The sequence below is a fragment of the Aedes albopictus genome, chromosome 2 (genome assembly GCF_035046485.1).
Source record: "Aedes albopictus strain Foshan chromosome 2, AalbF5, whole genome shotgun sequence".
Lineage (NCBI taxonomy): Eukaryota > Metazoa > Arthropoda > Insecta > Diptera > Culicidae > Aedes > Aedes albopictus.
In genome coordinates, this window is record NC_085137.1 from 12,367,251 (window position 1) to 12,498,327 (window position 131,077).

Genomic DNA, 131,077 nt, shown 5'->3' on the forward strand with positions numbered 1-131,077 from the left:
TCCCCATTCCCAAACCCAAATACAGTCCACTGCGTAAGTACAGTAGACGTTCGATAACTGCAACATGTTTACGTTTCACTTAGCGAACAAAATTCGATAACTGCAACGTCAGATAGACGTCAAGAACCCATCAATTGACGTTAAATGAACGCAAAATTCATTCGACTGTTCATTTGGGCTAACTTGGCGCACCGTTTTGACAGATAGCGGTGCGATAACTGCAAATTTGTTGCACTTACCGGACTTGCAGTTAAAAAGCATTGCAGTTAAACCGTTTGCACCGAGCGAACGTCTACTGTATCCCAACAACGTGATTGAACATAATTTATTGAGATAATTTATTGACATAAACATAATTTATATTTGAGATATCTAATTACAGTAGACGTTCGATAACTGCAACATGTTTACGTTTCACTTAGCGAACAAAATTCGATAACTGCAACGTCAGATAGACGTCAAGAACCCATCAATTGACGTTAAATGAATGCAAAATTCATTCGACTGTTCATTTGGGCTAACTTGGCGCACCGTTTTGACAGATAGCGGTGCGATAACTGCAAATTTGTTGCACTTACCGGACTTGCAGTTAAAAAGCATTGCAGTTAAACCGTTTGCACCGAGCGAACGTCTACTGTATTTGATTTCAGATGCCTGAAAATCATTTTCAATATCAACAACTTTCATAGTGAATATTATCAATTATGTTTAATACTTATTATGGATTCAATGTAAATACTGAAACATTTATGATGCTTTGACAACAACATGCGAATAATTTAACAAATTGATACTTGATAGCCTACAACTCGTAAAGGTGAGTCTACGCCGATTGAAGTAATCGTTTCCACTGGTCTTAGTCCTGGATCAATCGCTTCCAGTCGCCCTGAGATTTTGGAACCCCTTAGGGCAGCAAAATGCAGTTGAGGAAGACCTAAAAGGCCAACGTGCGCGGCCTACCACGAAGCCAACGGCTCCTTCCTGGTTCTCTGCTAATATGGTATAAGTTTGTCATTTCTCTGGCATACGAGCTACGTACCCAGCCCACCGCAGCCTGCCGTGTTTTATCCGCTTCATTATACATCAGTTACCCGATTTAGTCAGCCTGTTTCGGGGATACATTTTTTGTTCTCCTTAAATATCTAAATAGATTTTCAAGCAGTAGTTTAGTGATGAACATGATTGAGTTAGTTAAAGTTTGACCATAAGTTAATGAGAGCAAACAGTTTGTGGGGCTGACAAAATTGGATTCATACTGTATCGATTTTTTTGCATACTTGGTACAATTCGTAGTTCATGCAACGCCGCCATATGCCGTGATCCTGGTTAGCAGCAAGTATTGTTCGCAGTTAACGTGCTTACTTTAAATTACTCTTAAATGGGTGTTTGTCAAATCTCCTAAGTATAGAATCCAAACATCTCATGTATGAACAGATATATTTTTTGTATGGATGGTTATGGTAGATCTCTATCGCTTCCTCTGCATTACGACGTAAACTCCTCAAACCCCCTTTCAGCTACTTAGTGCTTGAAGCAAACTCATTGTAACCCGAAACGTGAGTTTTTGTGGCACCTCATTGATTAATGAAATAGTAAACTCATGGTTAGCCACGAGTAAAATCATTCCACAGCAAAACTATAATAAGTTTTGCCAATACTACTGAACTGTTGTGGCTTTTCAGTCTAACAAAAGTGAAACGGTCAGGAGTTTGGCATAGCCGTTTTAATTCTGTTAGACTGAGAAAGCCACAACAGTTCAACATTTCTTCCCAGTCGTAAATATCCTCCAAAACTTAGATAAATTCAATCCATATCTATCTGATTAGGCGTTGGGTGTATGAGCTTTTGATGTTTACTAATTTAATTGTAAAAACTTAGTGTAGAGGAATAGTACAAGGTGTAGAGTACGAGGTATTCGGAGTTCGTATGAATTAAGAATAACTAAAGCTTCGATAATATTCATGAACTCGCACTCCGTGTTTATTATTGTTCCCCCTCCTGTCATCCACCGAGCCTAACTGCCCCATCGTGCCTATGCCTACTATGATCTTTACAATCTCCATTTCTATGCGTAGTGTTAGATCCTACAACCCCCCCTTACTTTTATTATGATAATGTGGTGTATGAAACATTGTGTTTAATAATGTGTGGTCCTTCCTCCATTTCACTCACTTGTCCTCATCATCAAACCTGAGCTCTCTTGCTTATTTTTTTCATGTAATAACTTCTTAATATTCTCTACCTTTATGTAAACTAATGCCTATTATGTCACTACCATAATTAGTACTCTAGTCAATGTCCTACTATCACCCATTAATAGTGTTATCACTTAACTTCCTGAATCATTATTCTAGTTTCTGACATTATTCTTTGAATTGTTTAAAACAGTGCTTCAATCGACCTGCCCTATAACGTCAAGTTAGCTTGTTGCATAAACCTCTGGATTCACGTTACGTATACGTTTCACCTACGGATTCCTTGTTGGGCGTCATGACCATGTTACGGCGTTGTTAGTAATTGCATCATCAATGTTTGCATATCATCACTTCCGCGCCGAATCGTATGCACTGCTCTCTTCCCATTTACAAAAGACTTCATGATCTTCCGCTACAATAAAAATTCCAAGTTAATAAACACTTATTTAAACTCTTCACTTAATGTGTATAATGAAGATCCATCCTTTTACAATATCCATGTATGTTTCTGTTTCTTCTTTTCTTGAGGTTTAGATGCTCTAATTCCTTCTTCCATCGAATCTGTAATCGACATTGCTAAAAAACGTTATTAAATTATTGCATTTCTAGTGATCTTAATTTTTTTTTAGTTTTTTCATTTATAGCTCAAAAAAATGTAACTTTATTTATTGTTTTAGTGGATCCCAAATCGATTGTAATAAATGGAAGAATCTGTTTCGATAAGAGCATATACGAATTTCTCGTTGATACATTACCAAAAAGTTCCTCAGTATTATTCCTCTTTTACGTGCCTTTTAATGTAACTCTAACGTTTACGAATGTTAATTTACTTAGAACTAAAAATGTGTCAATAAAATTTGAATTTGAAAACATGTTATTATTATCAGTCTTTGATCATCTGGTACCCAAAATTAAATAGAATGAGTTTCGCTGACAAATGAAACAATTTTATATATATAGTATAATTAAAATAAACTAAATTCTATGAACAAGCATTGTATTCAAAAGAACAAGTTGTCAATAACAAATCAATAACATTGTTTTTTTATAATGCATTACAACTTTTGATCATTGCGTTCATAATTATAAACGCCCATGCTCGATGATGCTCATAGAAACTCATTAATGAGTTCCAATACTTGCATCCTTGTGTTTGTACTTTTTTTTATTAAAGTTAAATAGTTCCTTATCTTCACATCCATGAACCGTTCATAGACGTTATCTACTATATTTAGTTTTTTTTTTATTATGACCCTTGCATCTCGCTAATTGTCGATTCAATGACAACCATTTCCAATGGGATCTATCAACTCTTACTGGGTGATAAAATCTAATACACACGAATTAGTTGTTTCTCTAACTACTTATTTATTATAATTTCTGCCAATTAAAGAACAATTTCTTAAACATTTCTGATGAATACTAAACAATTGCATCGTTACAATCACAAAATGTTTCTTTGAACGTCACTAGGAAAATAACTAACACACTTAATTCAATAAACGAACTGCAATAATCTCTTGAACAATACATCAACAAGCCTTTGGTCAAGCTTGGTTCAAAATAAGAAATACTCAAGAGAATACTTTCGTTTGAAATGATACTCATTAAAAAAAAACTTATTTCTTTTTGTAACGATATTGGTTCAATTTCCTCAATCCAATGAACACTGTTTGTTCAAAATCAATACGCTTTGTACAAAATTGATCCGATTACAGTAGTTCTTCGAACGCTTCAGGTTCAACATTTATTCTCCTAATGCTACAGCTTCATTTTTTTTTTACGATCCTCAAAAGCTACTTATTCGAATTCAATAATCTTTCGACCTACTGGTTTGACACCAACAGCTTTTTTTTTTTCTGCTGCTGATTTAATTTCATCCATTTTTCGAACAACACTAGTTGGATTTCAACACTTCTTCTAACCTCACTAGTTTAATTTCACAACTCCTTCAAACGATACTGGTTCGATTTCAACAACTGCTGTGAACGCTAGTGGTTCGATCTCAACATTCCTTAGACTGTTGCTAGTTCGATTACAACAATACTACGAAAACTGCTGGTTCGATTCCAACAATCCTTAGAACGCTACTGGTTCGTGGTCAACAATCCTTCGAACGCAACTAGTTCGTTTTCAACAATTCTTCGAACGAAACTGGTTCGATGTCAACAATCCTTCGAACGCTACTGGTTCGATTTCAACGACCCTTCGAACGCTACTGGTTCGATGCGAACAATCCTTCGAACGCAACTGGTTCGAGGTCAACAATCCTTCGAACGCAACTGGTTCGAGGTCAACAATCCTTCGAACGCAACTGGTTCGATTTCAACGACCCTTCGAACGCTACTGGTTCGATGCGAACAATCCTTCGAACGCAACTGGTTCGATTTCAACGATCCTTCGAACGCTACTGGTTCGATGTGAACAATCCTTCGAACGCAACTGGTTCGAGGTCAACAATCCTTCGAACGCAACTGGTTCGATTTCAACAATCCTTCGAACGCTACTGGTTCGATTTCAACAATCCTTCGAACGCTACAGGTTCGATTTAACCGATCCTTCGAACGCTACTGGTTCGATATCAACAATCCTTCGAACGCTACTGGTTCGATTTCAACGATCCTTCGAACTCAACTGGTTCGATATCAACAATCCTTCGAACGCTACTGGTTCGATGTGAACAATCCTTCGAACGCTACTGCTCGATTTCAACAATCCTTCGAACGCTACTGGTTCGATTTAACCGATCCTTCGAACGCTACTGGTTCGATTTCAACAATCCTTCGAACGCTACTGGTTCGATTTCAACAATCCTTCGAACGCAACTGGTTCGATATCAACAATCCTTCGAACGCTACTGGTTCGATGTGAACAATCCTTCGAACGCAACTGGTTCGATTTCAACAATCCTTCGAACGCTACTGGTTCGATTTCAACAATCCTTCGAACGCTACTGGTTCGATTTAACCGATCCTTCGAACGCTACTGGTTCGATTTGAACAATCCTTCGAACGCTACTGGTTCGATTTCAGCGATCCTTTGAACTCAACTGGTTCGATATCAACAATCCTTCGAACGCTACTGGTTCGATGTGAACAATCCTTCGAACGCTACTGGTTCGATTTCAACAATCCTTCGAACGCTACTGGTTCGATTTAACCGATCCTTCGAACGCTACTGGTTCGATTTCAACAATCCTTCGAACGCGACTGGTTCGATTTCAACAATCCTTCGAACGCAACTGGTTCGATATCAACAATCCTTCGAACGCTACTGGTTCGATTTTAACAATCCTTCGAACGCTACTGGTTCGATTTTAAGCGTTAAGATCTCTAATAATTCTTTCTGATCATGAAAACTACTCGTCCAAATTAATCCACAAACACCACTTATCAATTCCCATACTTGATCGCACCTGGATAAGTTTAAATCAATAAACGCAAATAGTGGATTCATATCTGCAGACAAAATAAATTACACATCTAATCATAAACGCAATTTACTCTTTCTTATCTATGAACGCTCGCTACTCATTCATTCATATAAATCCGTAAACACAACTAATGAATTCTAATACACGAATGCAAATGATTCATTCTAATCAGTACACGTACTTCATCTCAAATTCGCAAATGATTTATTCTAGTCCGTAAACGATAATGCATTCTTCTAAAACTTTGAACACTACTTATTCATCCTAATTAATCGTACTGGCTAGTTTCAATCCTTGAATAACGTTTAAACGTTACTACAAAAATATGGTTCATTCCAATCCATAAATGCAAATCAGTTTATTGTAAACCAACATTACTGATTTATTTCACTGAAGCCTCCTATACAGCTTAGTGTTGTATGAGCACTTCCACAGTTATTAACAGATAGCTTCCTCAGCTAATGACCATTTTCCATGTGTATATCGAGTGGCAGAAACTAAAATACTCTATGCCCAAGGAAATCTAGGAAATTTCCTATACTAAAAGTTTCTGGACCGACCGGGAATCGAACCCGTCGGTGAACGTCACTCTCTGCATGGTCATAATTTTCATCACGAGCCATTTTCATTATTTTAAATTATTGTTAATAAAGTAATATGAACTCAACACTTCCTGCAAAACAAAATCATACTCATCTTTTATTTGTCAGTCTTGTAACTAAATCATTATTAAAAGAACAATCTGAATTAATTTCCGCAATACTTAAGCTCTTCAGTAGAAATGTTTATGGCTTTTTTTTACAGCTATAGACTTCATTCCTACATAAAACAGCTCAAAACATATATACAACTTGCCATTATCCCAAACTCATTTACAACCTTTTTTCAGGTTGCAACAGAAAATAAGAGATAATCAGTGCAATGACCCCTTCATTCAGCATAGACTAAAACAACTTCCACCGATATTGAGACTTATCATTAGTTCACTCATGGGTAAATAGAATATAAATAATTTCCCCTAATATTAAGACAAAATGTACTTCAGAGTTGAATGATATAAATCCCTCTGGCTAACATATTAATTTGCTTATTCTCAATCATCAATTATCAAATCGAATTATTCGCTGAATTGCAAAGATTAACATTTGTAAAGCTCACCTGTACGTATCCAGTGCAGTACTATCGTTTTTAAAATGTTTGAATAAAACCCTGCCATTTTCAATTAAACTTATGACACACATGTGATACAAGAATCACTGTACAATTGCGCTTGAAATGAGTGCCATACTGAAAATTGTCTCAGTTCAAGTCAGTCATGTTAAAACTTTCTTGACACTGCGTGCCGTTGTACAGGAATCACACTCGTATCACATGTCTGTCCGGGGTATAACTTTAAATATTGCAATATCACGTATGTTAAAGAATCACTATCAGCACACTTTTCCAGTTACGACTGCACACTACAGATTTGAATATATTGCTGATCCCGTTGCCACGTTCACAAATACCAACTGTACACCTACCTTCATTAATACATTGCTTTCACTTTGGAGTCAATCATTATTCAGTCTAAACATCGAAAATAACCACTACAAGCACTTGCATTCATAATTTCTTCTGAACCAGATTTGAAAGTCAACACACTGTCCGGCATCGCCAATCATCTTCGAACAACAGGCGCAGACAGCGCAGGGGACTGAAATTTCACTTTAATTTATACGAATTTCACTGTTTATCCTCGTCGCCATTTGTAGAGTACGAGGTATTCGGAGTTCGTATGAATTAAGAATAACTAAAGTTTCGATAATATTCATGAACTCGCACTCCGTGTTTATTATTGTTCCCCCTCCTGTCATCCACCGAGCCTAACTGCCCCATCGTGCCTATGCCTACTATGATCTTTACAATCTCCATTTCTATGCGTAGTGTTAGATCCTACACAAGGTTATTAACATGAAATTAGTTTCGTAACATTTCGTAATTTGTTGAATATGAGAAAAAATAAATGAGGCCCGCGGGTGACACTTAATGTTTCAGTTTATCAAGTAAATCTCAAAAAATTGTAAATATTACTAAGGTATTTCTTAATAAATAGTTACGTACAACACCATATTTTGAATAAGGCATAAAATAACTTTTTCAACATAGATTGCAAGGTGCATTGGAAGAAGCTGTTAGGATCCATCGCAGAGCCTGGGGATTAATGTTAATTCCGGTATTTTGCACACATTAAACGAAATAAGAAATCATTGAAAAACAGTTGGTGCGGTCTGATTTAAAGCCGACCAACTGTGAATCTTACTACGATGCCCACGCTTTATGGTACGCTCGACCGCACTATCAGATAGTTCACATTTTCAGAATGTGACGTGTTAGCCTTTTTTTCTGAAACCACGGTTAGTACATCTTCTTTCGAGTCGGGACTACTGCGTATCAACAAAGAATGTATTTAACGCACGAATACGGACATTCTGCCGGAGACCCGGGTTTGATTCTCGTTCCGGTCGGGACATTTTTTTCGACTCCCTGGGCATGGTGTATCATTGCAGTTGCCTCACAATATACGAATGCATGCAATGGCAATGTGGAAGTGCTCAAAGAACACTTAGTTGAAGCGAGGCAGGCCAAGTCTCAGTGGGGACGTAGAGCCATATAGAAGAAGAAGAAGACGGACATTCTGGAAAAAAAAATCTAACACGTGTTTAGAAAACGGGAACCGTAATAGCTAACATAACGGTCATGGCAATCTGGTTGTTACGTTAACTTATCCGTGTAATCATTCATCAAAACGACTGAATGGTCGCATAAACTGACGTACTTACCTTACCGGTCAGGCTAAGGCCGGGGTGGCCTCTGCTGTACATAGTAGCCGCCTCCATTCCACTCGGTCCATGGTTGCTTGTCTCCAGTTCCGCACTCTGCGTAGGGTCCGCAGATCGTCCTCCACTTGGTCGATCCACCTAGCTCGCTGCGCTCCACGTCTTCTTGTACCGGTCGGATGACTCTCGAGAACCATTTTAGTCGGGTTGCTATCCGACATCCTGATGACGTGACCCGCCCACCGTAGCCTCCCGATTTTCGCGGTATGGACGATGGTTGGTTCTCTCAGCAGCTGATGCAGCTCGTGGTTCATTCGCCTTCTCCAAGTCCCGTCTTCCATCTGCACTCCGCCGTAGATGGTACGCAACACCTTCCGTTCGAAAACTCCAAGGGCGCGTTGGTCCTCTGCACGTAGGGTCCATGTTTCGTGCCCGTAGAGGACGACCGGTCTAATCAGCGTTTTGTAGATGGTTAGCTTCGTGTTACGGCGAACTTTATTCGATCGTAGAGTTCTGCGGAGTCCAAAGTAAGAACGATTTCCTGCCACAATGCGCCTCTGAATTTCTCTGCTGGTGTCGTTGTCGGCGGTCACCAGTGAGCCCAAGTACACGAATTCTTCAACCGCCTCGATTTCATCACCGTCGATATGAATTCGGGGTGGCGGGCGCGGTGATTCCTCCCTGGAGCCCTTTGCCAGCATGTACTTTGTCTTCGACACATTAATGACTAGTCCGATTCGCCTGGCTTCACTCTTTAGTCGGATGTACGTTTCCGCCATCGTCTCAAATTTACGAGCAATAATATCAATATCATCGGCGAAACCAAGCAGCTGAACGGATTTCGTGAAAATCGTCCCACTCGTGTTTATCCCCGCTCTTCTTATTACACCCTCCAAAGCAATGTTGAACAGCAAGCACGAAAGACCATCACCTTGCCGTAGCCCTCTGCGAGATTCGAAGGGACTCGAGAGTGTCCCTGATACTCGAACTACGCACATCACTCGATCCATCGTCGCCTTGATCAACCGTATCAGTTTATCCGGGAATCCGTATTCGTGCATAATCTGCCATAGCTGTTCTCGATCGATTGTATCATACGCCGATTTGAAATCGATGAACAAGTGATGTGTGGGCACGTTGTATTCGCGGCATTTCTGCAACACCTGGCGGATGGCGAACATCTGGTCCGTTGTAGCGCGTTCACCCATAAATCCAGCCTGATATTGCCCCACGAACTCTCTTGCAATCGGTGATAGACGGCGGCATAAGATTTGAGAGAGTATCTTGTAGGCAGCGCTCAGTAGTGTGATCGCGCGGTAATTCCCGCAATCCAACTTGTCGCCCTTTTTGTAGATGGGACACACGATACCTTCCATCCATTCCTCCGGTAATACTTCCTCCTCCCAAATCTTGGTAATGACCCAGTGTAGTGCTCTCACCAGTGCTTCTCCACCGTATTTTAGAAGCTCGCTTGGTAGTTGATCTGCTCCAGCGGCTTTGTTGTTTTTCAACCGGCCAACCTCCTCCTCAATCTCTTGAAGGTCAGGGGCCGGAAGTCTTTCGTCTTGTGCACATACTCCTAGATCTGTTACCACGCCACCTTCGGTACTTGCAACGTCGCCATTGAGGTGCTCATCGTAATGCTGCCGCCACCTCTCGACCACCTCACGCTCGCTCGTGAGAATATTCCCGTGATTATCTCGGCACATGTCGGCTTGTGGCACAAAGCCTCTGCGCGAGCGGTTCAGCTTCTCGTAGAACTTTCGTGTGTCCTTAGCGCGGTACAGCTCTTCCATCGCTTCGCGATCTCGTTCTTCCTGCTGGCGCTTCTTCATCCGGAAGACTGAGTTCTGCCTGTTCCGCGCCTGTTTGTAACGTGCCTCATTCGCTCTCGTACGGTGTTGCAGCATTCTCGCCCATGCTGCATTCTTCTCGTTTTTCAACTGTTCACATTCGCCGTCGTACCAGTCGTTTCTGTGATTCGGAGTCGCGAAGCCTAGTGCTGTAGCCGAGGTACTACCTATGGCGGATCGGATGTCCCTCCAGCCATCTTCAAGTGTAGCTGCGCCAAGCTGCTCTTCCGTTGGTAGGGCCACTGCTAACTGCTGCGCGTAGTCTTGAGCCACTTCTACGTTACGAAGTTGCTCGATGTTGAGCCGCGGCGTTCGACTTCGACGCGTGGTGATAACTGTCGAAAGTTTTGAGCGCATGCATACAGCGACTAAGTAGTGATCCGAATCTATATTCGCACTGCGGTATGTGCGGACGTTGGTTATATCCGAGAAGAATTTACCGTCGATTAGAACGTGGTCGATTTGATTTTCTGTTTGTTGGTCGGGTGATCTCCAGGTGGCTTTGTGGATATCTTTGCGGGGGAAGAAGGTGCTTCGGACTACCATACCACGGGAGGCTGCAAAGTTTACGCATCGCTGGCCGTTATCATTCGATACGGCGTGCAGGCTATTTCGCCCGATTACCGGTCTGTACATTTCCTCCCTTCCTACCTGCGCGTTCATGTCGCCGACAACGATTTTCACGTCACGCGGCGAGCACCCATCGTATGTTTGCTCTAACTGCGCGTAGAACGCTTCTTTCTCGTCATCGGGTCTCCCTTCGTGTGGGCAGTGGACGTTGATGATGCTGTAGTTGAAGAAACGGCCCTTAACTCTCAACATGCACATCCTTGCGTTGATCGGCTGCCATCCGATCACACGTTGTCGCATCTTGCCCAACACTATAAATCCTGTTCCCAGTTCATTGGTGGTGCCACAGCTTTGGTAGAAAGTAGCCGCTCGATGCCCGCTTTTCCACACTTTCTGTCCAGTCCAACAAAGTTCCTGCAACGCCACGATGTCGAAGTTGCGGGGATGTAGTTCGTCGTAGATTATCCTGTCACATCCTGCGAAACCTAGTGACTTGCAATTCCATGTTCCAAGTTTCCAATCGTAGTCCTTATTTCGTCGCGTGGGTCTTTGCCGATTGTATCGAGTCGTATTTTCTCCTATGTTATTCGCAATGGGGATTTTTACGGGTGGCTTATTGGGCCTACGCCAACACTCCTGTCTCGCCGGAGGGCCATCGTGCCAGTTCTGTTTTACGTCCCAACCAACACTGGGACGACCACGCTGATGGGGCTACCACCTTGGATCTAGCTGGGCGTGGTGCAGCGTTTCTTACTCAGCCGCTGGATGCCAGAACAGACGCTGTTTGAGCCGCACCTCCTTGGTGAACAGACACTCGGATCGTACCTCCTCAATCTAGCTGATGTCAGAAGGACAACAGTGCCCAGGCTGCGCTACCAGCTAAGCACACAACTCTTAGCTGGCGGTCTTTGTCATCGCTTGACCCGTGGAAGCATGAGGTAGGAACTTGTGAGGACCAGAGCTATATTGGACTCCTTATCGACTCACCGTTTTGCAGCCCGCATAAACTGACGTACACGTTTTAAATATGGAAAAAATACATGAAACATCTTAAAATCATTGCGGCTTACTTTTTGTAGCTAACTCTATTAAATCGTGTTTTCCCATCAGAGCAGACGTTGGTGGTTACATCGACTATGCGAATATGGGCAGTGCAGACTACATCCCAAATTGGACTACATATCACACTCTTTATGGTACGCCTAAAAAGTGTGATAAAAGTGCACATTTGCCTCGAATCGTCTCGACGTCTTCGGGGCACTTATTCCTCCATTCACAAGGAATAAGTGCACCGAAGACCTCAATTCAAACCGACGTATCCCTGCGCTGTAATCACACTTTGAAGGTGTGTGCACACTATTGTGTCAGTCCAATTTGGGGTGCAGTCAGCAATAAATATATAAATAAGTTTGTGGTTTAACCGTCGCTAACCGTTGCTACCCGTTGCTAACTGATCAGAAGTTAGACGCGGTTAACGACGGTTAGCAATGGATAAATGCAGATTTTTCCAGTTAGCGAAGGAAGTGTAATTCCCCCTGACTTGATATCATATGCAATGCAGTTCTCATATTGTCGTGCTACACTTTCCACTGAAAAAAACGAACATTTTCGGTGCAGTTGCTTTGGTGTGCGTGAATAAAAACCAAAATATTAACAACTTCGCAAACACTGATTGGTGGACACGGTGCGCACCTGCTACACTCTCGTATTTTTGAGTGCTGCACTATTTTGAGCGGTGCAGAAAAAGTGCTACACCGGTGTAGCACGAAACCCAAAAACTAACATATTCGGTGCAAAAGTGCTGCACCGGTGTAAGCACCACCGCAAAAACGAAAACGACATAAGAATGTCTACGGATTGTTCGGATCAATAATTACACATACATTTCTGATTTAGGTACTTACATAATATTCAAAACTCGTCATCCGCCTCCATCCGCGATTCCGGCACCTTCCCCTCCTTTAGTTCAGCCGACGATTGACTGACGTCATTCTGCCGCTCTTGCGCAGCACGCCACTGGAGCGCACTGACACTGGTGAACTTAAAGTTATCCGGTTGATCCGATGATCCATAGCCACTGCCCGAGTGCACTTTGTAGTGATCGCGCAGCTCGGACAACAGACGGTACGCCGCATCGCATCGGTCACATTTGTACGGATTGTCACCGAAGTGGACTTTACTGTGCTTGACCAGGTCGTTCGTTTGGGAAAACGCACGATCGCAATGGGTGCATTTGTAGGGTTTCTCTCCGGTGTGGGTGCGCATGTGTCGCATCATGTTGTTCCTTCTCAAGAACCTGTTGGAAGAGGAATGTTACTTTGGACATTGTACACTATTGGCAGGTTATTCTACGAAAATCTAACTCAAACAGGTTGGTTCTTTTTTTTGCTTTCTAGAACCTATCAAGTGTCATTGGGTTTTGAATTCAGAACTGCAGGTTAAAAATGAATAGTGAATGGACAGAGTGGTAGCTTAAATACTTGAATTCACTGTTTCACGTTGAATGCACAGATACAACTGGACAAAGGACAGTTCCCACCTTCAATTCTACCATGTCCGAGTTTTTCTTAACGCCCTACCCCCTTAAATCTTCCTGTAAGAAGATGCGTGAGCCGTTGATATAAGCATACATTATATTTTTTACGAGTGAGAAATGTATAAATTACTTACTTCATATCGCATACATCACATTTAAACTGTCGCTCGCCTAAAATGAGAAATAAGATATTTATAATAATTTGTTCCTCCTAGCTTTTGAAAAAAACTTCCAACCTGTATGACATAATAAGTGCTTCTTCAACGCGTCACTCGACACGCACCGCTTCGAGCAAATATGGCAGACGTAGTTCTTCTCCTTGTTGTGCGTAAGCCGGATGTGCATGTTGAGTGCACCCTTCGTGTGGAACTTCACCGGACACAGATCACACGCCATAGACTTCTCCTTGTGACGTAGGAGGTGCTGCACCAAGCTGCTCGCGTAGGCGTAACCCTTGCCACACTCGGTGCACAGGAAGGGCGTCTGGCCCTTGCATAGTACCGAATGTAGCGTAACATCCCTCCGGCGTTTGAAGCGTTTTTGGCAAATGGGACAAGCGTACGGCTTCTCAAGATCGTGATTTTTCCTATGTTCCAGCATTTTGGCCTCGTCAAAGTAAACTTCGTAGCACTTGTCACATTGGAAGACATCCTTGGGATGCTTCATTTTCATATGTTTGTGCAAGGCAAATTCACGCTTCGCTACAGCGCCACACTTTTCACAGGAAAATGCTGGATTTTCTTGATTGTCTTCTGGATTCTTTGCCGTGGCCACCTGAAAAAAAAAGACCAACACGTTAGCAGTCAGCTTATAGACGACACATACTAATTTTTATACAAAGATTTGAGAGACAATACATCTTTAAGTGATTGCTTCTCAAAATCTTTTTCTACGAGACATAAAGAAAAACGTTTTAAACAAACATCGTTACAAGTTTTACCTCTTCGTTACTGATGTCTTGTTTGACCCTAGAGCGCCTTCCTTTTCCTCTAGCTGATGGTTTCTTCGACGGGACTTCAAGAATATCAGCGAACACTTTTGGCTCATCCAGCTGTAAAAGAGTGTCCTCAACCGGGTCCTCCGGTTCTTTCTTGACCATAACTTCTTCCAGCTTTGGTGCCAGCAGTTCCCCCAGTAGACGATGACTTTCCAGGCACATTCTGTGCAACTCGTAGGCATCGTCTATCTTTCCTTTGCAATCGTGGCATACGCTCAACGGCATTGCCAGTACTTCAGTGGCCGATGGTTTTCCATCCGGCTCAGCCGCAAACACTTGTGAGCAAATGACGCTCAGTTTACGGTAGAGATTGACATGGCCAGGATCATCCGACGACTGGAAGATGTTTTCCGATGGGATGTACGTGACGTCCTGGATGCAGACCCGACACAGATTGGCCGGGTTCGTTTCCGAGTTGAATGCCATGATGTAGTTTGAATGTTGATTTACACTTTCCCGTCGGAATATTCACTAAAACTTCTAAAATGCTTGCGTTGCTCAAATTATTTTTAAATAAACTTTACGTTCCGCTCGTTCCGCGCTAGTTCCGCGCAACTAAAATAAACATTATGCTATCACTTTTGTTTGCTGATGTTGAAAATGAAAACAAAAACAGAGCTAACTTCGCTCACATATAGCGGGGTGCCATTCACAAACTACACAACCATCCCACACCACTCACGCTAAGAAAAAGCAAAAGAAAAAGTATAAAATAAGGAGTGTATCGTAAAGTAGTTGAAAATCAAGTTGAAAATGTTTACAATTGGGTTTTTAAATTTGGAATAATGTATTGATATTTTGATTTTATATGAAACAGCACCTTTTTCTGAGCCACTATGATTTTTTCAGATTTTTGGAACTTTATTCTGGTACAGTAGACGTTCGATAACTGCAACATGTTTACGTTTCACTTAGCGAACAAAATTCGATAACTGCAACCCCGCATAATCACAAACTGTAAATGCAACGTTTCGCATACTGTAGATGACCATTAGCAATTATCATTTAACCATTTATCAATCTATTGGAGATAACAGTAAGCTGACCATTCCAGGTACAGATTTGCCAGTTTGACAAATGGTAATCCGCCAATTTACAGTATGTGGAATAGGCGGTTAAGATTGGTTACCATAAAAAATCGCTCGTTTTCTCGAACAAATTTTTCGCAATACAGTAAAGGATATGGTCAATATATTATCCAGTTTTCGAGACGATTCGCTGTATAGCAAATGGTTAGAGAACAATTTAACCATAAATATCGAAGAAAAACTTCAATGTATGTATTACGAGTGATACCGCGAGAGAGAAACAAGTAACAAATTAGATATTAAGCAAAGAATCAATCACTTTTATTCATGAAATCGCGTAGACATCACATACATAGATGCTTCTCCAAATCCTGCGTTGTTTGTTTTCCGCTTCACCTCTTGCCGCTAGCTTGGAAGAAGTTTGTTTGGGAATCGAATCGACGAAAGTCCATCCACACTCGATTGTCCCAGTCCCAGCGTTGAACGCATAAACAGTAAACAGCACTCCTTCAGGACTTGCCTGCAGAGGATATATAGGTAGATTACGGTCAGTTCACTTTCAACACCAGCATTTTGGTGTTGGTTCAAACAAGGGTACAAATTACTCTCCCTGATTGAACGATGCACCCCATGCCTCATTCCGAACTGTCCAGATCTCGGTCCGGATGATGGGGTCACCGGATCAATGCCGTGTAATGTGACCAACTGTAGGCCGCCGATGAACGCCTCTGGGTGGAAACTGTTTCTTAATACGAAGAGAGAAAAAATGCACAGTCGGTATTAGCTGCGTGGACACAATGTTTTCGTTAGATTAAATACTCACCTGTAACAGCTACTTCGGATCCAGTGCACTGATATTAGATCAACCAAAAATGCTCTAAAACAAAATTTCAATTTCGATTTGCTGCTTCCACATTTTTTTTTGTTTTGTTTTAAAAGCCACCAGTCGATTTTCATTGGTTCACGAATACCGATGCGTGCCACTGTTTCTCATATTGTAAAATACCAGTAGCATATAGTAAAACGCATGTATGTAAGTGTGTTGCACAGAATAAGCACGAACAGTTTGACATACATTACTTGCGAGCTACGGTCTCCATATCATTCAACAATATCTGGGCAGTATAATATAATGTTACCACTTGATATGGATTGCATGGACCGTGATTTGCGTTCAATCTCATATTCTTCAACAAAAAAGCAACTGTTTGCCATATGGTAACAGCTACAGATACAAGAAATTTACTGTTTGGAGTTTAAGACAAACTGTAAATCTCTATGCGGGACGTCAGATAGGCGTCAACAACCCATCAATTGACGTTAAATGAACGAAAAATTCATTCGATTGCTCATTTGGGCTAACTTGGCGCACCGTGTTGACGGATAGCGGTGCGATAACTGCAAATTTGTTGCACTTACCGGACTTGCAGTTAAAAAGCATTGCAGTTAAACCGTTTGCACCGACCGAACGTCTACTGTACCTAAAATTAATTACAATAGTTATTTATGCAACAAGTTGCAAAATGATGATTTTTTCAGCACGAGTTGTACATTTATCCAACGAGGCTTGCCGAGTTGGATAATTACGACGAGTGCTGAAAAAATCGAGTTTTGCAACGAGTTGCATACAACATTTTTTGTAATTACGGAAAACACTCATCGAGTACAATCTTTTCTAACTATACACGTGCATTCCGAGCAAACAGGTAAGCGGGCGTCCACGTGCATAAGCTAATTTTCCGATCAAGTAGGCAGTACAGTAGGCCAACAGGCCGATTTGACTGTCACAAATTTTCAAGTTTCTGTCCAGTGTAATCTGTTACCTTGCTTCAAATAGGAGATATTTAGGAAGAAAAAAATACCAAAAAGTGATCCGCGGCACGTGCCTGGATATGAAATTGATATACTTCCGGCAGATAACTTTGTTGACGATGAAAATTGTGCAAAATTAGTGTAAAATTGGCCATTCAAACAACAGTGCCGAAAAGTAGTACTTTTCGGCACACTTAAGAGTGCTGAAAAGTAGTACTTTTCGGCACACTTGTTCAAGAGTGGAAAAGTAGGCCATTTCGTTACCTTTACGCAGACGGAAAAATGAACACTTTCGCAACGTAATTACAAAAAGAGATTTTTTGAAATCACCTTTTGACAGCCGGGCAACTGCTTGACAGCTCCGCCCAGTACAAAATGCGACGAGGGGTGATTCGACAAATCGCTCCCATACAAAATTCAAACTGATTTTTAAATAGGTTCCCGGGCTCCTAAATTCACGAAAATTTGGAATTCGGCTCAGTTTGGAATTCGTTCAAATATTACGTAACGCTAAGAGGGGAGGGAGGGGGTCCAGCGATGTGTTACGCTTCATACAAAATTTAAAAATTCCCCATACAAAACTTGTTACGTGGGGGAGGGAGGGGGTCTAAAATTGACGAATTTCGCGTTACGTAATATTTGAATGAACCCTTGACATGCAGATTCAGAATATGGTATTATCCCAACACCGCTAAAGAAGCCAATAGCCTCAAAAATAGTTTAATACAACTTTTAATTAATATTATTTATAGAGATATAGTAGACGTTCGACAACTGCAACATGTTTACGTTTCACTTAGCGAACAAAATTCGATAACTGCAACGTCAGATAGGCGTCAACAACCCATCAATTGACGTTGAATGAACGAAAAATTCATTCGATTGCTCATTTGGGCTAACTTGGCACACCGTTTTGACGGATAGTGGTGCGATAACTGCAAATTTGTTGCACTTAAACCGTTTGCACCGACCGAACGTCTATGTACTATAAAATCAAAAAATCAATACATTTCTAGCTTGATTTCTAGATTACGTCGAAAGAATACAAAATTGGGTAGTTTGGCAGCTCCTTGTACTGAAGACGTTCGGTCGGTGCAAACGGATTAACTGCAATGCTTTTTAACTACAAGTCCGGTAGGTGCAACAAATTTGCACCGCTATCCGTCAACACGGTGCGCCAAGTTAGCCCAAACGAACATTCACATGAATTTTTCGTTCATTTAACGTCAATTGATGGATTGTTGACGCCTGTCTGACGTTGCAGTTATCGAATTTTGTTCGCTAAGTGAAACGTAGACATGTTGCAGTTATCGAACGTCTACTGTATGTATTGATTTCATCTCATCTCATGTTTCCTTGCCCTGATATAAAGTACACTCAGAAATAAAAGTATACACGGAATTACTATTATTTATGCATTTTGTATCCGCATCTCTCTCACTCTCACTCTCATGCTATCTGCCGTTTAGCCTGGGTTGAAGAAAGTGTTTCGTCAACCCAGGCGAAGCACCAGATAGCATGAAAACAGAAAGAGAGTGAGAGAGATGCCGATACAAAATGCATAAATAATAGTAATTCTGTGTATACTTTTATTTCTGAGTGTATATGTATACTGACAGGATACCGTATTCAATAAAATTACAATTACAATTACAAATTACAAAGTAATCTCACTCTTCGGTTTTCCCCAGTTCGCAAATTTCTTCGGATTTATGAAACATTTCAATCAAGATTTCAAATTATAGTTCGACCTTCCACGCCAAACCCCCGACCGTTCCCGGGGGCTGACCACACAGTTTGACAGCTGCTGCCTGCAAAAAAAGAAAAACACCAAAAATGACAACATTAACGTGGATCGGCCACTTTTCGCGATAATGTCCCGTCGCCGTTGGTCGGAGTTCTTTTCCTCCTAAGAGAAAAATCTCGGATTTTCCGCCGGAAACAGTGAAAATCATGATCGCGTACTGCTCGAAACAACGCTCCGTGTACCGCTTAGTGTGACCGTAATCGTGATTCGTGCCGTCTCATACGCGCGCGCGCTCGCCCCCGTGGTTTCGAAAGAAAATAACACAACATCCTCCGGAACGGCACCGTGAGTATCTTTCACGTCGACCGAACGAACGACCGCGAGTGGTGCAGGCAGGAGAGAATGAAGTTGGTTCATAAAAACATTGACAAGGCCGGCGACGGGTAAATATAGATTGATCTTCGGATGAATGAATGAGAAATTGGCTTTTTTTTCCAGGAGCGTGGTGTTGATTCCCGAGGAACCGGAAGATATGTGGCATGCGTACAACTTGATCTCCGAAGGGGATCAGGTTCGGAGCGGTACCATCCGGAAGGTGCAAAACGAGACCTCCACTGGGTCCTCGTCCAGCAGTCGGGTGCGCACCACGCTCACCATCCGGGTCGAGTCCATCGATTTCGATACCCAGGCGCAGGTTCTTCGCCTGAAGGGTCGCAACATTGAGGAGAACCAGTTCGTCAAGGTAAATGCATCTGCTACAATGTAGGGTGTATGTCACTGTCCGAGCAGTCTGATGAGATGTTTGGAATACGAATAGGGCAGGATTTCCCAGTGTAGTCTCTACGTACAATAGCTTTCCTTGTCAATAGAACATTTTCGCATTCGTTTCGTATGTCATGTGGAGGAAGATACTCTATGGCTAAGAAGATTCTATTATGTATTGGATTAAACCGTATCAGGCATCCCTAGTATGAATTGCTGGCAATATAAGCCAAGAGCTTAAAAGTTTAGCCACTAGGATAACTGGCGACACATCGAGGGTGTAAATGGTCTCTCGAGTAGCCAGTACGGCTTCCGGAAGGGGAGGTCGATCGTAGACGTCATCCTGTCGGTTACAAAAACCTCCGAGATAGTGCTTCGGCTTCGCTGACGACATTACGCTACAGGTCTACGTCGAATCGATCGAAGAAGTGAAATTGACACAACTCCGGACCAACTTGTCCATCGGACTTTCTTCAGGATTCTATCAGGAATACCTTCAAAAGTTTCTCAGGAATTCTTCCACGTGCTCCTCGGATATTTCACCTGGAGTACCTCAGGAATTCTTTCAGTTCCTTGGGAAATCCTCCAGGAGATTGACGATTTTTTTTTTCAGGAGAGCCTCGGAAATTCCTACAGGAGTTCCTCGGGAATTCATCGTGCACTTCTTCGGAAATAAGGTGTTCCTTGAGAATTCTTTTAGGAATTTCTCGGGATTTCCTCCAGCAGTTCCTCGGGAATTCCTCCAGGAGTTGTTCGGGAACTCTTCCACGAGTTCCTCGAGAAATCCTGTCTCGGAAATTCCTCCAGGACTTCTTAGGGAATTCATCCTGGAGTTCCAAGGGAATTTCTCCGGGAGTTGCTTGGGAATTCCTTCAGAAGTTCCTTGAGCATTACTTTAGGTGTTCCCTGAGAATTAGAAGATCCTCGGTAATTGCTGTAGCAGTTCCTCGGAAATTCTTCAAGGAGTTCCTCGGGAATTCCTCCAGAAGTTTCTAGGGAATACCTTTAAGAATTCCTCGAGAATTTATTCAAGGAGTTCCTTGGGAATTCCTCTGGAGCTCCTTGGGAATTCCTCTACAAGTTCCTCGGGAATTCCTTTAAGGGTTCCTCAGTTAATCCTCCAAGAAATCCTCGGAAATTTTCCCAGAAGTTTTTTAGAAATTTTACCAGGAGTTTCTTGGGAATTCAACTAGGAATTACTTGGGAATTCCTTCAGGAGTTCCTCGGGAATTCATTCTGGAGTTCCTCGGGAGTTTCTCGTCCAGTTGATCGGAAATTCTTCAAGAGATTCTCGGGTATGCATCTAGGAGAATACCTCTAGGAGTTTTGGAAATTCCTCCAAGAATTTCATAATGATTCTCAAAAGAGTTTTTTTTTTTAATTTCTCTAGAAGCTCCTTGGAAATTCCTCCAGAAGTTCATCGAGAACCTCTCTAACATTTTTTTCGGAAATTCTTCAAGAAGATTCTTGGGAAATGTTTCAGGAGTTTATCAAAAATTCATCTGGATATACTGCCGTGTGCAGCATAGTTGTCCCATGTTCTATGGGAATCCCTATTAACATGGGACAACTATGCTGCACATGGCAGTATACGTATGAATACCTCCAGGAAATCGTCGGGAATTCCCAGAAAACTCCTGGAGTAGGTTTTCTGGAGACCAAGAGGAATTCCCTAGAAACTGCGGGAAAAGAACCTCGAGAAACTATGAAGAACTGCACGTGGAATTCTTGGAGGGAGTCCCGAGAAGCATGTAACTCCTCAGAATATTCCCGAGGAATCCCAAGAGGCCCAAGGAACTCCAGGAGGTTTTCCCGAGAAACTTTTTAAGGAATTCCTGAAGGCATTCTCGATGAACTTCTGGAGAAATTCCCGAGGAACTCCTGCAAGAATTCCCGAAGAACTCCCGGAAGGAATTTACCGTGGATCTCCTGTAGAAATTCCTGAGGATCCTTGGATGAATTCTAAACGAACTCCTGGAGGAATTGTTGAGGATTCTTGTCAATTTCCTCCATGGATCTCCTGAGGAAATTTCCGACAAAATCCTGGAGGATTTTTCGATGATCATCTGAAGGAGTTTTCGAGGATCTCCTGGAGCAATTCTCGTGGAACTCCTGGAAGAATTAGCTCCGGGAGGAATTTCCAAGAAACTCCTAGAGTAATTCCCGTGCAACTCCTGGAGGAATTTACGAGAATCTCTTGGAAGAACTCTCGAGATTCTCCTGCAGGAATTCCCGAAACTCCTGGAAGAATTCTCGATTCGATTCGACCTCCTAGAGAAATTCCCGATGAAGTCCTAGAGAAATTCCCGGGAAAATCCTGTAGGAATTTCCGAGGAACTATTGGAAGAATTGCCAAGGAAATCCTGGTGGGATTTCCGGGGAACTTCTGGAAAAAAATGCCGAGGAGTTCTTAGAAAATTCTCGGGAAACTTCCGAAGAAATTTTTGTCAACCTTTAGATGAATTCCCAAGGAACTTTTGGAGGAATTCCCAAGTAACTTCAGAAGGAATTCTGTAAGAATTTCCGAAGATTGCCTGGAGGAGTTTCTGCTGAGTTACTGGAGGAATTCCCGAGGATCTACGGGGGGATTTTTCGACAAACTATTCAATGAATTTATGAAGGGATTCCCGATGAGATTCTGGAGGAATTTCCGATAAACTTCTGGAAAAATCCCGAGGAACTCCGACATAAATTTCCAAGTAACTTTTGTAAGAATTTCTGAGGACTTCCTGGAGGATCTCCAAGGATCTCCTGGATGAATTCTCGAGAAACGTCTGAAGGGTTTTTCGAGGATGTTCAGGAGGAATTCCCTAGGATCTTCTGGTGGAATTCCTAAAGAGCTCCTAGGTGATAAACTCCTAGAGATAAACTCCTAGAGAAGTTCCCGAAGATCTCGTGAAGGAATTCCCTAAAAGATCCTTGAGTAATTCCCGAAGAGCTCCTGGAGGAATCGCCGAGGAACTCATGTAGAATTATCCGAGGAACTTCTGGAGGAACTTGTAGAAGAATTCCTGGGAAACTCAACTCCTGAAGAAATTCTCGGGAAACTTATAAAAGAATTCCGGTGGAACTCCTAGAGGAGTTCTCAAGGAACTTCTGGCAGAATCCCTGAGGATCTTTTGGAGGAACTGCCGAGGATCTGCAGGAGGATTTGCTGAGTATTTTCTGCAGGAATTCGCGAGGAACTCCTGGGGGAATTCTCGAGGACCACTTGGGGGAATTTCCGAGGATGATCTGAGGGAATTCCCGAGAAACTCCACGATGAATTCCCAGGAAACTTCTGAAGGTATTCGCGAGGACTTGCTGGGAGAATTTCCGAGGAAATCGCGAAGGAATTCCTAGAGAAATTCCCGGATTTTTTGGGAGCTCGTGAAAATAAATCCGAGGAACTTGTTTAGGAATTTTCGGGAAAACTCCTTAAAATTGCCATAGAAATTCTGGAGAGAACCATGCATTATTGCTGGATGACTTCACGGTATATTCCATCATTTTATAAGTGAGAACATGGCATAAATTTTGACTTCTAACATTAATTTTGTACTAAAGCCACAATATAGGGTGTGAAGACATGTGAAGACATTTTAGCGTTCCTTGGGAAGACATTTGAAAATTTCACCTGGCATCCCTCTGGCTTTATTGTTGTTGTTCCTTTTTGTGCTGTGATTGTTAAGAGTTTAATCTTGCCTAGTTTGGGTAGTAGCTACGGTTAGGATAGCTCGGATCAATCTTCAGCACAAAAAAACATCAACTACACAAGTTTACAAAATAAAACGAAAGTCGTGAACTTCTGTGAACGAACGACCAAAATTTTTGAAGCACAATTTAGTGCTGATTTCGAAACCGACCTTCAAAAAATTTAAAGTAGAACAGTTTTTGAGTTTTAGCTCAATATCGAGTTTTGTAACTTTTCAAAATATGTAATTTACTAAAATTCAAATATATTGCGTTTTGTTCAACCAATTTTAAATCTTTTTCCATAAATTAAAAGCTGAATACAATACCATTCGATCATCTGAATGCAGGTTTTGCGTCAGATTGATGAAATTCAAGATATTGGCGAGTTTTAGGGACGATCTTCTTAAATTTTAGTAAAATTCCCAAAAATTTTTGAAAAAATGTATTTTTTGCAATAAGAAAAAAACAACTTAAAAATTCTTTCTCGACGTTTATTTGACATATTATATGTAGGCGAGTTACAGTAAAAATTTCAGCTCAATCGGAGCATTGAGTACGGAGAATGAGATGTTTGAAGTGAGCAACTTTCCTTAAAAATAGAACAAAAATCGATTTCAAATCATCAACCTTGTATGGAAAGTCGAAAAAATTTCCGCTCTACTGTAATTTTTTTCTTTCGCGTTTTCGAACTCAGGGCATGATTCTACACCAAAAATGACCATCAGCTTACCGAGTTCAAAAATGCTGTAAACTAGTGTTATCATTTTCTTTATTATCACCTCCATCCGTATCCAAACGTTTTACAATTGTATCGTTCCTAAGTGTTCATGTTTTATAAAAAATATTTTTTGCTGTTTTAAAAATGTATCCATGAATCAGGTGAAGAAACCCAAACTCTGCAATTTGCGGCTTAAGCCTGGCCTATCTCTGCTAAGCCACCTCAGAGCACCGCTTAAAATAAGCCACGCTTAACGTAAACCATAGCTTTATTAAACCGGGTTTAGTGGTTAAGCCGTAGTGAAGAAATCGAAAAAAAGTTAAGCCCGGCTTAAAATTTTGCTAAGCCTGGTTTAAAATTTAAGCCCGGGTGAAGAAATCGGCCATTATATCCCTCCCTATTTTCGCCAGCAAGAGATCTTGCGGCGGTGACGCCAGCGACATTCTTCTTCTATAGTTTATTACCTCTATTGCGTCACGCGACGCGGCAAGGATTTCCCATACGATTTGACAGCTCCTTATTATCCATTGTTATTCCTTTGCGTGCAAATTTCCGCGCCGCGTCGCGTTGCGCGTCCACTCTAGCCTACACGGAACCGCCAAACTACCCAAAATTGAGTTCTTTTGACGCAATCCCATAGTTCCGCCCAATAAGCCAAATTTGAGTAAATCGATTAAACTCACACTAGGTAAATTGCCTTTACCTCCAGCAAAAAAATATACTTAAGAGTAGGTAAATTCAACCCAAGACCCTCCCTCATTCAACCCAAATTTGAGTATACCTACATTTACTCAAAATTGGCTTATTGGGCTCAAGGACCCCCATTGGGTAGATGCATCTCTGTTTGTTTTTGACAACATCGGTGGGGGAAAGAGGGAAAACAACCTAATTTTGGGTAACTAGTTTATTCGATATACTCAGCTTTGAGTAAAATCGACCCAAAAATTAGGTAGTTTGATTTCTCCGTGTAGAGTCCCTATAATTAGAGTCTGGCGGACTGTCACTTTCGACCGGATCCAATCGAGCATGACGTCATAGTGTCCTCACCGATAAATGCTACACCGTGACGTCATGCTCGATTGGCTCCGATCGAAAGTGACAGTCCGCCAAACTCTAACTAGACTGACTCTACTCTAGCCCACTTAACACTGAAAAGCTTTGGAGGGACGACGAATACTCTGTGTACTGGTGTTCACAACCATAATTCTTTTTCTGCAACCCCAAGCAATGACTTTAGCGGCATAGTGTCTTAGAAGAATTTGTTCTACATACATACATAACTCTTAATCACAGAGAAACAGACGTCACACTCTCATTGCTTCCCATCGATCACCTTTTGAACGGTTGATTCAAATATTCAGTAGTAGGTCGATTGACCACTCGCGGCGCTGGTATCGTTTTTGCTCCTGTTTGACGTTTGCTCACTACCGCCATCTAGTGACGGCCCGGCCAAGTATAGTACATTTAGCATTGGGCGAATACGTTTTCGTGACGATGTTTTTTAATGAAATTTGTTCTAAGTGTTACGTCTGTTTCTCTGTGTCTTAATTTTGTAATTTTACCTAAGTGATTAAGGACAGACTTGTTAGAATCCCAAAATGGCCGCCACAATGGCCGACTTTGGGACTTATTCACGATTTCGAGGGCACAAATCTCTTTACAAACAAAACCAGTGCACCTGATCTTTAAGCTTATTACAAGTGAGCAAGAACAGAATAATGAATTTCACTGTTGTTTGAAGCTTGCTTCTTGAGATTTGTGCGTCTGAAGTTCTGATGCACTGCTGAAGCGGAATTTCAAGACGTTTGTCCTTAATCCACCTAAAAGTGCGACAGAATTCACTTTTTTTATAAATTAAGATAGAGTATTGGTGTCTTCTGCAAAGTTGCAGCAAAATGTATTGTTGGAAAGTTTTCCGAACAAACTATTGCCTTATTCATACAATGTTTACAGTTATGTGTCATTTTTTGTGAACGACCCCTTAAAATCGTTTTTTTGTTATAATTTTTTCTGATGATTTTTAAGAATTTTTGAGTGTTCTACAAAGTTGTTCTTTGTGGCGAAATACACCTCCTTCTGTTTTTTTTTTTCTGATTAGAATAACGCTGGAACAGAGTCTGCATCTTAACTTGATAAATCCTAAATAGATTTACTGGATGGTGTGTGAAGAATTGGCATAAGTTAAAATTCACGAATAAAAAGAAATTAAAATAAAAGTTTTCTGGATGAGCTCTTGGAGAAATTCCTGGTGGGATCACGGAAGGAATATGTATAGAGAAATTCTTGGATTGATACTAGGTGTTCCGGCCACCGGGCATGCAGGGAGTACCGACTTCATTTAGCGAAATAACGAAACACGGTTTGTGTGGTTTGATGACGCTTTTAGCTGTAATTATACGAAATTCAGTTCGATGTTCTGGTGGTACAATAGTGGGATTGCTTACATAAATCGGTTTAGGAGTGATTTCTCCGATCCCGCAGGAATCCTTGATCTCCTACACGCGTTCCTAAAGGGCAGATGCCGTTAGGTTAGGTTATCAAATTTTCAGCAAGTAGAACTTACGGTTTCGGCTTGTCCTCTTTAGGTTTACAAATTAGCAACAAATTTTCGACTGAAGAGTGAAACTGTTTAGGTATTTAACAAATTTCAACGTTTAGGTTTTCGAATTCTAGGTAGGAACTAATTTTAGCAATCTAACAAATTATTGTCTGCCTGTCGACCGTCTAGTCGAGTTTTCTGCTCACGTTTTGGGCGGAAATCAATTCTTGTCTCCTACTTCACGCCTCAGTGCCGACAACATTGACATTAGGTGGAGAGCGCCGTGGAGACCCCTCCAACGTCATCCATGGGCGTCGTAGTCTGCGCAGTGCTCCCAGCAACACTAGGACTCCTCCAGAAGTTATTGCAGGAATTCCATATGCAGTTACAGTCACTAGTGTAGGCCACCTTTTTTCTCACACTTTTTCCGACTATTGATCTTCAACCTGTACGTAGACACAATAGAAGTACAAGTAACTGAGAACTCTTTAATGTATGTTTATTATGTGTGCAAAATTTCATAAAAATCGATGCATTACTTTTAACTGTGGAAGAGAATCAAACTGACGTGGTTTTTAAAATTTTGTTCAACCATGACCAATTTTCATTCGCATAATAGGTGGTTCTTTTTCGTTACAATTCAAAGTTCTGTAAGGATAATTATGAAATTTTGTAAGCAGTTATGATACTTATAGAGACACTTTCTTGCAAAATTTCATCAACTTTTATCAATTGGATTGAAAGTTACTGCTGTTGATAGAGGTTAGTGTTAGTGAACATGTTTCATGTTTTTCATGTGCGATGTTTGCCCATTCACAACTTTTGAATGTACACTCCCGTTCAAAAGTTTGGGGTCACCCCCTCAAAAACATGTCATTTTTTTAAGCCCATATCTCCGCCAATTTGCGTCCGATTTCAAAACTCTAGGTTTCATTCAAAAGATAATAAGTCAAAGAAACTTTGAACATGATTTAAAAGAAACTTTTTCAAAAAATTTTGTATGTAAACTTGCCCCAAAGTTGCCAAATTTTCTAAAAAATGAATATAAACTTACGGCAGTGTCGCTGGAAATTGGGTCGACCAAATTTTAAGATGAGAGCAGTAATATGACCCATTTTCTATTAGCTTTCAACTGCTTTTTACAGAACTTAGCTAAAAAATCTAGAAAAAAAAAGTTATTAAGTAAATTAATCCTTGATGTCATCGACCAAAAGTTTGGGGTCACCCCTCAGCAGTGATGGCATTTTCCTCTGTGTAAAAAAGAGCAAGTGTTATGCTACACACATTTCTTTTCTCCCAGCCAGAGCGCCACACACTGGCTTGCGTTCACCATACGTGCTCGCTGAGAGCTGTGGCGATCGGTGATGCGAGAAAAGAAATAACTCACCACAGCCGACTACAATCTTCAGAGAGAAATGAGTGCACCAAGATTCTCTAGAGTGGACAAGTGTTCGTTCACCCTAGTTAACTCTGGCAAAGAACACTGGAGAGAGCGATCTGCAGTGCGCACTGACGAGAATTGGGAAGCATGGTTTCGTGGTGAAAACATTGTAGTTTTCTTCTCTACGAACCATCACTTCGGCAGGGTGCCGACATTTACGTCGTCGTCCGATGTCAATTATTCACAGGTCCGGGTGAACGTATATGTTTGCCTGTATTTGTCGATAAAAATATGTAAACAAACCGATCAGCTGATCGCGACGTCACGTTCGCCAGAAAATTTGTTCGCAGCTTCTGGAACGTGACGTCACCTTCGGCAACTTCGTGCGATTTCGGCTTGCCGAAGTTGACATGACACGACTACTACTTCAAAATTATCATATCACAAACACCACTTTGCCCGATGGGCCTAACCTGGTGAAATTTAGAACATTGGTCGTCGTCGTCGTGCCAAAAATTCGCGACAACCAAGTTGATGCTTTTGATTGCGGTTTCCCGAAAGTAATGCCGATTGTAAATACTACACAGGATCAAATATTTTACCAAAAACAAACCAATGCTTAAACATCTGGTTTGACTCAATCGAATTTAAATTAGCATCAATGAAGCGAAGAATGTACCTTATGCCCTCCATCATTCGAAAGATGTTGGCGCGTCGATCGTTGCACGCTAATGATTTTGCGGTGGGTTGAAGGCGTTTGATAACGAATAAAATGCACCAACACCCGATTTTTTATTGTTTGCTCAGTGCATATTTGGGCAAGATTGGACTATTTTACATAAAGTGATTCTTGTAATATGCCTGCCATTTTGAACTGGTATTATCAATACAGTCGAAACTCGGTATTTGATGCGAGCAAAAATCGATTGTTTTTCATAATCCTGGGACTTAACTTTGGAAGTGGTGCGCCGTGTAATTCATCAGGACCGCTAAATAGCGCGATATGAAAAAAAAAAAAACTATTTTTGTTCGCATCATATTCCGGATTTTGATTGAGTTGATAATATACCGGTAAAAAGTGTAGAATTAGCCCGAGTTAAAATAAACCTAAATACATTTAAAATGAAAATAAAAACAATGTCCCGACCAACGTCGTACTGCGGTACGCACGTTCCCTATCAACTCCCACGTTTAGTGACTTCGTTTTTGTGTGCCAACAAATTATACGAGATTTCGCTTTTGAACGGTTTCCCTGCGTTTCCACAGAGGATGCATAATGAAACACTGATTTCTTTCTCAGCATCATCAAAAATTTTCTACCTGCTGCAAAACATTCCCGCACATCATCCTCGCGCTTCTTTTATTCCGCCATTTTTCGTTTTGCATGCAACAGGAATCCACAATGCCGCGGATGCTTGCAAACAAACTGCTCTCGCTGCTTTGCTTTTACCAACCAGAGAAAATTTCTTCAGAGTGATGCTCTGGAGTGGGCTCACTACAGCGTACACGCGCGTGTGGTGATCCCACAAGTACAGGGGATAGACAAAATGATCGGGACAGGCAAAATTTTCACTTTTCAAAAAATGTTCAACTAGCTGTAACTTTTCGAAAAGTGCATCAAATATTCTCAAATTTTTACTGTAAGTACATCAACAAGATGTGTATCAGTGGTTCAAATTTGAAAAATATCGGGCCATTCTCCACGAAGTTATAAAGATTCTTGGAAAAGGTAAAATTATCCGATAGCCAACTTTGAGCTGTTATATATCCGGATTCAATGAACCGAATGCAATGAAATTTTGACCATTTATGACTTATATAATGAGCTATAAAAAACCATTGACTTAATTTAATATTCTTAACACGGAAGAAAATTATAACGATGAGATTATTTTTCTAATAAAACATCAAATTATTCAAAATATCAACATCGTTTCATAATTCAAGATGCAAATTATAGTTCATTTAATTTCCCTCTAATTGACTTATATATAAATGTGTTTTGAAGAAAAGGAACAACATAGCCACCAATAAATTTTAAAAGTAATAGAATGCATATTAAAAATATACCAATTTACTAAAAAATCGTGAAATAAATAAAATCGCAATAATTTTGTCTCTTGTTAAAAATTTCAAGTTAAGTCAAATGTTTTCTAGAGCTCATTATATAAGTCTTGAATGATCAAAATTTCATTTCAATCGGTTCATGGAATCCGGAGATATAACAGCTCAAAGTTGGCTATCGGATAATTTTACCTTTTCCAAGAATCTTTATAACTTCGTGGAGAATGGGCCGATATTTTCCAAATTTGAACCACTGATACACATCTAGTTGATGAACTTACAGTAAAAATTTGAGAATATTTGATGCACTTTTCGAAAAGTTACAGCTAGTTGAACATTTTTTGAAAAGTGAAAATTTTGCCTGTCCCGATCATTTTGTCTATCCCCTGTAGGTTGGTGTGAGAGAACAGAGGTGCGCAGAAAGTATATTTCTCTTGGGTGGTGAGTTCAGTTTCGCTCTATGGCTTTGCTTTACCGGCACTCTCGCGCACTGAATAGTTTCAACTACCACACCCTAAAACGAAACAACACAGGCTTGTGTACAATGTACACAGGCTTGTGTACAATGTACACAGATCTGTGTACTACTAGATCAGCCTCCACCCCTGTGTCAAATGTACACAGTCACTTTTCTGGCTCTAGCGCTGGTATGGGAGCAAAGTTCGTAACTAATTTTCTCTGAACGATGACATGCATTATCAGGAATCGATCAATGCAAAAATAATTGTTAATTTTGTTTTCATGCCAGCGCTGGAGCCGGAAAAGTATCTGTGTACATTTGACACAGCGGTGAGGCTGATCTAGTAGTACACAAATCTGTGTAACTTCTGTAACCGTGCAGTGAAAACATTCTCTTTGTCTCCCTGGTGATACGATACATGCATCCTCAGAGAGGCCGGTTCTCTCGCTCGTCAGTGCCGAACTCTAGTGAAATGCCATCACTGCCCCTCAGTATGCTGTATCGGCCAAAAATTTGGGGTCACTTTCGTAAAACATGGAAAAGTGATTTGGTGATATCTTCGTCATCTATTGTTCAATTTTAGTTATTTTTGGCTCATTTCAAAGATAATTAACTAAATTTACGTTTGATGTCTTTAACTTAACGTATTTAACGATTTTTGTATATAAAAATGTTATGTAAAGTTAGTACATTTTACCACGCTTCAAAAAATGAGGCAACTTTACGTTAAATTTTAGTATGTAAATTTCAACAAATATGTGTGGTTCAATGTCTATGCAGTAAGTATCATTCATTTTGTTTCAAATAAGCCAAGAAGAATTAAAATTGAATGAAAGATGGCAAAGATATCAACAAATCACTTTTCCATGTTTTACGATAGTGACCCCAAACTTTGGGCCGATACAGCATTTTGAGGGGTGACCCCAAACTTTTGGTCGATGACATCAAGGATTAATTTACTTATTAACTTTTTTTCTAGATTTTTTAGCTAAGTTCTGTAAAAAGCAGTTGAAAGCTAATAGAAAATGGGTCATATTACTGCTCTCATCTTAAAATTTGGTCGACCCAATTTCCAGCGACACTGCCGTAAGTTTATATTCATTTTTTAGAAAATTTGGCAACTTTGGGTTAAGTTTACATACACAATTTTTTGAAAAAGTTTCTTTTAAATCATGTTCAAAGTTTCTTTGACTTATTATCTTTTGAATGAAACCTAGAGTTTTGAAATCGGACGCAAATTGGCGGAGATATGGGCTTAAAAAAATGACATATTTTTGAGGGGGTGACCCCAAACTTTTGAACGGGAGTGTATCTGCCAATTTCCATGAAATTTTCACAGAAGGTAGTTGATGATGTGTGTATTACGCCTGCAAAATTTGATGATTATTGGTATAGTACTTTCAACAATATAATCGAAACAATAAGGGGTGCTGACTAGTTGTTGTCTGAGGGGCTTAAATCACGATCAGCCCCTTTATATGTTTCGAACATAAAATTGTTGATAGTGCATCAATTTTTTTGAAATTTTGCCCATGCAGGTAAAGTAGATTGAGAGGTTTATGTTCAAAATTTCAGCCATTTCCTTTATCAAATTCAAAAGTTACAGCGCTGACAAGCTAAACCAGGGGCTGTACAAAATTCAATTTCACGCGTTCTGCTGTTTCATTGCTACAACAAAAAGTACTGCACCTATTCACATGAAATTTTGCAGGTGAAATGAACACATCTTTAGCTATAGGCAGGCCAAATTTGAGCAATTTTATTTGACCTATTACAGAGTTACAGCTATATTTCAGTGTCCCGATTATTGCGGATACAGGCTTTAGTGGTCGGATTTCAGCACTTTCAGATGGGGCAAAAGATAGTTATATTTGTAATTGCCTTATTACTATTTATTAACAATTTAACATACGTTGTGTAGGAGTCATTAAAACTTGGTTGGAAAACGGTAGGTACTGCCGCAGCCGCCAGAAACCTTCTACCTCCGACATTCATGAAGCTGCTGATAGGGAAGTGTTTTGGGCAAATAGCTAAATCTTTATTTAGCTGCAAATCCTGTCCGTGTTCCTTCACACTAGTTTTCCATCGTGAGGCCATTATCAAGTCTTTCGGCAATCTGTAAAAAGTCAATAAGTAATGGTTGCTGCTAATGACTTAAAAATGATAAAATACCTGTGAAACGATACTCCGAGGCGTGTCTTTTGTCGGCTGGACGATGTGCAGCTCTTGATGGCACACGTTAAACCCATTTTTGGAACACTTCCGCGCGTACTATCGAGATCAAATTCCTTGACGTGATTGCGTTTGTTTTGATTTTCAAATAAGGTTACTGTGATAACAAATGAGAAAATTTGACAGTTTGAGGACCGCTTCTAAAATAAGCACACTAGATGTTAGTCACAAGATTTGCAGCGCCATTGAAAGTCTAATATATGTCTATTGTAGACACCGAAATGGGCTGATGTGACCAACCCTAATAACTATCCACTCAACCATGTCAACCTTGAGTTACTCGAACCTCCTCATATTTTCAGATGGGCGCATACCACACGCTGGATCTGGAGCTGAACCGCAAGTTCCAGCTCACCAAGCCGGAGTGGGACTCGATTGCCATCGAGCGGGTCGAGATGGCTTGCGACGTGACCCAGAGTGCGGACGTGGCGGCCGTCATCATGCAGGACGGGTTGGCCCACGTGTGCCTCATCACGGCCAGTATGACGCTGGTGCGCAGCAAGATCGATGTGGCCATCCCGCGGAAGCGCAAGGGTAACGTCCAACAGCACGAGAAGGGATTGGCCAAGTTTTACGACGCCGTCATCCAGGGCATCATCCGGCACGTCAACTTCGAGGTGGTCAAGTGTGTGCTGATTGCGTCGCCGGGCTTCGTGAAGGATCAGTTCTTCGAGTACATGTTCCAGCAGGCGGTTAAAACCGACAACAAGGTGAGTGACTGGCGAACTACCCTATATGAACATAACTTAAACTCAAAATGCTAGTAAAACCGCGAACTAACAACGGTTCATTTTTTTTTTTGTTTTCAGGTGCTATTAGATAACAAAAGTAAATTTATGTTGGTTCACTCGTCGTCTGGTTTCAAACACTCATTGAAAGGTAACTCAAGCTACGAATGATGCATACACCAGATCAATTGACTATCTTCCCTCTTTCACCCATTCGTTTCGTGCAGAAATCCTCCAGGACCCGGCAGTGGTGGCCAAAATGTCCGACACCAAGGCCGCCGGCGAGGTCAAAGCCCTCGAGCAGTTCTACACCACGCTGCAGTGCGAACCGGCCAAGGCCTTCTACGGCAAGAAGCACGTCATCAAAGCAGCCGATGCCCAAGCCATCGAAACCCTCCTGATTTCGGACAATCTCTTTCGGTAAGTGAAACACGCATGCTTTGATTTTTCCTTAAATAGGGCTATTCTACTTAGATCGTCGAGATATATGATTAAGTCTTTATTTTTCAATATTTTATTGTGCGGGGATGATGAGTGATGAGTGTGAATAATGGAGTTCAGATTTGCAACGGTGGCAACACGATTTGGTCCAACCGGTTGTAGCCGAAGATGGAGCGATCGTACTTTCGCTGATAGCTGAGGCGATTGTCGGTCGAGGCGGCTGCTGAAGTGGGAGGAGGTGGCCTTCGTACCGCCACTGTAAATCTGTGGAGGGAAAAGAGAAGAACGAGAACGATATGTTATTGGTAATTGATGACAATTTATTGCTCTATTTTGTGTTCGGAGGTTTAATAAAAGGGGGAGTTGGGTTAAATTGGACAGAAATCTTGTCCACTATTTCTAAATTGTTTGCAAATTCTTATTTCCACAACTATTTCCAGATTTACTTCCTTAAAGAAGTAAATCATGGTTTTCCAAAAAATTATCAGTTGCCACAAAACAAATTTCCAAAAGTTCTAGTAGACTTGTTTCAATTTATTCTTTAAGCACGCCCGCATCAACGATAACCATAAAACTTGCTTAACCACCAATTCGGGATACAATTCGAACAGTATGCGGTATTGTTGAACCGTCTACATTACGGTCCGTGTTTGTGTTTGATTATTAGGGGATTATCGAGACAGGGATACAATGTAATGTCTTGTTTACTAGTCTTAACTAATAATACACTGGTATGATATTTTCCGATTTTCAGTGATTTTTCATATAACAAATTTTTGAAAAGCACATGCTTAATTGCAAGGCTGAAGCCGTTTTTAAGATTTGAGTGGCAAGTTAGTCGTTATTGATCATTTTGCTCCTCTCTCCCCCATCAGTTGAAGTGCTATAAGAACAAATTGGCGTCAGAAAGGTGGGCGATTGGATCAATTTATACACACAGCAAAGTATAGATTGTAGAGGAGAAAAGTTTATGATGGCGGAATAGGGAGCACGATCATAGACCTGATCTTGAATATGTGTTTTCGCTGCCAAGATCAATTGATATTTGCTATTGAATCGTTCTGTCGATTGAATAATAATGCCATTGCTGTAGTACCAATCTCATTGTATAGGGAATCGCGCCACTTGGGCGGTGGCTTCTAATTTCGTCTGTTTTCCGCTAGAACTCAGTCAAATTTGAACCAATTGACACAATGTTTGGAATGCGGTGAGATAGGTATAATATCTACCCGTGTACAACATTTCAAATCAATTGGTTCAAAATTGACTGAGTTATAGTGGAAAACAGACGAATATAGAAGCCACCGCCCAAGTGGCGCGATACCCTAGCTGTCTTCCATCGACTTTCTATGCAGGGTATTTAGTGCTTTTAATACTTAACTTGCTCTTTTCATAATAACTTTTATCTGGAATAATTTATCAAATGTAATACGTTGAGTTATTTGAAAATCATAGTTGACCAAACGGATTGGTACTCCGAATCTTTGCATTTTGAGTAAATTATCAAATTTATTATGATGCATATAAAAGTTCTAACTAGCCCCCGGCAAGCTTTGACTTGCCTACTGCGTTTTTTGACGTTCCAAGCTCAAGTTCTTGTTCACAAAAGGCATAAAAATCGATTTTCAATCAACTTTCTCCATGTTGTGTGCCTCGTAAACCTTTCTTGGGTGATCGAAATCGAACAAAACAAAGACGACCCAAATCAGACTTTCCGTTCGCGAGTTATGCGCGGTCCCCGACAAACTTTATCAGTACCTCGAGATATAAGTGTAGAATTAGCGTTATGTTAAAATACACGTAAATAAAAACCAAAAAAAAAGTACCTCGAGATTTGAAATATGTACGAACAAGTAAAAAAAAAGTTTGCAAATTGATTAACTAGTTTTTAAGATATCGTGATCACCGTAACGGCACCTTTCGGGATGAACCTGCCTACGGCAGACAATCCCTAAAGAAAAAAGAAAAAAACGTAACTTTTTAAAATTATTATTGTGAGATAATCGCGTTTAAAGTTTTGCGCTTTACCTTGTCTTTATAAAGAGTGCGCGCTACAATGGACTGTAACTTTGGTTCTAGTGCTCCAATGTTTATGAAATTTGGTAGGTGATTGTCTAGCTAGTATACCTTAAGATTATGCAATAAAAACATGTTTATCCCCACAAGTTATGTAACTCCTTAACCTTCCTTTTGCATCACGTTGACAACAGCTTGCTGACGTAGTGTACGGTTTGAGTCAAAAATGATGCTAATGCCAAAAGAGGGTTAACTCTCTAATACCCAAATTTTTTATTTTGATCTAAATATCATTTTTTGTAATCTAAAATCAATTTAAACGTGTTTTGGAAGATGATTCTCTTTAATTCTCGATTTCGTGAATTTGAGTTTTCGATTTTTCTTTTTTTATTTTTGAACATCCCCACACTTTTATATTTTCCCTGGAAGCCAATTTGGGGAACGAATTTTTTGAGATGAAAACATTTTGAGATTTTATGATTATTGTTGAAATATTATTAGTTTAAATTTTTTTCACAGAAATTTTCCGTGTAATTTTAAGGAAAATAATTTTAGAGTGTATTCGATTCCCTTAAACTATTAAACAAGGATAGAATGATTTGGGAAAAAATTAAAATATGTTAATTGTAGCGATTCAATACAAAATAAACAATGACTTCTAGAAGGTGACTAAAACATCAATTTTTCAATGATTTAAAAAAAATGTAAATACGCTTTAAGGTGAATATATAACGAAGCCACACCTCGAATTTTCAAGAGCACAAATCTGAGGAATCAAAAGACGGATTGCGCTGAAAAGTTGATCGATTGGTGACCTGCTGGTGGTGACCAATTGATCAAATTTTCAGCGCAAACCAACCCACGGTTCTTCAGATTTGTGCTTTTGAAAAATTCGAAGTGTGGCTTCGTTATATATTCACCTTAAGATACACCAAAAACCATTTTGAGATATACAGAACAGTCCTAAATATCAGCCAAAAATATATTGTTTCCACGAAACAAAAATTACAAAAATGCTCAAACTATACCCCGTCTAAAGGCGGGATTGGGTATTAGAGGGTTAAGCAAGTCAAACAATTTCGTAGGTGGTACAGGCCCAGACCGCTGTTACGAGAATTGCCTCCTACCCGTCCGTTACCAAAACACAGAGATTTGGGGCTAATTAAGGTTAACGCAATTCTCCAACGGTGGAAAGCTGTTCTGGCCACGTTCTTGTGACAGCTGAGGGAGGGAACGGAAGATCAGTTGCACACCTAAGAAAGACATAGAGACCTCTACGTCTTCTCAGGCCTACGAATTCTTCCAGAGGTCCCTTCCAAAATTCCTCTACAGATTCCATTCGGAATTCATCCAGAAATTTCTCCATGGATTCCGCCAGGAATTTCTCCAGGGATTCCACCAGAAAGTTCTCCAGAAGTTCCTCCAGAGATTCCTCTAAGAATTGCTTCAGATATTTCTTCAGAAATTCTTCCATTCTTCTCTATGAATATTTGTCCACAAATTCCTTCAAGGATTACTCCATAAATTTACTTATCTAGGAATTCCTCCCGGGATAACTCAAGCGATTTTTTTAGAAATTTATCCCATAATTACTCTAAATTCCTCCAGCAATTCATTCAGGGTTCCCTTCAGGTATTCTTTCTGAAATTCTTCCAGGGATTCCTACAGGGTTTACTCCAGGTATATTTGCAGCAAGTCCTCTGGGGATTTCTCCAGGGATTGCGCAAAAAGTTCTTTCAGGGATTTCTCCAGGAATTGCTGTAGCGATTCCTTCAGAAATTTCTCTCCGGATCGTATAAAAAATTTGTTCAGGGGCTCGCGCTCGGACAGATTTTTTTTGGAAACCGTTCATTATCTTTTCCAGGGATTCACCCAAGATTTTTTCCAGAATTACATGAAGATTTTTTGAATTACTTGAATGATTTCTAGAGGAATTCTTCCAGCGATTTGTATTGGAATTCTTCAAGATTATTTTAGAGGGATACAGGAATCAGGAAATTCCTCAAGAAGTCATCCAAGAATTCTTTCACAATTACCTCCGAGAAGTCTTTCATCAACAGATTTATTCAGGAATCCATCCATGGATTACTTCAAGAATACTGCAGCTCCTTCAAAAGAGTTCAGAATTCGGCCTACAATTATTTCAGGAATATATCCTGTTATTCTTTTACTGTCACTGTGACTTACTTCAAACATATAAATACTTTTATATGCTAAAAGAGCTTTGAAACATTTCTCCAGGAAGTTCTTCAAGAATTCACACAGAGAAGGCTCTTTCGGAATTCCCACGGTTTACTCGCGTACTTACTCTCGAAAATGCACCAAAATTCCTCTATAAATACGTCCTTAAATTCCTCCACACATTTCTTTTTGAGTACATTCCTGGTATTTGTCTAGAAATTCCTTCAGGGGAATTCCAGGATTTTCCGAGAATTTCATCATTTGGGAGTTCTCTGGAAATGCCTCCAAGAAATTCTTTGAGAATTTCTCCAGTGATTCACTTCCAAAATTCTTACATTGACACCGCGAGTGATAGATTCAGAGCTTTTACAAGAATACCTTCAAATTTTTTTCCGAATATCCTTCAACTGAGATTTCTGTAAGATTATGTTCTGAGATGAGTATATGCAGTATAGGAGTATAGGAGAGAATCTCCGGCAAGGATGTACTCGGCATAACACAACTGAAGTTTTATTCTTAGAGGAATAGAGATCTAGGCTATTCCAAGATTGCTAATAAGCATAGACAAAAGAGATGAACCAGCCTAGGGCTGAAAATCTATATAATAAAGTAATAATAATAATAATAATAAGCATAGACCATAGCACCCAATTTGGGTGATTAATTACTAAAAAAAACTCCAACTCATACGCGCCAACTTGTGACGTAGTTGGGGGGGCGAAGCCTCTCAAAATCAATGAAATTCGAAAAATATCGACGCAATTCATCTTGTTTAGGCATATTCACGTGAGAACTAGTCAATTGAGCTGAAAAAAGTTGAATATTGTCCAATTTTGGAGAGCTTCGCCCCCCCAACTACGTCACAAGTTGGCGCCTATGCTCCAACTTATCGTAAAAGGCATTATGTAGACATTTTCAAAAAAATCTTCGGTTGGACTTCCATTATTAGATTTAGAATCCACTTTGATTGATCTACCGAGATTAAACAGCTATTTATTGAAAGAGTAGCCAATAGGCAGTTGTAGAATATATCGCCAAACATAGCACCAGGGAACAAAATCAGGTTCAAGCATGGACTTCCGGTTTGACAACTACCCTTGCATGAGGTACAACTCTTCCCATCCATCATAGTGAAAACCACTTATTTTTTATATTTTACAGATCCTGAGTATCATTCGATTAAAACTAAAAAAGTTTGTCCTGGGGCTTTCAGGGTTAATAGGCGCGCAAATTCTCGATGCCCAAGAAAGTCAAGGAAATTTATAGTGACCGACCAACAATCACCTTCAGCATGGTTTTAATGGATACAGTCGCGTTTATGCTTTAGCTACAGTGTCGGACAAAACAATAAGACCACCAGCCATTTTTCATACAAAATGACCAAGTTTGACGATGTGATGGTCGGTTTCTGGTGAACCGATTTGGCTGAATTGTTGACAGTCGCCATGGAGTTTCGTGAATTTTGATTTGTATTTAATTGATTGAGTTCTGTTCACTACATCAAAAGTTACAGATATACGAAACGACAAAATAATAGGACCACTTTCAGATTGCCCTTACCAAAGGATATATATCTGTATCTGGTACTTGATAATTGATAAGCAAGTACTAAAATTATAAGGATGCCATTTGAACTTACGGACATTTTTATTGAATTGACCACAAAAAACCATTATAAAAATCTGGTGTTGGAATTTTGTCGCACCGCATATCTGTAACTTTTGATGTAGTGAACAGAATTCAATCAGTTTAACACTAATCAGAATTCTCGTCATTCCATGTCAGCTGTCAAAATTTCAGCCAAATCGGTTTACTAGAAACCGAGCAACATATCATCAAAGTTGGTCATTTTGTATGAAATAGGACCGCTGGTCCTATTGTTTTGTCCGACACTGTATATGTGCCCCTAGGAGTTCAAAAACTTCTGCTGGTATTCCATTACAAATTCTACCAGATTTTTTTTCCTCAATGATACTTGAATTCCAGAAGAAGCACTTAACAATATGTTGCAGTAATGCTGCTAGAAAATTCAGAGGTTCTTCGGGATACCCATCAAAGAATTCCTTTGAAAATTACCATTTGGATTTCATTTCTCGGAGATTTTAAAGAGAAGTTGTAAAAAGCATTGGTAGCCGCCAAAACTAAAAGAGTATATAATAACATAGACCATTTGATAATGATGGTCCCGCCATATACCACTACAAAGGTTTGAGCTAGACGATATATCTTCAAGACAATTATTAATTATGATCAATGAAATCAGATTTGCAAACTAAATACGGTCTGATTCTTATTACAGATATAAACAACATTATAATTTGTCATACTATACAGCAAAAACATAATTTTCAAAATACTGATGCTTTCAACTACAAATGTTTGCATGCGTTACTAGTGATAATGAAAGATCAGAAAATCAAAAATATTGTGGGATTGATAACGTTTGCGCGATGTCAAAACAGTCGGCAATATTCTCATTCTCAAGAAATTCCCAACATTCAATTAGACAACTCACTGCTAATCTACAGAATCCGACAACAGTACAAATTTACCAAGAGACTCAAACTTTTGTAGACTTCTCAAAACAAGTTCAGTTACTAATACTACATTAACAAATATAAAATCCATCATTATCGTCGGGGCGACATAGTTTTTTCGTGCCTCCTATCACTAAAATATAAATTGTCCACACAAAACATCCGTTGGTAAACTTCGTCAAGTCGTCTTTTGGACAATGATCTTGTAGAGTGTGACAAGTTGAGAATAGTCTTCAATAGCTATCAATTTAAACACATATTATGCCAAATAAATGTCCATTATAAATCTGTATTTGTCATTAGGACAGTGATTTTCATATTTTTTTTGTATAATTTCTGTATATAAAGTTATGAAAAATGTCTGGGGGAGGGGGCTGGCCTTCAAGGCCCCCCTCTAGCTACGCCAATAGCCGCTCGCGCGCACAGCCTGCTACGATCACGTATTTACGTAAAGAGAGAGCATGAACGTATGTGACGGAATTTCATTCGGAACTCCGGAATTCATTTTCGATCAGAAAAAACCTTTTGAAAAATCTTAATTTGGAATTATTTCTTGTTGGAATGCAGAAAATATAAATGACGGATCAAAGTACATAATAAAATTAGCACATTATTTCTACTTTTGGGCTTAGAGGGCTATGACTCTTACACAGAGTATGTCAGCTGTACAATTGCAATATCCCTTTCGTGACGAACCAGCACAATCGTGCTGTTTTTCGGCATTGGTTTTACACATTTTTGTTCAATTGTATTTTCCTCAAAATATGTGATGTAAATAATTTTTATGATCGAGTTATTACTCTAACTTGTATTTCTGAACCTCAGCTTTGATTGGAATTGTTTATAAAAAACGCCACGATAAGTTAAACAAAAAGTAAACAATCACCCTAGAAGTTGAAAATTTTTTATCTGTCGTATTTTTATAAATATTTGTTTAATCCAGGTATGCAGAGATAATAATCGATAGAAAAAGAGTAGTTCTGCAAAACGGCGAAGAAAAAGTGGTGCTTTGTTGAAAAGCACAAGATTTCTGGGTGGTCAAAGTGGGACCAGCACAATTGTGCTGTTTCGTCCCCAAGGCGGTCCTTGTTCCATCGGTAATTGCCTATTCTTAGGCGTTTTATAGTATAGAAGATTGATTTTAATTATTAAATCACTACAAAGTGTTAGTTTGTAAAAACTTAGACGTATAATTTCAACTCAAGGAACACGATATCAGCTTGTACGAGTTTTTTAAAGAACTTTAAATACTTGGGTCAGTAATATTACTCCATAATATCGAAATCATGAATAAGATTGGAACAGGGATTTGCTATTCTTACTATTTTCTTCTTATTCACTTCTATGATTTGAATACCCTGTCAATCTGATCTCGTGTTCCTAGTTTTAAAATTATACGTCTAAATTTCTACAAACTAACACTTTGCAGTGATTTAATAATTACAATAAATCTTCTGTACCAAAAACGCCTAAAAGTAGGCAATTTTCAGCAATTACTTAGAGAACATCGACCGGCTTGAGGACGGACCAGCACAATTGTGCTGGTCCTAATTTAACCCCAAAAAGTGTACAGGTGGATAAAGTAGCCGAAGTAAAGAAAGTTTTATTCTAGAGGACGTTAAGTTTATAAGAGAAAATTTGAGATAATCATGCTTTTATGGTCCGTCACGAAAGGGATATATTAGCACACAAAGCGAATAATAGTGTTTTTGTGTTACTTGTGTAGTTTCTAATGTATTTCATACAAATGTTTGGGATAAAATTTCTACAATTTCTGAATTGCATATGAGGTTTTGTTGAAATTCCCATCAAATTGATTCATAAATGATTCGTATCTCTTAAGTACTTTTATAAACTAAATATGTTATTAATTGGTTCATTCCAGAATGTGTAGAACCATACTGAACACTGTTATTATACATGTATACATACATGCTTTAGCGTTGTGACGAAGCACGCCAAATCGCTTTACTCGCTTTATTCATCTCATCGCACACCATATTCGCACACAGCAATGCAATGTCAGGGAGACTTTACCCGTAACCGTACCGTGTCCGTATCATCTTTACGAGTTGCGTGAGTCTTGTTTTTATCGTGCTGCTCCATTTAACCCGTCGAACGACGGAGAAGATCCCGCATACGAAATGACTCGACGAGATCCATCAAGACTCGCGAACGCTGTGCGCTCAATTATGGCCATTTCCACCCGAGTGGTTTCCCAAATTAAGATTGATTTGCATCCGATTTCGATCGATCGATCGCTGTTGTCGTGGCAACGGATGGATATCTGCCATTGGCATTTTCCTGCCTACTTTGGTGCCATCTGCAGTATCTGCAGCCTGTAGGTATGATTGGAAGTACGATATCGCCTGATAACAAAGCAACAGCATTACCTAATTTGATTCCCTTCTAGCACCAATTGGGGAATGTCTTCTAGACTGGTTCAGATTCTACAAAGTCCGAAGGAATACTAAGATATTTACACAAAGTATTTACATCATTAGATGCTTCCAGTGAACATTTCAGCGTAATTAGAGCAATGGTTATGAAGAATGAGACGTAAGGAGTGATTTACTTTCCATCGTATTTTCGGATTCGGGACACATTAATTCTAAATTATATGTTGAAAAGAAAATCCGTATCCTAAAACGCAGCTCCATGGAAAACTAGCTAGGGTATCGCGCTACTTGGGCGGTGGCTTCTATATTCGTCTGTTTTCCACTATAACTCAGTCAATTTTGAACCAATTGACTTGAAATGTTGTACACGGGTAGATACTATACCTATCTCACTGCATTCCATAAATTGTGTCAATTATTTCAAATTTGACTGAGTTATAGTGGAAAACAGACGAAAATAGAAGCCACCGCCCAAGTGGCGCGATTCCCTATTAATTGAACCATAAGCACCATATAAAAAATTGAAATATTAGATTCATTGTGGTTGTCAAAGTTTCCGTTTCGGAATCAGTCTAATGCTTTCGTCTGATTTTTTAGATAAGACTTGCAACTTTGGCTGTGACACGGCCAAATATTTGCGTTCTGATAAGACTATACACAAGTCTAAATTAGATGTTTAGTCCACTGTCATAAATCAGTTCCCATTTAGAGCAACTCCAGCGCTGATAAGTGGCTCTAAATTTGATATTGAATAACAAACAAGTGATCACAGACAAGAGCAAGAGCAAACTTACTACGAAAATCATGACTATATTTTTTTCCACTTGTCTGTAGGCATTTCGCAGCTAAGTGTTCGATTAACTGAATAACCAATCGACCGGTTGATTGATCGATCATAACCAATTTCAGCCCTGATTAACAAACGATTAGCTAATTGTCAGGTGTTGGATTGTTTTGGTAGGTAGTATAGGGTTGAAAAGGCAGCCAGCAGTGATGGACACACTTGTTGAATGCAACGATGTTCAGAGCTGCCCGACTGGACTGGTAAGCAAGCATGGTACTCAGCGAAGAATGGTGAAAACGAAACGGTATCTAATGTTGAGCGATGATTCGGTTGGTTAGCTTTCATTGGCGATTTGATGTCGAGAGACAGCGGAAATTTACTAATCGCTTCGATATAGACCGTGTGACTTATTGACCTCTGGAAATAGTATTTTTACCAAATAAAAAATCTGGAAATAGTATTAGTAAAAATAACAAATGGCAACAACAATGTTTATATATCGTAGAATATTCTACGACTTTGCATCGATGCAATTAATGGTCTCTAAATAATTATAATGCTGCAGAAACTTTGACTTTTTTATGAGAAATCTTACTCTTAGTGTCTTGCTAAGTTAGCAAGGGGTCCATCAATTCAAACCTAATAAGATAACTCTAGACCAACATTTGAAAAGGGCGTAACATCCATTTTGAATTTCTGCTTCTCCCGTCCCTCCTAGGCTTACCCCCATTATTCATGAAATCTTTTACCGGTAACAGATAGATCTGACTCCCCTCTATCTGTTAACGGAAAAAGTTTGCTTAAAAATATTGAAATACGTCCAGGAGAGACGGAACAAGTGAGAATTTGCAATGGCTGTTCCGCCCTTTTTAAATGTTAGTCTAGAACTACTTTTAGGCTTTATCAGTGAAGAGAATTGTCAGACAAAAGAGGCACAAAACAAGCAACAAAGAAGGCGCGATGATTACTCTTTATCTCTACTGGTAACAGATGACATAATCTCGAAAAATTTTGTTGCAGACAAAACGGAAGCTGAATTTGTTGTGTACTTTTCAACTCGTAAATAATCAATTATTACTAACCCAAAGTCGAAATTGTTTGATGATAGATCTTCAGCAGAGTTGCAGGGTTTACCGACTCAAAGTTATCGTTCGAGAATCGCAATGCAAGGCCTTAAAATCACTAAACTCGTGATGTACGATGTTTATCCCATTATTTTCAAGTTGAGACAAAGTTATGCCGCATTGGGTGGATTGTCGCAACAAATACAGGTTGCGACATTATCATTATTGTTGCACGATGGTTGAATTTTGATTCACTGGGCTTCATCATTTTCTATTGATTGAACATCTAATGTTCTGATCTGACTTGCCGACGTTATATAAATACTGAACTGAATTCAACTAAAATCATTAGGCACTAAATGATATGTTAGTTATGTATTTACACACCTAATCAATATTTCGAAGTCCAGAGAGCCGGTATTTTGATTTGTTGTCGATACGGTGTATGAAGCCAATTGCCACTGAAATTTATTTTTCCAATCAATCGGTCAAAGATCCACAAAACTTTTCAAAAGCAATAAGAGCAATTGATCTTTGCAGTGAAAACATACAACCTTTTTGCTGTTAGTAAAGTTTATGATCAGTAAAATCATCAGTCGGGTTTTTTTTATCAATTTAATTTATCTTTGATGTTATGGTATTTTTCACGAAAAGTTACCGGCAGAATTCTTACTGCTTACTTTCCCAGGAATAGGATCTCCAATGGAGTGACATTCACTTTCTCAGCAACGTCACTCCCAACGTTTATGCTTCACATCAATAGTACATACTATATGGAGCGACTGACGAGATGTCGCCGTTCCATTGTTTAGTTCAATTGTATTCAATGACGCTGCACAGTAGGCCTGACCGCTTCAATGCTTATAAGTTGTAATACATTTCCAATGCATTGCGAGCAGTAGTAATGACAAGAAAAACGGTAGAAGTACCCAAGTAACCATCACTTTTTGCACATTTTTCAACGCCTTGCCACGCCCAGATCTGTGAACGAAAACATTTTGTTCTTCGTACACGTAAAATTCAACGTAATTGTAGTTCCGCAACAAAAATTGAGCTCAATTTATTGAAGCAAACCATAGGTACAGCATTTCAAACTTGGCCATTTTGTATGAAAATCGGTGTTTGTCCGATCAATTATGCACCACAGTGTATGTGCACTCTCACCCCAGTTGTTGGCTTTATCTTTATTTAGTCGTTTTACCCAAATCAATTGGGTAATATTTGCATATGCAATCTGAATAGATTTTCAATTGGCGTGCATTTTTTATGGAAAAAATCACGCTAGTGTTCGTGTGTTGAAATGTGACTTATCTCTACACGGAAAATCCAAACTACCTAATATTTGGGTCGATTTTACTCAAAATTGAATATATCGAATGAGCTCGTTACCCAAAATTAGGTTGTTTTTCCTCTCTGGCTCACCGATGTTGTCAAAAATAAACAGAGATGCATCTACCCAAAGGGGGTTCTTGACCCCAATAAGCCAATTTAGGGTAAATGTTGGTTTACTCAAAATTGAGTTGAATGAAGGGGGTCTTAGGTTGAATTTACCTACTCTTGAGTATATTTTTTTAGCTGGGGGTAAAGGCAATCTACCTAGCGTTAGCCCAGAAACGGAGAATCATTTCAACATCAACCGTTCTATAAGCATTGTAAATGTTATGTTTTTTCAATGATCGTTGCTTCGTTATACGGCTGTTGTTCAACGTTCAGGTTCAACCCGTTTGCTATTTACAAATATATCAGCAACCTTTCTTCAACGTTTATTAAACCAAGTTGTGATGTCTTGTTGTATAATCGTTTAATAAAGGTTTTAAAAACAATTAAAGCGAATATGCAGCTGCGTTCATTATAACAAGCTTTCTACGACAATTATTCCACTACAATACAATCAAAACTTGGCAACAATTTCAATTTTTATATTTGATTGAACAAATGCTGTGAAAAAGTTTCTTAAACTTTTCTTCATTATCGCTCTATAAATAAATAAGCAAAAAGATGTTTCATTTCACATATTTCTCATATGAATAATTTGGAACAACTTTTTATGGCCATATTACCTACATTAATCACAGTTTTATAATAGAACTCACATCATTGACAAGACTCGAACTCGGGACCTACTGCTTGACTGTCGTCTGCATCTGCTCTTCTCCAATCAGGATTGCATGAATCGGAAGATTTAAAGCAGTATTTCAACATTGAATCGAATACGTTGCCGTCCACACGTAGCTTAAACATCGCTTTAGTTTTGTTATTCTAAATACTAGTTGTCGACATGAACTTTGAAGTTGATTACTGGTTGAATAACCATATCCGCAACGTTTATTCATGTAAATAAACTTTTCTGTAAGCTTTGTTCAGCAGTAGCAGCATCGCTACTGGAGCTTAATAGTAGCTGTGAAATCAGTTTGCTACGGTGCGATGTTGTTTTGAAAATTTGGTGTTCCTTCAAACATATGTTTCATTTCTCATACCCAAAAAAGTAAGGTGTGTTTAGCTTTCGGAACATTCATTTCGTGTACGCAAGAAAAATGTGTCATCCTGCTGTTAATCTCCTGACAAAAAGTGGATCCTGAACCCGGCCAAGACATAAATAAGGCTCGATCCACGTGTCATTATGAAGGAACCAGGGGGAAAACTTCTAAACGCTGCTTGTTAGAGGAGCCAGTTGCCGTTTTCAAGTTCGGTGGTTTTGCTGCCGTTGATCAGTGTAGTGTTAAAAGTAAGTCGTGATGTTTTTTGAAGTGTGATACAATTATTTAGAGCTGCTGCAAGGCTCCTGTTAGATGTAGAATAATTTGCAACTGTGTTTACAAATGTAAACATGGCGAACAATTGCAACTAAGAGCACTGCTAATCAGCAGGTGAACATAACGATTAAGCTAGTCTTGTTAACCTATGTTTAGGCTACTTGTTCCACTGTGAATGATGTGGAATAATGGCAACTAAAAACGTCGGAAGCTTATCTTCGTACATTATTAGGCTATAGATGGAAATTCCTATACAACTTTTCTTAAACTTCTGTTCGATCAGTTGTTCAATTTACATAAATATGATGAACAAAAGTGATATTAAACTGTTTGAAATATTTATTCGACTCATTTTTCAACACATACTCTTATTCAACTTTCGGTGCTTTCGTAGAGCACTTGTTAAGCTGGCATGCTTATTAATGATTACTTGGGAGGCCAATGCATGTCAATATATGTGCTTTAGGCATGCAATACATACAGCTTCAGCAGTATGGTTACTTGTGTAGTCGATTCTATCGTTTTTCAGGATTATTTCAATGAACGGATGTGTACGTATAGACTAGACTATAAATCTTGTGTATTTTCGTTAACATTTTGAATTGCAAATCTTGTGACAACTTGAAAAAGCAACAGCAATGAGATGAACTCACTTCACAGAACTGACTCAACATCATATGTCACTTGATCCTATTAAAAATTCCCCCCAGTGCTAACTCGCTAAATAACACGTCACTCGGACAGATAATTTCATCAATCATCCACTCACCTGCACTGTCTCATCAGGCTACTGCTCTCGCATTCTCCGCGATCGATTCGCCGATTGGAATCACCACCGGTCGCCGTCGCATTCCTGCGTTGTCTATCGCTCAACAGCATCGTCGTCGAGTGTGGTGGCGGTGACCTTCCTTCTCTGCTAACTCCGTTATGCCTACTAACTGCATTTCTGCCACCAAGATGAGTCCAATGAGCTGAGGAGCTCCTAGGAATTGACGACGACGACGACGACGACGAACCGCGGGATGACGTAACGGAATTCCGTCGGCTATTGCACAATCCCGTTGTTATCACCGTTGAAGTCGCGGAACACATCGGACCCCGCCAAATGCTATTATTATTACCGTTGTTATCACTATCACTGCCCGTAGTGGGCGATTTTGATTTATGATTTGGGCTTGGGCTATCACTTTCGGTTCTGTTGCTTCCGTTTCGATTGCGCACCGTTAGATTGTACAGGCACTTGTTCAGTTTCACTAGGTCAGTAGTACCTACGACCGAGTTCCCACCACTAGGTCCTCCACACTGATTGCTCATCGTTCCTCGTCTTCTTCTTGCTGTTCGCTGCTGTTCAACGGCACCCCCCAGTCGCGATCCTCCCACAAGTCGCGGAATTCCACTCCGTCCAATGTAGTAGTCCGGTTGTCTACCGTTGTTGTCACCGATCTCCGAAACCGTCGCGGCGGCAGCCTCAGTCATTCCCTTATTTGGTGAAGCCCTCAGCTTGGATCCACGTTGCGCCGCAGATCCACACTGAGCTGCTATCTTCTTCGCTATCTATATGGACGGTCGGACCTAGACGGATGGATTGGGTATGGTAATAAATAAAAGCGAAATGCCGGGTCTTCCTCTCGGTCGAACTCGGCTTGGCTCGCTTCAAGGTTACCGGACTCCCTCTGAAACGATCGTTTCCTTGCTACGCGGCTACATCTGAATCCGAAACGGTTGGGCACTGATGGAGGTGATTATATTGTATGATGATCTCGCGATCGGTGGTCAGTCCGCTACATTGTGCCGGCAACCAACAACCAACAACGGTGGACTAAACTGTGCTTTTTCTTCGCGGAATCGGCAACGGTTGATGTTTTCGGCTAGTTTGCGGGGTATTGCGCTATCGTGACCGGTATCGCTCTCGTTATGGGAAAAAGCGCGGTTGGTTGAAGCCAGATAGTTGGGACCGCTCGTTGGCAAGCTGAATGGGCCCCTCTTGTTCTGTGTAATGGCGAAATTTAAAAGGTTAAAGAAGTAGTCTTGGTGTGATCTTGCACTAGATACTCATTTTCGCAGCAGTAGTGGATGGAAACAGAAAATCCGGTAAATTCATGAACCGAATTTCTCTATTCCAGGAGGAAACCGTTACGGACGTAACGACTTAACATTTGCGAAATTTCCATCGACCACACTTTTAACGATCATTTTAAATTTTCATAGTTGTGGCTTTCACAACCAGAGGCGCGCGTATCGTTTTTCTATGCGTTTGACGTTTCACACTAGCGCCTTCTGTTGACGATATTGCACAACACAGTGATTCGTGCAACTTTTCCACCAGGTGATGGTAGTGTAAACTGGGCGATGATTTTCCATGAAAATCATTCAAGGTGTTACGTCTGTTTGTCTGTGCCGTAACAGTCTTTATATGAAATCTTGAGGGACCACCTAGCTCTAAACATCAAACGCTTTCTGTATTGAGAAGAGCATGAATTATCAAATTACCACAAAAAACGTCGAGTCAAGTACAAGACACTGAAGACGACCTTACAGTTGAGGTCGAAATACGTATCTATCAAAGGATGCAAATTCTTAGTGGAATTCAAAGGAACCGTACTTAACCCGGTTTTCTTTTTATTCACAAAAATTAGCAAAAACTCACCAAATGTTCAACAGGATGTTTCAGAGAATTGTGCGTAATGTTAACGCTCCATATAAAATTTTTATCTTTTGTTTACGATGATCTGAGATACGCCCGGGTTTCATTCAATGTTTCGATGAAATCTTAAAAAAAACCTTCCATTTTGCTGGATTAGGCCAGATACACTCCCGATCAAAAGTTTTGGGTCACCCCCTCAAAAACATGTCATTTTTTCAGGCCCATATCTCCACCAATTTGCGTCCGATTTTAAAACCCTGGGTCTTATTCAAAAGATAATAAGTCAAAGTAACTTTAAACATGATTTAGGTTTTACGAAGCAAAGTGGGAAACAAAGTTATCAACAAATCACTTCTCCATGTTTTGCGATAGTGACCCCAAACTTTTGGCTGATACATCATATTGAGGGGTGACCCCTAACTTTTGGTCGATGACATCAAGAGTTAATTTACTTAATAACTATTTTCTTAGATTTTTTTAGCCAAGTTCGGTAAAAAGCAGTTGAAAGCTAATAAAAAACAGGTTATACTAACGCTCTCATCTTAAAATTTGGTCGACCCAATTTCCAGCGGCACTGCCTTATGTTTATATTATTATTTTTTTTTCGAAAATTTTGCAACTTTGGGTTAAGTTTACATACAAATATTTTCGTAAAACCTAAATCATGTTCAAAGTTACTTCGGCTTATTATCTTTTGAATAAGACCCAGGGTTTTGAAATCGGACGCAAATTGGTGGAGATATGGGCCTAAATGTCATGTTTTTTTTTGAGGGGGTGACCCCAAACTTTTGATCGGGAGTGTATGAGGTATACTATGCCAGCCAATAGCAGATACCTTTAAGTGCTTGTTCTTCTCTATTTTGTTTTCCGGCGGCCACTAGGATAGATGTTAATTGGTGAGCCTGTTCCAGATTTCCGAGATGAACTAGCCTAGTGTTAAACAAATCGTTAATACGAAAAAAAATGCAATTTTTAATCGACGTTTTTGTTCCGATTAATCGATTTTTTGAATCGATGTTGAAGCCCCACGAAATCGACTGAATCGATTTTGTACATTCGATTTTTCTTTCGATTTAAAAATATTAATTTACTTTTTTTTTCAGAATGCATTGTAGAATTTAACCATTAAAAAATGTATATAAGATCGAGGTAAAATGTACATAAAATCCAAGTACATAAAATCGAGGGTCTATATAATCTAGGGTCCACTAAATCAAGGCATACCTCTATATCAGGTTTCTTGGGCAATCTTTCTCAGGGTTCTAAAGGAATCCTCCTTCTGGTCTAGAGAGTCCCTTTCAGGGTTCTAGCGCATTCTTCTATGGATTCATGGTCAGTCCATCTCTGGATTCAAGATTTTTTTTTTGAGAATTCCTCTCAGGATTCTAGATGAATTTCTCTTAATAATAAGAGAAGAATAATAACGATAATAATAATAATAAGAGAAGAATAATAACGACAGAAGTACGCGCTCTGATGTTTACGTTTTTAATCATCATCCGGTTGATGATTGTTAATGACTGCGCGCAAGTCAAGCGTAGTTTTTGAAACTGGCTAAAACAATAATATAGTTATTTATGCAACAAGTTGCAGTTGCAGTCGGCAAGCCTCGTTGGATAAATACGACGAGTGCTGAAAAAATCGAGTTTTGCAACGCGTTGCATACAAAGTTTTTTTGTAATTGCAAAAATACCCGTACAGTATAATCTCTCTAGCCACACAAACGTGTATCAGCAGCAACCACGTGCGAGCCTTCATGCGCGACAGGACGTAGTGCATAGTATTTTCTTCGATCAGGTAGGCTATGGTAGGCCAACTGTCGCAAGTTTTCAAGCTGCCGTCGTCGTCATGCAGCATCATAGGCAAAAGCAATAGTTGGTTCAGCTTCTGCTTCTACGCCTGATTGGCAGTTCAAATCAGAATCTGAATTGTCCTGATTCGGATTCGAACTGCTCAGTGCATGTAGAAGCAGCCACTGTATCTACGAAAGTAGTGGTACTTAACAAAAAGTGTGTGCTGGCAAAAGTGCCGAAAAGTACTACTTTTCGGCACACTTTAGAGTGCTGAAAAGTAGTACTTTTCGGCACCTTTGCTTCTGTGAAGAAAAGTAGGCCGTTTTATCATTGTTACCGCGAGTGAAAAGTAGGGGAATTCGCAACGCAATTACAAAAATAAATTTTTATTTAATATTTTTTCGCAAGTTAACGAGTGAATCGCAACGAAAAAAATACCTGAATAATTATTGAGTTTGGATTGCTTTTACGACAGCTTTCGAGCCTATTTTGGCTCAAATTTCTCATATCTCCAATTTATCGAACAAATACCTTTTCAAAAATTACACGATATTCCAGCAAAACAGACGTGCGTGGAATTCTGTCAGTTGACGCCGCTGCTGCGAGCAGCTGTTCTGAAACGTCTCGTAAAATGGCTCATTGCCATTTTTGATAGATCCATGGATGGTGAATATTTGATTAAAGCCGTTTGGCGCCGATGAAAATGTGCCGTCCATGATCAGAGCTTCGGAATGTGTCAGTTTGTCCAGATGAATCGAACACTCAGCGAAAAAAACTAGCGAAAATCATCGAAATACCTTATGAAAATTTGCTATAACTAATTCTTATGGATGACATAAGAATACCTTATGAAAATTGATCGTGCTTGCTATGACAAATTTCATAAGATAGACATGAAAAGAACAAAAAAAATCATAAAATGATGCAGACTGGATTCGATCCATGAACGTCGGGATCACCGAGCCCGTGTTTTATCCACAGCGCTTGAGAATTCCTTGTTGCTAAACATGAATAAAAGCCAAGCTGTGAGACGATTTTACGTCATAGAGTGACCTTATGAAATTCATCCGAATCATTATGAATTATTTAAAGGCCGCTTCATAAGTTGGGCCTTATGGAAATCTTAAGGTTATTTGGCTGAGCAAAGTTGTAAAAAGCATAATGCGGCCATGTTCGAATTCCACGTTCTTCATCAAAAATGGCCTGCCATCAAAATGTAATAATTTAGCAGGTGACGACTCTCCCGTGGCGTTACCCATTCATGAAAGATGAATAAAAGTTCATGATTGAGTGATTGAGTCATTTTCTGTAAACATTGACCGGCGTCGCGTTCATTTCTCTCCAAAAGTAAGACGCTATGTAGAAACAGCAGCGCCACCATGACACATGCGAGCACAGTGCGAACCACACTGTATTTTCAAAATAACCGTTAAATCGTGCGACGATTGCGATTTGAGTGGTATGTCTGTTTGTACTTCAACTATTAAATAATACAGTTAAATCCAAGGTTAATTCCAGAAATAAAATCTTTTCGTACTAAATGAATTCTAAATCAAGCAGCTAAATATTTCTGCCAAACTCACGATTCCGGTTGCAAATTTTAGGTGAACGTTGTTGGAGTTGAATTTGCTCAGAAATTTGTCCACAAGGATCGAGACAAGGATGTAACGACGTTTATCTTAGTATTCCACCCCGTATTCCACATTGAATTTATCTCGGAGGTTCTTCTACATTCCTACCGATATTTCCCCATGATTCCAGCAATTCTTTCCGGAATTGCTCCGTGAGAACTGTCCAGGATTCCTGAGTCCCAATCGATTTCGCTTGATGTTTCTCACAGAGATCTTGTAGGTTTTCATTGATAGGTATCAGGTATCAGTAGGTCAGCTCCAGAGGTACGGTCTCCTAGAGTCTCTCCCGGAGTTTCTCTTGAATTATTTTCCGCAATACTTTTTGAAGTTCATCCCGGAATTTTCTCAAGAGTTCTTCCCGGGATATCTCCCTGAGATTTCAGCATTTTGCAGAACTTATCCTGAACTTACTCCCAAAAATTATTCCGGGATTCATTCAGAGCTCCTTTCGGGAGTTATCGTTTTTTTGTGTTTTTCCAAGTTTTTCTTTGTAGTTGTTTCCAAGGGTTCTTACTGCGATCGTCCTGAGATATCTCTCAGTGATTTTCTAGAATAACTTGCATCGATCTTCCCAGAATCCTACCAAAATAATCCTGCCCTGAGAACCTTTTTGAAGGTTTCTCTTGGTATTGCTCTAATTATTCGGGAGTTTTTGCCTGAACTTTACACAAGTTTTTCTCGGAATACAGTGGAATCTTTCAGGGTCCCGTAACGTGGGTAGATCACCTTAGAACGGTGCGTTACGGTGTAAGATCTACCACTTTGCATCAAATTTTAACCTTGCTATTTTCCTGCCTAAAGTGGTAGCATTGCAGATTAAAATTTGATGTATTTTTTTTGTTATGTTTATGTTTTATTATATGTTTTGTTTTTAACTGCTAATAAACCTTTTGCTTCAGGAGGATTCAGGTAAAGTTACTGTATAATAATACCATTTTAAAAAAATAGTAACTGAAACGAGCGTATCACTTATGCCTTATCCAGTATTTATTTATTAATCCTCTATTCTCTTTTCAGTGAATCCTACCACAGCTAGCGCACTAATCATTCTTTTTAGCATCACCGTACACATCATCATATTGATATATGCGAACATGTTTAAATATCTATATGTATCGTTATCTGGAAGCGTTTGGTACGGGAGGTCCACGCTTCCATCTTTCCCCTCGATTTCAAGGTGTAGAATGTTTTCAAATATTGACTATGTTGAAATCGTTCTATCCCTTGAAATCTTCTCTGCGGTACATGCTGCGCAGTTGGCCTGGCCGTTAGACAAGAAAAATGATAGACTTAATAAGTCTTCATTTTCCAGGATGCATTCAAGTAATGGCTGCGTTAGTGTGAGATTAGATTAGATTAGATTAGAATGCATTGTAGAATTTAACCATTAAAAAATGTATATAAGATCGAGGTAAAATGTACATAAAATCCAAGTACATAAAATCGAGGGTCTATATAATCTAGGGTCCACTAAATCAAGGCATACCTCTATATCAGGTTTCTTGGGCAATCTTTCTCAGGGTTCTAAAGGAATCCTCCTTCTGGTCTAGAGAGTCCCTTTCAGGGTTCTAGCGCATTCTTCTATGGATTCATGGTCAGTCCATCTCTGGATTCAAGATTTTTTTTTTGAGAATTCCTCTCAGGATTCTAGATGAATTTCTCTTAATAATGTGGAGGATTCCTCTCAGGGTTATTGGGATTCCAGGATTCTAACGGGATGTCTTTCAATACTACAGGAGAATCCCTCTCAGGATTCTGGGAGCATCCGCCAGGGTGTTCTGGGGATGTCCGTTTAAGCATTCTGAGAGGATCCCGAAGAAAAATTTATCTCAGGATCCTGCGGCAATCCATGACAGGATTCAGAGAGAACCCATCCTCTGGATTCTGGAAGAATTTCTATTAAAGATTATAAGAGAATTCATCTCAGAAAACTGGAGTAATCTCTCCAAGTATTCTAGGGAAATCCTTAATAGAATTCAGGGAGAATTCCTATTGGAAGCATCTTTCTCTCTTTTCTAGAGTAAGGTCTCAGGAATCCTCACTGTTATGGAAAAGTCCCTTAAAAATTCTGGAGGAATTTTTCTCAGCAGTACCTATAGTTCTAGGGAATCTCTGGATTCTAAGGGAATTTATTTCTAGATTTTGGGGTTTTTCCTACCAGCGTTCCCTACCAAGGTTGAAATCCCTTTCAGGATCCTAAGAAATTTCTGGATGAATTGGGTTTATTCCTCTAAGGATTCTGGAAGATCCTCACTTAGGATCCCACTCAGAATTCTGAGGAAATCTTTCTCAGTATTCTCAGGAACTCTTCTCAGACTTCTTGGAGAATCATACTCAGGAATTCCCAACCGGATTCTAGTGGTATCCTTCTCAGGATTTCTGCGTTAGATCCTTTTAAGATTCTGGGGAAATACCACTAAGTATTCTGCGGGTACTCTTCCCAAGATTCTCTGAAAATTCGGCTTCCTGGGGTAATCCCCGTCAGGATTATGGGGAAATTTCTCTCAAGACTCTGGGGAATTTGTGTCATGATTCTGGAGAAGTCAGATGTAGTCAGATTTGATCGTGATCGATCGTTGATCGATCATCCAAAGACACAATCCCAGGCAGCTTTAAATAAGTTTGAAAGCAGCTTTAAATAAGGCTGTCTTGAGTCTCTATACACAGTTCGAAAAAAACCTGTAAAATTATGACGGATCGAATGTAATAAAAGGACCCCGTCATATATGATAGAGATTTTTGTGCGATCTTAAAATTACATTGCAGATGTCTGTTAGAAAATATAAAGAAAAATTGAGCTCCGAGCGAGAATTGAACTCAGATCCTTAGGGTGTGAGTAGAACGCCCGAGCTCTCTCGGCTATCTCAGCTTGTTGAATAGCAGACAGTCAAAGTAAAACTGCTTCTACCATGATGCACGCATTCCCGACATGCTCCGGCTGCTGCAGAGAGTACTGAGAGAGACAACGGGGAAACCGTCACAGCTGCGAGCAGCCGTTCGTTTAGCTGATGACGGAGAGTGGCTGGCATGATTTATAGCAGATGCATGTAAATTTAAAGCGAATATGCTTTAAAATCTGTAAACAAGTCGTCTGGCCAGCAGCGGGCTGGTGGTTTACATTTTTCTGCCGCAAATTTCAGTTGATCTTCGATTTACGTGCTGTTTAACTTTCATATTTTTTGTTGTGTAGTTTTACAAGAGTTTTATCAATATCCACTGAAAACCTATGGTATGGTGTTTGATTGTTTCGTGACCTTCTTGAAAATTCTTCTTTCAAAACTAATGCCAACTGCCAACTATAGCTGATGATTTAGTCGTCAGATAAATGCAACTAAGATCATGTGAAAATTACCTGTCTATTAGAGAATATTTTGCAACAACGTGGACCCAGAAATGCCATGATAAAGTTAAAAGTTCAACTCTGTCATTGTCATCGTGCTTTGAATTAGTATAAAACTACAACAAAAAAATGTTGTTTGGGATCAATCTCTTGAACACCTAGAAGTATTCATTCAAATATGTATGTAGGTATATATCATCACAAGAATGATTTCATCCAGATTCAAGCAACCACTTATATAGTATAGGTATAGGTATAGGTATAGGTATAGGAGGCAATCAGTGAAGTACTAGATTGAAAGTAGTGAGATGGATTTTTGTATGGCGAGATGATCAATTCTCCATTTCTGCAATGAAATGGTGCGAACAGCGTGGGTTATATGATTTATTGACTAATTTGATGCTGTTTGAGCAAAAGTTTGGATAACTGTGTTGTTGAAGTTGCAGGAAAAAAATATACAACAACACTGTTATTCAAACTTTTGCTCAAATAGCATCAAATTAGCCAATAAATCATATAACCTACGCTGTTTGCACCATTTAATTGCAGAAATGGAGAATTGATCATCTCACCATACAAAAATCCAGCTCACTACTTTCAATCTAGTACTTCACTGATTGCCTCCTATGGGGCACGTTCGATGTAGTACTAGATTTGAAGTAATGAGCTGAATTTTTGTATGGTGAGAAGGTCAATTCTCCGTTTCTGCAATAAAATGGTGCAAAAAGCGTGGGTATTATGATTCCTTGCCTAATTTGATGCTGTTTGAGCAAAACTTTGGATAACTTTGTTGTTTATGTTGCAAGAAATGGAGAAAACAACAACACTGTTGCCCAAAGTTTTGCTCAAACAGCATCAAATTAGGCAAGGAATCATAATACTCACGCTTTTTGCACCATTTCATTGCAGAAACGGAGAATCGACCTTCTCACCATACTAAAATTCAGCTCATTACTACAAATCTAGTACTTCACCGATCTGTCCTATTGAACACGGAATAGATCTCAATCATTTAATCTGCTTTGTTTACCTTGTACCGGCTAACCGCACTCGGTCAATTTGTCGGTAAAATGCGAGGGAGTTTTATATTTTGGGAAACTTGTCCCTAGCCATGTGGACATGTACGGAGCGCAGCTATACGTTAAAGAACGAAACCGATTCTAAGACATTTGCTTCATAATGGCTCGAACCCACATAGAAGTTGGTATCCGCCGGCATGAGAAACAAGACAAACTAGTTTTTCTTGGAGCATTCTCCGGTTTCCTTCTCACACGCTCTCCAGCGGCCACCTTCGTGTTTCGGCCGACTGTCCATTAAGCCACCCGCGATTACTAGTACTGCGTGCTAGCGGACCGGTTAGCTCTCTGTGGCGAAGTAGAGATCTCCGATCAACTTGCTTAATCGCTCCCTTTCCCCTTTCATTCACGCTGTGTTGCATTGCCACGCTAGGGTGGGACATTTTGTGTGCATTCTCTGACTTAATTTGTCAGGATTGTAGAAACTCCTGGAGACAATTCAGATAGAATTAATAAATGAACTTCTGGTTATTTTTTTTTTTTGAAGAAATAGATCTGTTCCCAGATTTTTTTAAACTAGGTACTTAACAAGGAAATTTCAGAAAAATAGGAAAATTACCCTGAGTTCATTTAAAAAATCAAGTTTACATGAACTAATTGTGCCGAATATTACACAAATGATTCTAACAAAATCTTGGTGGAACTTACTGCTTAGATATAACCAATTTCTCTGTTCTCCTTCCACGACGGTGCACCCTATTGCTGCATAGAGAACATTGCAGATCAAGCCGGTTTAACTCAAGCCACTTAAATTACATACCTCTTAACACCCCTTTGAGGGATTTGACCTTAACGCGCGGCGGTACCCATAGCATGACAGAATTGCTAAACCACGGTGGCACTACATACTGACTCACGGTATTCGTCGTAGCACAAAACGCGGGAAGGTAATTTCAGGTGCCAAATAATTAGTACTGCGTCGCATGTTGTAAAGCAGCCCAAAAAAGGACGCAAATCGCAATCGCGCATGCTTCACTGTCCAGTCCCCATATTGACGCACGCAGAGGAATGTCCAATTTGCATTATTTTGCCAATACTGAAGACGGATAATAGACCGGTCCCGTGAAGAGTATTTATTGACTTATTAGCTTATATATGAACATATATTTCGAAAACAAACTAGGGAAAAAGAAGTTTAAGCAGCGTAACGGTAACCAGTTCGATATAGTAGAATTATAATAGCATACATGTAGGCGCTGTACAAAGTGTAAGTACAGCTCCCAATTGGAATCGCTCACGCAGCGCCCTAGTGGACAAAACAGCTGTAAATTAGGTTAAGAAGTTCATTAATATAAAAGAGTTATGTTCAAATCAATGACAACTTCATGTTAACCGACTCTATTTTTACCAACCCTCTGAAGAAAGCGTTAGTTCTTGAAGCCGCCGCCTTTGGTGGGGCGCCACGGGTTTGTTTACGAAATTTCAGTCTGCTGGCCAATTTGCTACGTGCGGAAGCGAACTTTGTCGTGCGAAGATAAATTCGTGATCGAAAAACGGTCATTTCCACATATTGTTCAATGGGTTTAGTGTTCTTTGTTGAATTTATAAGACGCACAAATATGAAAATACATTTAGCCCATTTAAAACAACACTAAAGTCAATTAAATTTGAATGTCGCACCTGCTCCATCACAAAAAATCACTGTGTTTTCAGCCTTATGCAACCGTCCATTCAAATCAGCACCACGTCCAGCACCATATTTTTGGCTTCAATCCAGTTGTATGTGGATGACAGCCGTTTCATGGGGTTGATTTTTACCACTTCTGGTTCTTCTTTTACGTTCGTGTAGAGAATATTTATAATAACCATCGACAACCAGAAGCCAACCCCGAACAACATTAAAACCAATAACAGACATCGTTACCATGCGACATATTTTGGATGCTTACCCAAACAACAGTGCGCGTACGAATAATCGGTCAACACCGCAAAGAAGTGTCGATCGAAGGCGTATCTAGCCTTATTGACGCCACCTTTCTGTGTGGACGACGCCAAATTTGGTGCGACATGCTTTGAATGCATTGTTCGGGTAGGTATATGTACGCAACGCGCAGCACAGTTTCAACTTGATTGATGCCTGATTTGATTAACCTCAGTCTGATTGATCTTTTCTTTCGGAGTACATTGTTCGTTTAGTTTATTTTTTGTGAAACAATGTTTTCACAGAACACATGGAGAGTATGTACTGTAAATTGCATGTGTCGTAGATCTATGGTGGTTCCTCAAATGTCTTGCAAATATCTATGTGCCGGACACATAGAAAGAAAGAAGACGTATTTCCACTTCAACAGATTGTAGAAAATATGCATGGAAGTTATCCGAGAAGAAATTCCATTTGGAATTCTTTCAGAAATTCCCCGAGGGATTTCTTTTTGAATTCGTCCAAAGATTTTATTCTTGAATACGTTCAGCAATCTGCAATTATTCCAGGGATCTCTAATGGAATTATTCCGGGGCTCTGTTGGGCTATTCCTTCAAGTAAATTCAAGGACTTTTCGAAGGATTTTGTAAATTGTAAATTCTCTCGAGATTTTCCAGGAAATTCTTCATGAATTCCTCAAGGGATACCTCGAGGATTTCCTCCAGTAATTGTTTCCGGGTTTTTAACAGAATACATTAGGAATTTCTCCAGGCATCCTTTGAGGAATACGTATTGAGTTTCTTCAGGATTTTCCAGATTTTTCCTACAGAAGTTTCTCTGATTTTGGAATATCTCCAGTTCATTGTAATTTTGCCGGTTTGCGTGAACCACTGAATCAAAATTCAACCATCGCACAGCAATAATGACAATGTCACAACCTGCATTTGTTGCGACAATCCACCCAATGCGACATAATTTTGTCCTTACTTGAACATAATAGGATAAAGATCGTGCACCAGGAGTTTATGCGATTTTAAGCCTTGCATTGTGATTTTCGAGCGGTAACTTCAAGTCCGTAAACACTGCTGAAGAGCTGTCATCAAACAGTTACGTTTTTGGATTAGTAATAATTGTTTATTTACGAGTTGAAAAGTACTGAATAAATTCAGTTCCCGTTTTGTCTGCAACAAAAATTTTCGAGATCATATCATTGTCTGTTACCAGTTGCGATAAAGAGTAATGGCCGCGCCTTCTTTGTTGCTTGTTTTGTGCCTCTTTTGTCTGACAATTCAGTTCACTGGCGTGAACTGAAGTCTGTACCCGCAACAGGCCTAATCAGAAGACGATTAAAAGCAGTTGATTTTGGGGGCCTTTGACAGTTCTCCTATGAAAATGACAGTTCAGCGATGCTTGGCAGTTGTAAACAGTGGCATACACGGACCTGTCAACTGAAAAGGCCTTTTCTTCATTACATTAACAAAGCTAGCCATGAAAATGTTTGACATTTTCATCATTTTGACAAACCACACACATGTACGAAAAAGACGGATCATAAATTCTACTTTATCGATCTTCTTGTCGTCCTTTTCATGCTCATGTTACATCTGTCAAAATGACCTGAGTCATTTTGAGGTTAGGTTCGTTGGTATAATAAAGAATAATCGAGACAGAGAAGTACGGCTGTAACTCTGCAATAAATTGATAAAATTGACCTAAAACTATACTGAGAATTCTTTCGCGTATGTTTATTTCAAGCATTTTGTACAATCACGATCAATTTTCATTCGCATCATAGATGGTTCTTTTCCGCTACAATTCAAAGTTATGTGAAAATAATTATGAAATTCCGCAAGCAGTTTCTTGCTGAATTTCATCAACTTTCATCAACTCGTTTTTGAAAGCTACCAGTGTTGATGGTGAAAATATTTCGTGTTTTTCATATGAGATGTTTGCCTATTCATAGATTTTGAATGTCTCTGCCAGTTTCAATGAAATTTTCACAGAAGATAGCTAATTATGTATACACTATGCCTGCAAAATTTCATGATTATTAGAAAAGTACTTTCAACAGTTCAATCGGAACAATTAGGGGTGCTCACTAATTGCTGTCTAAAGGGCTAAGATCGTAAGTCCCAAAACTTGTTTACATTATAACATTGTTGATAGTGCATCAGTAAATTAATTTTGTACAGCACCTTGTTTACCCAAGTAACCACGGCGCTGAAGCTTTATTGCATGCAGATATACGGTGTATTTAGAGCAGTCATTACTTTACATGCAAACTTAAGGTTGATTTGAAGTGGAAATGGGCAATTATAGAATCAAATTAAGATTATACTGGTATAATCTTAATTCAGTCGCATAATTGCCATAACCTTAAGTGTTCATGTAAAGTAATGATTGCTCTAAATACACCTTATATCTACATGCAATAAGGCTTCAGCGCCGTGGTTACTTGGGTAAACAAGGTGCTGTACAAAATTCATTTACTCACGTTCTACTCTTTCATTGCTGCAACAAAAAGTACTGCCCCGACTTAAGGTACACCGGGGCAAGTTGAAACGGGTGGGGCAAGATGAAACACGAAGTTTTGAAATAGATTTCAATACAATTTGGAAATTTATCCTCCGCTAAAAGATGGTTTCAATCAAAAACTATGTGTTATGACGATCAAACTGTTTGCTATCATTAGAAAACATCATGTTAACCCGCTGTTTCATCTTGCCCCACCCGTTTCAACTTGCCCCGGTGTACCTTACATAAAATTTTGCAGGTCAAGCGAACACATCTTAAGGTGTTCCCAAGCAAAATTTTATCAATTTCAATGTATCCATTGCAGAGTTACAGCCGTATTTCTGTATCCTGATTATTGCGGATACAGGCTTTAGTAGACGAGACATCTTATGATTGAAGTGTAACTTATTTAAAAAAGGAAGCTTTAAATAAGTTCACGGTTTAGGTGGCGCTAGTTTGTTTGTCCGTGACATCATGTTTTAATGAATTAGTAAAAAAATCCTTTATTTTGGTAAGCCTGGCTTTGGCAGGTGTGCATTGCATATCTCCAGTGAAATAAATGTTGTTTTTTGAAATACTTCCGAGATATTTCTTTGGTATAGCTTATCCAGATAAATCATCCAACCTGGCGGAGTAAAGTAGACAAAGAAAAGTTGTATATCAAACTGCTGAACACTTATGAGTTTAGCTGCATTGAAAAGTGCGTAAACTTCACCCTATATTGTTTGAAGATAAGTTACCCCAACATAGAAACGGCTGTATAAATTCACAGTCAATGTTTTTGGCAAAGTTGTTGCAAATTGAGTCCATTATTAAGGAACTTAACTGACAACCTAGAACATTCTGAATACCATGAAGATAGGAGAAACGAAATAATTGACATACCAGTTGTTCTAAACACTGAATTTCGATAGAGGTTACGTCCAATTGTATTAATTTAACCATCGTAGTAAAGTCCTTCAAATCTACAAGAATATTTTTTGTGTTTTCGCCATAAATGATACCATTGCATAATCTACTGGGATACGTGAAGCTCTTGAAATCTACAATGTCATTTATAGGGATATTCGAGGTCAGCCAAACTACCTTGAAGTTCAGAACTTCAGGTCGTGACAGCAGCCATATCTGCTATACTGAGTAACGTTACATAATCAACTGCGGTTACTGGACCAATCTGAAGTCTACTTGATATTATTAAAAACCTTGGGACATTCAGGGTCGTCCAAACTGTCATATGATGAAGTAATTCAAATATGCAAGAAAAAAATATGTGTTTTCGCCATAAATAGCTTTGCATGATATGCTGAAATCCGTCAAGCTCTTGAAATCTCAAATGACATTTTTAGACAGTAGACTGGCCCAAATACGAAAATGTGGAAATATTCCACTAGAATCATGGCTTTGGATAAGAAGATTAACTCCAATCAGCTCAATACCCTAGGTTACAAAAGTAGCGGTTGGATTTTAGTATATAAGCGGGGTGAATGCGATGACTTCTTCAGTGGATAACTGACACTGAGGAAGATAACAAGTGGTACTCGAAATACGCGGAATTAAAAATAGGGCGGAATTAAAAAGTACAAAACTAATTAATATAATTAACTAGCTGTCCCGGCAAACTTTGTCTTGCCCGGTTGTGGTGGTTTGACAACTGTTGAGCTCAAAATAGCACCGCACTCTAGATTGATTTCATTTCGGTCGTGTTGATTTCCTTCCCAGCTCATGGAAAATCAGTTCTTTATCAATTTTGTTACTTTTCTAGTTGATATTTGTAATTTTTTGTACATATAACCACAGCCACCACGAATACGAACCGAACCGTGCGAGAGCCATGCTGATCGGTTCATCCGTTCTTGAGTTTTGTTGCCTCAAAGGAACTTCAAACTCATTTATATATATATAGATTAGGAAAAGTGACTACAGCGCCATTGGAGTTCTAGTGTATTTCTATGATCCCAACCAGCGATGTCAGATGAATTTCTGTATCACTCGTTTAAAAATCTGTATCCCATACAAAATTTGTATTCCATACAAATGAAAAATCTGTATTTCATATAAATGCAATCTGTACAGATGCTCAAAAATCTGTATAATACAGATAAATCTGTATATATAGCATCTCTGATCCCAACAAATATGATACTGTCTATTGGACTTTCAGAAGGCTTACTGGACATGATAGATAACAAATCGCAGCTTTGTATAATAAATGAAGTTACCGTTACACCCGTAGGCTATGGGATCTAAACTCAAGATAAGTTTGTAAGACCAAGGATATCCAGAAAAAAATATTCTGCATTATATTCTACCTTTTTTATGCTGTTGAGCACTAAAAGTACAGAAATGCGCAGAAAAAAACTCTATAATAACGCTTGGAAAAATTCTTGCTTCAAAGGGTTAAGGTAATTGAAAGAAGTTCCCCAAAAGCATAAAGGTAAGCGTCAATGTTTTATTCTTGAACCTTTTGGAACTTTATTGATAAATAGATAGATAGATGTCTTTTTTAAAGAAATTTTCAACCCGAGGCTGGCTCAGCTCTAGAACTTTATTGTTCCCCAGTCCGCTGACCTGAAACACGTTTATGATGCTACGTTTCATCGTTAAGGGTCTTGTATGAGGGTTGAAACCCTTGCTTCTCGGCTGTGAAATATTTGACATTTTTTTCCATTTTGATAAGCTGTCAGAATTTCATTTCATATTGGACCAGTCTAGTACACATCTGGATATTCATAAATAACAACCATCTATGTTATTCATATTACTTTTTTCAACTAACATATGAAGTGATAACAAAGCAACCTCAGTCGGCGCCCATAAGCTTCATGTTCGTCAAGCATGGCACACTCAGGTTCGATGTTTCGAACACCCTGTCTAACTAATGACTAAAAATCTTTCTAATCGTATCCGTGACATTCATTGCACCATTTCAAAACCATCGGGAGATCCCATCTTCATGCAGTTTTCTTCTGTTTTTTTTCGCACCAGCTTGCACTTCCAGCAATGAGTTGCGCTTAGCCCAACACTCAACCGCGCACCAATTGCTGTCGTTTGCAATAACTTTCGAAACCATATTCCATTTCCATCCACTTCTGCTACGCTGTCTGTACGGTATTGCTCACTTAGTTTAAGATTTTCATTTTCACCTTTGCGCGACAAACTTTCGAACGAACGCTGCTTCGGTTGCAACCTATTTGGATGCTTATTTTTCCTGCTCTCCTCTGCGCGCACGGCTGCCTGTCGTCTGCGGGTTATGATTTTAATTCGTCGCCGTCTGCTTGCTTGCTTATTGCTTGGGTGTCCCCAAAAGTCTGTCTTTTATGCGATACTATCTTGTTTATTAGCTCGCGCGCGTTGTCGCCGTTTTGCCGGTTTATATAACATTCCACTCTGAACTGCGTGCGCGTCTCATTTCCACCACAGCCTACTGCGACGCGCAGCGCACACTGTTCCAAGATCCTCTCTGAACTCCTCTGGTATGGGGACGGCTGATGCACTTTGAATACTAGATCAGTTTGTATTCCAGTTCTACTGGTAATTCCAACTGGTCTGCGCCTGCTATGATCGAGTTCGCTGCACCAGACGCAGGTGCACACTCGTGATTGCACGTTTTGCAAAAGACTAAAGATTCAAAATTCCGATGATTGTGCGCTTGGGATTGGTTGCGTTATCTTCGATCTCCGATATCTGCTTCGAATCACAAATGGTTCCGGATTCCAACGTAATAAGAGGTGACGATGATTCAGTCGTGTCTTTTTTTTTTCTTCACGCGTCAAATTCGCCACGAGAAAACGAAGACGAAATCGCACACTTCAATCGAAAATAATTCAGTAACGAGACAAATGACTGAAGAAAGGGAGACGTTATTAGTTGGATCGCGTCAGTTGATTGCGAGCGCGCACGTGAAATACTTTCTATACCGTGTGGTCCTCTTTGGAGAGGCTTAAGACGCGCTTAACTTTGTGTCAACGAAGCGTACCGTAGCGTGTTTGAATCTTGCCGGCGTATGAACGACGACTGACTGAGACTCACTGTGTTCAGTTTCACCGACCTGGCTCTCAAACGTGATTCGCTCAGACTCAGACTCTCTGAGCAGTTTGTAGTCGTTGAAGCGATACGTTTTCTCTCATATTGCAGTTTATACAGTCATGATAAAACTGTTTTACACAAAACCAGGAGACTTGGGATTTCTACTCGAATGTTATGGTAAGAATGTTTCTTCTTAAGCGTGCTCCCAATCTTAAGCGACGTGGATTGGATCTATTGTGATGGTTGAAGTCCGTGACTATTACGCCGAGGACCTAGGATCGAACCCCATTCCCGACATACTCACAAAAATGTGAGGAGAACCCAAACAAACATTTTTATGACCAATGAGTCTTGTATAGGTTTTGAGAACCGTCATAAAACCAAATGCCTTTAATTTTGATTGTATGATGTTTCTTAGAACCTCTTCTAGTCTACAGGGGATAGACAAAATGATCGGGACAGGCAAAATTTTCGCTTTTCAAAATATGGTCAAATAGTTGTAATTTTATGAAAAGTGCATGAAAAAAATCTAAAAAATTTACTGTACGTAAACTACTAGTTATGTATCGGTGGTCCAAATTTGTGAAAGATCGGGCTATTCTACAAAAAGTTAGAAAGATTCTAGAAAAAGTCATAATTATCCGATAGCCAACTTTGAACTGTTCTATCTTCGGATTCAATGAACCAAATTCAATGAAATTTTGAGCATTCATGACTTATACTCAACTAGTTGATCAACTTACAGTTGATCTGTCCCGATCATTTTGTCTATCCCCTGTATTTGATGAAAAAATGTTAGTTGGTTCTTGTTGGTTTCCATTTAAAATCAACTACTATAACCCTTTCGTGACGAACCAGCACAATTGTGTTATTGATCAATAACAGTTTTGCATATGTTTTTCATCTGTTTAGTCTTTGTTGTATGTATTGTAAATTGTTTTGATAATTGACCCGTTATGTACGCTTGCATGTGTGCAAACAAACTTTTGTTTTGATACCAGCTCAGTGCCTCTCCTTTATTCAATCTAGGTATAACATATTTACAATTTATTTCCATTTACCTACCAGTTGATACCTAGCTCTCCACTGAGCTGTGTGATGCACCTCCAAGGATGTACCTATCATTCAACACCATCTGCATGGAAATTTCACTTTTTTGCGTCCCGAAAGGGATTCTCCAGGAATTCTTGCGGTAGTTTCTATTAGAATTCTTCCAGATATTTCCCAAGAAATTGTCAAGGCATTCCTCCTTGATACCTTCAGAAGTTTTTCTTGGGGTTCGTTCTGAATTCTTGCTGATATACCTGCAAGATGAATTTTCACAGGATCTCCTCCAGGGATGTATCCAGGCGTTTGTGCAGAGATTTTTTCAATAATTCATCCTAGATTATTTTATTTCCTTAGTAATTCATCCTAGAATGAGGATACCTTCAAGAATTCCAGCTGGGATTCCTCCAGAATTTCTACCCGGTATTCATACGGAGATCTAAGGATTCCTTAAAAAAATCTCTGGAAGCATTCACTTATTTATCCAGGAATTCCTCTGGAGATTTCTGCAGGATTCCTCTTTAGATTTCGCTACATGGCTTTCTCGATGAATTGTTGGGGATCCTTCTTGAAAGTCCTCCAGGTTTTTTTTCATAAGGTCGTTCAATGACATCTTAGACACAACAAGTTAGCTCTATCTCGCGATCCTGATAAGATAGAAAGCTTAAGTCTTCGGCAAAGTTGTTCATAAGATCATTGGCATCATAAAAACATTGCAGTTTCTGCCGCTAGGTGACGCTAGTGAACAATTAAAAATATGCATTTTTAATCAGCTCTATCACGCGATCCCGATAAGATAGAAAGTTGAAGTCTTCGGCAAAGTTGTTCAGAAGGTCATTTGCTTCATAGGGGCAAACAGTTTGGTTCGCAATTCTGCCGCTAGGTGGCACTAGTGAGCTTGTAAAAAATGCATATTTACCCAGTTCTATCTCGTGATCCCGATATGATAGAAAGTTGAAGTCCTCGGCAAAGTTGTTCAGAAGGTCGTTTGCTTCATAAAGGCAAACAGTTTGGTTCTGAATTCTGCCGCTTGGTGACGCTAGTGAACATGTAAAAATATGCATTTTTAACCAGCTGCGTGATAGAAAGATAAGATAGAAAGTTCAAGTCTTCGGCAAAGTTGTTCAGAAGGTCGTTGACACTATAAAAACAAGCAATTTTGTTCGTAATTCTGCCACCAAGTGACGCTAGTAAACTTGTAAAAATTGGCATTTTCAACCAGCTCTATCTCGCGATCCTGATAGGATAGGAAGCTCAAGTCTTTGGCAAAGTTGTTCACAAGGTCGTTGGCATCCTTGGTATCAGTTTGGTAAAATTTATCATATTTGACGTAAATTCAAAAGGAATTTGACATTGTTTTGGCCGCAATGAGAATGTATGATTGTTTTTACAATCCTGTATTGTTGTTCCTCAATCGGATATCTTATTGAAATAACAAGAGTTTCAGGCTTTTGACATGGGTTGTCAGGTTTGATATCTATAATATTATGGTAGATTCAAAAACAGTTTTTCTTTTACTTTCAGTAATATTTTCATTGGAAAACAACATGCGTGTTTTTTCTGTGGATTATTATTATTTATATTGAAAAAAAGATGCCCACATAAAAACCAGATGATTTCCTGATTATTCAAATTACCGTAAACCGGGGTCAAATTGATCTCCGGGTCGAAATTGATCAGAAGTGTTTCAGTTAGATGAACCATACTTTGAAGAGTTTCCTTTCAAGTATCGTGCTGTTGGTGGAATCTGATACTAAACGATATTCGTACGAAAATTATTTAAAGTGGACTTTTTCTAACAGAAAACCGACTGATCAATTTCGACCCAAAGATCAATTTGACCCCGGTTTACGGTACCGACTTTTCCAAAATGCCTTACCTTGTATGCCGCACTAATCAAAGGTAATTTTCAATTATGCTTTTAATTCACAACAGCTTTGCATAACTTGAAAATTATACCTTCTCCAGCAATAGCATTTGCAAAGTTGTAAAAGCTTTCAAAGCAAAACATTCTGCTTGGTTTGACAGAAGTGATTGAGGGATTCATCAGTAAAACATTTGCACCAAAATACTCTGCTTGATTTCATGTTAAATATTAAACAACATTCCTCCTCGACGCCGTGGGAATGGTCAGTAAAACTGATTTAGAAACAAAGTAGAAATACGTTAATTTTTACAAGAATCGCCATAAAACGCTGGATTGTTAAATCAAATAAACCAAACACATGGATTTCAAATTACCAATTCTGTTTGAAACTATTAGAATTCACATAATTTCAAAAGAATGTCAATGTGTAAATTCGACAAACGTTATTTTAGTTTCAATGGGAACGCTTTTCTGTCCGTGTATATCTCGCGATCCCGATAAGATATTTCATGCACAGACAAACAGACGTCTCACTCTACTCACTTCCCATCGTTTCCCTTTTCAACGGACTGGACTATTCAAATATTCTTTAGTGCGCAAATTTCTACCTCATGGCGCTCGCATCGTTTTTGTCCCCATTTGACATTTGCTCACTACCGCCATCTACTCAGTCAGTTTGCAAAACATAGCGTAATTAGCATTGGGCGATTATAAATGTACACAACAACTCCAAACGTATTCCAAAGCCTCACGAACATTCAAGGTATTATGGCGCCGCACCAAACCGAATAGTGACGTTTTGACTTGCGACACTTTTCGACTAGCGGCACTTTTTTCAGTACCGGGTGTAGTGCGCTGTGTGCGTTCAATGATGCACCACAGACAAACAGACGTAACACCTTGAACGATTTTCATGGAAATTCATCGCCCAGTTCACACTACCATCACCTGGTGGAAAAGTTGCACGAATCACTGTGTTGTGCAATATCGTCAACAGAAGGCGCTAGTGTGAAACGTCAAACGCATAGAAAAACGATGCGCGCGCCTCTGGCTGTGAAAGCCACAACTATGAAAATTTAAAATGATCGTTAAAAGCGTGGTCGATGGAAATTTCGCAAGTGTTACGTCGGTTTGTCTGTGGATGCACTATCATATACGTTACTTCCGATGTAAGTTGTAAACATCCCAAAATAAACAAACATTTTTTTCTTAAAAAAAAGTTTTTCGATTTCCAACCGAATTCATAATAATTATTTTCTTAACGATCTCCAGGATATATTTCTTTATATCCCTCCCAAGTGTTCAACTAGCAACCCTGCTGACCATTGCTCTTTAGAGAAAATCGAAGAAACTAATCGCTCTCGCGCTCTGCTCCACTCTCCTCAATGTTAATTCCACAACAACAAATCAACTTTCACTGAGAGAAAGAGAGAGAGTCACTAAGTCAGTCGGTCGTTCTCAGTGGGTAAATAAATGCTTATTCAGCGGAAAATATTCCAAAGCCAGGGCGCCTTCTTGTAAGTTTGCTCTCAATAAAACAGACGAAACAAAGACTAAAATGCTATCGTAGCAGTTGTAAAAGAGATCGCCTCCCTCCAAAACACGATTCTCAGCTTCATGTCTTTGCGAAGAATAGACGGATGGATGGCCAGACATCAGCTTTGTGAAGAGGTACGACGGCCAAAGTTAATTAAATGCTAAAACAGAGTCATTCACAATATAATTTAGCAAAATTAGCATTATGCTAAATGTGAAAATACTGTTTTTTAACCGGACTTATGAACAAAAGTTATCTACGCATCTCTAAGGTTCAAAGCTCTATGGCTACGTGAATCACCATAACTGAAACTATCATTGTATGTATACTTTATGCTAAGTAGGCGTAATGTAACACACATGTTGGGAGAAATTAGTGCTATTTTCGTGCCTACGTTGAGGTCGTGCAGCACGAGATCTCTTACCACAGATCATGTTTATACCGTTCGTCATACTAGCGTCTATAGCTCTAACTTTCGATAGTTAGCTAGCGAGCTAACGATGCCAACCAAAGTACGTACACGTTGTGTTTACATGGTAGGTTTATTTTTGTGAAAGCGAGATATGTTGGTATACAAACCGGGTCATAGTTCTAGGGCATGATGGCGATTAGTCTAATGGTACAAGCTATTTAACATCTTGATTCTATCAAACATTCAAGCTTGGTTCTTTTTTTGATGTTTAGGAAGAGTTTCTCCTTTTTGAAAGTCGAACTTTTGCCTCAACTTGCTCTATTCTATAGTTTTCAGAGTTGATTTTTCTATTCTCCTATATATATTTTACGTTATATTTTCTGTTTCCTATTTCCAAACTTCTACATTCTACTTTCTGTTTTCTGTGTTTATTTTTTGCTTTTTATCTTTTCTATCTAATGGATCACTAAAATAACTAAAACGGCCGCTATGAAATAAAGAGATAGCGCCACCGTAGCCTTGTGTGTTTGACGTAACTCGACTGCTGTCACTGTGTAACCGTCCATATACGGTGGCGTTTCTGTTTTGATGCGGTGAGTAGTGAAAAAGTCGGCTTCAATGATCCATTAGCTTACTTTTTCATTAATGTATGTATCTTCTGTATTCTATCCTCCATCTTTTCTCTTTATTTTTTTAATATCCTATCTTTTTTCTGCAATGTATCTGTATTAGCGTGGTTCAAAAAATCGTTTTTGCTCCACACCGCTTATTCGATTCCTAACCAGATTATATGCCTTCTCTCAAAATTTGAGCTCATTTGGTTGAAAATTGAGACTGCACAAGCCCATCAAAGTTTGTATGGGAATTACTATGGGAAAACGATGTTTTTCATTCAATCCACCGTAACATTTTCCCAAGTGCCCTAGTGGGTTAGTTGACCCTTGGTAATCCTAGGCTACTCTATCAGCTACAACTTTGCAGAAGACCGCATGCAAATCGGACGCCTCATTAATTAGTTACCGATTTTTATCCAGAATCGAAATCTTTACTCATGATGGTTAAACTAATCGGTGGGCATCACTGCATTTTGCAGTGGAACATAGTAGCCATGATTTCAGTGTGCTATCTTTGGCGCCATATGCAGCAATGTTGCCTGCTGGGAAGCTGGAGGATCATTGTTAAAGTTTACCCAGTTGGATACAAATCGATAACTAATTAATGAGGCGTCCGATTTGAATGCGGTCTTCGGCAAAGTTGTGGCTGATAGAGTAGCCTAGGATTACCAAGGGTCGACTAACCCACTAGGGCACTTGGGGAAATGCTACGGTCGATTGAATGAAAAACATCATTTTCCCATAGTAATTCCCATACAAACTTTGATGGGCTTGTGCAGTCTCAATTTTCAACCAAATGAGCTCAAATTTTGAGAGAAGGCATATAATCTGGTTAAAAATCGAATAAGCGGTGTGGAGCAAAAACGATTTTTTGAACCACGCTAATCTGTATCATCTATTTTCTGTGTTTTCGTTTTTGTTTTTTATGTATTTATCCACTAATTGTACATGCTGTTTAACATATTGGTTCCATAATTCTTTTTTTGATGTTTAGGAAGAGTTTCTCCCCTTCGCAACGTACATTATTCCATCGCTTCTAGAACAAGTATTGTATAAACTGATTTTCCTTATATTTTCTTCTTCTCTTTATATTTTCTAGATTATATTTTCTGGTTCCTATTTTCGAACTTCAACATTTTTTATTTTGTTTTCTATGTTGAGCTCTTCTTGTTTTCTTTTCCATCTTATTCTCTCACCTTATCATTAATTTATGTATTGCTATATTCTATCCTCCGTCTTTTCTCATCTAATTTCTTTTTTATATCCTTTGTTCTACAATGTTTTTGCATTATCTTTCTCCTGTTTTTTTTTTTAATTTTTTTTTTGTTCCTCATGCATTTGTCCTTTATTATCTGTCATTTATTTTAACCTAGATTTTTCTAGTTAAGTAATCTATCGACTGCCTCCGATCCAAATAATCCTCATTGCCTAAACAAAGTGTTCCTTTACCGAAGAAACCAAATAATTCCATCTTGAGGGGATAACGAAACAAATCACTTCTTGCATTGTCTCTCAAGTGGGTGCAATAGTATGCATTAGTGTGGTTCAACAAATCGTTTTTGCTCCACACCGCTCATTCGATTCGTAACCACATTCTATGCCTTCTCTCAAAATTTGAGCTCATTTGGTTAAAAATTGAGACTGCACAAGCCCTTCAAAGTTTGTATGGGAATTACTATGGGAAAACGATGTTTTTCATTCAATCGACCGTAGTATTTCCCCAAGTGCCCTAGAGCGTTAGTTGACCCTTGGTACTCTTAGGCTACTCTATCAGCTACAACTTTGCCGAAGACTGCATTCGAATCGAATGCTTCATTAATTAGTTACCGATTTTTCTCCACAATCGAAATCTTTACTCATGATGATTAAACTAATCAATGGGCATCACTGCATTTTGCAGTGAAACATAGTAGCCATGATTTCAGTGTGCTATCTTTGGCGCCACATGCAGCAGTGTTACCTGCTGGGAAGCTGGAGGATCATTGTTAAAGTTTGTCCAGTTGGATACAAATCGATAATTTATTAATGAGGCGTCCGATTTGAATGCGGTCTTCGGCAAAGTTGTAGCTGATAGAGTAGCCTAGGAGTACCAAGGGTCTAACTAACGCTCTAGGGCACTTGGGGAAATACTACGGTCAATTGAATGAAAAACATCGTTTTCCCATAGTAATTCCCATACAAACTTTGAAGGGCTTGTGCAGTCTCAATTTTCAACCAAATGAGCTCAAATTTTAGGAGAAGGCTTAGAATCTGGTTACGAATCGAATAAGCGGTGTGGAGCAAAAACGATTTTTTGAACCACGCTAGTATGCATGCATGCCTCAAGTAGATCGTTAAGTACCACTTAACGACGAAACACCACTTTCGATTACCTCCTGTGGCGCGAGCCACTCGCGCCTATCGATCAACCAATACCTACCTTCCAATCCAATTTCCAATTGCCTCTGTCCGGGGACTCTGGCACGAACCGCATCGTGAAGGAGGAGGAGGACTGTCTATAAAATGTGCAAATATGGTGTGCAAAGCGGTTTCGCTACGCATTGACGTCCGCACAAAGACACCCGGCAGCAACTTCTGATCTTGGACAACGACGGTTGGACATTCTGTCTCTTGTCTGCATCTGATTGCTGTCGTGGAGATAAATGGTTGTATTTATGCAAGTAATTAATACGCCCCATTTTCGTTCTTTGGCGTGGTTTACGTATGAATGGCGATCAATTGATCACACGTTTCGAGTGGCTTTACTTATTGAGAATGTAATTTCGAGTTTTTAGTTGAACTTTGAACTCTCAGCTGTTTTCTACATTACACCTGAAGTAAAAAATAGCTGAGAGTAAATATAATAAGTTGAAAAATTTAAAAAAGATCAAATTATATATATATTTTTTTAAATAAACAAATAAATGTCAATTTTTTACTAAAAATTATAGATTATTTATAAATGCTACTTGAAAGAATAAAAAAGGAAAATAAAGAAATTATATGATAGCAGATAGAAAATAAAGCATAGTAAAAATGATAGTAAGGATATGTTAGACAGAGGACATAAGAAAAATAAGTCAGAGGCGAGATGTCGTTTTGTTCACATCGATTAGGTGAACATAAACACTGGGCGCTTTGATGAATTTGTGAGCTCGTTCCATATTATTAAAGTAAGTAACAGTATTTTATCAATGAAATTAAACATTATTTTCGTGTATTTACTCAACAACTATTGAAAACTTTGTCGCATCAAGTATCAGCCCAAAATTTCCGAGCCATATTTTCCGTTTCGAAAATTCAACGAAATTTGAAAGGCTCGTCATTTTTGGTGTCAACATGTATTCTATTTCATTCGAAGTAATAAAAAATTGATGTGAATAGATTGGTGTTACGTGATTTACAACATCACTTATTAATGTGAATCTAGGTCAGGCGACTTCTTCTTCTCCTCGCAGAAATGGCAGAAAAGAACTTGGTCTCTAGTAGCAACGCACTTCGTACTAACATTCCTTCCCTTGCTCGATGACTGTATTGACATGACCGGAGCCATTATTGACTTCGTTTTTTGGTTCCTTGTGCAATTTCGACTGTTCTGGTCAAACAAGCAGTAGCAACTACGAATGTATGCTCCTGTTCATTAGACAGAAAAAAAAAATGATGCAATACGTCACTTAGAATATAGAAGACAGTACAGTAGACGTTCGCTATCTGCAACATGTTTACGTTGCGAACAAAATTCGATAACTGCAACGTCAGACAGGCGTCAACAGCTCATCAATTGACGTTAAATGAACGCAAAATTCATTCGATCGTTCATTTGGGCTAACTTGGCGCACCGTTTTGACGGATAGTGGTGCGATAACTGCAAATTTGTTGCACTTACCGGACTTGCAGTTAAAAAGCATTGCAGTTAAACCGTTTGCACCGACCGAACGTCTACTGTACAGATAGGTGTCAAAAGACAAGGACAAAATAGACGACAGATTCTGTTTGAAAATAAAATATTCGCACATTTTTGAGAGGATTTGTGAGTCAATATTCTCTTAGAGCTGTTACGACCGAGATATGCTATGACCACGAAGTGTATACTTGGCGTTTCGGATAGACAGTTTAGGTAATACGTCTTTGTAGTAAGGCTTTCAAGTACAGACTGAAAGATCTCTCTTTATTTATATATCTTCTACCAAAAGAGAATATTGGCTCACCTATTCTCTCAATTTTAAGATTACTTAAAACATTAAATTGGTTTTATCAGTCTTCCATACCCCAGAACTCCCTACAAACACGCCAGAAAAATCACGTTTTTCATTTCAGCTCGCTCAGCTGGCTGCGATGGTCGCACATGCGTTTCTATTTATAATCCCACAAATGTTTACGATTTTCCTTTCGGTGATGCCAATAAATATTTGGCTGGTCGGTTGGAAAATTTTCGTCACAAGATGTGTGACTCGTTTGCTGTTTATCTAGGTATACTGTTTAGGTTTTAACATTCATAACCGAATTAAGGACAAACGTCTTGAAATCCCGCTTCAACAGTGCATCAAAACTTCAGACGCACAAATCTCAAGAAGCAAGCTTCAAACAATAGTGCAATCATTATTCCGTTCGTGCTCACTTGTAATAAGCCTAAAATAAGAAGCCCAGGTGCGCTGGTTTTCGGCCATTGTGGCGGCCATTTTGGGATTCTAACAAGTCTGTCCTTAACCACTCGAACGTTACTTGGTATATCTGTTGTAGATCTGGAAATATCTATAATGAAGAAATAATTATGTAAATGTACGCGCGTGATGAATACAAAAGATTTTAGGTTTCACATCTATCGATCTTATTATAATTATGATGAATATGATGATGAATAAATTGATGAATTCGCATTTCTTAAAAGTTCTATTTACAATGCAATTGGCTTCTTTAGCGGTGTTGAGATAATTCCATATTCTGAATCTGCATGCCAAACTGAGCCGAAATCCAAATTTTCATAAGTTTAAGTGCCCGGGAACCTATTTAAAAATCAGTTTGAAGTTTGTATGGGAGCGATTTGTCGAATCACCCCTCGTCGCATTTTGTACTGGGCGGAGCACAGTGGGATCATTCTGAAAAAAGACGATCAAAACACCTAAGAGCCGTTAGATGACATTTTAGCACATAGGTGTCTTTGGAAGATATGTTCAGAAAAATCTTCTCTATTTTTATGCATATTGTTACCGAACGGTAACAAATTTGTTCAGTGTATTACGGTGTGTGAAACTAGGGAAACCTTTTGTTTAAGTTAGGCTTTAAACGGTAGATTTAAAACGAACATTGTTTTTGTGAACTGAACGAAAACGCATATCTGCGGTGCAAATACACACTGAAGTGGGCTGCGATGCGATAGCGGATCTGTGGAACGCAAGGAAGGAATGAGTATGGAAGGGAGAGCAAAAAAACGATGAAAAGGGGAGTCGAATAACAGCCGCCGTGGAGTGAAGAACCTCGCGAAAGTGGTATCGTCGGGCAGTTCGGGCGCACGGTGAATACACCACTATTATCGTGAAATCGCCCCCCCCCCCCTTCGGGGGAAGGGAATAAGCTTCCACGACCAAACGTCCCCGTATGCCAACGCAAAAGCGGTAGCGGACAGCTTCGTCTCACGGATACCCTCGTGTTCGCTCGTCGGCCGCGCAGCAGCTGTTAAACCCTCGTGTTTCGATCGGGCCACCAGCCGCGGGCCGATCACCCTCCATCTGCGCCGCTTGCCGACCGGCCGTACCCCACACGCTCTCTGCAAATACAGTGTCGCTACCCGGCGGCGTCCCAAGCTTTACGAAAAAGCCCCATGGTGGGGCCACCGCTCGTATGCCGGTCATCCTCCACGAGCCAGCTGCCGTGTTTTGGCCGTACTCCAGGCACTCGCCCGGCAAAGCCCTCCCGCTCAACGAATACCACCAGCCCTCCCGGAATTCCACGGTCGCGACCTTGCCGCTCCCAGTCGGGTTTAGTCGTGGCCCTCAACTGAAGCTGTGACCGCCTTCCGGCCGCATTCCAGCGACCACTCCGACAACGCTCTAGCCGCTCACCTGCGGCGCAACATGTTTATACGAAGGCCGCCTGTGACGTTCCTGGCCGCCGTTTGCTGGCCGTGCCGAAGACCCCCTCCACCGGTACGCCGACCGCTCGCAGACCTCCCCGACAGTTGTAAAATACGCACCTGGAATAGCTGAATACAAGATTTAAGGTAAATTTCCCTGTAGTTGTTATAGGTTCAACACCGTCCGAAACTCCCCCTCTACTAAACGCCCTGGGACCCGGGAGACCAAAAGAAGGCCTTGAGTGCCCACCCCGGAAGCGGCCGAGGCTCAGACCAGCTGCTTGGGGCTTAGGTTGACCCCTGTCTGGGACGACGAGTGCTCCCGGGGTCATAAGACGTTTCAATATTCACTGTATGGTTAAACTGTAGGGTGAACCCGAGAAAAGAAATATTTTTTCAAAATAAATTTTTAGAGGGTAGATGTCTTCAGCAAAGTTGTAGAACAAGTAATTTCAAGTAACTTTGCTGAAGACACCATATAGCTTGGACTTCATTTTTATGGAGAAAATATGAAAGTTTAAAAAACAACCTCAAAATCAGTTTTTTGAACTTTTCCATGATTATATCATAAAATTTCAACGTGATATGTTCAACAAGTTTGTAGGTACTACTAGAATATACTATCTTGCTGAAGACACCAACTCTGTAAAGTTGAAAATTGCTCCAATAAATCAATTTTTTTGAAAATTTTTCACTATTTTCACTATTGACTATTGGCAGCCGTGCTATCAAAATTTCAATGCTTTATCATGTCCAGAATAGACCAAAAGTGACTTAACAATCGGGTCTGATAAGGCACTTTGATTTCTGATGCTATTTTAATAGTCATTTTTTCAAAGAAAATATTCACAAATTTCATACAAATCATTTAATACAAACTAAAAACTCACTAAAACTTTTCGACATTAATATTTGTTAATCAAAATAGTATTCTTGTTGAAATAGTCAACATTTCTAACACTTTGATTGACTTTACATTGAATACCCGACAAAAAATATCGCTTTTTAAATTTTTAGATGAGTTAAAAACTCACTATTAAATATTTTTTGAGTAGGTACTTTTTGGCAGCCGTGCTGTCGAAATTTCGATGGTTGATTATGTCCAGAATAGACCGAAATTGACTTAACAATCGGGTCTGATAAGGCACTTTGATATCTGAAGCTATTTTAATAGTAATTTTCAAAGAAAATATTCACAAATCTCATACAACCTTTCGATATTATTTTTAGCTCATCCAAGTAGTAATTCTGAATAAAAAAACAAGTTAAATAAATGTAGACTATTTCAACTGTTAGTGTTATTTATTTTGAACTACAAATTTTGAAAGAGGGAAAAGGCTCTTTGAGTGATTTTCTCATCTACGAAATCTTTCTCAAAAAGGCACAAAACCTTTTTATGTTTTCAAAAAATCGTTATAATATAAATTTAAAACTAAAGGCTCCTCCGGAAGAGTATCCATAATCGAGCCGTGATCTTGATGCGGATTTGTCAAGGGATGAACCAAGGTAATATGTCTACGACGAAGGAATTTTGAAAATCATGGACAGGAATCGACCTAACTGACGCAGTTCTTGAAAACTGGAAAAAATAAATTTTAAAGAGTATCAAACAGCATAACCAATTTCAATAAAATATCTGTGAAGAATTTTCATCATGACGTAAGATTTACCACCTAGAATATCTCTACCAGATACTGGCTATTTCAATTTGATGCAACAATGTTTCACTCGTTTTATTTTATTTTTTTTATTTTCAACACAAAACTTGTAGAGGCCTTCATTATATTTTCGCCTTTTTAGTTTTTTAACCAAAGTTATAATGTTAACATAGCAAAATCTTATCATTGTTTTAGTTGACTGATTAATGTATATATTTTAACATAAACAAATGCATTGGGAATTACAATAAAAAAATTTATAAAAAACACAGTTTTGAATTGGTATTAAAAACTCATCTAAAAATGTAAAAAGCAATATTTGTTGTCGTATATTCAATGTAAAGTCAACCACAGTGTTAGAAATGTAGACTATTTCAACAAGAATACTATTTGGATTAACAAATATTAATGTCGAAAAGTTTTCGTGAATTTTCAGTTTGTTTTAATTAATTAGAATGAAATTTGTGAATATTTTCTTTGAAAAATGACTATTAAAATAGCATCAGAAATCAATGTGCCTTATCAGACCCGATTGTTAAGTCAATTTTGGTCTATTCTGGACATGATAAAGCATTGAAATTTTGATAGCACGGCTGCCAAAAAGTGCCTATTCAAAAAATATTCAATAGTGAAAATAGTGAAAAATTTTCAAAAAAAATGGTTTACTGGAACAATTTTTAATTTTACAGAGTTGGTGTCTTTGGCAAGATAGTGTATTCCAGTAGTATCTACAAACTTGTAGAACATATCACGTTGAAATTTTACGATATAATCATGGAAAAGTTCAAAAAACTGATTTTAAGGTTGTTTTTTAAACTTTCATATTTTCTCCCAAAAAATGAACTCCAAACTATATGGTGTCTTCAGCAAAGATACTTGAAATTACTTGTTCTACACAGTGTTGGTAAAATCACACTCAAAGCAGACTCATGAACCGCTCTCGCGTGAGCAAACTCGCGCGCGATTCTGTATCATTCTCTCACGTGCGAGATTTTCATGCAAAATCTCGCTCTCACGAGTCAAGCGCCGAAATCTCGTTCGCTTGTAAAACGAATCCAAATCAATTTGAACGGCATTCAATGTTATTGTACGCTAGGTTTGCTTTTGTTCTATCATATAATCCTAAAAACTTCGATGTAAATAATAAGAACACCAATAAATAAAGCTATGAGTGAAATCACGAGTCAACTCATGCATGATTTTCTCAGCGATGAGTTTGGCGAGTCAAGAATCGCGCGTGAAACAACTCAACCAAGAGATTTGAGAATTTGAGTTTTTACCAACACTGGTTCTACAACTTTGCTGAAGACATCTACCCTCTAAAAAATTATTTTGAAAAAATATTTCTTTGCTCGGGTTCACCCTACAGTTTTACCATACAGTGAATATGCATAAAAATAGAGAAGATTTTTCTGAACACATCTTCCAAAGACACCTATATGCTAAAATGTCATCTAACGGCTCTTAGAGGTTTTGATCGTCTTTTTTCAGAATGATCCCACTGTGCGGAGCTGTCAAAAAGTGATTTCAACAAGTTTCTTTGTAATTGATTTTAGGTATCAAAATAAAGTTATAAAGATCTGAAAAAAAATCATAATGACTCAGAAAAAGGTGCTCTTTTGTATAAAATCAAAAAATCAATACATTTTTATAAATTTAAAAACTCAATTGGCTTTTTAAATTAGGAAAAATGTATTGATTTTTTGATTTTACACGAAAGAGCACCTTTTTCTGAACCACCATGATTTTTTTCAGATTTTTAAAAGTTCGTTTTGGTTTCTAAAATCGCTTTCGAAGAGATTTTTCGAAATCACCTTTTGACAGCTGGCCAACAGCTTGACAGCTCCGCCCAGTACAAAATGCGACGAGGGGTTATTCGACAAATCTCTTCCATACAAACTTCAAACTGATTTTTAAATAGGTTCCCGGACACCAAAACTCATGAAAATTTGGATTTCGGTTCAGTTTTGCATGCAGATTCTGAATATGGAATTATCTCAATAAAGCAAAAGAAGCCAATTGAGCATTCTCTAGTTTTCTATGGGAACGTCCGACGTACTGCTATGTTATTTTACATTTCCGTGTTTTAATAGAGTTTCTTGATTTGACATGAGCTTTCTTATGTATTTTCAATTGCATAAAATTGTTTCATCTATTGATTTGTTTTTCCAATAAACTTCCAAATTTATCCTATGGAAAAATGCCGAGAAGTGTGATTCGCCAATTGTTGAACAGCTAATAGTGCTGTATTTTTTTTTTTCGTTTTCGTTTGTTTTTCCGTGCATAATTCTACAGAAAATGATAAATATTTGCTGAACTTCTTGAACCAGTCATTACGTATATCTTCAATTCCGTGTCTAAATAAAATTAAAAGATTTATGAAGGAAGTTTTGATCCTAAATATTGAATGCATCCTTCTTCTTCCTGGGTAGAAGAAAATAACTAACGAAGTTCAAATTTTGCCATTGAAAATGAATAGCTGAATGGCAAAATTTGTTACTAGTTTGTTAGGAATAAGAGCTTAAAGAACAAAAACAATAACTGACATTGTACCGAAAAATAAATCAATAATAACTAATATTATTCTTATAAAAACAAACCATGGACAACATATTTCAAAATGGAAAATAAAAGAATAAGTTATTATCGAGTTATTGAGAACAAAGTAAGTACAAAATAAGTTATTTCAAAAGAGATCATCATAATTGTAAATTATGATGTAAAAAAACTACATATAGTGTTAGTTCAGAAATGTTCTGTCCTTGGTTTGATCTTATAACAAAATTATTTATTACTTACTTCTATTCTGGAACAAAGTGAGTTATTAGTTTTTGTTCTTTTAGCTCTTATTCTCAACAAACCAAAAACAAAATTTGCTCTTTATATTCTTTTTAAAATAAAATAAATACAAAATAACTCATCAATAACAAATTAAGTTATTATAGCGGAATATGCCCTTAAGGGCAATTGGGATGTTATTTTGCTTCCCGACCCGAGCAGGAACGCATAACTGACACATAACTGCAGCATACCAAAAACAGGTATCATACCAAAATGAGGTATTAGTCGGTTACCCAGGTATTGAAAATAACTCATCTTGGTATTTTATAGGTACACAGGGAAAATTTTCTACTCAGTGGCTGAGTTGGCCTTACTCAGAAATCGAAAAATCCTTTGTTTTCTTACTCAGTTTCGGCTAAAAGTGGGACAACCCATTGCCAATGGGTTGTCCCACTTTTAACGGAAACTGAGTAAGAAAACAAAGGATTTTTCGATTTCTGAGTAAGACCAACTCAGTCATTGAGTAGAAATTTTTCTCGGTGTATTGATGAAATACCTCAACGAGTTATTGGTTTGGTGTTGAGGATTATTTGAGGTATTATTCAGCTATGGAAAAATCACTATTTGTATGGAAAAATCGCCGATTATTATTTAAATATTGGCATACCTGATGTTGTTATTCACGTGTTATGCACAGAATACACACCAGTTATTATTTTAGGTATTTTACCTCTTACCCGAGCAGGAACGCATAACTGGCACATAACTGCAGCATACCAAAATCAGGTATTGTTAAGAGTAATTTCAGCCGCAGGGGTTTTAGCCTTATTAAACCACATTGATGTGCCCCTCGGTCGCTTGATTATCATTAGTTTTCTTGTCGCCCGTACACTTCCTGTGCGAGAGCTCTTTGCTATGTAAAAATCAGAAGAAAGAAATCGATCATCGCGGTAACATGTGAATTCTTGATCCGCAAATTAAAACGTGTTAAATACAGTCCACGAAGTGTTGATCCACTGAAATCCGAAACATTTTGGTTACTTCGAGCCGGATTCAGTGGCCGCGAGTGAAAATTCGAAAGAAATTCGACCCGGTCGCGAAATGTGGCGGAAAATCTAATCGTAGCGGTCGGTGGTGAAAATTTCGCGAATATCCATCATTCGGCCGAGCAATGGCGTCCGCCGGGTGGTTTTCACACGCCGAATAAAAAAGTGATTCCAGTGATTCCATATTGGAAATTGTTTCTTGACGCTCAATCTTTGCGGTGATTGCACGATTGGGTGAAACTTGATTGTTCCTCGTGAAACGGAACATTGTGATGCTGAACGTAAACCGCGCGGAAGAGCGGATTTCCAGCAATGCGGAGCGCCAATGCACTCTGAAAAAAGTGAAAGTGTGTGCAGTGGCGGAACCTAGGGCGGAGCTCTAACGCACGCCGATGAAGAGTGATTCTAACCTTGAAATGTGAAGAAGTGCCGAGGCGAAGCGCCGTCTCGCACGGAGGGTCAAAGTGATACAAACCTCGAAAAAATACAGTGAACGAAGAGCGTCGATAACGACCCTCCAAAGTGATTGGGGATAGAATTATAAAGAAAAGTGATGTTTCTGCGTTCTGGTGCAAAGAAGCCATTGTTGTTTTCGAAAGTGGGTGGCTCGTCACCGATTGGGGATCAGTTTTCTACGCCACGAGCTACAGTGCGGGAGCAACGAGAAGAGCAAGAAGCCAAGAAGAATCGTGCGAAGATGGCTGAAACGGTTGAAGCGCTGAGCCAGTGTTGTGCGACAACGCGGGCGAAGGTCGAGCGCATTCGCGGTGCAGTAGAGGCGGCTGGTGGAGACCATCGTAAGTTCAGCATCCATGCGCTGCGGCTGTACGCAAAAAATGTTGACTCGGCATATGCTGAGTTCAATGACTTTCAGAACCGCATCTACCTCACGGATCCTGCAAGAAAAGGTGAGTTCGAACCCAATTTTATTGATTTTGAAGAACTGTACGAGTTTACGAGTATCGTCATTTGTGAAATGCTACAATCTTACGAGGATGAGGAAAAAGCTTTGGCGATGGCAGCTGCGAATAGCATGCCAAAGACTGGTGACGACAACTGTCAACCTGGCGGCAGTGGAACCGCCCACGTGATGTTTCCTTCCACGATCGTATTGCAGCAAACGGCGCTCCCAACGTTCGACGTGTTCGCTACCGACAAGTACGCTCCGGTGGCAAATGTGCCCCACTTTCCCCTATCACGCAAGAGAAGATGGAAAACGTCAAACGCGGGAGCACCATCATCAGCAGCAAGTTGCTCACCCGCCGCCGGCATCATCATCATCGCCACTCATCGATGTAAACACGCGCTAGTGAGTGAACGCGCGCGTTGCCGCCACCGCCACCGTCGGGAACTCAGCGTCATCATCATCATCGCCGTCATCGCGCGCGGAGAGAGCCGACCGCGTGTGTTGCAGTGACACCAGATTTCCGGATTGTTCCAGAAGATTCGAATTTATGTCGTGCAACATTTTTGAGCACTATTTAAGCAGATGCGTTTCTGCGTACTACGAAATAGTATCATTTGACCCGGCTAACGGTCAAGTAAAGTGAAGTAAAGTGTACTTATAAGCGTTGGCGTGGCTTGGACAACGCCAAGTTAAGTGAATAAAGTGGTTAAAGTGTAAACCTGTGTTTTCTTTCTGCGGAAAGAAAATCCCCGTTTGAGGCACTGCGGAGCCCCAAACATTTTGGTCCTTCGAGCCGGATCAACGGAGGATTTCTGGTACCCCAGGTCTTGCGAGACTCCATCCCGCCAGAAATCCAAGAGTTTCCCGTTTGAGGCACTGCGGCGCCTCAACATTTGGTCCATCCGAACCGGATACCGTACCTGTGGAGTGGAACCGGCCTACAGTCCCCGGTTCTTTATCGAAGCGAGGAACCCCTGCCGGTCAGCGAGCCGACCGGAGCCAACGACACCTTGCCGCCGGCAAGGATACCAACCCGTCGAGGCCTTCTGCTGATTTGAGGAGTAATCAGTGGAAGCAGGACCCTATCCCTGGAGACCGCCGGTCAACAAGGGATCAGCACAAGTGAGTAGTTCCTCTGGTCAACAAGGAGACCAGCCGAGGATCCCTGTCGGTCTGTGGACGATCGGCACAAACGGTGACTTCTTTGCCGCCGGCAAAGAGGATTTCTACCGATCGACGAGTCGGTCGGTCTCAGCGAAGCTTTCTGCTGGTCGAGGAGCGATCAGTGGAAAGGTGACCCTTCCCCCTGGAGGATTTTCCGCCGATCAGCGAGGAGATCGGCACAAGTGAGTTGTTCCCCTGGTCAACAAGGAGACCAGCCGAGGATCCCCGTCGGTCAGAGGCGATCGGCACCAACGGTGTCTTCTTTGCCGCCGGCAAAGACACCATCCCATCGGAGGACTTCTACCGATCGACGAGTCGGTCGGTGTAGCGAAGCTTTCTGCTGGTCGAGGAGTGATCAGTGGAGACGAGACCCTTTCCCCTGGAGGACTTTCCGCCGGTCAGCGAGGAGATCGGCACAAGTGCGTCGTTCCCCTGGTCCACTAGGCGATCAGCCGAGGATCCCCGCCGGTCAGAAGAGATCGGCACTGTCGGTGACATCCTGCGAGGACACCGAAGAGGAGAACTTTGACCAACCGTCGGTCGTACCCCCCACCCAAACGAAGTGCGATGTCGCCTCTGAATCTCACACCGAAATCGGAGAATAAGAAAAAGGGCAAGAAGGAGGAAGAGATGGATGACGTCAAGACCCTCATCTATCACCGTGGCCAAATCAAGAGGAAGGTCACAATGATCAACCAAACCCTGCAGGAAGCAGAGGACGATCCGACGAAGATCACGCCTTCACTGCTGAAGGTCTTCGCGAAGAGGCTGGAGCTGCACTACCAGGAGTACGAAGCAGCTCACCGAGAAGTGCTGGATGCTACACCGCCGTCCAAATTCGAGGAGCAGGGTGAAATGCAGATGGCTTTCGACATGCTGCATATCGAAGCGACGGATCGACTCGAGCGGCTCTCCACGAAGCTGACTGCCGGTGGTGCTCCTGCAATGGCAACCGGCAACCCACAGGTCATCATCCAGCAACAACCGTTGCGAGCTCCGATTCCCAGCTTCGATGGGAAAGTGGAGAATTGGCCGAAGTTCCGAGCGATGTTTGAGGACATCGTCGTGCGCAGCAATGAATCCGACGCCATGAAGCTGCACCATCTGGACAAGGCCCTGATCAGCGAAGCGTCCGGATGGATTACTGCAAAGATGATCCAGGAGAATAACTTCCAGCAAACCTGGAAGCAGCTTCAAGACCAATTCGAAAATCCTCGTGTGATCGTTGACACCCATCTGGCGGGTCTCTTGGAGCTGAAGCCGATTGCGAAGAGGAACCACAAGGACCTGCTGGAGCTGGTCAAGGCGGTCAACCGGCACATCGGAGGACTAGAGTACCAAGGCGTAAAGGTCGACGCGATGTCTGGTCTCTTGCTGACAAAGATCGTCACGGCCCGACTGGATGACCAGACACTTCAGCTGTGGGAAAGGACCCAGGAGCACGGTAAGCTGCCTGACTTCAACAAAACCATGCAATTCCTGCAGAACGAGTGTCAGGTGTTGGAGCGATTTCAGAACCGTCAACACCAAGCATCTTCAACGAAGGAAGGAAGCTTCAGGCCATCCAACACGAAGTCTACAAGCCAGAAAGTGCACGCTGCAACCCCGACGAGCAAGCCTCAGCGTTGTCTACTGTGCGACGAGGATCATCGCCACTTCGAGTGCCCTATGTTCAACAAGTGGACAACAACGCAACGTACAGAGAAGGTAAAGGAGTTGAATCTGTGCTTCAACTGCCTGAGTCCAGGACATCGATCCACGAAGTGCCCATCTAGAAAAACGTGTGCGGAGTGCCAGCGGAAGCACCACACGCTTTTGCATGGTATCCCGAGGCCAACACCAGAGAAGATCGCTCAACCGGTACAGCAGGCAAAGACAGCTCCAGTGAACCAACCGGCGTCGCCATCGCAGTTACCTTCTCGATCATCGTCAAACACGGCTGTTCCGAACAACCAACCGTTGGAACAGAAGACGGTGATGCTCATGACAGCTCTGGTGAATTTGCGAGACCTCTGCAACAGGAAGGTACCCTGTCGTGTGCTTCTGGATTCTGGATCGCAGATGAGCTTTATTTCACGGAGTATGGCAGATCGTCTAGCGGTACACCGGGCTCCAACGCTTGTACCAATTACGGGAGTAGGTGCAGCCAGGACTTGCGCTCATGAGAAGTTGACAGTGGCAATCGAATCCAGGTACACTGACTTCTCAACGATGGTCGAATGCTTGGTGATTCCCAAGGTGACAGGAGTCATCCCCACAACCCAGCTGGATATATCAAGGTGGCCCATTCCAACTTCCGTGTTCCTGGCTGATCCCGAGTTCAATACGCCTGGCCAAATCGATATGCTGCTTGGCGTATCCCATTTCCTCCGACTGCTCAAATTGGGAAGAATCCAGCTGCGAGACGACTTGCCCGACCTCCAGGAGACGCAGTTTGGATGGGTGGTCGCTGGTGACGTCGAGGAAGAACAGAACGATCAGCAGTGCTACGCATCCACAGCCAGCACACTCTCCGAGACCATGAAAAGGTTTTGGGAAGTCGAAGAAGTCAACGATGCTGATCAACCTACGGACCAGGAGGAATGCGAAAAGAAGTTTCAGGATACCCACTATCGAGACGTGGACGGCAGATATGTTGTGTCGCTGCCTTTCCGAGAATATCCTCCCCAGCTGAAGGACAACCGAGAGTTAGCCCTGCGTCGCTTCTTTTCCCTCGAAAGGCGGATGAAGAAGGATCCTGCTCTCAAACTCCAGTACAGCAAGTTCATCGACGACTACGAAGCCCTGGGACACTGCCAAGAGATCATCGAGGATTGCGATGCACCGAGTCGACCCCGGTACTACATGCCCCATCATGCGGTACTTCGTCCATCGAGCTCCAGTACAAAGCTTCGTGTGGTGTTCGATGCATCAGCCAAGGCTTCGCCATCTGACGTTGCTCTCAATCAAGCTCTTCTGGTGGGAGCAACAGTGCAGAACGACATCTTCGTCATCCTCATTCGCTTCCGGAAGCACTTCGTCGTGTTCACGGCTGATATTTCGAAGATGTATCGACAGATCAAGGTAGTTCCAGCCCATTCGTGCTTCCAAAGGATTTTCTGGCGAGATGATCCTGCGCAACCACTTCGGGTGCTGGAATTGACAACGGTGACGTACGGAACAGCGTGCGCTCCATTCCTCGCGACAAGGTGTTTGTTGCAGCTGAATATCGACGAGGCCGACTCCTTCCCTATCGCTGCGAACATCGTCCGAGAAGATTGCTACGTCGACGGAGCTGATACCGTAGCGGAAGCCATCGAATGCCAGACCCAGCTTATTGGAATGCTGAAATCCGCGGGGTTCCCTGTCCATAAGTGGAGCCCCAACTCTACGAAGCTGCTTGAATGCATCCCTGAATCAGATCGTGAGGAGTTGGTGAATCTGACTGACGGCTGCGACGGAGTCATGAAAACTCTGGGTATGCCTTAGAGTCGACTGAGGGATGAGGTTGCATTCGACGCGAATCATCTTACCGACTATTTGAAACCTCCGACCAAGCGATCTGTGCTACCCGAAATCAGGAAGCTCTTCGACGCCTTCGTGCGGAACCGTATTGAGAAAATACAGCTGCTCACAGGCTCTTCGAGTGTAAAATGGAGATACATTTCAACGAAGGAATACCCGGATGACGTCGTCACGCGAGGACGGCTGCCAGAAGCACTGCGTACCGGCGAGTTGTGGTGGACTGGGCCCAAGTTTCTTCAATGTGCAGATTACGACGTGGAGATTCCAGCAGACCTTCCTGACGATGCTATCTCGGAGATACGAGCAACACCAATCGTCACTGCATCCGAAACCAGCCAAGATGAGTTGCCTGTGTTTTCAAAGAACAGCTCATGTCGAAAACTGCGGCGTATGGTTCGGCGATTCATCCGAAACTGTCGAGTAAACGATATTTCGCAGCGAGTCACTAGTTTCCATCCTACTGTTCCGAAGTTACGAGAGTCTCTGGAACTCATCGTAACGGTTATCCAGCACAAGACGCTAGCGGATGAAATTCATCGCATGGAAGCTAACGAACCCTGCCAACGGATCTATGTGCTGCATTCCAGCCATCGCAAAGGAGTGATGCGAGCTGTCGACGTGAAGGTTGGCGGAACAACACACCGACGAGCGATTCCAAACTATCCATTCTGCCGATCGAAGACAACTGCAATCCACATTGCAGTGCTTCAGATGACTTCCAGCCCGGGGGTGCATGTTCGCTACCGACAAGTACGCTCCGGTGGCAAATGTGCCCCACTTTCCCCTATCACGCAAGAGAAGATGGAAAACGTCAAACGCGGGAGCACCATCATCAGCAGCAAGTTGCTCACCCGCCGCCGGCATCATCATCATCGCCACTCATCGATGTAAACACGCGCTAGTGAGTGAACGCGCGCGTTGCCGCCACCGCCACCGTCGGGAACTCAGCGTCATCATCATCATCGCCGTCATCGCGCGCGGAGAGAGCCGACCGCGTGTGTTGCAGTGACACCAGATTTCCGGATTGTTCCAGAAGATTCGAATTTATGTCGTGCAACATTTTTGAGCACTATTTAAGCAGATGCGTTTCTGCGTACTACGAAATAGTATCATTTGACCCGGCTAACGGTCAAGTAAAGTGAAGTAAAGTGTACTTATAAGCGTTGGCGTGGCTTGGACAACGCCAAGTTAAGTGAATAAAGTGGTTAAAGTGTAAACCCGTGTGTTCTTTCTTTCTGAGGAAAGGAAATTCCCCGTTTGAGGCACTGCGGCGCCTCAACACGACGGACGTTACGAAAACTGGTTCAAGTTCAAACAAATGTTCCGTGATATCGCAGATAAATGCACGGCAGATTCTGCAGCAACAAAGCTTCACTACCTCGACAAAGCTTTGGTAGGGAAGGCCCACGGTGCCATTGATCAACAGATGATACGAGACAATGACTATGAGGGAGCGTGGCGTTCTCTTACGGAGCAGTTCGAGAATCTGCCTGCTCTTATTGCGGATACAACGACGAGGCTACTGAATCTGAAAGCGATGCACAATGAGTCATATTCGATGCTGAAAGCACTGATTGATGATGTCGAAAAGTGCGTCAGCTCCTTGGAATATCACGGTCTAAAGATGGATCAGATGTCCGAGGCGATCGTAATCAGCCTGACATCGTCGAAACTTGATATCAGTACTAGGAAGGTGTGGGAGTCGAGCGTGAAGCGGGGTAAGTTGCCAGTCTTTAAAGATATGATGGCGGTTTTGAAGAATCAGCTCGCCATTCTTGAGCGTTGTGAAAGAGCGAGACCGCAGCCAAGGTCAAAGGGTTCGATCAAGCCTCCGCCAACCGCAAACCCCTTGAAGGCTCACACAGCAACGGTCAGCAAGTCTGAGGATGAATGTGTGATGTGCCATGCTGATCATGTGGTGGAGCAATGTGATGCATTTAAGAAGCTGAACAGCAACGCTCGCTACGGTAAGGCAAGGCAGTTCGGTCTCTGTTTCCTGTGCTTGAAGCGAGGCCACCGAACGAGTGACTGCAGAATTAGCAAAAAATGCGCAGCGTGCTCAAGGAATCATCACTTGCTGTTGCATCCCGAGGAGAAAAAGGAGACCCAAACATTAAAAGGCGTAGCTGAAACAACCCCCGAAGTGAAAATCAACGATAAACCAGCTGCCAAGGACGGTCCACCATCGACGAATTGCCAAGTGTCGTGCAATAACAACGAAGTGCAACAACAGGTGCTGCTGGCGACAGCGGTAGTGTACGTGATCGATGGAAGCGGGCAGCGGCACGTATGTCGTGCCTTGTTGGATTCTGGAGCGATGGCTAGTTTTATGTCACAGCACCTAGCAGACCTTTTGAACTTGAGGAAGGAGTCAGCAGACGTTCCAGTTGTCGGTGTCACAGGAATGCGAACAACGGTGAAGTTTAAGGTCCGTGCCAGAGTCGAATCGTGTTTTTCCAATTACGCTTTCTGCCAGGATTACCTGATCGTACCTAGAGTAACCGGAGCTCTCCCTACTAATCCAGTTGAAGCGGATCGTTGGCCGATTCCACAGGATTTGTACTTGGCGGATTCTCGATTCTATGAGCCAAATAGAGTCGACTTGCTGATTGGTGCGGAAATATTTTTCGAGCTTCTGCTGCAAGGAAAGATTAAGATGGCTGATGAATTACCTGTGCTGCAAGAAAGTGTTTTCGGATGGCTCGTGTCAGGACGGGTCATTGAATCAACAGCAAGCAACGTCCAAGTGTACCACGTAGCGAAGGATGAGCCATCTGATAAGGAGTTGGTGAAGGTGCTCAAGCGATTCTGGTCGGTGGATGATCAAAAATTGGACATTCTGGATCGAGTGGAGGAGGACGATTGTGAACGACATTTTGTGCAGACGTACCAAAGGGACAGCAGTGGACGTTTCATTGTGCGGCTGCCTTTTCGACATAACGTGACGGAGCTGGGCGAAACCAAGCAACAAGCTGAAAGAAGACTCCAATCCTTGCAGCGAAGATTTGTCAGGAACCCTGAACTGAAGCAAGACTATGAGGCATTTATCGATGAATATGTCGCTCTTGGACACGCTCGGATCGTCGATGATGCAGCAGATGTCGATAGCTTTGCGTATTACCTCCCTCACCACTGTGTGTTGAGACCAGACAGTTCGTCAACGAAATTAAGGGTGGTATTCGACGCGTCAGCTAAGAGCTCAACGAATTTGTCCTTGAATGACGTGATGATGACCGGACCAACAGTGCAGCCACAGTTGTTCGACATCATGCTAAGGTTTCGGTTCGTGAAATACGCTTTCACAGCGGATGTATCAAAAATGTATCGGCAGGTGAAGGTACATGATGAAGACCGCCGATATCAGAGAATACTATGGTACGATAGCCTAGGACAGCCCATCGTTATTGAACTTTCGACCGTAACATACGGAACTTCGGCTGCTCCATTCCTGGCTACTCGATGCCTGAACCAACTTGCCGTTGATGAACAGAGCAACTTTCCCGAAGCCAGTGAAAAGGTGCTAAAATGCTTCTATGTAGATGATGCTCTCACCGGAGCCAACGAGTTGGAAGAAGCCAGGCAACTGCAGAGCGGCCTCATAAGTCTCCTGGGGAAAGGCGGATTTGATCTACACAAGTGGTGCGCCAACGATGCAGCACTGCTAAGGGATATTCCTCCGGAACGCCGAGAGAAGCAGGTCGATTTTGAAAACCACGACGTGAACGAAGTCATCAAAACTCTGGGATTGCTGTGGAATCCTGTTGAAGACGAGTTGGTGTTTCGAGTGCAGTTACCAGAGAAACCGAAGGATGTTCTGACGAAGCGGCAGATACTATCAGAGGTCGCACGACTGTTCGACCCTCTCGGACTGCTTGGACCTGCAATAGTGATAGCGAAGATAGTGATGCAAGAGCTCTGGAAGCAAGGTTTCAACTGGGATGATCCTGTAAGCGGAGATGTGCTGAACATGTGGAGAAGATTTAGAGAAGAATTGAGTGAATTGAGTGTTTTGACGGTTCCGAGAAGAGTAACAATGGATGGTGTCAAGTTCTTCGAAATCATGGGCTTCGCTGATGCATCCAGCAAGGCCTATGGTTGCTGTGTATATTTGAGAGGAGTTAAATTCGACGGCACAGCTGAAATGAAGTTGCTCTGTGGAAGATCGCGAGTTGCACCCTTGAAGGAAGGAAAACGGATGCCACGAAATGACAACGAACCAGGTGAGCTGACGATTCCGCGTCTTGAACTATGTGCCGCAAAACTTCTAACCGAACAAATGTTGAAGATTATGGATGCAGTTGAAGTGAAGATAGATCGTATAGTGCTGTGGTCAGACTCGAAGATCGTACTTCGGTGGATTGAGTTCCTGAAGGCGGACGCTCCTGTCTTCGTGCGCAACCGCATTGCATGCATCCGGCAGGCTGCAAGTCAACGTAATTTTGAGTGGCAGTACATACCATCAGAGATCAATCCCGCAGATCTGATTTCCCGCGGAGCTTATCCAGCGTCATTGAAGGAATGCGACCTTTGGTGGCAAGGACCGGCGTTCCTGCAAGCTGCAGATTATAAATGCTGTGAAGGTGAACACGATACTGACGATGTTGAAAACCGATCGCTGAACGATGAGATTGTGGCAGCCGCCATAATTCCAGACGACAATTCCCCAATAGCGATGATTATGAAACATAGTGACTTCCGCAAGCTCCAGCGTATTTTTGGGTACGTCACACGATTCGTGCAGAATTGCCGAAAGCCGAAGGAAGATCGCAGAACTGGAGGATTACAGATCGGAGATCATCGAGAAGCGATACTGACTTTGGTGAGAATCGTCCAGTTATGTACATTCGGTGCTGACATCGACAAACTGCTGAAGGGAAGGCCGTTGAAGAGCAAACTCAGCAACTTCAAGCCCGTCTTCGATGCTGATGAAAGACTTCTGCGTGTTGGTGGGCGGATCAGACACTCCGACTTGCCTCGAAACCAACGTCACCCTTTGATATTGCCAGATAAACATCATTTGACGGAGATCATCATAAATGCTCTACATCGTGAATATCTCCACGTAGGACAGAATGGATTGTTGGCCATAGTGCGTCAGCAGTTTTGGCCGATGAATGCAAAGCGAACGATCAACCGTGTACTCCGGAATTGTGTCCGATGCTTCCGAGTGAAACCAAGGGATGTGGACTTATTAATGGGTGACCTACCGAGCTTCCGCGTAACGGCGTCCCATCCTTTCATGAGAACAGGAGTAGATTATGCCGGACCGGTACTCCTAAAACAAGGACGAATGAAGGCGCCAATTAAGGCATACATTGCGCTATTTGTATGCATGGCAACCAAGGCTATACATATTGAGTTAGTGTCCTCACTATCCACTGACTCTTTTCTTGCCGCATTACATCGTTTTGTTGGAAGGCGCGGCAATGTAGCAGAAATATTCTCCGATAACGGCAAAAATTTCATTGGGGCCAACCGACAGCTACAGGAACTCCAGGCTCTAATGATGTCGGACATGATGAAACAAGAAATCGACAAATTCTGTCAGCCCAAAGGAATATCATGGAGTTTCAACCCTCCCAAGGCCCCACACCAGGGCGGCTTGTGGGAGGCGGGCGTCAAAAGCGCGAAATTCCACTTGCATCGTACTCTGAAGGAAGCTTACCTGACGTACGAAGAGATGAGTACCCTCCTGGTACAAATTGAGGCCATATTGAATTCTCGGCCTCTGTGCGAACAATCTACAGACCCAAAGGACTACGAAGCTCTGAGTCCTGCACATTTTCTTGTAGGACGTGAACTAACCGCAGTGGCTGAACCAATGTATGACCGTTTGAAAGAGAACACCCTTTCTCGGTACCAACTCGTCCAAAGTCGCAAGCAAGCATTCTGGCGACGTTGGTCGAACGAATACATCACGGAGTTGCAGCGCAGAGGAAAGTGGTTCAAGAATCCAACCCTTATTCGAATCGGACAACTCGTGGTATTGAAGGGGGATAATACATCACCGCAGACCTGGCCACTTGGCAGGGTCGTAGAAATCCATCCGGGAAGCGATGGCGTCATCAGGGTTGTCTCGGTACGCACCAGTACGGGGACCTACAAACGACCTACAACGCAGATCGCTATTCTGCCCATAGAAGACAACGACCAACAGCAGGTTGAGGCTAGCTCAACGGGGGGTGTATGTTAAGAGTAATTTCAGCCGCAGGGGTTTTAGCCTTATTAAACCACATTGATGTGCCCCTCGGTCGCTTGATTATCATTAGTTTTCTTGTCGCCCGTACACTTCCTGTGCGAGAGCTCTTTGCTATGTAAAAATCAGAAGAAAGAAATCGATCATCGCGGTAACATGTGAATTCTTGATCCGCAAATTAAAACGTGTTAAATACAGTCCACGAAGTGTTGATCCACTGAAATCCGAAACAGGTATCATACCAAAATGAGGTATTAGTCGGTTACCCAGGTATTGAAAATAACTCATCTTGGTATTTTATAGGTATTGATGAAATACCTCAACGAGTTATTGGTTTGGTGTTGAGGATTATTTGAGGTATTATTCAGCTATGGAAAAATCACTATTTGTATGGAAAAATCGCCGATTATTATTTAGGTATTGGCATACCTGATGTTGTTATTCACGTGTTATGCACAGAATACACACCAGTTATTATTTTAGGTATTTTACCTCTTATGCAGGGCTTCTCAATAACTCGTTCAGGTTGTAGGTATTCGGTTTTCCATACCTGAGTTTGTTATTCTTCAGCTATTTTCTCCTGCTCGGGTTGGGATGTTATTTTGCTAGGATGCTAAAAAGAACTTATTCTGCTATGATTGCATATTTTGTTATTATTCAGTTATTTATTGCTATTCGATAATAACACAGAAATAACAAATTTTGCATTGATAACATTTTTTGTTCTTAACGAGTTATTTAGTGTTATTCATAAATAACATAAGAATGATAAAATAATGAGACATGATGGCAAAATTTGTTATTATTATGTCCTTGGTTTACTCTTTGCCTCTACCCGAGTAATGTTGACCGATTCTCACTAATTGTTGAGAGGTTCACTCCGGTAGTGAAAATTTCAAATCATCTGTTACAAATTTGTCTGTCATCCCCCTTCAAGGATGTTTCAGAAGAGTTTTACGGCGTATCAATGCGTTGCATGGAGTTTCAGGATGTTTTAGGGAAGTTTAATGGAAGTTCCCCTGAAAAGTATATATACTATATATACTACCTTCTGAATGCTGGGTTCGCCGTAAAGTGCAGCGAGCTCGTGGTTCATCCTTCTCCGCCACACACCGTTCTCCTGCACACCGCCGAAGATCGCCGAAGTAGCCGTTCACAAACCACGTAGACTTTTTGGGGGGAGGGGGTTCTGACCAAAGTCTACGCTCCATACAAATTTCAAAATTTTTGTATGGACAAAAGTCTACGAGGGGCGAGGGGGGTCTGAGATGGCCAAATTCTGGTCTACGTGGTTTATGAACAGCCCCTTACCACGCGTCGCTCGAATACTCCGAGTGCTTGCAGGCCCTCCTCGAGCATGGTCCTTGTCTCGTGTCTGTAGAGGACCATAGTCAGGATATATTCAGATTAAATACCAGGACTTTCAGTTCAGGCACAAATTTCCCAAATGGAGGAGAATGTGCCTCTGGAGCAGACCTACTGATTGGTGTTTCCTGACATACTACTGAACTGGAGTGTGTTTTACATTCTAGATTGAGACAAACATTCAGAAAACTATATTTCGTTGGAATGGCCTATTTTAAGGGGATGACCCATTAGTATTATCATATTACTGATGCGATATTTCTTGCAATTAGTAACATGTTACATTTTGTTTTCTTCTCCACAGATGCCAAGATGTTGCCACTAGGAAAGAGTACGTCCAGCTGGTCGACTCTGTGCGAGATTCCGGCGGAGAGGTTAAAATCTTCTCCAGCATGCATGTGTCCGGAGAGCGTGAGTAATCCCCTTCAAATCCGTATGACCAGATATTGAAATTCCTACATTTACCCCCCATACAGAACTGGCTCAGCTCACCGGCGTAGCGGCAATCCTGCGCTTCCCGATGCCGGAACTCGAGGACAGCGAAGACGAACGGACCGATTCCGACTCGGATTGAGGCGCCCCGGGTCGAGTCCGGCAATCGTCCGTTCCTGTTTTAGGTAGCAAAAGTGTTTCAAGTTGTCGATCCTGTCGATTGGTACAGCAACGAACGGTAATTTATTTCTCCACCATACCCCCCTGCCCTATCCTCTTTGTCACGGCCCAGCTGGCCGTGACAAACATGAGAACCGAAATAGTTATTGAGACAACCAAGAGAACTGAGAAAGGTTGGAGCTTGAGCCTCCCAACCCAACTACACGAAGGAAAACAAAACAAAATCACCTCTAGGATAATGTTTGCTCTACTCATTTACCAGATACTGCGCATAACGAATCAAACATCAGGTTGACTTTGGTATGGTTGATTGTACATATATGATTATGCTGAATGCGATATTTTTACTTTAGTGACCAAAACTATTAACTTAATTATAATAATAAATGATGCCATAGCATCTAAATGGGGGTGCTTTATGTTCTTAATGTGATGACTTCATTTCACTAGGCTTTAACTGGCTTCATGTTCTCTATCCAACATTAAGCGTACGTCCATGGACTACTACAGCCTCTGGGTCTGCCTCTGCTGCGATGACTTCTTAGTTGCTAGGTTCCAATCATTATTTGCAGATTTCGTTTCCGCCCCTGCGCACAGTGGCCGGAAGCCGGACAAAACCTCAAAAATCGACTTCAATATTTTATTTTTCTAATATTTTTCTTTCATTATAGATACTTCAACTAAGAAAACCCCAAATTTTCAAGTCATTTGGTCGAAAATTGAGTCTTGTAGATTTTATCAAAGTTGAAGTTTTATGTGCTGCAATATCAGTACATATTTATTGTCTTTACTTTATGAGCTTCCTTCATGAGTTCGTTGTAAAAGTTAGGAAGACTTGAATAATGTGACAATATTTTTTGTGTTTTTGGGTATGAATAACCATTACATTTCAGGGATTGTTTCGAATTCAATCAAAAAATTATTATGTTTTTGCAATATGCAAACATATTGACTTTTATGAAAATTTGGAGAAAAACTTCGTATCAAAGAGATCCAGTACTTGTTTAGGAAACATCAGAAAACGACGCCGTATCCCGGATCTGACGTGCAATTTTGTCTAGTTTTTGGCTATATAGGTCACTGTTTGCGCATTTTTGCGCTAAGCGCGAAAAAAAAATTTTTTTTGTCCATCAGGTCACAATGGAGCCGCATGGTTGTGGAGGAAGTGATACTGTTTGAAGTTTAAATTTTATCTTAACATAGTTCAAATTGGCGTCAGAATACTAACAATTTAGTGTAATTTTCATTCTTGTAAGAGACTTTCACCAAGTCAGATGGTCATAAGAAGGGGGGTGGTGTGAGGGTGTGTCTGATAATGTTATGGCCACAGCATTAACAGTTTTTTTTTAAATAATATTTTATTTTTTTTGTCAGAAAAACACAAGAAAGTGGGTGTCCAGTTAAAAACAGTAAGCTGGAGAGGAAAGGAGTGATGACTAAGTATGAATAAGCCTTGATTTTCTTAGACACTAACCACATGTTGCTTCACTAGATACAACTAACTTTTTCAAACCTTCAAAATAAAAGAAAGACAAAAACAATCGTGAAAAACATGTAAAAATAACTACAAAATAAACCATTGCTCATTCATTTTCTTAAACAGGTCGTTTCTTCGATTCATCTTAATCGTTAGAATTGCTCAACAACCTTGAAAGCAATCTCTTCACGAACTTCTATCGAAGTTTCAATATAGAGTGACACAAATTCGTCGACATCTACGTGTTTCTTTTCTACACGCACATCGCTACAGTTCAAAGCAACAATCATCTGTAAAATATAAAAGGAATTCACTAAACGGCGTTAAACGCTACGTTAAATATTTTTTGCAATTTCTCATCGTAATAGGCTGTTTTTCCTCACGCAAATCTGACATGAAAAGGCCTACTTTCCCACATCAAAAAAGTAGTGCTGTAATGGTTCATTACAGCACTGATTTGCGTTGCGTAATGAACCATTACAGCACTGTTTTCAGTTTTGATCAACTTCTTGATGCCTTCTGGACGTAGTTTTGAAAAATTGTGACAACTGCACAGTATAACCTGCTATGACCAGACTTTGGCTATGAACATAAGTGTGCAGTTTGATGGAAGTTTCGTTAAAAAACTATCCTCAAGCGGTAATTTATGAAATTGCAAAAAACGTTGTACGCAACTCGGTGCAGAACTCGATTATTACAGCACTCGTCGTAATTATCCAACTCGGCAAGCCTCGTTGGATAAATGTACGACTCGTGCTGTAAAAATTGTCATTCTGCACCTTGTTGCGTAAACTACTATTTCTGCGTAAACGTCGCGATCACCAAGGCAATCTTAATATTTTAATCTCAATTTTATGAAACGAACATTTTACGCTCTTTAGAGAAACCCCTTGTATTGTTTTTTTAAACTTGAAGTTTTATTGTATGTTATTCATGCAGTTTCGTTAAACACATTTCTACTGAACGACACACAGAGTGATAAAGATTTTGAAACTATTTGCTGGAACTCAACTGTTCATAAATATGATTACCGATCTCTGATGATCGTTTATCAAAAACTCCCTTCAATATTGCGAATATGAATTGCCAATTCTTTATAGATAGGGTTGTTTCGGTTGCTTCGACAAGTGATAGCAGGGATCGATGTACCTTACAACCCAAACTCGGAAGAGCATATATGAAGTTGTTGAAACGAGATTGATAAAAATCAGTTCAAATTTTACGCAGTTCACTATATTAGACTATCTGACCCCATAACGATTGAATTAACACACCTCCGTGCACCCACCGTAAAATTTCACGTGGTCTATGGGCAGTCCCTGAGAATAGACCACGTCTTGTCAGCCAACATTGGGGTGTATCTGAATTGATCCATTGAAAGAAAACGTAGATAAACGTTTTTTTCTAATGATTTATGTAGTTTTGAAGACTTTGGACCACCCTAACAGCAACAAATACACAATTAGGGAGCATCCATTAAGTACGTCACGCTAAATTTGGGAATTTTCGACCCCCCCTCCCCCCTTCATACGGGTTTTTTCTATACCTAATACATTGCTTGTCACACTTTCACAAACCCCCCTCCCCCCTAGGACCGTGACGTACTTAATGGATGGCCCCTTATAGTTTATTTCAATACCAATACATGATTTAAGAACCCCTAAATTAAAAGGTTAATCAAAACCTACGTTCAGAAAGCTCATCGTAATAGCTTATTATCAATTATTTTTACATGCTTTCCATAATCAGCGGATTTTAAAATTTTGAACCACCCTAATATTGTAAAATCAAAATATATGATAAGTTCCATATCAGAAATAGATTTAGGGAACTAAAATCATCATAACCTGTAAATTTCAGCAATTTCGGTTAACATTTGAGGTTTTGTCCGACTTTTGTATGGAGGCCCGCCACTGTGCTGCGTAGACAGTTTTCCGGTGGTGTCCAGCAGACAGATAGGTCTGTATGCCGACGGGTCGCCTGGTGGCTTCCCGGGTTTGGGCAGTAGAACCAATCTTTGCCTTTTCCACCTCTCCGGAAATTCGCCTCTGTCTAGGCACATCTGCATAGCCATTCTGAACATGTCAGGCTTGTTGGAGGCTAGTCCACCATGGCCATCCAGGCCATAGCGAGACTAGCTCCGTCGATGCCTGTTTCTAAATTACAATGAAAATAGAACGCAAGACAACTTCCATCAAACTAGACGGCTGCCGACTGATACCTCAATCAGCAACCGTCACTCTCTTTATTCCATTCAGGTATATACAATTTAACAATCTTCTTCCATAATAATATACCTCTACCATCTCTCCAACAATTGTACCTACCAACCATACTGCCGCCGTTCACGTACCTGAAGGTTCGACGCTACCCGAGCGTTCAACGCTACCTAACTTCCAACAAGGCTTAGCCTCGATGGCCGTCTTGATGGCTAATGTCGGGATACCATCCGGACCCGGAACCTTGTTCAACTTAAGCGACTTCGATATTGCAATGAGTTCGTCGTTCGTCACCGGGGCTACCTCGCTATGGCCGGTTTGGCTATAGGGAACGGGGGCCCATGGTCTTGTATCGTGGCGCGGGAACAGCGTTTCCACGATCTTTTGCAGCATTTCTGGGGAGCGTTCTGGGAGTGCTGACGCGCCCTTCGTTTTGGTCATGACTACTCTGTAGGCATCACCCCATGGGGTCGTGTTGGCTGCCTGGCAGAGATTTTCGAAGCACGCTCGCCTTAATCTCTTTGTTCAGTGCCAGTTTAGCCGCCCTGTAGGCCTCGCTTCGTTCAATTCTATCCTCATCAGTACGAGCCCTTTGCATCCTCCTTCTAGCTCTTAAACAGGATGCGCGGAGTTCTGCAATTTCTGGACACCACCAGTACACCGGTTTGCGTCCATTTCTGGGTGGGGATCGCCTTGGCACAGACAAACAGACGTACCACTTGGAACAAATTGCGATAAAAATCATCGTCACGAAAGCACAATCGCTCAATGCTAACCGTGCTGTGTTACGCAAACCACTCAGTAGGTGGCGATAGTGAGCAAACGTCAACCAGGAGCAAAAACGATGCGAGCGCCATGACCGTACGATATGCGAACTACAAAATATTTGAACTAACCGTTATAAAGGGTAACGATGGGAAGTGAGTAGAGTGAGACGTCTGTTTGTCTGTGGCCTTGGCATAGCACATGCACGGCTTAGGGTTCCGACTAGATCATCGCTGGATAGATCGTCGGTGTTACCCTCCATGAACAATCGCTCCACAAATGCCGGCTTATCGAATCGCGAAATCAGCCATCCCCGATGACGGTCGATGACCTTCGGCTGTGGCCGTCTTCCTCCGTGTTCCACTCTATATCCAATCGCCAGATGGTCACTATGCGTGTGTCCATTCGCGACATCCCCGTTCAGTCTCGCCATAGCTTCGAGTAAGGCCCATCCGGCAGTTAGTAACGTATGTATGCAGGTGGTATTTGCAGGTATGCAGAATTTCACGAGGGCCTTCATGAACTTCCTCGGCATTTTCGCTAGAATCCTGATGTCAGAATTTTTCTAGCAAGAATCAAAAAAAGTCCTTTGGAAAACCTTTCAGAAATCTGATAATTTCGCCTAAGAAATATTCAGATTTATTGTACATGAATTTATCGAGATCCAAGAGAAACTATTAAAACTCCTGAGAGGCAGCCTTTCTAATGAACCGGCAACTCTAATAATGTTGTTATCATTGTATTCAAGACTTGCTTGTCACTAATGCAGTACAGACAGACACCCTAAACACAGAGAAACAGACGTAACACTTGGAAAGAATTTCATTAAAAACATCGTCACGAAAACGTAATCGCCCAATGCTAAATGTACTGTGCTTGGCCGGGCCGCCACTAGATGGCGATAGTGAGCAAACGTCATAAGGAGCAAAAACGATACCGGTGCCGCGAGTTGCTAATCGACCTACTACTGGATATTTGAATCAACCGTTAAAAAGGTGATCGATGGGAGCCGATGAGAGTGTGACGTCTGTTTCTCTGTGCCTTAAAGATATTTCCCGGTGCCTTTAACAATTTCCCGTGGTTTTCCCGGTGATTTCGAATTCCCCGGTTTTCCCGTATTTCCCGGATAGATGGACACCCTGAATATGTGACTCACTGCTTAAGTGCTGCTTGCAGTTCAGCAGGAATTTCTCAGCCAAACTTGAAGCATGGGAAATTCCTTGCCTGAATCGCTCAATTTATTTCTATTTATTTATTTCACCGCCTCGAATTAAAAGTTAATTCTACCGACTGTCTTATGCTAAAATCTTAATTCTATTTTTAAACACATTTTTTGAAACATTGAAATCAAACAGATCACTGAGGAAACTGCCTTTTCTTCGATCGCAGTCCGCAGTTTCGAAGAAATGAAAGTTCAAATGGCAGTTAACCGTAGAAAGTTTCTGCCAGGAATCCTTCAAGTAGTTTCTTGAGCGGTTCTTTTCGATTTTGAAACTGAGCTTTAGGAACATAATAGATGTATCTATACAGGTATAAATGATGATATTAGTTCTGACCTGTACAAATGTGCTCAGATACAGCAGACAAGACTCGAAAGAAATTGTAGGGGTAGGCGGGGCATTATGGACACCCGGGGCAGAATGGACACCCTCAATATTTTGAAATATGCGAACTTTTTTGAACTTTTAATGAATGGAGAATATAGTCCATTTGTCTAAAACGCAGTTTCAGGAAAGAAACATTCGAAATTAAAATTATACTTGATTTTACACGAAAAAGTTGCGTCCTACGTTTTTTGTGCATGGAAATTATAATTTTCACACCATCTAAAATAAGGTTTAGTGATTAATTTATTGCAGGCCGATTAAAACCTGATATTTTTAGAACACATGCAAGTAGTTTTGCTGTATGTACATGCTTAATATGTTTATATTTTCTCCTTTATTATATCAAAAATCAAGTTTGGAAATATCTTCTGCTGCCGGGGCAAAATGGACACTCACCTTTTTGAAGGAAGCGGCAAGGGAAAAATATAACCTAAACCACAAACCAACCAAATTCTTCGATTTCAGTATATTTTCGGTTAAAAGTTCACTATAGTAGACATAGGGTGAAACAAGTTGGTCAAAAAAAACGACAGCAGTGGAAAATAGTTGTTCTAGGCACAGCTGTACACAGGCCCGGATTAAGGATTGTGGGGGCCCGGGGCCCGAGCGGATGTGGAGGCCCTTCTGAGAAGTGACCAAAAATGTTTTTCCTTATTTTCGAACAGTACATGAGCAATATGAAAAATAAAGCTAACGTTAGCAACCAAAAAGGGTTTTTGTGGGGGCCCCTAAAATGTGGGGGCCCGGGGCCCGGGCCCCCCCGGCCCCCCCTTAGATCCGGCCCTGGCTGTACATGCCGACAAAATCGAAGCTTTATCCAAAACAGCCTGAATTTAAATTAACTGAACAAAAATGAACTACTTCGGCGTATTATTCATCCATAATAGTTGTTTTGTAATGAAATTATAAAGTCATTGTAAATAATGTACGAAATTCGTAAAAATCTCATGGTGTCCATATTGCCCCATGGGGGTGTCCATTCTGCCCCGTATGCTTGAAGACGGTCATGAAAAACTAACATTTTTCAAAACATTTTTTGAAGTGGATAAATAATTTTATGCAATTCTGTATCATAATTTACATTTTATATAACTCATTTTGGTATCATAATGGCAAATTTTTCCGAACTGGCTCATTATGCAACTGAAATGAATTGCATAATGAAAAAATGTTGTATAATGTTCATAATGCAACTCATTTGAGTTGCATTATGAACATTATGCAACTCAAATGGGTTGCATTATGAGAAAATCATTGCATAAAATTTTGTATGGAACTCGTTGCAAAACTCGATTTTTTCAGCACTCTTCGTATTTATCCAACTCGGCAAGCCTCGTTGGATAAACGTACGACTCGTGTTGAAAAAATCAACTTTTTGCAACTCGTTACATAAATAACTATTTCTTCGTGAGCATTCTTATGCAATAGATGCTAAATAGACTTTAAAAGGATACATGTATCAAAAAACTAAACTTTTTTGACATCTTGCCAGGTAAAATTGGCAAAAACCTTAGGGTGTCCATATTGCCCCGCCTACCCCTAGACACAGGTTTCGTTTGCTGCAAATGTTTGCCGACTGCATTATTATACATTATCTAGTTCACCTTCCTAACAAGAAGCTGCTCAGAAAGTTCAAACATCTGCTGCAAACTTCTTACTATGGTTACATTGGGATGTGACTATTCAACGCTACTGATTAACAAGAATTGTTCAAATGATCATCACTTTAATTTTCTCCTTTGCTTTTTTCAGAACCTCAAAACAGCCGTGTGCAGCATAGTTGTTCCATGTTAGAGCATGAGACATCTATGCTGCACACGGCAGAAAAAGATTTGTTGAACATGTTTGGGTCATCGTAGATCTACATCGGGTAGTGTTGTCCCAATTAAATGACCGGTAGCACCATGGGTGCATGTCCACCCATTACCTGGATTCCTTCGCTAGCGAAGTGCTAGCTACCGCCCGTCACTTCCGGCTCTTTCTGATCGCCTTCCTGCGGCTTCCTATAATGCACTTCCCAGTGGACCCTTAGCTCGGCACACAAACGAAACGTCGCAGCACATTGCTCACACTTGTACGGTTTGTCGCCGACGTGAGTTTTGATGTGCTTGATCAGATCGTTACTTTGCGAGAAGGCCCGATCGCAATGGGTACACTTGTGAGGCTTTTCTCCGGTGTGGGTAAGCATGTGCCGACGTAAACCTTGAGACTTCTTGAACCTGCGGATGGGGATTTAATAGAATGGAAAAGTATAGAACATAATCGTGGAAGCTTTACTATAATAAAGTTCTTACCTCATACCGCATACTTCGCAGCCAAAGCGGCGTTCATCTGGGAATAAACGGAAACTATTCAAAATAACTGTAACAAATACTTATAAATAATTCTACAAAACCTGAATGACTGATCATATGCCTCTGCAGAGTATCTTTCGTCGTAAAGCGAGCTCCACAAGTTTCGCACGAAACGTTCTTCCCAGTTGCGTGCGACGATATCATGTGAGTCTTCAGCGAGCCCTTCGTGTAAAACTTGCTCGGACAGCGCTCACAAGGAAAACCCTTCTCCTTGTGGCGCAGCATGTGTAGCGCCAGGCTGCTATGGTAGGAGTAGCCTTTGCCACACTCCGTGCACAGATAGGGTGTGTGACCCTTGCAGTGGTTCTCATGTATCGTAACATCCCGGCGGACCTTGAATCGCTTCGGACAGTTGGGGCACTTGTACGGCTTGGCATGGTCGTGTATCTTACGGTGTTCCTCCAGTTTAGCTCTGTCAAAGAATGCTTCATAGCACTTATCGCATGGAAAAACTTCATCGCGATGTTTGTGTTTCATGTGTTTATGCAACATGTGCATCACCTTCGCCTTCATTCCACATTTTTCGCATTCAAACTTTGCCGGCTTTTCCACCTTATCAGCTACCACAGGAACATCTAAGCATTCCGCAAATACTTTTGTCTCTTGCACTAGTTGACCCGGTTCGTTCTCAACCACGTCCAGAGGTTCCTCCTTGATTGTCACCTCTCGAACACTCAACACTCAACACCTCAACACTCGAAAATGTTTTCCGATGGAGAGTCGGTTATGTCCCGTATGCAGACACGACACAGATTGGCCGGATTGGTTTCCGGACTCAATGCCATCGTGAGTTCAGGAGATCGATACCACCAATTATTGTAATTTCTATTAGTTCTATGGATAATCTGTTGGAATACAGTGTTTTAAGTCTTCAGTATGAGGAATAAATTGATTACAATGAAGCAAGAATCACAGCAACTGTAAATTAGGGCAATCCATACTGAAATGTCAAAAACGAAGCGAAGATAAGCAAAAACAATAATAGTTTTAAGGTAAAACGATAATGGAGTTAAATACAAATTGCATTGTATAATTCACATTGTTTCTACGTTCATATTTACAAGTATTTTCAACGTCAATCGAACAAATTGTGTTGTCAAATTTATTTCAAATATACTACCTATATCCCAATTTTAATATTTCTGTCTAAAATTCAGGGTTTTCAAAAAAAAACTGTTTGCTGTTTAATGGTGAACAGCTCAAGTCTTCGAAGTGATTGTCCCTAAATTCAACTACACTGGAGTACGTTCATAAAAAAACTAAGTTTCCATATATGGCTGCGTTCCATATATGTGATAGAAATCATATAGGATTTCTAATGTGCATATTTCAAGATGTTTGCATGAACTGATTTTTTTTGAGAAAAAGCTCAATCGAGGCATTCGGTTCAGTACGACTGCAGCGATCAACACGTGTAATCGTGTTCACGGTGTGCTCACAGAAAGTAAACTCCATCAGAATAATATAAACGCTAGATTAAATACTGCGCCATTTTTCGCTCTTTTGTCCCCAAAAGAGAACCCACAATAAAGAAGAAGTATTCGGTTGAAATTCAAATATAAATTACATTATCGCAGCAACCTGTAAATATAGAGCAATATTTTTTTTCTGTTCTGTTATTTTAAACTCTGCTAACAGGTTATGAGTCTTTAGCACCGTGCCATTTCCTCAAGAAGTTTCTGGAAGTTCGAAGCTTGGAGTCTCTCTTGCGCCAGGATAGATTTGAAGAATTCCACGAAGCTGAACAATTTCAATTTTGGAGGCCGGAAGCTCCTAACCGAAGTGCTCCTGATCCGGAAAAGTCGTGGACCTACGTCAAAAACGACCTCCAAGCGGAAGTCATGCGGAAGAGGCTGCATCAGCGAAATGGGAAGAAGGTGATGAAAAAGCACGTGCCACGATTTTGCTGCTGCTGGAAGAGAACCACCCGCATAAAACAGTATCATACGATTATGATACAATTCATCGTTTCCCGATTATACGTAGTATCATAAAAAGTATGATAGATCAATGATACTGAGAATCATATTGGTGATAACATGTATCATATTTGGAGTTTTAATGATAGACCGAATGGGTTGTTAAGTATCGTTACCATTCAAATATGGTCATTTTCACGAACAAAAATATTGTCAAATTATTCACATTATAATCACTTTATCATTAATTTTATGATTCACTGAATAATATAAACAAGATTGAAATATTTCATGATTCTGCATTATCGGCTTGAAAAAAAATGCACACCCCTGCGGAACAATCTGTCATGTTCATGACGTAACCCGTTCTGTTTATATTTCGAAGTTTTTTTTTAACCATCGTAGACTCGAACTGCGGTGATCGGCTAGTTGATTTTTTCCTCGCGCGCTGCCCATGGGACCATATCGACTTGGTGCTCGCGGGTGGCTCGAAAGCAGTGATATTAAAGGAAGTAGCAGGAGGAGAAAAAATTGGAATACCGTTGCAGGATATGCAAGGTAAGTTAGCATTATCCTTAGCCGGTGCGTATCGGATTGCCTACTAGGAACAGCACTCTTTGGCTCCGAAAATAGTCGCTGTGAATGTTATTTGGCCAATGTACACGGGTGGCGTTGTATGTTGCATCATCATTATAGTGCGATAGCAAATGCATAGATTTGGATGCCGCAGAGCAGTGAAATAGTGATGTGATCTAGGATGTGATTCTATTCTAGTGTGCTTCCTGTTTTATTACCACCAGGAAAGACATTATGACCTTCCCGACCTAATTTACAAGTGCGTGAACAACTGGGTCAATATTGTGGGGTTTCCTAAGGAGAAACTTCAGAGACCACAAACATGGCTGCCACAATGGCCGACTTAGTCCCCTACTCACGTTTTCAAGAGCACCAATCTTGAAAATTCGTAAACAAACATTCTCGATTTGGAAAAGCTGCCTCTTTTTGCAAGTGAGCAAAGCCAGGATAAACAAGTACGGCTTGGTTTGATGCTTCGTTCGTCAGATTTGTGCCTCTAAAGTTTGTATGCAAAATTGCAATGGGATTTCTTGATGTTTCACCCTAATGTAAGAAACCGAAACAGTGATTCCTCGTCTTTACTTTTCAGAGTAATCAAATCGGTGAATTCACGGGAATTTATGATTCAAAATTATTTATTTATCATTGAGTTAATTGTTACCATAAGTTCTATGATCCCTAAAAAGTACTGAATAATATCATTTTTTGATTTTCCATCATGCAATCATACAATTATTATAACTTGTATCATTATCATTCCACGAACCAATTTCTTATAATATGAGTGATACCGTGAATTGTATTTTTCTATGCGGGCAGTTCGAAATGATTCGAGGGACGATTACTGCAGCGAATGTGCGAGACCCGGTACATACACGGAAGTTGAGGATATGGACGATTATCTCGCGAAAATGGAGGACTTGTACATCAAGCTGTGCTGCGCAGGAAAGGACCTGGGAGAAGACACCCTGGAAACGCGTGCGGACGATGCTCTGACGTTGAACCTCATCCGGCAGAAGCTGCTGCACGAGGTAAGCAAGCAAAACCAAAATTCGACCGGAGGATCGGCACTGAAAGCTGCTGGTTGTAAATCAATTGTGTGCCATTTGTGCAAGCAACTTGAACACAAGCAACGTGAAGCAAACAGCAGAAAGAATCGAAAGACAAGAGGCACAACGACAAAGTTCCAATTCACCAAGGACCTTGTTCAACAAGGTGTGCTGACCGTAATCCAACATTCCGACCGACATCTCGACATTTATCCGCAAGGTTTTACGTTGGTCATTTGTTGGGTTTGTATGACCAAATATTTGGCATGTGTAATGGGACCTCTACAGTGGGCGAGAAAATCAGTGCTATTGAAAGTTTTACATTTCACGAGTTGGAAAACCTGTGAGTAGCATAGCAGTCAAGCCGTCACAGAACGCGGACAGATCCTGCCGTTGACTCGTTCAAGGACGGAAGCGTACGGGAAAATTGTGCTGCTGCTTATTCCGGTCAACTACGTCCACGTGCGTGAAGCAAAAATAGCCAAGAAAACATGGTCCAAGCTGGAAGCGGCGTTTGAAGACACACGACTCACGCGATAAGTTGTTTTACTAATAAAGGGACGTCCCTACCATCCAACGGCTCCTTATGGAAACGTACACTACCCGCCATAAATATGAAATCGCATCGTTTAGTATTGCAACACCCCAATTAAATATTGCAGCACCCCGAAAAGTTTAGCATCACCTAAAAGCCTTATGATTTACAGAAATATATTAAAAACCGTATCCTCTGCAAAATTTAGACCTTAAGCAAAGTTGTACAGCAGGTTTATGGCCCTCAAATGGTGGAATGTCTGGTACGTAATTCCGCCGCTATGTGGCGCTAGTGTGTCATTAAAACAAAGTACTTTGACATGGTTTATCTCATGATTCTGACCTCCTAGAAAGTTCGTGTCTTCAGCAAAGTTAATCAGAAGGTCTATGGCTATCAAATGGTTGTAAGCTTCGTGCGTAGTTCCGCCGCTATGTGGCGCCAGTGTGCATTTACAACGAAGTGCTTTGACATGGTTTATCTCATGGCCTGTTTGGCGGCTATATTTTGCCCTGCAGCGGCGTGAGGCCCATTTTTGGCCGGCGGCGGCGTAATCGGCGTCACGCCGGTGGCAGCTTTCGGCGGCGACGGCGGTGTGAATCAACGTGACTAAAAATTTGACCATAATGTTACATCGACAAAGCAAACAAGTTTTCATTACGCTCTAGAATTTATAGTCTCAGCTATTTCAGGCCCATTGATGACACAAACTATTACGATTGAATGAATACCTTTTTTCAGTCCTGTTCAGATCCGTCACTGCGACCAGTGATTAGCTTTTCTAGACCCGTATCCTTAGTATAGTTCATGTTGCATTACTCCATTGCAAATGAAGGCAAAACAATATCGATTTAGCTACAGTTTTTATTTCATTTTCTTGTAGCATTCATAAGCTATCAAATTTGATAATAAGATTGCACTATTTACATTGATTTCAGGGAGGAATCTCTAAAGGAATTCCAGGAGAAACCTTAAAAGAAACACCCGGAGAAATCCATGAAAAAAAAATCTGGACTTATCTCTGCTGGAACTGCTGTATGAAACCCTGAAGGAACTTCTGCAGAAATCTCTGGTGGTTAAGAATTTGTCTTAGAGAGATCCTTGCAGAAACTTCTAAAGTAATCCATGATTGAAATTTTCGAGGAATTTCAGAAGGAAATCTAGGAGGATTCCCTAAATGAATTCAAGAAGAAATCCTAAGGGATTTACAGCAGGAATCCCCGAAGAAAATCCAGCAGGAGTTTCTAAAGGAATTCGAATCACCGAAGGAAATCTAGGAGGAATCTACCAAGAAATTACAGGAGAAATTTCAGCAGAAATCTCAGGAGGAGCAACCGAAAGCATTCCCGGAGAAATCTTCGGAGGAATTCCGAGCAGAATCCTCAAAGGTTTTTTAAGAGGAAACCACGAAGGAATCCCCATAGGAAGTCAGAAGGAATCCCCAAAGAAATTCAAGAAGGAATCCTTGAAGGACCTCTAGGAGGAATCCACAAATTCTAGAAGGAAGTTCCGAAGGAATTCTTGGAGAAATCACCGAATAAATTCAAGAAGGAATCAAGCAGGAATCCTGGAGGAATTCCATGAAGAGTTTAAGGAATTCCAGAAGAAATCGCCGAAAAAAATAAAGAAGAATCACCACAGGAATTCCAAGAGGAAACTTCAAAGTTATTCCAGAAGAAGTTACGTGTAAATTTTAGGAGGAATCCCCGACGAAATAACAGGAGGAATACCCGAAGAAATTTCAGGAGGAAATTTTGAAGGATGTCCAGCAGGTATCGACGAAGGAATTCCAAGACAAATTCCCGAAGGAACTCTAAGAGGATACCCCGAAGGAATTCCCGGAGGAATCCACGACGGAATATCAAGAGGAATCTCCGAAAGAATTTCAGGAGGAACCCATGAAGGAAGTCCAGGAAGAATCCGCGGAGAAATTCCAGAAAGAATTTTCAAAGTAATTCGTGAAAGTGTAACAAGATACTTACAGAGCAGACTAACCGAAACGTCAAAACTAAACGACACGATACGGAACCTTATATTTCAGTACGCCTGTGCCGTAGGTATCCTGATTACCGGGTTCGATAGCAGAAGTAAAGCGGTGCTCAGCTTTCAGACGGAATGGAACTCAACTTACCGAGGACTGATCTTCTGTAACGGACTAGATTGACCAATACCCTAAGAGATGGAAGTAACAAATCCGCTTTAGCGCCAACACGCTTTACAGCGTGATGCGGAAATGCGTGTTTTAAAGATGCCCAGCTAACTCCCCGGGGCGGGTCTACCGATCGCGGGACCAAACTCAAAAATTTCAAAATATCAAACTAACTGACGTCACCAAATCTTTACAGTACTTCACTTACTACAATAGGTTGTATGGTTTGTGAAATGGTTGGATAGTATACTTTTTCCGGAATATTAGCGTTAGGAGGTTAGTAGTGTGTGTAGGGTGCCTGTACCAGTTATCGCACCACCTAAGAAAAACTATTTCTACAAAAATAAGAAGAAAACCGACGAATGTAAACAATAAGTCAAATGAATGATTAGTTTTCATACTTTACAGGAAAAATATAAACACGGAGCCAAAACTACTTTTAGTATTTATTACGGCGTGTGCCAATGATAGGAACCCTGTACCAGTTATGGACACATTTGTTAATTTGGGTTCCACTTCGCACTATTTACATGCATTCCTTATGGGATTTGCCATAACTGGTACACTATGGCGAAATAGGGTGCAAGGAGGCCGAAAAGTTAAGGAAAATTATTTATTTCTACCATAATTTGAGCAAATTTTGAAGTTTGAATGATTGCAATCATCTTCTGTGATCGTGATCTGTTGTTCACGAAATTTTTCTTGTTGATTTGTATCTTTAAAGGATGAAAATCAACTATGGCGAATTTGAGGTACTATAGCCATAACTGGTACACTGAGCCTACAATGGTTTTAGATTAACAAGCTAAGAGGTCTGACCTTGATCTTTAACTCTGAAGGTTTGGTGATGCTGGAGAACGACTTGACGATCGTCGACGATGAAGGCGTGGCGAATGATCGAGGATTCGAGTTGGCTAGCCGAAGGATGATGAACGTGCACGTGAACTGGAGGTCTGGCGGCAAGCTGGTGTTGTCGACGAACCAGGCTAGAGCGGCCCAGCGACGGAAACGGAACGCTGTGATTCACACGTCACACTGCACACCTGTTGGCAGCGGGGCTAGCACGAGGACGCCGGTGAATGATCGCGTCGGGCCAGTCACGTGTGATGGAACTTGCGGCGGTTTGCAATCGGGGTAGAACACGTGTGCGCAGCGTGTTTCAGCGGTTCTGCTGTTGAACCGGACTAGGGTGGTCCAACGACGGAGAATATTGCTGTATATATAGACTGTTTGCAGTGGGGCTAGCGCGAAGGCGCCGGTGAATGCTCGCGCGGGCCAGTCACGTGTGGTGAAGCTAGGGACGATTTGACGGCGCTCAAAGAAGAACACAATTGCGCAGCGGGCTTCAGTTGCTCAGGGCGTTTGCACGGGCCCTTACGATGGACGCGCTGCGCTCGTGATAATCCGAGTGGGTATTGTTCTTCAACAATAGGCGCTTACCACCGAGTACGTGGGAGGGCGGCGATCACATAGGCCGGTCGAAGGAACACAAAGGCTGCGGTGGTTTGCACGCCGTTCTTGCCACGGTTATGGCCACCTTCATTCGGAATTTGATCGGAATTAGCATCACTTAATTACCTGTATTACACAGCTTTTTGGGGTAACTAGATTTGGCTTCGCTTTACGTTCAACTTAGCAAATACGACACTGTAGGAGGAAATTTTGATCTAAATTATAGTTTGAACTCACTGCTCTACGCTTTTTTGCAAATTACCGTTGTGGTTACACAATCTTTCACTGCGAACTTCTCTCACTACTTGGTAGTTAATCTTTCGGCTTAACTTTGGCTAACGAACTGTCTCACTTTAAGATCAACTTGGGAATGATCTGTCTAGCACATGTGAGGCATCAAGAGACCCTCGAACTTGTATTTCGAAGGAATTTTAGGGGGAATGCCCAAAATCATTTCAGGAATTTCAATAGAAAATTCCGAAAAAAAAACCCTGCGTGAATCCCAAAAGAATTCCAGCAGGAGTCCCCAAAAGAATTCCAGTGGGAATTTCCAAGGAAATTCGAGGAAGAATCCCAAAAGGATCTCTAGAAGGTATCATCTAAAAATATCCAGAGGGTATCCAGGAGTTCCAGGAGGAACTTGTGAGGGAATTCTTGGAGGAATCACTGAAGGAATTCCAATAGGAATCCCCTAATAAATTCCAGAAAAAATTCTTCAAGGAATTTCAGTAGGAAACCCTGAAGGAATTGTAGGTGGAATCCCCGAAGGAATTCCATGAGAAATTTTTGGAGGAGTCTCCGAAGAAATTCGAAGAGGAATTACAACAGGAATTCCAAGAGGCAACTCCGAAGGAAATCCAGGAGGAGCTCCCGTAGAAATTTCAGGAGGAATCCCCGAAGAAATATCAGGAGGAATCCTTGAAGAAAGTTCAGCGGAATTTTGATGGATCTCCAGGAGGCATTTATGAATCCTCTTGAAAAAATCTCTGAAAGGACTTCTGGAAGGATACCTGAGCGAACTTTTTGTTGAAATAGCTTAGGGGTCTTGTGAAGAAATTCCTAATTAAAAATTTCATTTACTTCGGGATGCAGTAATTTTAAGAGGAATCTCTGCAACCAACATCGAAGATAGATTGTGTCAGCATATTATTTCCTTCGCACGTTCACTTGCATGGTGTTTTGATTCTTAAGATCAATATTGTTAAATTCGGGTTTTATACCTTAAAGAAAAGTTCCCGGCGGAAAGCGGACCACCAGACGAAACCAACGCGAAACTGATCGGAAGGCAAAGTTCCTTTTTAGGTTAAGTTTCTCTTTCGGAGCTTGGAGAAATACGTCTACTTTGTTCGGTGTCAGATGTATAAGAGAGCCCGACAGTCGTCGGATCGTTTATTCAAGCCTTCGTGCTATAAACATTTGACAGAGATCAAATGCACTCTAAATCCAAACATTTGATATAATGTTAGTTTATACACGTTTTACATTTATAGTAATCACTCGGAAAATATTTCAATTAGCGGACACATTAAATATAAATAGAGCTTGCTGACGTTTATTCACCTCTCTCTTTCAAGCATGCAGGCGGGATAGGATTTGTTTTCATCGGGAAACCTTTCCCGATGAAAACAAATCCTATCCCGCCTGCATGCTTGAAAGAGAGAGGTGAATAAACGTCAGCAAGCTCTATATAAGTTCTTCGATGAGGCTGAATGTTAATTGGTAAGTTCATTCCAAATTATTGTTTTAGAAAATTTAAAATCGACGATACCATCATCGGTTGTGTTATATTGAATTATGGCTACTCTGGCATCACAATTGAACGCAGCCAGTGAATAAATTTTACCGAACGCACCCCATTCTAATTGGATTTAAGGACAACCATTCCGAAGTCTGCGGAAAGTAGCAAACTCCATTGTTATTTTTGATTAATATTAGTCCTTAGTTTTGAGCATAAAAAACTGATTTTGTCAGGTATAGACTAAGTTATTACTTAGACAGGTATTACTGAACAAAAAAAATAGAACTAAAGTTACATCACCTTTTTTTTCTGCATTTTGTTGGAATTCAATGTGCTTGTTATAATCTATCATAATGATCGATTCACCTTAAAACTATCACTGTTTATGTTTGTTTCACAACACAACGTTTGACGTTTCGAGATATTTTGTTCCAAACTGCAGTGATACGTTTTTATTCTTTTGATCCTAATATCATCGATCTTAGAAAATCTTAACAGATTAACCATAGAACTAATAGAAATTACAATAATTGTAAGTATGTATCGAAGCAGGCAAATGAACAAGTGCAATGATAGCATGCCTTATAAAATGCATTGATATTGTTTCGTCCAACCATATCGGCAGGCTTTGGTGTTGTACTTCTTCTGAACTCCCAAGAGTAGGCAAGAAGATGCAATTGAATCCAGAAACCAATGCGGCCAATCTGTGACATCACTGATGCTCCATCGCAAAACATCTTCGAATGCTGCGATTCAGATCGCGTCAGCATCTACGACAAACTCGGTGCAGTTTGCGCTCATATTTTCACTGAGGATAAACCTCCTGTGTGTGCACTGCCCCTGAGGGTATGCCTCGACTGCAAATCCAAAATAGACGAAGCTTACGAGCTGCATAAGATGTGCCTGGAAAGTCACCGCCTGCTTCGGGAACTGTTGGCGGCGCCAACATCGTTGGCGGAAGTGACTATAAAGGAGGAACCTCTGGAGGTGTATGAGAATGAACCCGCCCAGGAAGAGGAGACAAAAGTATTTGCAGAAAGATTAGATATTCCTAAAGCAAAGGATAAGGCAGACGAATTGGGAAAGTTTCAGTGCGAAAAATGCGAAACGAAGACAAAGCAGATGTTCGCATTGTACAAACACATGAAACACAAACATCGCAATGAGGTTCTGCCATGCGACAAGTGCTACGAGGCTTTCTTCGATGAGGCCAAACTGGAGGAACATCGGAAGATACACGACCACGTGAAGCCATACAAGTGTCCCAACTGCCCAAAGCGATTCAAGGTCCGCCGCGTTGTTACGTTGCATGAGAACCAGTGCAAGGGTCACAAACCCTATCTGTGCACGGAGTGCGGCAAGGCCTACTCCTACAGTAGCAGCCTGGCGCAACACGTGGCGCGTCACCGGGAGAGGTCTTTCGTGTGCGACCGTTGTCCGTCCAAGTTTCACACGAAGGGGGCGCTGAAAGTTCATCTGATGTCGTCGCACGCCACGGGGAAGAACGTTTCCTGCGAAACCTGTGGAGCTCGCTTCGCCACCAAGTACATGCTGCAGAGGCATATGATCAGTCATTCAGGTGTTTATCAATGTTGTTTTCAGTGGTTTTTAAAATAGATAAAATGCTTTCTATTTTTTAGATGAACGCCCTTATGCTTGTGAAGTATGCAATATGAGGTAAAATGTTTTAAAAGCTACTATTAAATAGGCCAAAGAGAGCCAGAGGAACCTAACATGAATATGGATTATCTATCCCCATCCAGGTTCAAAAAAGTGCAAAATATGCGGCGCCATATGCGAACCCACACGGGAGAAAAGCCCCACCAGTGTACCCACTGCGATCGGGCCTTCTCGCAGAGTAACGACCTGATCAAACACATCAAAACACACGTCGGCGACAAACCATACAAATGTGAGCAATGTGATGCGACGTTCCGTTTGTGCGGGGAATTGCGAGTCCACAGGGAAGTGCACTATCGGAAGCAGCAGCAGGATGGCGATCAGAAAGAGACGGAAGTAACGTCCGGCGATGCGAACGACTCCGAGTAAATGAGTAAATACCCAAAGGGGCTACCGTTCTTCAAGTGTATAGTTTTTGAATGTTTAGCTCATTACGAAGGCATGATCATAACCGATATCTATGCCTTTGAACAAAAGTGGTAAGAAAATAAAATAAAGCATAACGACAGTTAGATACCGGACTTCCAATAAGTGCAATAGTATCGCATGAAGTGTTATTACTCACTATCACACAATTCTGGGTCTTGGTAACTTCAAAGAGACCACTTAGTCGAACATTTCGGAAAAGGTCGGGAAAATCCGTGTCCGGCCATTTGACCGAATGTTGTTGGGCACAACTACGATGAAAATAATCAACGCTTCTTGTACGGTGTCTGGCTCATTTCGATTCTGTAGACAGCATACATACCTCGGAGAGTTTGATGTTTTCGATGGATAAGGATATATATTTGTCTGTGACTGAGCGCTCCCAGTCACTGTCATTCAGAAATTAGTAGTTGCAGACCAACATCTTCTTCTTCTTTGGAATGTGACGGGAGCGCGATGCTTATTGAAACCCGCTGGAATCGTCCCACTTGGCTGCCACAATCCTGTGAAGAGACAAGTTTTTGAAGCAGGACACTGTCCCAAGTAACACACTTGTCACAGAAGAGTCACGGCAGCGCACACGCTATGTCTGAACCAGCAGATTATAAAAATTGAATGTACATCGGGTTTCTTTCCATTAAACATCAGTATTCAAGCTATATTTTTATTTGCAGAAGGTTTTAAAATATTCTATCGGTGAAAATTTTTCCATACATTTTGTATGGGAGAGAAATCGACCGAAAATGAGTATTTCAAGCAAATTTGTATGAAAAACGGTCAAAAAGATGGAGAATTCAAAATTTCCCCGATAGAATATTTTGAAACCTTCTGCAAATGAAAATATAGCTTCAATACTGATGTTTTATGGAAAGAAACCCGATGTACATTCAATTTTTATTATCTGTTGGTTCAGACATAGCGCGCAGGTATCGGTTGCGCAGAAGTCACTGTGACTTACTTCTAGCAAGTTAGTATGTACCATGACTCTTCTGTGGCAAGTGTGTTACTTGGAATATGTGACCTTATAATCAGAATACTTGCCTGGTCGATGGCGCTCCCTGTCGCTGCGCCTCGGATTTGGATGCACAGTGTCTGTCTGGAGTTGGATGCGGAGGGAGCGCAGACGGTTGAACTGATTCTTTCATTTTCATTTTGCAGCAGTTGGTGGGGTAATAAGAGCGCAAGTCAATCCAATGCCGAATATCAAGAAGGGATAATGGCCGTAATAGTCCGTGCGGACCACATGAACACCATCGGTTGGGGAAAGGTATTGGACTAGACTTGAGACACAATAATGCAAATACGGTAGAAAGTGTGAAATTGGTTTCTGTGGTAAGGTTCATGTTGTATGTTAGGTCCTTGTCAATTTGTCAGTTAGTTGCCTTAGATTCCCAAACTTAAGTAGCGTTACTGTTTTGCCCCATATCAAATATGTAGTCTCTACTCTATTGAAGTGTTATACAGTAGACGTTCGGTCGGTGCAAACGGTTTAACTGCAATGCTTTTTAACTGCAAGTCCGGTAAGTGCAACAATTTTGCAGTTATCGCACCGCCATCCGTCAAAATGGTGTGCCATGTTAGCCCAAATTAACAGTCTTCTTCTTCTTCTTCTTCTCTGGAACTGTCAGCGACAGTTCATTTAAGGGCAGAGTGGCAATACTATAATGCCCTGTGGTTATTAGCGAGAGTTGTACTCAGGCGTTATTCCAAGGTATGGGTGAGATTTTACTGTTTCTATTTCTGTATTATTAATCTTTAAATCTAATATGTTGTTACTACTTTGAAAAAGTATGGCTTTTGTTTTTTGAAGATTTACATTAAAATTTAACTTTTCTAATTCTCTGAATATTTTATTTATTGCTAGTTGTGTTTTATTGTTCAACATTTCCAGGTTTTTTTCTTTTATTATCAGTGCAAAATCATCTGCAAACTGAACTAATATCTCGTCACCTTCAAATATTGTGTGTAGAGCCGCTGTATACACATTAAATAAAGTGGGGGATAAAACATCGCCTTGTGGTAATCCATTAGAAATAAACCTTTCAATAACTTGATTTTTTAAAGCAAAAGATATTTTTTTATTTCGTAAGAAATTAACAATCCAGGACGTTATTTCGCCAGGTACACCAAAGCTAATTAAAACAGTTTCTAGAATGTCTGTTTTAACGGCGTTGAATGTATTAGACAGGTCTAAAAATACTACTGCGGTCAAAAAATTGTCTCTTTTATTTTGTTTAATTACGTTTACTAGAAAGTTTGAACATGTTGTAGTTGACATATTTTTTCGAAAGCCAAAGGATGTATCTGGAATTAATCTATTGTCCTCTAAAAAGTTTTGTAATTTAACTAAAACGGCTGAATTAATAATTTTTGTGAAAACCGGTACTAATGAAATAGGCCGCTTGCCTTCAATACTATCCTGGGCTTTTCCAGGTTTTGGAATCGCCACAATTCTGATTGTTTTAAGTGTCATCGGTAAATAGCATTCTCGCCAAATGTCATTTAAATGTTTTACTATCGTAACTTTAGCTTCTGGTTGAAGTTGTCGCAACATTGCGTATGTTATCCTGTCTTCTCCTGGTGATGATCTTTTCTTTTTATTATTGATTATATTATTGAATGTGTCAAAATTAAGTATATTATTCTCAATACGATATGATGCATCCACCATAAAATATGGATCATTTTTTCCAAAGTGCTTATCTAGAAAATTTTCTGCCATGGACTTATCTTCTTGAATGATGTTGTTAGAAGGTGACTTCCTACGTTTACCGGTTAGTTTTCCTATTTTCGTCCATAGTTCAGACGAAGACATTGTAGGGTTGATTTCCTCAACAAAGGATTCGAAGTTTCTCTTTTGAGCATCTTTTTTGAGTTTATTAAATTTTGCTTGAGCTTTTTTGCATTCAAGTAATTTTTCAAAAGTAGAATGTTTATTGAATTCTGATCTTGCTTTGTTTTTATCATCCCACGCCTGGGACAATTCTTTCGACCACCAGTGTTTAGGAGTATACCGATTAGGGATTTTGCATTTTTTGAAAATATCTGCTATTGTTCCTTGAAATTCCTGTATACTATTACAATTATCCTTTAATTTGATCAGTAATTTTTTTATGATTGTATACGAATTTTCTATTATCTATTGTATTATAGTTGAAAGTTAATTCTATTAGTAAATGGTGACTTCCTATTCCAAAATCAAGAGTTTTAAATTCAAAATTCGAAAATAGATTAGGTGTGCAAAGAGTAAGGTCTATTGCCGTTGATTTCCTGTTTAACTGTATTGGTATAAAAGTTTTAGAATTGTCATTAAGAAGAATTAAATTACTGTCGTTGATCAAATCCATGACTATTGATCCTTTTGCGTCTGTGAAATCGTTACCCCAGGCATGGTGATGCGAGTTAAAATCTCCGCCAATCAACACTCTAGAATAATTTTTTATCAAATCAAATATCTTTGTTAAGTCAGATTCTAAATTTGTTTTTGAAATGGAAGGTGCTATATAAATGGCAACAATAATCATGTCCAGCGTACATAAATGAACTGCTACTGCTTGTGTTGCATCTGAAAGAACGGGCATTCTAATTGTCTTATAACCAAACTCCTGTTTCAAATAAATGGCACTACCACCATAACCATCTATCCTAGAGTCGACGAATTTGTGATACCGAGAAATATTGTACTTACTTGTTTGTTCTAATGATGGACTAGTCCAAGTTTCAGAAAGTAAAACTGCTGAATAGTTTCCCACGGTTAAAACTCTCTGTAACTCATCCTTATTCTTAGAAACGCTTTGTATGTTACACTGTAGAAATCTGAAATTATCCATTAAGAAAATATTGAAAAATTATAAGAAAACGTGTAAAATAAATCAATTGCAATTTCCGTGTTGTTTAGTGATCTGATTACACTATTATACTTTCAAGATTTAGATATTTTTTGGAGCATTCTTTTATCTTTTCCTGTAGTTCTTCTGTGACCCCAGAGCATTGGATCAGAGCTGCGTAGAAGTTCGCGAGTTCCCCCCGAACGTTGCGGTTCGCCGTTTCCAGTGCATCAGCGTTTGCTTTCTTGATGATGTTGTCCCATCTTTCTCGCTCGCTAACAGCATGTCGGTTTTCCAGTCCGCTTCCTCTGGATGTTCCTTCCGCATTCCGATCCTTGATCAGATGCTGACGTTCCTCATCAATTTTCATCTTCTTTGCTCCGCCTGACAAGTCATTCGCTGGTTTCTTGATAGCGCCCAGCTGTCTTTCTTCTGGTTTGTTGATAGTGACGTTCCGTTGCTGCTGTGGTTGATTGCTTCGCGTTGTGAATCGACCGGCCGTCATTCTTGCAAACGTATTCGGTAGTGCAGGGAATTCGGCGATGTCAGCCAAAACGTCGTACTGATTTTGAATCGGAAGCGGAGCGATGAGCTCTCTCGCCTCCACGTAGGTCAGGTTCTTCTTCGACATCATTGTTTTGATGCTTATCTCTCGCTGTCGGGAAGGGCAGCTTGGGTCCGTGGTTCGGTGATCCGATTTTCGACAATGCAGACATTTCACTTCATTCGGGCAGTGGTCCTCAGCCTCCTCGTGTATGCGTGCACACTTGCCGCATCGCTTTTTGGATTTGCAGCTTTCCTCCCTGTGGCCGAAGCGGTGACAGTTGTTACAGAACACGAATCTTCGGACATACGGCTGTACTTTAACCGACGATCCGAACACCTTCATCTTTTCTGGCAAGTTGCTTGCCCGGAAAGTTACGCTGACTCGGTTTGAAGCGACCTTCTTTCCTTTCTCACGATCCCATCTGTTGAGTCTGTACAGATTCACTACTGGATATGCACATTCGTAGTCCTGTTCGATCTCCTCCATTTCGATGTCCGTTGGAATGCCACCAATCACGCCGGTAATGCAAACCAGGTGCCGAGGGATGTACGCCTTGTAGCCTTTCTCCGCCAGTACAGTTTCGCCTACCAGGAGGTTTGCCTTCACCCATGAGTTGGAGAACACAATGATTTTGTTCCGTCCGAGGTATTTCAGCTCCGTGATCTGGTTTCGGTATTTTTCGAGCTTTCGCAGCACCGAGCCCACCGAAAACTTGTAGATACGCTTCGTGTTGTCAATTATTTCGACGTATACACGATACGGTGCAGCATCCCTAGCCGTGTACATGAACGATTCAGGTGCTGAATCGTCCGCCATTTTGTTTCCGTCGATTTCACTTTGGTCTTTTCCTTTGTCTGGAGGCAGACCACCGCCTCCTCCAGTCGCCATGTTTTTTCTCTTCAACAGCACTTTTTCTCTTGGATTTTCTTTTACAACAGTTCACAATGTCGATCAGTAGTTATTTTCTTCACACGATAATTGAAATTATTTCTCACAACACTCCGCACGTGGAAGTCTATCCAAAAACACGACACAATCCGAAAAAATAACGAGTTTTGATCGCACGCGCTCAGACCGTTCCGCTCGCGAAAACGTTCCACACTCGAATGAAATTAACAGTCGGATGAAGTTCGCGTTCATTTTACGTCAGTTGATAGTTTGTTGACACTGTCAGGCGTTGCAGTTATCGGATTTTCGTTCGCTAAGTGAAACGTAAACATGTTGCAGTTATCGAACGTCTACTGTATCAAGTAGTTATGTTCATTATGTCAGTAATTGCTGGTCACAATATTTTTGCGACATTTATTGCAGGTTATTATTTATGATAAGTAGTAATTTTCGTCCAAAATGTCCAGACTAATTGGTCTCATTGATAACGCATTATCTTCAAAACTAATAAACATTTGCACTTAAGGTGTCTTACTGCATCATTAAGTTTTCAAACGAATCATTGACTTTTTGCTTTTCAATGATTGCTTGCCTCGCATTTTTGAAGTGATAAAAAACTGTCAATTCTGCAGCAATTAACGCAGCAGATAAAGTATCATCGCAATCACTGCAGTCTGAAAATTCTTCACGTCGTTGTTACGTGAAAACATACGTGAAATTTTTCCATCGCACTTTCCACGTAACAGCTATGTGGATTGTGAGTGACGCAACTCAATTCCTCGTATCTCAAGGTCACTGATATTTCACGTAACAGCTACGTGGAAGTTAAGATAAGTTTTACTGGATGCATTTAATGATAATTGGGTTTTTAAATTTTGAAAAATGTATCGATTTTTTGATTTTATACGAAAGAGCACCTTTTTCTGAGCCACTATGATTTTTTTCAGATTTTTAGAACTTTATTTTGGCACCTGAAATCAATTTCAAAGAGATTTTTAGAAATCACCTTTTGACAGCTGGGCAACTGTTTGACAGCTCTGCCCAGTACAAACTGCGACGAGGGGTGATTCGGCAAATCGCTCCCATACAAACTTCAAATTGATTTTTAAATAGGTCCCCGGGCACCAAAATTCATGAAAATTTGGATTTCGGCTCAGTTTGACATGCAGATTCAGAATATCGAATTATCTCAACACCGTTAAAGAAGCCAATTGCCTGGTATCTATTTAGTACTTTTCATTTCAAAAGTTGTACCGGGACATAACCTAATTCCTATCACTTTTTTCTGTTCCTCATTCTGTTCACCCAATTTGTTTTGCATGGTGTGAACGGAATTAGGAACCTAAAAATGATATGAATTAAGTGATGTTACGGTACATAAAAGCTGAATGCTAAACGTTTTATATGTGTTCATATGTTTCATAATACAGTAGACGTTCGGTCGGTGCAAACGGTTTAACTGCAATGCTTTTTAACTGCAAGTTCGGTAAGTGCAACAAATTTGCAGTTATCGCACCGCTTTCCGTCAAAACGGTGCGCCAAGGTAGCCAAAATGAACAGTCTAATGAATTTTGCGTTCATTTAACGTCAATTGATGGCTTGTTGACGTTTATCTGACGTTGCAGTTATCGAATTTTGTTCGCTAAGTGAAACGTAAACATGTTGCAGTTATCGAACGTCTACTGTACATGAATACTTATTATATTTTTTTTAATAACACAAAATTTGGCACACAGAAACATAGAAAGGACGAATGGGAATGGCCTTTAATCGACTTGAACTCCGCACCGCATGCGCTAGACGCCATGGCTCGGTGATTCTAGTCGGTGCTATCCGTACCTGAAATTCGACATAATCTTTTCAGCCACAAAACAATTTAATAGTTATAGAAAAACCTGTAGATACTCGAGAAGACAAAGCGATGATTGCTGCTGCTGCCTACTAACTAAAATGTTAGGTTAGAAATTATTGTTTACATTCCTGAGTGTCAGTGGAGCATTCATTTCCACCCAACAACCACGTAGCATTGACGTGAAAAGTAGGCGGAAAAATATGCTACGTGAAAAATCACGTAGCTTTTACTACAAACATCAGTGAGTGCCATGTGAGTCCAGTAAATCTGAGTTGAGTGACGAAAAGGGCAGCTTACGTGATTTTTCACGTAGCATTGACGTTTGGATTATTTTGAGTGTGCGAATGAGCATAAAGGATGATACTTTTTCATACAAATATTCGCTTTGGTGGCAGAGAATTATCACTTTGAAATTTTGAGGCTCATATCCAACATGGCTGCTGATGCTGATGATGCCGTAAAAAGCCTTAACAGGATTTGCTCCTAGATCCTGGCAATATACGGCTAAATCTTCGAATTGTTTTGTCAGTCATACTTTTCATATAATACGAACATTTAAAAGCGTAAAAATACCTTCCTTGTCATAAGTAATGTTGTCCAGCTTAGTCAGAGAAGTAGATAATCAGTTTTCGTCGAGTCGAGACGCATTGACCTCAACAAAGCATAAAGCATCTTAGTTATTGATCACGCGTTAGCTTCGGAACTATAACCACAATTAAGTGTTGCAACTCGCTCGGGCCGGGAGTTAATACGGACTTGACAATATCAATGCTATTCCACAAATTTGCAAAAAAAAAGAGAATTAGAGCTTTTGAAAAGAAGAAAACTACTTGGAAACTAGTTATTCATTCGTACGCGTAACGTTAACTTTTCATTTACAATGCGAAAAAACGAAGTACAATTTCCCATCCACTTAGTTTCCTGATAAATTCTTGTTTCCCGCCGTATGTTAGTTATTTCTGGAGCTCGATTTGAATAGGTCGTATGTGCTTCTGTCGATATAAAATTCGATCAGTTTATTTTAGTCATTGTAGCAATATGGCAGATATTTTGCAAACTTTTAATGATGGAACAGAAAGCCTGTTTTGTGAGGATTCTGCTATGTATATGTATAAACTTTGCTCAATTTCAACGGTTTTCGCTATAATAAGCGATTCCAACTGATCGAATTTTTAATAGAAAAAAGCACATACGACCTATTCAAATCGAGCTCCAGATTTACCTTTGCACGCTTAGAATTCAGGTTCCACGGAGAGTATTTTACATTTGTTTACTTACATATATCGATGATGATACTTCCCCCATAGATTGTGTTTGTTAACTTCTGGTTGTCTTTCGAAGATCTTCCATATGTTAATCTGAAAAAAGCTTGTGCTCATGCACCGTTTATGTTCCGCAAGGATGCGAACCATGCAATATTTTATAGAGACAAACAAAGAAGGAAAAAATGATTAGTAATTATTATGTGTATAGTGTACAATAGCAGTAGTGAATAATAGCAGTACATAGCTGTTTTAGTATTGGTGTGTATGTGATCAAACAAGAAAAAAAGTCACGAATATCAATCATAATTTAATGTATTTGAAGAATAATATTAATATTTCCAAGAAAGTAAAATATTTTGTATTTGCAGCATAGCTGGGCCTTTAAAAATTTCAACATTTGATTAGGATGCCGAACTATCTGGGCAGTGGCATCTCCCTGTCACAATCCAATCAACATCGAACCAACTTCCCGTGCTCGGGTAGATAATGCAAGTACCCTCAGTGTACCAGTAGCCGCTCGTGCTTCAATAGCCGCTCACGAGTGTAAAAAAACAAAGTTCCCTGCAAAAATACAATATTTTTTCCATGGATATTCAAAATATGCGTGCCGAATTATACACGGATGAAGACCATCATACATAACAATGATACAGAGTAAACGGGGGAAGAAGTCCTCACCCTGCTTTCGTTGGCTAAAACCGCAACTTATTTAAGTTTTATCATGACATGGTCTTCTACAAAGTTGTTCATTAGGGTATCAACTTCTATTCTTTCAATTCTGAGCCAAATCGATCTCACCAAACCGGCGAGCTGTATGAGAGACTGGAGGTTATCCAATTTCCCATATATTTGGACTTAACATCCCATACAAACCTTCAACTCATTTGCGCCAGCTCAGTTTTCAACCGATTGAGTTGAATCTTTCACAGATTGTTTTTCTCATCCAAAGACACGATTCTAGAGGGTGCCCCGTGAATTTTGAAAACTTTTTTCTCGCGTTATACAAATGTGGGCCAGTCTAGATCAACCAGTCGAACCGGCCGAGCAACAGCAGAAAAATGCCCAAAGTAGAGGCCCCTCCCTAATGGTCCAACTACCCTATATCGATTAATTATTTCCTCAATGTGGTCCACGTCGTCTCGCAGTCATGTATAGCTATACTTTTACTTAAACTTTATGACTAATTATTGAAACTAATAAATACAGTAATGATTGTAATGTTTAGAGTTTAAATGAGCACAAATCTGTATTACAAATGATTTAATATTTAAGTTTTTTTTTAACATTTATTCGCTTCATTAACTTCAATTTTGACTGCGAGACGATGGAAGGTGATTCATACAAGAACGCTTATCGGATGGCACTTTATCCGATGAAGTCAGTCGAAGTATAATTCCCCTTCCTTTGCTTAAATCCGCCACCGAAAGCACGCACCCAGTCGGCCATTGAGGAAGCCGTTGACTATTGGATCAAATTATCCTGGGACATAAGTGGCTTTGATGGTCACTCCTGTCGCACCCATTAATCTAATGTTGTTTTTTTTTTTATTTATTTATTTTTTTTTTATTTATTTTTTTTTTTTTTTTATAGAGTGACCAGGTGGAGCTGCAGGACAGCTAAAAGCAAAGCCTGGACCCTTTCCCTACTTTCCCCCTACTATGACCAATACTCACGATGGACTAGACGATGTCGTCAACTTGAGCAAAGTGTGCAGTATTTAGTATTGGGTCGTAGTAGTTATCAAAAATACAGTGTCGCTTACTGTTCCCATCACACCCGTATTTTGTGGACGCTCTAGAAATGTAATGTTTTGATACTTTTGAAGACTACTCAGTGACAATTATCAGAACTAGCGTTTGTAGCCGGTATGGGCAACTAGTTTTTCTGACATCATCTCCAAACAATAATCAAAAAATATCCCAAGTTACATTGTGCATTCTGAAAGTTATTTCAAGTTAAATACCAATATTTTTATGATGAACCGATGTTGGTCATCTACAGCACTGGAATCATCTTCAAATAACTCTCTTTTTGAGCTTCCATTTGATGTTGCGGACATAAAACTTATCAGTCGAACGCCTTATGTTAATGTACAGTTAATGTATCCTATGTCGTCCCTAGTCGTCTTTTGCTTCTCTGTGTTCATCTCTTGTATCCCTATGAAGTCTGAATTATCCTTATGTCCACCGTATCATAGCATAGTTTATACTACATTCAAATTACTACAGTTTTCCATGTTTCTGGATCCTGACAAAAAATAAGATTAAGTTTTGATTTTGATCACATCATAACTCCTGCTCTTTTACTTTTATTGTCATAATATCGACTAAGTCAGGTCGTAAGGTAAGGTCGGTTAGTTGGTTATTGTATTAGCAATTGAAACTAATAAAGATCATCCATCAACTATGGTGTACTCATCCCTAACAGAATCTATAAAAATAAACAAACCTAATTTTAAAATAATAATTTCCTTCACAATCTTCTAATAGCAGTCAATTTGAATGTTAACATAAAAGCTTCAACTGTAAGCAAACTTGTCTCAGCGTCACAGTGCTTGGAGTAAACTTATGATAAATACACCTAAGGGAGCCCCTAGGATTCTCAGCATCGGTCATGTCTATATAAACATTTCCTACTCTCACGTTATTCTTATAATGCCAACTACATTGAAAACGTCAACGTATAGAACCTGTCACGATGTCCACCTAGTCAAGTAGTGAACCATTTCTGTCGAGTTTAGTCAAGTCACGACGTTCCGGCGTCAAAAATACGTCTTACACGTGGCCAGTGGATCTATTTGATGGTTAATCACACGTTGGAAACAGAATTGTTATGTTCTTACCTTAGGTATTTTTATGATTTTTACTCACGATTCCTATTCATTTGGGTTGCAAAACGGTGAGTCGATAAAGAGAGCGTCCAACATAGCTCTGGTCCTCAGAAGTTCCTACCTCATGCTTCCACGGGTCAAGCGATGACAAAGACCGCCAGCTAAGAGTTGTGTGCTTAGCTGGTAGTGCAGCCTGGGCACTGTTGTCCTTCTGACTTCAGCTAGATTGAGGAGGTACGATTCGAGCGTTTGTTCACCAAGGAGGTGCGGCTCAAACAGCGTCTGTTCTGGCATCCAGCGGCTGAGTAAGAAACGCTGCCCCACGCCCAGCTAGATCCAAGGTGGTAGCCCCATCAGTGTGGTCGTTCCAGTGTTGGTTGAGACGTTAATTAGATGTGGCCGTGGTGATAGAAATACTCGGAGTTGTTATTTTGCTCATGTAAAAGGAAGGGAAAAGAAAAGAAGGGAAGAAAGAATATGATTAGTAGTTGTTATTCGGTACAGTAGAGAGGTTGTGGTGATACACTGGGTTCAGTTTTTATATGGCTGGTCGATTCGCAAGATGAAAATATGTAACAATCCAATGTATTCACTCAATGGCTGTTCAGAATGGTTCCACGGACATGGATAGCAAATCATTAATTTTTCAACATATCGGATGTATTTTAAAAATCGTTTATTTATGTAATGTACTTTTTCCCTGAAGTACGAAAACGCGCGATCGCGAGTTAATGATTTACATCCCATCTTCAAGGGATCCCTACAAGCTCAATGCATCATTCTAGCACTTTAGAATATCAGCGTTGATGAAGCTGTTCAAATATTACGTAACATGTTTGGGAAAAAATAGATTTTATTTACTCAAAATAAATTAAATTACATAATCTTTCAACAACCCTTTACTTGTTCTCCCAAGAACCCTGCCTCGACCAAGTTGGCAGGACGCTGCCCAAACCCTCTCTGAACTAAAGGGCAGGGATTAATCTAATGTTGTTATATCAGAAAAAAATACAATAAAGTAATAAAGAAATATGTTGTAACAACGCTAGCAACAACTGAAACAAGAGGGCCCTCAGAAGACACTCTAGACAATATTGATCCAAAGCCCAGGGCGCAGACGGTTGAACTGATTCTGTCCCCAAACAACTTGCTTCCGAATCTTCAACTGCATCCGGTTCCAGTTCCGTATCCGTGACATCAACGACCTCAGCTGTCGCTCGCTTCATCACTCTCGGCGATCGCACCGATGTCTTTGCAGTATGGTGCCACTTCCGCTTCAGTATGGCTGGCCTCCGATAGTATTATGGGTACGTATGTCCATCACTTTGGACCCACAAACTCGAAGATGGGACAGATTCGGTCGCTTACCGAAAAACATTTCCAATGGTGTTTCCGGGCTACCCTTGGTCGGAGGTCGATTGGTAAGATACACTACCGACTGTGAATGCAGTTTCTGCCCAATATCGTGTCCGACAGTGCCCATAAAGAGCCATCTCCTCAATCGTACGAATCATCCGCTCAAGTGACCCGTTTTGCTGCGGATTCTGCGATACCGTCCGCTCGTACCGCATCCCGCTCTTCTTCAGGAAATCTTCAGGCACTGCTGGCCTAGATACTTCAATTCATTATCAGTTTTCAAGCATTTGATCTTCTTTCCAGATTGGTTTTCGATTTGGGCCTTGAATTCTTGAGATGCGTTGAACGCATCGGTCTTGGATTTCAGGAAGTACGCAAACGTTATCTTGACTTGATAGCATCGTCGATAAAGGTGATCCAGTACTTGCTGCCGCCGTGCACAGATCTGAGTGGATGAAATCCAGCACATCTATCTGATGAGATGGAAGTATGATGATTTTGATGGAATAAACCCAAAGAGCAGAATTTTTAATCTTTCAATGCAGACAATCCTGCGGGCCAGCAACGTCCATCTTTCGGGATCTTCCACTTGACTACATCCGCCGTAAATTGAGCTCCAGACGCGTCGAGTCCTATGATCATCGGTTCATACCGCCTCGGTAAACCCATCAGCAGGATCAGCGAAGGCCACTTGTCGTGTAGTTTGAATCCAATTTCTTCGAGCTGGTGGTTTGTGGACATTATCTTGGCTGCGTACTCTTCTATCAAAAACCCCACAGACGTCAGTTTGCATAGCAGGTTGATCTTCCGTACTATGGCCCATAACCTAATAGTAGAATAAACTTGATTGATCGGTTAGAGGAGCGAACTAAGAATGATTTATAGATTATACATAAAATTCAACGCTTACCATACTAACAGTTCCATACGCCGATTTAAAATCAATGATCAAGTGATGTGTGGGCACGTTGTATTCGCGGCATTTCTGTAACACCTGACAGATGGCGAATATCTGTTTCGTTGCAGCGCGTTCACCCATGAATCCTGCCTGATATTGCCCCACGAACTCTCGGGCAATCGGTGATTGACGGCGGCATACAATTTGAGAGAGTACCTTGTCGCTGTCTTGTAGTGCAATAATTTTTCCTTCCAAATCTTAGTGATGACCCATTGTAGAGCTCTCACCAGTGCTTCTCCACCG

General features: G+C 40.6%; 6 protein-coding genes across 6 annotated transcripts; 2 read left to right on the forward strand and 4 right to left on the reverse strand.

The window, feature by feature from the left end:
- Positions 1-12,754: 12,754 nt before the first annotated feature.
- On the reverse strand, positions 12,755-14,939 carry LOC109429954 (zinc finger protein 836). The gene is made up of 4 exons (XM_062854727.1): positions 14,347-14,939; positions 13,643-14,180; positions 13,541-13,577; positions 12,755-13,166 (listed from the first exon to the last, which is right to left on the reverse strand). Exons 1-4 carry the CDS (start codon positions 14,827-14,829, stop codon positions 12,782-12,784), a joined length of 1,443 nt encoding a protein of 480 aa, XP_062710711.1. The 5' UTR covers positions 14,830-14,939; the 3' UTR covers positions 12,755-12,781.
- A 4,121-nt stretch (positions 14,940-19,060) lies between these two features.
- LOC109429955 (protein pelota) lies at positions 19,061-97,778 on the forward strand. Its single transcript, XM_029864262.2, has 7 exons — positions 19,061-19,433; positions 19,489-19,732; positions 33,124-33,531; positions 33,631-33,700; positions 33,777-33,969; positions 97,061-97,167; positions 97,233-97,778. Exons 1-7 carry the CDS (start codon positions 19,393-19,395, stop codon positions 97,328-97,330), a joined length of 1,161 nt encoding a protein of 386 aa, XP_029720122.1. The 5' UTR covers positions 19,061-19,392; the 3' UTR covers positions 97,331-97,778.
- On the reverse strand, positions 33,978-49,644 carry LOC109398552 (uncharacterized). The gene is made up of 2 exons (XM_062849179.1): positions 48,494-49,644; positions 33,978-34,254 (listed from the first exon to the last, which is right to left on the reverse strand). The coding sequence occupies exons 1-2, from the start codon at positions 49,198-49,200 to the stop codon at positions 34,107-34,109; spliced, it is 855 nt and encodes a 284-aa protein (XP_062705163.1). The 5' UTR covers positions 49,201-49,644; the 3' UTR covers positions 33,978-34,106.
- Positions 97,779-105,004: 7,226 nt separating the features above from the next.
- On the reverse strand, positions 105,005-106,575 carry LOC109398554 (gastrula zinc finger protein XlCGF7.1). Its single transcript, XM_062853402.1, has 4 exons — positions 106,534-106,575; positions 105,832-106,453; positions 105,731-105,767; positions 105,005-105,655 (listed from the first exon to the last, which is right to left on the reverse strand). Exons 1-4 carry the CDS (start codon positions 106,573-106,575, stop codon positions 105,388-105,390), a joined length of 969 nt encoding a protein of 322 aa, XP_062709386.1. The 3' UTR covers positions 105,005-105,387.
- Positions 106,576-115,917: 9,342 nt separating this feature from the next.
- LOC109429959 (zinc finger protein 239) lies at positions 115,918-117,424 on the forward strand. Its single transcript, XM_019705956.3, has 3 exons — positions 115,918-116,784; positions 116,846-116,882; positions 116,969-117,424. The coding sequence occupies exons 1-3, from the start codon at positions 116,103-116,105 to the stop codon at positions 117,252-117,254; spliced, it is 1,005 nt and encodes a 334-aa protein (XP_019561501.3). The 5' UTR covers positions 115,918-116,102; the 3' UTR covers positions 117,255-117,424.
- Positions 117,425-120,424: 3,000 nt separating this feature from the next.
- Positions 120,425-122,787, reverse strand: LOC115265101 (uncharacterized). The gene has a single exon (XM_029869332.2). It carries the CDS (start codon positions 122,571-122,573, stop codon positions 121,218-121,220), a length of 1,356 nt encoding a protein of 451 aa, XP_029725192.2. The 5' UTR covers positions 122,574-122,787; the 3' UTR covers positions 120,425-121,217.
- Between the last annotated feature and the right edge of the window lie 8,290 nt (positions 122,788-131,077).

What these genes read in the sequence shown, in the direction of transcription:
- LOC109398554 (XM_062853402.1), bottom strand. Translation starts at nt 106,575, where the DNA reads ATGGCATTGAGTCCGGAAACCAATCCGGCCAATCTGTGTCGT. An exon ending in ATCCGGCCAATCTGTGTCGT is followed by an intron (nt 106,454 to 106,533) that starts GTCTGCATACGG and finishes AGTGTTCGAGAG; the next exon opens with GTGACAATCAAGGAGGAACC. An exon ending in GCATATGATCAGTCATTCAG is followed by an intron (nt 105,768 to 105,831) that starts GTTTTGTAGAAT and finishes GTTTATTCCCAG; the next exon opens with ATGAACGCCGCTTTGGCTGC.
- LOC109429955 (XM_029864262.2), top strand. Translation starts at nt 19,393, where the DNA reads ATGAAGTTGGTTCATAAAAACATTGACAAGGCCGGCGACGG. An exon ending in ATTGACAAGGCCGGCGACGG is followed by an intron (nt 19,434 to 19,488) that starts GTAAATATAGAT and finishes TTTTTTTTCCAG; the next exon opens with GAGCGTGGTGTTGATTCCCG. An exon ending in CATGCATGTGTCCGGAGAGC is followed by an intron (nt 97,168 to 97,232) that starts GTGAGTAATCCC and finishes CCCCCCATACAG; the next exon opens with AACTGGCTCAGCTCACCGGC.
- LOC109429954 (XM_062854727.1), bottom strand. Translation starts at nt 14,829, where the DNA reads ATGGCATTCAACTCGGAAACGAACCCGGCCAATCTGTGTCGGGTCTGC. An exon ending in GCACTTATTATGTCATACAG is followed by an intron (nt 13,578 to 13,642) that starts GTTGGAAGTTTT and finishes TTCTCATTTTAG; the next exon opens with GCGAGCGACAGTTTAAATGT. An exon ending in TGTGATGTATGCGATATGAA is followed by an intron (nt 13,167 to 13,540) that starts GTAAGTAATTTA and finishes CTCTTCCAACAG; the next exon opens with GTTCTTGAGAAGGAACAACA.
- LOC109429959 (XM_019705956.3), top strand. Translation starts at nt 116,103, where the DNA reads ATGTGCCTGGAAAGTCACCGCCTGCTTCGGGAACTGTTGGCGGCGCCA. An exon ending in GCATATGATCAGTCATTCAG is followed by an intron (nt 116,785 to 116,845) that starts GTGTTTATCAAT and finishes TCTATTTTTTAG; the next exon opens with ATGAACGCCCTTATGCTTGT. An exon ending in TGTGAAGTATGCAATATGAG is followed by an intron (nt 116,883 to 116,968) that starts GTAAAATGTTTT and finishes ATCCCCATCCAG; the next exon opens with GTTCAAAAAAGTGCAAAATA.
- LOC115265101 (XM_029869332.2), bottom strand. Translation starts at nt 122,573, where the DNA reads ATGGCGACTGGAGGAGGCGGTGGTCTGCCTCCAGACAAAGGAAAAGAC.
- LOC109398552 (XM_062849179.1), bottom strand. Translation starts at nt 49,200, where the DNA reads ATGACTGAGGCTGCCGCCGCGACGGTTTCGGAGATCGGTGACAACAAC. An exon ending in AGCCTGATGAGACAGTGCAG is followed by an intron (nt 34,255 to 48,493) that starts GTGAGTGGATGA and finishes TTCCCTCCACAG; the next exon opens with ATTTACAGTGGCGGTACGAA.